The sequence below is a fragment of the Rhinolophus ferrumequinum genome, chromosome 24, assembly GCF_004115265.2.
Source record: "Rhinolophus ferrumequinum isolate MPI-CBG mRhiFer1 chromosome 24, mRhiFer1_v1.p, whole genome shotgun sequence".
In the NCBI taxonomy this organism is placed as follows: domain Eukaryota; kingdom Metazoa; phylum Chordata; class Mammalia; order Chiroptera; family Rhinolophidae; genus Rhinolophus; species Rhinolophus ferrumequinum.
In genome coordinates, this window is record NC_046307.1 from 10,239,357 (window position 1) to 10,383,535 (window position 144,179).

The 144,179-nt window shown below is 40.9% G+C and overlaps 3 protein-coding genes, 2 long non-coding RNA genes and 1 pseudogene across 11 annotated transcripts; 1 reads left to right on the forward strand and 5 right to left on the reverse strand.

The window, feature by feature from the left end:
* Positions 1-26,847: 26,847 nt before the first annotated feature.
* Positions 26,848-63,533, reverse strand: CDKL3 (cyclin dependent kinase like 3). 6 transcript variants are annotated; one of them, XM_033097033.1, is made up of 14 exons: positions 63,411-63,522; positions 62,528-62,584; positions 58,839-59,021; positions 55,337-55,531; positions 46,195-46,373; positions 42,276-42,388; positions 40,548-40,687; positions 35,747-35,835; positions 33,729-33,882; positions 33,294-33,622; positions 32,087-32,180; positions 30,898-31,060; positions 30,006-30,103; positions 26,848-28,072 (listed from the first exon to the last, which is right to left on the reverse strand). In XM_033097033.1, the coding sequence occupies exons 3-14, from the start codon at positions 59,001-59,003 to the stop codon at positions 28,019-28,021; spliced, it is 1,773 nt and encodes a 590-aa protein (XP_032952924.1). In that variant the 5' UTR covers positions 59,004-59,021; positions 62,528-62,584; positions 63,411-63,522; the 3' UTR covers positions 26,848-28,018. The 6 variants fall into 6 exon arrangements, with proteins under 6 accessions (XP_032952924.1, XP_032952922.1, XP_032952923.1 ...); XM_033097031.1 differs by lacking the exon at positions 62,528-62,584 and having other exon boundaries at positions 63,398-63,533; XM_033097032.1 differs by lacking the exon at positions 62,528-62,584.
* A 328-nt stretch (positions 63,534-63,861) lies between these two features.
* UBE2B (ubiquitin conjugating enzyme E2 B) lies at positions 63,862-77,199 on the forward strand. Its single transcript, XM_033095936.1, has 6 exons — positions 63,862-64,031; positions 66,575-66,655; positions 68,107-68,132; positions 71,980-72,069; positions 75,004-75,092; positions 76,241-77,199. The coding sequence occupies exons 1-6, from the start codon at positions 63,988-63,990 to the stop codon at positions 76,367-76,369; spliced, it is 459 nt and encodes a 152-aa protein (XP_032951827.1). The 5' UTR covers positions 63,862-63,987; the 3' UTR covers positions 76,370-77,199.
* Positions 77,200-79,739: 2,540 nt separating this feature from the next.
* CDKN2AIPNL (CDKN2A interacting protein N-terminal like) lies at positions 79,740-91,137 on the reverse strand. The gene is made up of 3 exons (XM_033095937.1): positions 90,833-91,137; positions 89,455-89,554; positions 79,740-85,270 (listed from the first exon to the last, which is right to left on the reverse strand). Exons 1-3 carry the CDS (start codon positions 91,069-91,071, stop codon positions 85,259-85,261), a joined length of 351 nt encoding a protein of 116 aa, XP_032951828.1. The 5' UTR covers positions 91,072-91,137; the 3' UTR covers positions 79,740-85,258.
* A 2,186-nt stretch (positions 91,138-93,323) lies between these two features.
* Positions 93,324-99,460, reverse strand: LOC117016855 (uncharacterized). The gene is made up of 3 exons (XR_004421980.1): positions 99,262-99,460; positions 96,460-96,592; positions 93,324-93,995 (listed from the first exon to the last, which is right to left on the reverse strand). It is a non-coding gene; the product is annotated as an uncharacterized LOC117016855 (long non-coding RNA).
* A 3,623-nt stretch (positions 99,461-103,083) lies between these two features.
* Positions 103,084-107,670, reverse strand: LOC117016802 (uncharacterized). 2 transcript variants are annotated; one of them, XR_004421967.1, is made up of 4 exons: positions 107,406-107,670; positions 107,143-107,308; positions 104,882-105,262; positions 103,084-103,866 (listed from the first exon to the last, which is right to left on the reverse strand). It is a non-coding gene; the product is annotated as an uncharacterized LOC117016802 (long non-coding RNA). The 2 variants fall into 2 exon arrangements; XR_004421966.1 differs by having other exon boundaries at positions 107,143-107,629.
* A 28,617-nt stretch (positions 107,671-136,287) lies between these two features.
* LOC117017061 (60S ribosomal protein L12-like) lies at positions 136,288-138,823 on the reverse strand (annotated as a pseudogene).
* Between the last annotated feature and the right edge of the window lie 5,356 nt (positions 138,824-144,179).

The following is a 144,179-nucleotide window of genomic DNA, read 5'->3' on the forward strand; positions in this document are numbered from 1 at the left end:
AGCCACCCTTTGAAGAGCCCCCTAGAAGCCCGATTCAAGGCACCACTTCTTATGACCTCTGTGTCCTCATGCAAGTTATTCAGCCCCCTAAACCCCAGTACCGTCATCTGTAAGGTGGGCATTATAATAGTATAATCTGCACAGGGCTACAAGCTTTAAATAAATTAACCCATGTAAAACTCTTAGTACATAACAAGTACTCCATTTACTAATTATTAACACCTATTTTTATAATAAAATTATTTCTGATTGTAAAAATTAATGATCACTGCAGAATATTTGTGAGCCACTGACAAGTTTAAGGAAGAAACAATCACAACATCCAGGGATGAGACTATTTTGATGTATAGTCTTCCCAGCTTGTGTGTGTGTGTGTGTGTGTGTGTGTGTGTGTGTGTGTGTGTGTATACAAGACTCATGGGAAATTAAAAGACTGGGTTCATATTGTGTATGTCTGTTCTGTAACCTGTTTTATTCAACTGATATGAGTATTTTCCCACATAAAAACTTTTAGAAAATAGTACTTTTAGAAGACTACCGCATTTTCAAGCATATTGATGCAACCCAATTTATGTAACCGCTCCCTTAGCGTGGTAGTTACATTGCTTCCTCTTTTTATATTTATGCGACGATAAATGTCCTTGTTGGTAGATTTGTGTGGGAATCCCTGTTTATTCCTTAAGCTAAATGCTTAGAAGTGGAATGACGGTGCCAAAGGCGTTTTGTTTTGCTTTGTGTTTTAACTGTCAGGTACACAGAATTGGATTAACCAGAATCCTTGGTTCATGACACATAATTGGTACTTGATGACCTGATGTTATTAATTTGGGTGGTAAATTCATTAATTTTGATAATGTAATCAGTACCTGTGAATTCACAACCCAAAACAAAGGCTAGGACCTCAACAATAACCGATATTTAACCATAAGGGCTTCCACCCCCTCTCCCAGTGCTCCCCACCCAAGGGAACCATCCTGAATCGTATGTTCATTCCCTTGCTTTTCTTTTTATATAAGTTATTACTCTATCTGTAGATATCTCTAAAGAGTAATTTTTAAAAATTGTCCTTAGCTTTATAAAAAAAGATATCTTGTACTATTTCAGGACTTTTTTTCACTTACTGTTACTTTGCTATACAATTCATCCATATCATTGCATTTCACTGTAGTTCATTCTGACTGATGTAAAACACCTAATGCATAAATGTACCACACCCCCCCGATGGGCAAATGCATTGTTTCTAAGCTTTAGCGTTTGTTCACACTGCTGCTATGGACATTCCTGTAAATGTCCCCTGCTGTACAAGAGTTTGTCTAGGGAACCAGTTTACAGTCCCAGCAGCCATAGAGGAGAGATCCTCTAGACCCACATCTGGTATACCATGGATCCAGGACGTCAGGTTGTTCTCCAGGCGGCTGCATCAGGCTACCCTCCTTCAGGAACACGTGAGAATGCCAATGTCCCCAAGCCCTTTCCAACTGTGACGATCATTGAAAATGTTTGACCATTTGATAGCAAAACATAATATCCCCCTGCTGTTTAACTTTGTGGGAAGATACTGACTCCTCTAAAAGCTGAGAGAGAAGGGACTTGGCTTAGAGATTTATTCCCAGTCTGATAACTTCGGTGCAATTTCCCCAGTGGCTCAGTCGCGTTCCCATGTCCTAAAAGAGGTGACACAGTTGGGAGGAGGGAGTGAGGGGGGCCAGGATGGGAAACAAGCCCAACTCACCACAGTGGGAGCTCGTCTCCTGGTTCCAGCCCCGGCCAGTGTCAGATCACTCCTTGATGAAGCAGGCATTCTCTCTCCCCAAACCCCCACCCGAGAGTAGCCGGGATAATGCTACTCTTTGTTATTTGAATTGATAAATTTAAACCTCTTTCCTGGCTCTGCAGTAAAAGAACTTTCTATTTTGGGCTTAGTGACGTAGCCAAAACCAAGCAGAGAGCAGCAGGCTGCAGCACGAGTTAACAGTTTTTCTTCAAGGGAGAGAATCCACAGGCAAACAGAAGGACCTTCCAAAAGACTTTATCTGCCTAGCAACAAGCAGCCTATTCACCTGTCTTTCTGCTGACAGATACATTGCAAGGTTCAGAATTGAACACTACCTAACCTTCAGAGTAAGCTGATGAATTAATCTGAACAACCAGGCTTCTTAACTTGAATCAATTCTCCAGGACTTCATGGATGCCACTCAGTATACCTTAGTGCCAGACGAGGCATGGTGAGGGGAGTGTGTCTCCAAGGGGAATTCTAGCCACCGAATATTAAACTGATTTGAGGAGTGCCTAAAACACTTGCCCAAGAATATACTTCCCTCTGCTAGTCCATTTCTCTGCCGGAAATCCCCAGAATAACATAGGGACCTGGGTCTCAAGAAGGCTCCAGAAGTACATATAGCAGCCATGTTTATAAGAGGAGCAATATATTTAAACTATTGGCACCTGTAAACACATAAGCACAGCCTGGAAGACTGGGACAGAGGACAAGGAAGTCCCCCCATTCTTTCTCGTGTCAAACTTTTTCTGACGAGGAGTTTCAAACATGTACAAAAGTAGAGACATGAAATAATAAACCTCTACGTGCTGGTCATCTGGTTTTAACAATTCTCAACATGTGGCCATCTTGTGTTATTGGTACCCCAGCCTTCCTGCATCTCCATATTAAAACCAATTTAAAGGAAATCGCAGATATTTCCATATTTAAATACTTCTGTATGTGTTTGTAAGACATAAGGACTCTTTTTCCAATAACCACTGTATCACATCTTAAAAATGAACAATAATTCCTTAATATCATCTAGTATCCAGTCAGAAGTTAAATTGAGCTGATTTTCCTGTCTTTCTGTAATGGTTTATTCTAATCAGAAGCCAAACAATGTCATTTGTATTTTTTGATTTCTCTCTTCTCTTTTAGTTTATAATTAAAAAATTTTTAAATTTATAACAGTTTCTCCACTTTTTTTATTGCTCTATATTTTGATGTTAAAGATCATGAATTTTCTAGTGACTAGTGCTGTGTCACAAACCACCCCAAACTTAGTAGCATACAACAACCACAGTTTGCTGTGCTCATGTATTCTGTGTGTCAGGAATTCAGAAAGGGCACAGTGAAGAGACGACTTCTCTTTGCTCCAAGCCGTCTGGGGCCTCAGCTGGGCAGAGTCAGAGTCTGGGGGTGACTTCACACCTGAAAGCCAGAAGCATCGAGGGCTCGTTGACTCACATGTCTGGTGTCTGAGTCTGGGGTACCCCGAAATGAGGACTGCTGACCAGGGCACCTACCCATGGCCTCTCCATGTGGGACATGGCTTCCTCACAGCATGGCAGTCTCAGGATAGTCAGGTTTCTGACATGGCAGCTGAAGGATCTAAGGGTGTGCGTTCCAGCCAGCAAGGTGAATGCCGTATCACTTTTTCTGATCTGACCTCAGAAATCACAGTGTCCTTTTGGACGTGTTCTGTGGGTTGCAAGCGAGTCACCAGCTCACTTAGACTCAAGGAGAATGGAATCAGACTCCACCTTTACAGGGGCAGGAGCAAGGTTCCAGAAGAGAATGTGGGATGGGAGGTAGTGTTGCTCCACTTGGTGATTGGAGAATCAAGCTTGCCTTTCCTACACCAACCAGGAAAGAAATTGCAAACAATGGAAACCTAATGGAAGAGAGAAAGGGGGAAGTTTATTTGTCTGCAGGGCCATGTCCTACAGTTGTGTAGTTGTGCCCTGAACAACCCAGAGGTAAGGAGGGCTGAAACCCAGCTCTACCTGCCACACCTGTACCTGGCTGCACTGCCAGGAAGAGGCACCTTCTCTAATACACATAAGATACCATATGGGGAAGAGGTGTTCTGACTGGATGGTAAAAGGTCATTCAATCTGACTTACACTTATTGGGTACCTATTGATGCTACTTTGGAGAATATTAGGTCTTCTTTGGTTTAAGCTGCACACAGACTGTTGGCCAAGAAATATCTCAAACATGGTGCTGGGTTTACTCGAATATATATTTTAAATGGTGCAAGCTTTTAGCATCAGGTACTTTTTGATTGCATTGATCTAGAATGTTCTAGACCTATCTTTGAAGAAGCCAAGATACTGTGTCCCAGTGACCGAGGGTCCAGTCTGATCCACCTACTGCCAGCGTTGGCCGGACGCAGGAGTTGTGTGAAACCAGTCCAAACAGAATTAAGAGTTTTCTTTTCTTCTTTGCAGTCCCTATTCTTCATTATCATAACTTTCAGAATTTGAATAAATCCCTATGGAAATAAATGCTTTCATTTCTTTATGTTTATGGCTATCAGGAAAATAAAATTAGATAGATCAGGCAAGGTAATTTCCAAGGCTTTTAAGGACCAGGGCAGCATCAGACATCCCTGAGTTTGATACGAGCAGGCATGTTATAAGGCAGCTCATACAAGTCCAGACATAAATCTCAGTAAATGAGATTAAAAAGCTGTGCTCATGCTGATCAAGCCATGCTGGTGGTCAACAGTTGGGTTGAGGAAAGCCTCAAATGGCAAGGTCCAGTGCACTTGATTTTTGTTTTAACTTGGTGTTAATCACACTTTTCAGTTCATGGCACATTATACTATAACTGGTCCATGCAAGACAGTTCTTTAGTTTTAAGTATGTAGGCATGTATTTCCTCCTATTCTCACTCCTATTCCCCCCACCCCTGCAGAAACAACCGTTCTATTTAATTATACTTTTTGGCTTGTATGGGTTCATGTGGAATGCGTGCTGTTGTCTCCTTTACCTGTATTTTCATTTACATCAATAGCACTGTGTTATAGATCTCATTCTGTGTCACTCTTTCCACTCCACCCTATTTTTGTTTAATTTTTTATTGGGGAATACTGTGGGACAGTGTGTTTCTCCAGGGCCCATCAGCTCCAAGTCGTTGTCCTTCAATCTAGTTGTGGAGGGTGCAGCTCAGCTCCAAGTCCAGTCGCCTGTTTTCAATCTTTAGTTGCAGGGGGCGCAGCCCACCATCCCATGCAGGAATTGAACTGGCAACCTTGTTGAGAGCTCGCACTCTAACCAACTGAGCCAACCGGCCATCACCCCGGAAGCTCGTTGTCTTCAATCTAATTGTGGAGGGTGCAGCTCACTGGCCCGTGGGGGAACCGAACCCGCAACCCTGTTGTTCAGAGCTCACTTTCTAACCAACTGAGCTATCTGGCTGCCTCCACTCCACACTTTTTGAAGACCTATCCACCTTACTATATGCACATCTGATCCCCAATCCTTGACCGCTGCAGAGGCCCCACCCTGGGACCCACCACATTTGGCCTTGCCACTCCCAGGAATGGGCACTCAGTGCCCCCAGCTTCCCACCACGAGAACAGTGCTGCCATGAGCACCCCATTTGGGACCCATGTGGCAGTCTCTTTAGACAACTTCTTGTCCATATGGTGTCTTTATGTACCTTAGAAAAGGCACCTCCTTCCTCCTGGAGGATACAGCCCCACAGTAAAGCACAAGGCGTGACAAGGGGGATCTCAGGCTGGGCTCCAGCCCCTACTCACCCTCACAGTTGGAGCCTTGCTCAGGGAACAATCTGCAACTGTAAGAAGTGGCCCGGCCAGCAAACCTTCCCCGATTCTCACTTCCATTGGGTTTCCACTGTCTGCAACATCACTCCTGGTTGGTACAGGGAAGGGTATCCATTGACCATAGAAATCTCATCATAGGATAGGTGTATACTCGTGACGAGCACTTCATACTTGGGCTGATACAGTCTGCGTGAGAACCACCGCTTGGTTATGAGGTCCACGGGAAGTGGGGAGTCAGGCATGGCTACAACACATGGGTGGTAGGCAGAGCAAACGTGCCTGCCTGAGGCCAAGGGCCTAGGCACTTCACTCGCTCACTTTGTCTTGGAGGAGGCGGAGAAACACCTTCTCCCTTAATGCCGCTGTCACAAGACACAGGTGAAATGGCTGGCCTCCTGTCCACAGGGCAGCATTTCTGAGGGGCTTGGCCACAAATGATGGACATGTGTCCCTGAGCCATGCTTCCTTTGCCCCGTGGTGAGCACCCTTGTGACAGACACAAATAAGAAGAGACAGTTCTCATTCAAGGTCAGCTGTCCTTAGATTCAATCATCCAGGACCGCTCCTTTAAACAGGTCAGGTTTCAAGTCCATCAGAAATGCTTAGTGGCCATTCAGATACATCTAAACCCTCTTAAGATAACTGTGTGCGGAGGTAAATCAAACACCTGAGGTATAAAGAAAGCTGTTATTTTCATGCTGATGTTTTCTCAGTTGTCAAATGAGGATTATCACAACAAGAACTTCTAAAAGGAGACAGAAGGCTTAACTTATGATTTTTCAGGAAAGAATCAATGGAATTTTCAGATTTCTGGGAGGAAGGCGGATCCTAGAAATCAAACAATTACTGTGTTTCTGGATTGTGCTCATGAATTTCGAATTACACTTCAGTACTTATTATAAGCCTGGCTGACAGTCAACCAAGCGACGATGTGATCCATACTGAATAGCACTGTCACTAACGTTATTGTGTGCAATTGAAAATAAGCAAGGAGCGGGGCTTTGACATAATGCAGAGGAACAAAAGTACAAGTCGGCTGTGTGCATTAACAAACATCAGGGTCTGGAAAACTGACCACAAGTGGGCCTGTGACACAAAAATCGTAACTTAAGCTTGGCATTCAGAAAGAGGAGCAAAAGTTAAAACCCGGAGCTGACTGCCACCTGCCAGGAAGGATCCAGAGGTTCACAAATGGCCTGGCCTCCTCACCCAGGACAAGGCATCCATCGTCCAGTGGGGCCTGATGTATCCTTCTCAAATGGCTCCAGCATGGCTTCATGCCCTTCCATTCCTTGTACCAGACATACATCACCCCCTCTGAGTCCTGGAGACTGCCTGTTCCCACGTGTCTCTTGGTTAGACTCCTGTCCCTTTATCCTAGGAGTCACTAACTCACATCAGTGGCTTGTCGATGCTCCCTTTAAAGACGTCTGGGGTGGCTTCTACTCCATGTGAACCCAGAGTCAGCATCTCTTCCTGCTGTGTCAGCCCAGGCCCCTGGTCTTTTATCATTAAGCATAATGGAGACGAAGAGTAGATTTTAAGTGTTCTCACCACAAAAAAGAAATAAGTATGTGACGTGATGCAGAAGGTAATTATTTTGCAACATATAAGTGTATCAAATGAACACATCGTACACCTTAAACTTACACAATGCTATATGTCAACTGTATCTCAATAAAGCTGGGGTGGGGGGTGGGGGCACGGAAAAAGAACATAGACCAGAATTGGTTCCTGGAGCTCACTGCAAGGTTTCAGATGGGATTTGGATTCTCAGGCTGCCCTTCCAACCCTCCCTCCTACTTGATTCCAAGTTTGTTTATTTGTGTATTTTTTAAATTGGATTTGAAAGTATCTTTCTTCTAAGAGGCTCAAGGCTCAGAAAAAAGTTTAGAGGAGCAGCTACTTAATAATGATCAAGAAGTTATTGTGTCACCAGATGACTAATCAAGAAGAAATGGGCCTAAATTAAGACAAGGGAGATTTCAGTTGGCTCCTGATGAAATCTTTGACAAAAAAGGAAACACAGCTTGGACTAGGCCATGGGCAAGAGGATGGGAACTTCATCTCCTTCCAGAGACCTCTGAGGAACAGAGCAGAAGACCTTGAATAGTCTAGCCTCAAGCCATGCCTGCTGACAAACAGGGAAAGGCCAAGGTTCCTTTTAGATCTGGTAACACTTCAGGAGAGTAGCCAGATGCCCTAGGAAGCTGAATTTTTTATTCTTAATAACTGAACAAAACCTATTCCTAGAGGAAAAAGGAGAGCTTAGAGCCTGTCTAGGATTCCAAGAGCTCAGATTACCTACTGTATATCTACCCTCTCTGGAGCGTGGGCCTGGTTCACTTTCATTTTTTTTTTTTTTTATAATACCACTTTTAGGGGGCCAACGGAAGGGGAAGCTTAAATGTTAAAGTCCATTTACTGGAAGAAACTTTCAAATAATCAAATAAATCTTGCCTGTTGTATCAAAGCCATATTGTCAATTATCCATGCAGAACTACTGTAAAAGATTTCTCCTAAAGAAAACTTCCCAAAGGAATTGAACAATGCCGGACAGAGGAGAGAGAGACCACTGCAGTTCCGACGAGCTCCTTAGAGCTCTGAGCACAACCAGCAGCTCCCCAGCTCTTCTCAGCTGAGGCCCAGCACATGCATGAGAAAGTTTCCCTCTGCTGCCTCAGCCAACAGCTAGGGAATCCTAGCTTCGCATACCAGGCTCCTTAAGCAATAATGAATCGGCTGACTTCCTCCTTGATTTCCTAACGAAGAGTGTAGTTCCAGTTTCAGTGTGGAGGCCAGAAAGGGCTGATGATGTCACTACTTCCCCAGAATGGTTCACTCAATCATCTTACCAGGTTGCTTAAGGGGTAAGCCACCTCCCTAAACTTTGTTTTGAAAGCCCAACGAGAAATTATTGCTTTTAGACGGGGCACTCTACCTATCCTTTAATTCTGATCAGACTAAAATTTTCAAAACAAATTCCAGGGTACCTCTGTCTAGGACGTGGGGAGTTGGTCAACAGTCCTGAGACCAGGTTTCCCATATGAGCCCTGTTGTTAGTCCCTGCACATTCAGGGCCTTTGAATAACCTTTAAAGTGATGCTATGACCTTCCCCAGAAATAGCATTTTCTAGAACTCTATGCTAAAAGAGAAGGGGCTGCAGCTACTGCAGAATTCTGGCATCAATTTCACCTACTCAGAAGAAATGCCATAGTGCTGCAGCCACACCAATAAAACACAGACCACCTGGGACTGGCCCACAGTCCCCATTACTTAGGAATGAATTTTGGAACAACCACTGGGTCCCTGGAGAACACGGCTGCCATGCTCATCCCCATTTCCCTCATTTTCCCCTCCCCTCTACCCTGAGACTAGATTATTTCTGTTTTACAGGGAGACACAGTATGATGTATTCATTCCCTCTAGCTTGAGAGAGAATTACTGTTGGTGATTGAATTGAACTCAGATGTTTCTGACACATAAAACATTTAGATAATCACCATCCCTTTGCAAGCCTTGTGAAAAACATTGGCTTACACTGTTTGATCTCTTATCTTTAACATTTTATTTTATCAGTCTTGAGAAATCACTCAGGCCGTGCTCAGGCCGTGGAGTGAGGGGCTGTTACATGAAAAGTCCTGCTATGATGAGGTTATTTATCTAATGGGAGAGACAGGCCGGAAGTGAAAAAACTCTAGAAATACAGATAAAAGGCACAGGCAAATGCATAGGAAATGAATCACAGGTTATGTAGGCTAGGAGACAGGTGATGAATTGAATAATGTGCTATGCAATAAGAAGAGATATTACTAAAGGGGAAGGGATTAAGAAGGACAAATTGCTAGTTATAAAAATAGTCACAGTGATGTAAAGTACAGCATAAGGAATATAGTCAATAATTTGTAATAACTCTGTATGGTGCCAGATGGGGACTAGACTTATCGGGGGGATCACTTTGTAAGGTATATAAATGTCTAACCACTACGTTGTACACCTGAAACAAATTTAATATTGTATGTCAACCGTCATTGACAAATTTTAAAAAATTTTTAAATAAGAGAAATTACTGGGCGTGTGTCACGCGGGGTGTCCTGCGGGGGCTCAGCTCCCGCTCCCCACAGAAGAACACAGGACATGGCGAGGCCAAAAAGGAACACGCACGGAGCCATAGGTAGGGGAGTCACACCACTATAGTCTCACTGGAGGCTGGATTCACACGACATGCGACCTGCTGTCCACTTTTCTGCCAACCGACCGACTCTCTGACTTCCCTCGACTCTTCTCGACGCGACTCCCCAACGCAGCCGCGGCAGTTGTATCAGTGGCCAATGGCTCAATTGGCCATCTACTGATGGCCATCTACTACCCGAGCCAGCACCCCTCCACGTGAGGCCGAGAGCCTGGAAACTGCTCTCTGAGGCTCTGTCCCCACAGCATGCACATTTTTCTAGAAACAATTCATCATCAGCATTTCTCATTTTTTCACTATAATACCCAACCTAAAATCTAAATAATGCTTAGTCTGGCCCTCTACCTAGACTGATCATTTAAAAATTATGTATAATTTCAAACATATACAGAAGTCGGCCTTCTGTAAAGGTAATAATTATTCACTAATTTATATAGAGTATAATGACCCCTACACACCCATTATCCAGCTTCAACAATCATCACCTCATGGCGATTATTATTTTATCTGCACCCCCACCAACTTCCCCATTCTATGCTATTTCGAAGCAAATCCTGGGCATCATATAATTTCATCTATAAATATATAATATGTATCTCTAAAAGATAAAAACTCCTACTTAGCATAATCACTCCCACGCTTGAAATTAATAATTTCGTAATTTCCAGGTGGTCATGTTTTAGGCAGCGAATGATGAATATTGACCAGTGGGGAGATGTGAAATACTGCCATTCCCACAGGTTCTGCGGTTAAACAGACACGTCTGTGGCTTTGCTGATAAGATGCCAGAAAGTGGGTGATGAGCTCTCCCAGAGAGCCTAGTTTTTATTATTTGTTTAGTTTGCACTTCTGGGTAGGGAGTCGTGGGATGAAACCCTCCTAAGAGGAAGCGTAGAGAGCCTCCTCATGAGGGATTCCCTTTGGACAAGTAGAGACTCCGTGTAATTAGTCAGTGTCATGGCGTCCTGTCACACGTTGCCTGAGAGCTACACACACAGCTCGGGAATGTGAACGAGCAGCACGGGCGAGGGAATTACCTGTAGATCCAGAATGAGCAGAAGTGACGGCCTGTGAGAGTTGTCCAGTGCCTAATTCTGTCGGTTTCTGTTTCTTTGGCAATAGTTCAGGAATTTACTGGACATGTAATAACAGTGGCATTCAAAAGGGTTAGAGGAGAAAGAAGACTCATGTAAAAAAAGGGGGGAAGGGTTGTTTAAGGGATATATACCAGCTGTCCCCCCAAAAAAGTACACATTTTAAGAGATGTTATCTATGTATTACTTTTCAAAGTTGAATTGAATTACAGTAGCACTGTGTAATACGATGTTCGCTCAAGAGATGCTGTTAATCAAATGAATGCATCACCATGTGACAGGCAGGACAGTCAGAGAAAATGGCGGAAGCATGGTTGTCGTTGGAGGAGCACAAGGCCATTTCGGGGTGGTATTTGAAATTCAAGCACATTGTGGAAGTACATTGACAATGGTGGCGTGAGTATGCAACAGAACCTCCAACACGCCTAACAATTGCACGCATTCGTGATAAGTTTGAGACACACGGTGCTGTGTGTGATGTGTATAAGGGAAGATCCGGAGACCTTGCACAGCAACAAGTCTTGCTGCTTCTGCTGTGGTGTTGGAACAGTTTACACGCTCGCCACAGAAGTCTACCAAACAATGTTCGCCGTAATCAGAAGTATCTGGATCCTGATGGTAACCACTTTGAACACCTCTTGTAATTGCAGAAGTCAAATGTGACTTGTATTCATCTTTTGTTATCGGTATATTTCGAATATTACAATTTTAATACAGTTTTTCCTTTCTTAAAACGTATATACTTTTATACATTTATACATGTGTGCACACACACACACACTCTTTATATTCCTTTGTAATGATTGACAAATGTTCCTGTAAGACTGTTACATAAACGTAAGTTGGTTTATGCAGTTCCCCAAAATTTAGGTGCAAATAATTCTCTAAACCTAATCCTATTTTTAACGCTTTCAAATAGAGCACATTTTGTAAAGCTAATAATTACTGCCTAATTTATGAGCTTTGTGAGTCTCAATTTTTGAACATGTTTTTGTTCCTGTTTTTCTTAAAATGAAACAATCCCAACCAGGCTTACAGGAGGAAATCACATTTTCTTGTGTCTGTGCATGCCTTTTCACTCCTGTACCACTGCTGCAGTCACCCTCTAACTGGTTTTGATGCCTCTCATCCTGCCCCTTCCCACTGAGCTGTCTTCCTAAAGCACACATCTAATCCTGACAGGCATTTCATGCTTCCATCACCTTCCAAAACCCCCTCAATGCCTTAGTATCACATCCCAAGTTCTCTGAAATCCTCCCCTGACTTATTGGAACCACCTTATTCCCCACTGCTCTCCACTCTCCACATACTCCATTCTCCAGCCATCCACTATTAAATGTTTTTAGAACATGGTCCATGTTTTCCCAAACACTAAGCCACTGACACAACTTCCTAGAATAAGGGACAGTATAGCATGTCACACGGGATCGCATCTTGGCTCTGTCAACTACCAGCAGTGTGACTTTGATAAAATCACTCAATCAGCCTGAGCCACAAGTTTTTCAGCTCTAAAATGGGGATAATGATAGTACCTTCCTCATGGAGTTGCTGAGAGGATTCAGGTGGATTAAGCAGGTCAAATGTTTAGCACAGTGCCAGGCAGATAATACACATCCAGTATGTGACGGCTCTTATTTCAACCCATTGGGGTCCTTCTATCAGTCAAGAGACAACACCTTTGATGCCTTCCCAATTCCTCCAGCGGAAAGACATCTTTCCCTCCTCGGGGATCCCACAGATGTCATACCTCTTTCTCAGCACTAACTACTTTCTGACGTGTATTACTATTATTTAGATACACCTTTTCTCTGTTCCACTTTACTGAATCCCGCCATGTACTAAATGCCAGGGGGAATAAAAGATGAATAAAACTTGGTTCTCTGCCATACAAGTGCTCACAAACTAGTTAGCAAACAGACACTGGCAGCTCAAAAACAATTCAGCAACGTTCGTTAATAAAGCTGTGGCTCATTGTCATTATTATGATGTTTTGCTTCCCTGACATTCTCTTTTACAGAAGAATCTCAAAGTATGAGCTAGACTTTAATCCAGGGACCATTTCCCCTACTAAACAGAATTTACCTCTTGGGAGCAAATAGTGTGAAATACAATTGAACATGGCTGAGTTTAGGGGACCAGCAAAGGAAAAGTAGTATTGGTGATGTTTGTCAGATTCAAATGATATGATCAAACTATGACTTCCTCTGCTCCCAAAGCTTTTGCCAGAATAAATACTACAGCACATTGGTCTCCTTTTCCTGATGATGATGCAGTTGTGGTGTGCGTTCTTGCTGTGTTTGTAATTCAAGGGCAGAACGGAGGGCGAAGGCTGCATCCACGCTGCCTCCTCTAACCCTGCCTATAGAGGTCAAGACCATGAGGTCAGTGACTGCCATTGGGTTTCAGCTGCAGAAAGCTGGCAGTCCCAACTGCTGAAGTCCTAACTCTCTCTTGTACTAAATGATGCTTTCAGTCAGTGCCAGGTTCTCAGCGCCAACAAGACTTCAAGTGAGACTGCTCAGGATCCTGCCTCACCCAAATACCAGAAGATAACACGTACAACACCTACTAGGGCAGGAACAATGCAGCTGGACAGCATATTTGGACCATGCCCATGGGTGCGTGTCATCAAGATGGTTCCTTATGAAATAATCGTGCTGGGCTGCCAATGGAAGAGGAGTGGCTTGGTCTCCTGGGCAGAGCTGACCGCCTCCTTTCTCTTCCTGCCCTTTACGCCTGCCTGGCTGAGCACTGGGACCTGTGGCAGGACTCGGATGGTTTCCTCACTCTGACCCCAGAGTTCTAGCCCCATGGGTAACTGTGGGAGAGGAAGCTTTATTCAATTATGGGTGATTTTGTGTTTCTGAAACATATTCAAAAGTCAAATGTGTGGTCAAACAAGGGGCTTCAATGTTTTAAGGACAGTTCATCCCCAGAAAGCTAAAAACATTGGAAAAATCCATAATTACAGCTCACATTTTAATCACAGAATCAGACAATATATTTCTGGCATTGGTAGATATTCTTTTCTGTTTCCTTCACCGCTGAATCTGTCAGCTGGCATGTGATGGAGAGTCCAGAGGAGCCTAAGAATTCACTGCTCTTAGTACCCATCAGGAGCTCTTTTTGTCTTAACAGTCTCACGTTCATGAGACCCATGCTTCTAATCATTAGCTTCAGCAGCCTCGTTTTCCCACTTCAAGTAATTCTTTTTACAAAAAAAAAACAAAAACCCAAGAGACTCAAATAATCGAATTGTCACATAAGCACTGTGTGCCAACAATAAGAACCCTTTCAAGACCGCACCACGGACTTGGCAGAGGATGCCAGATTGCAGGAGCCCAAATGATGGGTGAGAGGCTGAAAGGAAGACAGGTGGACGAGGGAGGAGGTGTAAGTACAGTGAGAACAAATTTAAATGCGTGAGAGAAGAGGCTGCTTGTCCTATAAAAACTACCTTCGCGTAGCAATTAACAGGTTACAGTCTACTTCCATGTAATGTTATCTCATTTGGTCATCGCCTCCCTCGTTGGTCTCATCCCACACCCTTCTTCAGTTTCAAGGAAGAACAAGGATAGTGAGATGACAGAAATCACTATTTGCGTAGCATGAATTATTAGTTAATAAAGAAGTTTTACTTATGTCTTACTTGATGTAATAAATGTTTAGTAACTGCATAACCATCCAGTGGGGTGTTAAGAAGAAAGATATGTTACAGGAGGTCTTTACACAGGTCTATAAAAGGGACAAAACCCAACATTATTACAGGTTAAATGATCATCAGTGATGGACAAACCAGGCATTGGTGAAAATGGCTGCTGGTTTCTATAAGCCACCTGAGGAGGCCTAGATTCTCAGCCCATCAATGGAACGAGCAAGCTGTCCTTCACCCACAGTGAGCTCCCCACACCTGTTCAACAGCACTTCGCTCAATGCCTTGCACAGAATAGCTCATCAGCGATTAAAAAAATAAAACAGAGGCTTGATTCAAACATAATGTCAAAATAAGAGAAATATGAAAATTTGACTACTGATTGGATATTTGATCTGATATTAAGAAACTGTTAATAGCTGTTATAAAGGGATACAGTCATGTCTTTATAAAAAGAGGCCTTTAGCTTTTAGAAATATATACAGTATTGAAATATTTAAGAGAAGAATTACATGAAGCCTGAGATTTGATCCAAAATAATACAGAAGGAAGGAACAAGTAGGGGAAACAAAATTGACCATGTATTGATCATTGTGAAATTTGGGTGATGAGTACATGGGGGATCATTATGATACTCTTTCTACATTTGTATATATTTGAAATTTCCCGTAATTTTTTGGAGCATCGGGAACAAATGAAAACTGGATACAAAGAATCTTGCCATATCAACATGGACAAACATAAAAAAAAAGGTTGCAGAAGGATATGTACTGAATGATACCATTTATATAAAATGCCAACCTGCCAAACAATACAATGCAAACAATAAAATACAAACTTTTAATTTTTCCATAAAATTAGGAAGGCAAACATGGGAATTACAGATATAAATTTCAGAACTGTGTTTATTAAGGACGTGGGAAGGGAAATGTAATTGGGGAGGGTTCCATAAGGAGCTTCAAATATTTTTGTAAAGTTTGACATAAGGTCATGGACACATTGGTGGTGATTATATTATTCTCTGTATTTGTGTATTTCTGAATTATTTCACAAAATACATAAAAATCAAAAATGAAACAGAAAATGTGGATAATTATCTGTGGAGATGTTCTAGAAAGTCCTGCTCTTTTTGGATTGACTTCCAGGAACAATATCCATCTCCACCTCACCCTCGGCTGGTAAGAATTGTGTTTTTTGTTAAAATACTTTTTTAGTATGAAAAATATCATATTGAAACAGTACAATTAGCTTAAACAATAATGGTAAAACAAGCTGCCTTGAACCCAAGTGACTCAAGAAGCCTAACATTACTGGTACCACTGAAGCGCCAGTGGTACACTCTCTCTGATCACTTTCCAAGCAGGCAGAGCTGCTATCCTGAATTTTGTGTTCATTATTCCTGGCCTTTCTTTATAATAAAATCATATGTTGTGTATTTTAAGATAAAAGTTTGCATGTTTTTAATGTATACATGTGGAATCATACTGTGACTTGCTTTATTGGTGAAAGATGTGAGATTGATATTGATGCATGTAGTTGCGGTTCATTCATTTTCACTGTATATGTGTGTGTGTGTGTGTGTGTGTGTGTGTGTTAAATATATCTCTATTTGTCCTGTCTGTTGTTGATGGACTTTTGGATTGCTTCCAGTTTCTGTTATAACAAACAACACTGCTCGAGACATCCATATACTTATCTCCTGAAGTCCATGTGCAAGACTTTCCCTAGGATAAACATCAAGGAGAGGAACAGCTGGGCACAAGCTGTGCCCTTCTACAACTTGACTAGATAATACCCCACTTTCCACAATGCTCGACCCCATCGACACTCCCACCAGCAATGTATAAGAGATCCCTTAGCGTTTACAATTAGCTTTTGCCAACTGGGTGAGAGTGGGAACTACAATCTGTGGGTTTATTTTCCATTTCCCTGCTTACTAATGAAGCTGAGACTCTTGTCGTGTTATTGGCCATTCATCTTCCTGTTTTTGTGGAATATCTGATTCTGTCCTTTGCTCATTTTGGGGAGCTATGTTGTCTTTTTTCTTTTTCTTTTTTTAAGGAATTTACTATATATTCTAGACATAATAATGTAAGTTATGTAAGTTCCCAGTTGTGACTTGCCTTTTCACTTTTTTAAAGGTGTTCTGTAATGAAGAGTAGCCCTAAATTTTAATATACGTAAATTTGTTCATAGTTTTATTTTGCTAATGGAGTCTTAAGAAATATGTATCTATCCTAGTGTCTCAAAGATGTCCTAGATTTTCTTCTAAAAGTTTTATTAAAGTTTTTCCATTCACATTTAAGTCCTAAATACTTCAGAAATTATGTTTTGTGTTGGTATGAGGCAAGAGTCCAATTCCTTTTTTTCTATGTGGATTACCAATTGTCCTAGTCCTATTTATTTAATAGTCTATCCTTCCCCACTGATCGTCAATGCCACTTCTATCACGTATTGTTTCTACACCTGCATGGGTTTATTTTTGGGCTTTTTATCAGTACAACTGATCTATTTTATACGCTTACACCAATTCAATGATGTCTTAATTACAAATTTATAGTGAGTCTTGGTGTCTGATTTGGCAAGCTTTTTTACTTTGTTCTTATTTTTAAATGTCTTGGCTGTTCTTAACTTTTTGCTGTTTTTTCGAATGAAATTGTCAAGGTCTGTTAAAACACACACACACACACACACACACGCACACAAACAAACCCTGTTGGGATTTTACTGAAATTCATTGTGAAGATCTGACATCTTTATGATATTTAATGCCTGTTGAAAAGAAGCAGTTGTTATAGGAATCCTTTCTGCTGATTTTTAAAGGCATTCTTTAATATATGGTTTTTTTTTTTTTTTTTTTTTTTTTTTTTTTGTTGTCCTTCTAGTCTGGAGGGCGCAGCTCAGCTCCAGGTCCAGTTGCCCTTGCTAGTTGCAAGGGGTGCAGCTCACCATCCCTTGCGGGAGTCTAACTGGCAACCTTGGGGTTGACAGCCCGCGCTCCAGCCAACTGAACCATTCGGCAGGCAGCTCAGTTCAAGGTGCTGTGTTCAATCTTAGTTGCAGGGCGCTGCCCACCATCCCTTGCGGGAGTCGAGGAATTCAACTGGCAACCTTGTGGTTGAGCGACCACTGGCCCATGTGGGAATCGAACCGGCAGCCTTTGGAGTTAGGAGCATGGAGCTCCAACCACCTGAGCCACCGGGCCAGCCCCAATATATGGTATTTGCTGTAGGTTTTTTGCAGATTCAGGAAACTCCCTTTCATTCCTAGTTAAAAAGAGGGGTTTCCCCCACCTTTTATCAAAATGGATATTCAATTATATCAAATACTTTTTTTTCTGCAGAAACTGAAAAAACGTCTCTCCCCCTTTAATCTGTTAGTGGAGTAGACTAATGAGGTCTGACAATTAAGTTCATGAACTCATCCTAAAAAAGTGCTACTGAATGATATTACTGAATATCATTACAGTCACCTTTGAAGTCCTCCCCTTGGGAAGCTATGCACCAACGCCAGTGCCTAGTCCACCCTTCAAAGCAATTTTGAAATTCTTTCTGGAATGGCCATCAGAACTGTCGTTGTATTACCCTGGATGTCCTGAATGTCATCAAAATGTCTTCCTTTCAAAATTTCCTTTATCTTCGGATAAAGAAAGAAGTCATTGGGGGCCAGATCAGGTGAGTAGGGAGGGTGTTCCAATTCAGTTATTTGTTTACTGGCTAAAAAACTCCCTCACAGACAGTGCTGTGTGAACTGGTGCATTGTTGTGAGGCAAGAGCCATGAATTGTTGGCAAAAAGTTCAGGTCATTTAACTTTTACACGCAGCCTTTTCAGCACTTCCAAATAGTAAACTTGGTTAACTGTCTGTCCAGTTGGTACAAATTCATAATGAATAATCTCTCTGATATCAAAAAAGTTTAGCAACATCGTTCTGACTCTTGATTTGGACTGACAGAACTTTTTTGGTTGTGAAGAATTGGCTGACTTCCACTGTGCACTTTGATGCTTTGTTTCAGGGTCGCATATGTACACCCATGTTTCATGTCCAATGCTAACACAGCCCAAAACATCGTCTTGCCTCTATAAAAGGTCTTGGCAAACTTCGATTCTCCTTTGCTTTTGTTCATCAGTGAACTCCTTTGGGACCATTTTTGCACACACCTTTCTCATGCCAAGATTTTCAGTTAAGATTTTCCTAACTGTTTCTCTATCGATGTTTACTTGGTCTGCTATGCTTCTCACAGTCAGCCAACGATTTTGACGCATAATTTGACGAATAGTTGCAATGTATTGGTCAGTTCTGCTCTTTACTGCCCCCCTGACTTCTCTTCATCAGTGACGCAGTCTCTCCCCTCAGAAAAACATTTAATCCAGGTGTACACTGCCATTTTTTTCATGGCATTATCCCTATAAACGTGGACTAACATGTCCCTGATTTCACTTCCTCTCTTGCCAAGTTTAACAAGAAATTGAATGCTTGTTTGTTGCTCTAATTCAAGCTCATTCTCGCAATAGCACACAAAAACTTGCAACAACAATAATGAATGCCACTCAGCAAGATACCACTACACGTCGACACGAACACAGCTGTGAGACACTGATATACCAAGGTTACGAAACCTTACCGAGCTGTTTGTATAGTGCTGCCAATGTAAGCCCACAGTTGCAAGTTTGTGAACTTAATTGTCAGACCTGGTATATACTATAAACAATAAAAAATGGGAATCTAGAGGAAAAATAAATCATCTTGCATGGGAAGAGTCCCAAAGGCTATATAAGTTTAAGCATGAAAAACTAATGTGGGAGAATCAAAGTATGTTAGAAAGAATGAATCATGTAGACCTGATGCTGTGTTTCCCCAAAAATAAGACCTAGGCATACCATCAGCTCTAATGAGTCTTTTGGAGCAAAAATTAATATAAGACCCGATCTTATTTTAATATATTAGACAGGGTATAATATGATATAATATAATACCAGCTCTCATATAAGACCAGGTATAATATAATATTAATACCAGGTCTTATATTAATTTTTGCTCCAAAAGATGCATTAGAGCTGATGGTCCGGCTAGGTGTTATTTTCGGGGAAACACAGTGTCTGTCTGGCTATCGGGTACACGGAAACTGAAAAAAAACAATCAAGCTGATGTCAAGTTTCAAGCCAAGGAAAGCTATGTATCACCACTTTTTGATACACAAATATCTAGGAGGGAAGGGATAAATGGTTTCGGGAGAAGTTAATCTAGTTTAGATATCGTAAGTTTGAAGAAACAGCAAAATGACAAGGTGGAAATATTAGCAAACATGTGGAGACTGGGGCTTCTGATAAATGTCATTGTCAAAACTATAGATCTTGGAGTAATACCCTCCAGTACCCTCAGATGTAGCAGTCAAGCTATAATAGCAGCACACTTCTCTCAAGGAAGCAGGGAAGAGTGGAAGGCTTAAGAACTGCACTTCAGAGAACGCTGACAGGGAAACAGGTAGGAAGACACTGGAGCAGAAAAGTGTTTGCAGGTGAGAAGAAAACAATGTGACAAAAAAGATGAGTGTATTTCAAGAAGGAAAAATATGATTCATGGTGTCAAATGGGACAGAAAAGTCAGGGAAAATAAAGACTTAAAGAAAGCCTTTGACTCTGACAAGTAGGAGATAACTGATGCCCATTAAAAGCAAGGTTGTGTTACTGTGGTGAAAACAGAAGCCAGACTCAATATTTGATGGATCAAAATCTAATTTTATTCTTCAAGGTGTTACATGCGTCAGGATGCTCCCTATCACTGTGACTGTATTCTGTTCCTTGTTACAAATGGAAGGAAATGAGTGTCACACAGCAGCAACCCACTGAGCTGCCAGTTGTAACTCCTTCCACTTGTTACAACTCCGCTTGGTCAAAGGACTGGAGCAAGGACTCCCAATCATCACATGAACGTCTACCCAATAGATTTCAGAACTTGACCTGGTCGATTGCCAATTCAGCTGCTACTGTCTCTACCATAACCCATGTCTCTGCGTGACTTTTGGTGGCCACAGAGAACCAAGTCATGGCAATCCTACAGGTAGAGACATACTTGCCAAAAAGCCAGTGTAGGTCCCTCCTTTGTAGAGGCTCCTTCCATGGCCATGAGAATAACCCTAGCAATTTTGTAACTGCAATTTTGTATTTGCAATTTTGGATTCTTTGTCTCAAAAACGGGCCCTCAAACGTAAAAGCTCCAGGTTCCATAAAAGTTTCTGGATCTCCCTATGTTAACCAGTAACTCATCCTCTCAAAACCCTAACACAACCATGTTTGGAACATCACCTTACCTGCTCCACTAATGCACAAAGGCTCAGAAAATCCAAAGTAGCCTCAAACGATAAAAGTTGGGAACTGCTGGTCTAGACTTGATTTTCCCAGGATGGAACAGAATTACAATACTAGCATCTCCCCTTTGATGGGACACAACTCTAAAAGACACTACTGCCTCTGATGAGATTTTCTTCCTACAAAAGAAGACATGTTATCCATTCATTACCAGAAGGGTGGGGGATGGGAGGGACATGGGTGAAAAAGGTGAAGGGGAATATAGTTAATAGTGAGATAAGTTTGCATGGTGAGAGACGATTACTCGAATTAGTAGGGTGACCACATTGTAAGGTGTAAAAATGTCGAATCACTATATTGTACACCTGAAACTAATATAAATATATAAGATTGTATCCCAATTATACTTAAATAAAAAATTTTAAAAAAGAAGACATGATGTACAGTTCTCTTTTAAAACTCTAAATGGCATGATTATTCTTGTACTGAATGAAACATCTTATACATGCAGAGCAGGTATTTGATGTATTCGTTACCCATGCCAACTTCATATCTAAACAAATGGAGACCAAGACACAGATACCCTCAGAATTTCACAGGTAATATGCAACAAGAGTAGAGGGCACCTCTAGACCTAATTTAATACCAAAGGGAATGAAGTCAGGATAGACTCCGAAAACAGCTCTAAAATTAAAGACCATAATTCTGCATCTTTGAAGGAGACTCCAAAGGCCTTGTGAACAACTAAATTTCATCACTACAAACCCACTATGCCCTGTGAGTATTAAATCTTATCTCAGTAAGTCCTCATAATGTGTCTAAGAGATAAGCTCTTCTTGTCCCTAGTTTCCAGCTGGGAAAACGCAGCAACACAGCACTACACACATATACCTCAGTGAAGAAGCGCTAAAGGCCATGATCCTAATCCAGGCAATCTGATAGTAACGTGGACTCTAGTACCAATCTGTACTATGTGGATTTTTGTAAAAACTGAAGGTGCATTCAATACATTTTTTAAAAAGAAAGAAGCCCCAGGAGTTTATGGTATAGTCTCAATATCCTGATACTACCAGATATTCTGTTTGGAGGATAGAAATTAAAGGAACCAACTTTCCTAACTCAAATCAAACGACAATCCAAGGAGATTATGGATGGCGGAATTATTCCATAATAAATGTTGTTGTAAAGGTTTTTCATGAGGCATCAGATGCTTTAAACATTGTAATAATACGGTTCAAGGTAATAATTAACCTTCACAAAGAAATTACTCAGAGACGCCCAAGAGATGCTGCCTGAAATGTATATAAATAATCTAGGGCTTGGTTTGAAATGTCCTAAGACTTTAGAGTCACTCATCTGAGGAAACCCAATTTCTAGCATGCATTTTTATTGCATCTCTCATCCAGGGGAGCAAAAAGCAGTGATTTAGAGCAGAAAGCATTGCCGAATTAGTACCCCATCCTCACGCAGTCGGTCAGTCCAACAGGGGACTGATTGGCTTGCCCTCTCTTAGGCCAGGGCAGAGAGAGGCTGCAGGTCCTGGAAACACTGGTCCTTGAGCTCCCTCTGGAGGAGATTAGCACTATCTGACTTCAAAGGAAACTTCAGAATCATCTTTACTTTTTGGCACGAGGGGCATATAGACTATGCAATAGCCACTGGATACCTGCAATCTATATACTGCTACTGCTTAAATAAAGCTAGCTGTGAAGAGCAAGAACCTTAACACAAAGTCTGTTTGAAAGTCAATCTCAGGTAAACTTCATTTTATTTACTGCTTTGAGTTAAACATTTCACAGGATCACTTATTCTTTCAATACCATACATATCCGTTCGATTAAACAAAGAAATCATTTCACTTATTCTAAGCCAAGGGAGCAATTGAGAGACCTGCATAACACGGAGAGAGTACTTACACAATTTCTCACTCTCTAGCAAGTCCTAAGTGTTCTAATTTAGGACTTCCCTGGTCTCCTGACACACCAGTGGCTAAAAAATCCCCAGAAATGTAGTGACTTTTGGAGGAGAATCTGAAAATCTGACCGATATACTGTAACTCACTCTGCAGAGCATTATTTCTTTTTACCCTTTCACTTGCCTTATCTTTCCTTGGCTCCTTCCACTTTCTAATTTTTGAGAAACAATTTTTTTTTAACTTATCTGACATTCCACAAATTCTGTTCCTAACATGCATCCTTCTGTGTTATCTCTAAACATAATTAAATTTCAAATCCTTCATTAAAATACCAACAAACTCTAAGTTCACCCAATCTCCTTCATCTTTAAACTCCATGCTGAATCACTGCTATTCATTCCTTGTTCGGCCACTTGAACAATCAATATTGGCGCACTACAGAGGGCACATTCTACCCACTCCACCAATAAAATTATCCCATATTTTATTCTTCTTTGTTTTCTGTCAAGTAAATGCTATGTAAGGTGCTTAATCAATTCATTCCTTCATTCACAAAGCAAATGTTATTGAGTGCCAGTATATGCTAGGCACTCTTCTAAGCATGGGGAATACAGCAACCAACAAAACAGCAAATCCCTGCCTTTATGTAAGTTCACATTTTAGTGGAGGGAGACCATTAATAAACAAAATAAGTAAAATATATAGCTTGCCAGACAGGGAAATGCTATATGGAAAAGTAAAGCAGGAAGGGAGAATAGAAATGGGGAAAGTTGTAATTTTAAGTCAAGTGGTAGAGAAGGCTTCCTATAGGAGTGAAAACCAGTAAGGAGGTCATCTGGAGCAATGGGAAGGAGGTGAAGGAGGGAATCATGCAGTTACCTGGGGAAAGATATTTCAAAGCCGAGGAAAGAGCAAAAACCTAGGTTCTAAAGCAGGAGCACAGCGAGGAACAGCAAGGAGGCCAGTGGGCCTGGAACAGAATGAGCAATAGGGAGAGAAGTGGCAAAGAGGGTCAAGGGAGGGGGTGGGGGGCAGAGGCATGCTGGGTAGGGCTGTGTAGGTTACTGGAATGTCTGTGGCTTTTACTCTGAGCGAAGTAAGAAGCATTGGGGGTTTTGAGCAGAGTGGTGACATCGTCTGACTTAAGTTTTACTAAGAACACCCAGGCAGTGAGTTGGTAAGAGAATGAAGGTTACCAATGGTGAAAGCAGGGAGATCAGTTAAGATGCTCCTCTCAACCCTATCAGTCAGAAAATCACAAGGGTTTTAGAGCTCTGCGCCAGGAACAGGAGTTGAAGACCAGAAATGTGTGTGTGTGTGTGTGTGTGTGTGTGTGTGTGTGTGTGTACACACACATATATATATTTCTTATTATATTACAAAGAACAAATTAACACCAAACTAGATAGAGGAAAGAAATAGTAAAGATAAGAGCATAAATCAGTAAAATAGGAAACAAACTATAGAAAGAATAAAAGCAAAAGCTGGTTCTTTGAAATAATTAGTAAAATTGATTAACCTCTAGCTAGACTTACCAAGAAAAGAAAAAGACTATACAAATTACCAAAGGGGGACATCCCCATAGCTCTTACCAACTTTTTTGTTTTTTAAAGATTTAATTGGGGAGGGGGAACAGGACTTTATTGGGGAACAGTGTGTACTTCCAGGACTTTTTTCCAAGTCAAGTTGTTGTCCTTTCAGTCTTAGTTGTGAAGGGCGCAGCTCAGCTCCAGGTCCAGTTGCCATTTCTAGTTGCAGGGGGCACAGCCCACCATCCCTTGCGGGAGTTGAGGAATCGAACCGGCAGCCTTTGGAGTGAGGAGCATGGAGCTCTAACCACCTAAGCCACCGGGCTGGCCCACTTACCAACTTTTAATGATAACAAGGGAAAACGATAAACAATGTCGTGCCAATAACATCAGTAACTTTGATGGAATAAATAAATTCCTTGAAAGAGGTAAATTACCAAAAATGACACAAGGAGAAACAGCAAATCTAGATATCTATGTATTTATTAAACAAATTTAAGGAAATTAAAGTGGCATATTAAAATCTTTCCACAAAGAAAACTCCAGGCTCTGTTGGCCTCACTGGTAATTTCTAACAAACATTTAAGGAGAAAATAAAATCAATCTTACAGAAATTCTTTCAGAAAACAAGGGAGGACGGAACACTTTCCAAGTCATCTTATGAAGCAACATAACACTGATTCCAAACCAGACAGAAACAATATAAGAAAAAAAAAGGGACTAAAACTCCTCATTAACATAGATGCCAAAATCCTTGATAAAATATTAACTCATCAAATGCAATACAATACATAAAAAGGATCAAGTGGAGTTTAACCCTAGGAATGTAGCGATGATTTAACATTTGAACATCAATTAATATAATTCACATTAACAGAATAAAGGAGGAAAATCATAAGAGCAACTCAGTAGATGCAGGAAAAACATTTAACAAAATTTAACACCCATTCATGGTAAGGACACTCAGCAAACTGAAATAGAAGGAACCATCCTTATGGAATAAAAGTCACCTATATAAAACTTAAAATTAGCATCATACTTAATGGGGAAAGGCTGAATGTTTTCCCTCTGGTATAGGAAACCAACGCAAGGATTTCCTCTCTCACTACTTCTGTTCAACATTATCACACGTTCTAGTCGGTACAATCAGACAAGAGAAAGTAATAAAAGGCATAAGCATTGGAAAGGGAGAGGAAAAACTATCTATAGAAGTTATGATTGTCTGTATAGGAAATCATAAGGAATATACAGAAGGAGAAGGAAAAGGAGGACAGGGAGAAGACAACGAAGGATAAGAAGAAGAAAGGAACAAATGAACATAGGAACAAAGGAAGGAAGGAAAACGACTAGAACTAATAAGTGAATTTAGGAAGGCCTCAGGACACAAGATCAATATAGAAAAACAAATCGTACCTCTGTATTGTAACAACAAACTGGAAGATGACATTAAAAAACACTACCCTTTGTAACAGCATAAAAAAAACAAAACACAGAAATAAATTTAATGAATGATGTATAAGACTCCTACAAAATAGTACCAAAAAAAATTAAAGAAGATCTAAATAAATGGAGAGTTTATCCTACGCTCGTGAATTGGAAGACTCAGTGTTATTAAGATATCTTCTCCTCAAAATGATATATTGATTTAACACAGTCCTAATCAAAGTCCTGGCAGGCATTTTTGTAGAAATTGAAAACAAACTGACAATCCTTTGTATTGATGTAAGGATCAACAAATATATAAATTCAAATTCCACAGGCAATGGACAGACATATAACTGTTAAACCTACCACAGGGGAACAACTCCATTTCCCTGGGGATTAGTTGCTAAAGCTAACAGTCTGTTAGCTTTATTGTGTATTGTGTATAATAATATCAGCTATGAATTCTAATCAACATTTTGATGAGATGAAAAGATTACAATACTGTAATAAAGAAATTATGCTTTCTTTTGTTTTTCATGTCTACTTGTAGTAAATACAAAATCATGTAGAGTCCTAGTAAACCACCAGGATAATTCCACTTTATTGCTTTTTGAAGAACAGGATAATCAAGAATTTTGATACGGGGCCGGCCCGGTGGCTCAGGCGGTTAGAGCTCCTTGCTCCTAACTCAGAGGTTTGCCGGTTCGATTCCCACATGGGCCAGTGGGCCCTCAACCACAAGGTTGCCAGTTCAATTCCTCCAGTCCCGCAAGGGATAGTGGGCTGCACCCGTTGCAAAGCAACGGCAACTGGACCTGGAGCTGAGCTGCGCCCTCTACAACTAAGACAGAAAGGACAACTTGAAGCTGAAAGGCACCCTCCACAACTAAGATTGAAAGGACAACAACTTGACTTGGAAAAAAGTCCTGGAAGTACACACTGTTCCCCAATAAAGTCCTGTTCCCCTTCCCCAATAAAAAAAAAAAAAAAATCTTTAAAAAAAAAGAATTTTGATACTACTCCTCTTTTCTGGGTTGTATATAATTTAGTTTATGAAATAGAACACATTTGTACCACATACAAGGCACTATCAGATGCAACCGGCAAACTGGAAGAGTGCTGGTCGTTGATTAAAAACATAAAAGAATTTGATTAACATTTGAATGCCATATATTTACAGATATTTTATAAATATTATAAATAGTTTTATAACTAACAGAATATATTTTTAATCATGTAATGGTAATGAATAGCTTTTAAAACAACGGGTCAGATATTTCATTAAGAACTTACTTTGGGAAGCCTGAGCATTCTAGGAAATAATTGACATTCAATGTTTTGTGACTAGAAGAGGGCTGAGATCAGTATACAGTGTGCTTCACATGACAGGATGTATTATCTACTTAGTAATCGTGGCAAGCAAAGGAGCAAGCAGAGAGGAGATGACTTTAATTCCAAATCAAAGCATCACATCAACAGAATTCTTAGAGGAAGAAAACAGTGAATGGTTTGCTAACAAAATAAAGTTGTATGATGCTAATGTACACCAATGGCCATCCTAACAGCTCATGTGACATTTCTATTGTATATAAAATAAAAAAGGAAGGCTTGCCAATTTGTATTTTAAGATTTAAAAGACAATACGAGAAAAAAAATCTGTTCTTCAAATTATTCCCCTCACAATAGCCACCTCCACCCTAAAATTAGAAACCAAGCCAGTTTGAACCAGGGATAAGAACGTAAATATATGCTGCCAAAATCTTGCCTATTGATGTTAAATTATATGTAACAACATATTCTATTAAACTACTAAATGATAAACATGTTGGTCAAGCCAGAAATTTGCTTCAATGCTTTGCTCCATTTCCACCCTTTTAAACAATCTTCATGATATATTTAAATGCTGTTCCAGAATGTTCAGTGTGGAACCAAACCTATGTTTCATGCTTATCAAGTATATTTGTTTGCTCAGAAATGTTTGGTGCTCCCAGGCATTGGGATCTTTCTTTATTACACATTTAGAAACATTTCCTTCTATAATTATAAAGTTCTGAACCAAGCTAAGAATGACCACTAATCAAACATGAGTGAGACAATATATCATCAAATAAAATTATATGACTTAATGTAAGTAGCAGTTTTTTATAAATTAATGTTCAAATTAAGAAAACATGAATAATTTAAAGATAAATAAATTTAAGTGAATATGCGCATAACTACAGAGAATTTAAGATATAGCTGTAGAATTCTCTAGTCAGCATTTTTGTGGATGTAATATTAATAAAAAGGAATTTTTAAAAACCATGCAGTGATTCTGGGATTCACTGAATTTTCAGCTGCTGCATTTTCTACTCTATATCTGGTGGGTTCTTCTTCCTTTCAGTTTGTGCATTTCCTGTATTCTAAAAAGTAAATAGAAACAGGATCTTAATTGAGGAAATGGTGAGTGAGTCTTTGGCTAAGGAAATACAGCCACAGTAAAGTCTTGTACTTCGCACCTGGGGCTGTTGTTTTATACCCACAGGAAGACGACTTAGCAAGAATTCCTCCTCATCATCATGAAACAGAACTGGCCTAACTCACTCATTAGCAGTAATGTAGGGTTTCTCTCTAGGTCGGTCATAGAGTCCACTCAATGCCTGGATGCTATTTCAGTATACAGTTAAGATGCCCAAAAAGAGTTTAATGTACAACTGGAAACTGCCTGGATCTGATTAAGTAATTCAAACTCAAGTCAATAGCAAAGCCAAGAATAGAACAAATAGGTTGCTATTGCCTATCTTATGTTTTTAAAAACATGTCATACATATTCTCTCGTGCTCTAAAATAACAAAGTACCAACTCGAAATTTAGGAAAAGTTTCTTAATTCTGACATTAATTTATTAAAAGTCTTTGGACTAGCCTTATGAGCAATTTCAGTCACTTGTCAGAACTGTATTTGAATGGGGAGTACAAATAAACTACAAGTATCACTGATGACTTCTGGTTATTTCTAACAACTACCACAGTTTCAAGGTCACACTTAAAAATGTAATCTTTTCAGGAGTTCTATACCAGATGAGCAAGAAGGGATTTCCCTTCCTATTTACATCTGTGTTTTAAAAATGACATACTATCTAAAGAGTTCATTTTTTCCTGCTTTGGAATGTAATAGTAGTTCTAGGGGGAGAAGGGGCTTTCACAGGACAGTGGGATAAACACATATAGCACATTACTAGCCTGCCCAAACTCAGGAGCCCTAACTCACCCAGGCATTCAAATAATGTGCAAATCGTGTGCTGTTCAACATGCTGTGACATCAGTAAGTCACCCAAGTTTAAAGCCACCTTGTTACTTTTTATAATGAACTAAAAGATGACCATTAATGGCTTTCTTGTTCTATCTAGAAAATATTTCTTTTCAGCAAAGTGCACTGTGGAGTTCTTTAAAAGTTCTAGGCCAAGAATAAAGCATAAATGTCACTGCGAAAATGTATCTAACAGTGTCTGATAACTCTTTTATCTGAATGTTGTGAAAACTGAATAGACAGTGAAAATGCCTTCTTAAGTAGTTTCAGATCCAAGTTTCCCTGTATTTCTAATTTCTTCAAATTTCCTAAATAGGGATGTGCTGATTTTTGTCATGAATAAAAATATAATCAATTTTATTTAAAAACTAAGAAACAGAGATAACGAAGTTGATGCCTTCACAGAATGGAAGGCTATCTAAATGATTTAATTCAGCACAGTACCCTTCCCTTAAAAGAAAAAGAACACCTGTAGAGAGTATTCATTTGGACGTTGAGGGCTTCAGGACTTCCAAATAAAATTCAAGACTCTCTCAGGTGGGTAGGGGCTGGGACATTTCAACAAGATTATCTGATAGCTAACAGAGAGCAAATATTTGTGAAAATAAGACAGTAGGCGAACAGCAGAGATGAGGAACAAATTGGAGAAAAAAACAGGAAGGAAGAGATTAAAGACAAACACATCTATTCTTGGGGCCAGTCTAACCATACGAGTTTGTTTATAACATTATTCATTTCCTCTGGCATGGTTTACTCATCCGGTATTAGGTTACACACATAACACACATACTCTTTTCCTTGGTTACCATCTTCTAATCACTCCAGCACTCAAATGAGTACTGGTATTCACTACTCCCCCAAAAAACTTTTAAAAACCTTTATTTAGTAATTGGTTATTCTAGGAAAATATAGATCTGTTTCTCGAGTTCAAAGATTACAATCTTGAATTTTTATATAACTTTCCAATGATAATAACTAAATTTACACACCAAGTCAAGGGTTCTAAACGGCATTCCTTAGAAAAAGCTATAAACAAAAAAAGTTTTACCTCTTGTTTTTCTTGATTTTGATCCACATTAAGTAAAGTTGGTATTTTAGATGACTCTGTTTTCTTTGATGCTCTCTTCAGCACTTTTATCTGTTTAACTTTTGCAAAAATATATACAACAATGACAACTTGTTACTCCTACCTTGAAATTTTACTTTCCTTTGTAAGAAGAGTTCCAAATGGAAATTCTGATATCCACTAAAGTCAGTTTCTCACTTTATTATAAAGGAACTGAACAGATCATGAGTTGTAATGGTAAAATGTGCCAATCATAAATGATTTGTTTTATAACTTTACAAATAATCTACCATTAAAAGAAGACATTTATTTTTTAAATTCTGAGTATAACTGTTGAGTGGATCAGTTAATTCCTCTTGAACTGGGCAAGTACTGTATTCTTGCTATTATATTAACTTTTCACAAGGTGTCACTGTTCTTCAAAGAAACATAACATTTACTCTGCCAAAAAAATGAGTTTCATTTTAAGAGCTCAATACATGTTATAAATCGTAATCTACTAAATCTTTGGGATGCCTGAAGCATATATATCATTCCTGCTACTGTACGGTCAAATAATCATGGAGAAACAAAAAATTGATTTGCTCCAGGTCATACACTAAACCAAAACCACCTTCCTCAAAACCGTTCTACCCTTTCAACAATATTGAGCTAATGAAATTTTTACCTTCTTAACCTTTCTTTAAAATTATCTCCTTTAAGTCTTACCCCTTATTGACTATGGGGAAAAAAGTCTCATCTGCTGAAAATATTTTTTGCAGTACTTTACTGTTTTCTACCTAAATCACATTATAACATCTAAGTTACATTACAAAAAACAATCTTGTTAAAGATAACATCTGGAGATTTTTAAAACTATGTGATAAATGTGTACCTTCCATTCCTTTCATCTCTTTTGACTGAATTATAAAAGGCAGTTCTGGGAAATGGAATTCTTTCCTGCCAGATCTGGAAAAATTCATCTTCCTTTGATTTTCATTTGCCATTTGGTGACTTTGACCTGCTCTCTCATTAAATACGCCCTTCTCCATTTGGCTCTAAACAAACGAACAAAAGTTAAGTTGAAGAAAGATGTGTCACTATTTATTAAATGACAAGTCTAGAATTATTAGCCATTAGGATGGTATAAGATAGGCATTACAATGCCCATCTTTGCAAGATTATTTTAATAATTAAGAAGTAGAATAACAATAAACGGATCAAACACCAATAAAAGTTTCATAAAGCAAACTTTTCTTAGCATACTAAATATTCTGAGAATAACAGTCTTGATCATGAGTACCACAGTTTGAACTTTTAGTTTTTAATGCTATTCATTGTACTCTTACTTTGGACAAATGATTCGGTTCACTTTATTAATAATTTATTTTTCTATTTACAAAATGATATGCTCTGGACACTAGGAAAACCCAAAGGAAAAAAATTACTTGTGAACACAGCATTCTGGAAAACCTTTTATGTCAGCTGTTTTTGCTCATTTGACAACAGACGTAAAAAGTTTCCTAGAACATTCTTCCACAATGCAACGTGTAGTATCCCACTGTGTGGATATACTGTAATCTACTTAACCAGTCACTTGCTTCTGGATGAATCTATGTTGTTTTCAGTTTTTTATTATTGTAAATAACACCGTGCTTCAATTCTACACAAGCTACTTTCCTATGTAAAAAATGAGGAAATGAACTACACTGATTATTTTTTCTAGTGAAAAGCAAAATATGTCTATTTGGCAATTGCTTTTAATCTATAAAGTAAGATATTAAAAACATTTTTTGGAAGTGAAAAACCAAAGTCTTGCGGCTTTTAAAGGTGAAAATCTTAACTACCCCCTGCCCCAAGTCACACATTAAAAACACAAATCAACTTAAAAGAAATTAACTAAAATTGTGAAAGCACTAAGGAAATGAAGGCCTATTTTCATCTCAGGGAAAAAAAGAAAGGAAAAGTGTATTTTAATAAATGTTAGAGTAGAGCCCTGGATATGGGGGAAAAGAGGGGGGAGGGGGAAGGGCATGAATAATGTTGAAAGAGTCCATATTTCAATGACCAGCTTCTTGCCTTACTTGAGTGGCGCCTGTATCCTCTTGACTACAAGTAGACATAAGTTGTCCAATAGATTGTGAAGAAGTACGTCTTTTTTTCACTCTTTCAGTTATCCTATTATTTTTAAAAAATGAGAAGTTATTAGAACTCCCCAGAAGTGCATCTGTTTTAGCTTCAAAAATGAATAAGTTCCATCATGGAAGTCTGCTGGTTGAACACAGAGTGCCAAAATACAATGGTCAGTCCTTAAATGCAAAATGCTCTAAGTAGAGAAGTGAAAACAGAGCGGAGGACACCTCACTCATGGCTAACATCAGTGGTGATAGCCATGTTGTGGGGATACTTCAGCTTGCATCTCTTCTGAACCTGGATCTCTTTACTAGGTTTCTGAATTTCCGAGCTTGCTGTCCAAGGCTGGTTTCCAACCATGGTTAATGCAGCCATGGATTTGGGGTCACTTCAAGAACAATTGACCTCCTGCTGTCTGTAACCCACTGTAGCTTTTGACTGACACAGACATGTCCACTTGTCCACCTCTGCAGGCCACTAAACTTCACAATTTATACCAGCCTACTAGGATCAACGTGGGATACTGAACCTAATCTCCTTCCTCATTTAGACACATAGTAGTTGCCCTAAATTTAGAACTGGCCCCGATGCATTAGACAGCCATCACACACTGCCTTTGATTAACAGACTCATGGAGCAGTCTCTAAATCTGCAGCAGTAACTAAATCTAAAACTAGCCCAAGATGTTGTTTTCCTCCCCTAAATATTTGACCTTGAAAGGCTATTTGACTATAAAAGATTGTTTTAGCTATCCTTTCTTCATTTAGAGAATTTGCTGTGATAGAAAAATAAAGCCTACTTAGTTATACGAAGGCACATCAATATGACCAGAACTTAGGTCATATCACCTTTTTTTCTCTTCAAATGAAAACAAATTTTTCTGAGGGTCTTTTTAAAATTTTTTAAATGAGGTTTTTCCAAAAGGCATTAGTGAAAAATTAAACATCTATAATATATAACCAAGAAAAGTTCATTTCTTCTAGAGTATTCATGAGAAGAACTCAGTAATGCCCATTGTATGATTATAATTTCAATGTATCTTTAAATTCAGTTTATGTACAGACACTATGAACTTGATTCTTTGAACTACCATTATTATATAGCAATGTTGTACGAACTAGGTCCATTTCCTTCTGTCTCTTTTCTGTTAAAACTCACCTTGAGTTGGAGAGGGAGAGATGTGAATTGGGATTAGAAGCCATAAAATTACTGCTAGTTAGATTGATGGGTGGCATTGTCATGCTACCACCAGTGTGTGGGTCATCTTTCATGCCACTGGAACTAGTGCTGGGATTAACAGGGTATGATGGCTCATTGATGACAGGTGTTGTATCACGAGACATGGAATAAGCGTTTTCAATTGCATCCTGTTGACAATGTTGACCTTCATACTCTGTCTTTTTTGGTTCCAAGATATCTCCTTTTCCTCTTTTGACTTTAGTAACTCTGACTTTGATTTCCTTGGGTTTTTTCTCCTTTTCCATTTCCTGGAATAGATACATCCAAAATCTGAGTCAGGAGAACAGTAATTTTTATCATTAGAGTGCTAGCTATAATACAATTATACTGACTAAAAACAAAACCAGTTTTTACCTTTCCCAAAACTGAAGTACTTAGCAGTGTATCGGTATATATGGTTTTTCTTTCCTCTTTAATAAGTTCATTCTCTTTAGAATTCTCTTTTGGCTTTATGAATGAATTGATTTTTGCTTCTCGTAGTAATTTAGCTCTTAGTTCCGGTATGAATCTGATAAAATAAGCAATTATCAACCAATAATATTTTTATTTATGTAGTTAGAGTATTTTATCTTTAATGGACCATTTAATAAATTAATTTACATTGCAGCCACTGATGACATAAATAAGTCATCAGTAATGGATGCCAAGAGATGGCCCAATATTTACCTAATATAAATTGCTTCCTAGTAAAGATATATCTTTCAATTTTGCCATGGGAATTTACTATATAAAATGTTTACAAAATAGACTTATATGAGTTAGATTCCTTTTGTGATGCAAACTTTACTCAATAAAAGTCTTGCTTTTAATTTTGAGAAATATACTTTTCAAGGAAGACTCAGTCTACTTTGTCCTTTTTGTGGTTCTTTAAAGTAACAGTACTTAAAAAAATGAACAAACTAGTTTCTGAAATCTTACTCTAGAGAAATATTTTCAGTACCAAATGTAACAGAACATCAACAATGAAGGGAGGTTGTTCTGGTTTTAGTTTGACTTTCTTTTTTAAAAAAGTTATTTTTACACACAAAACCCACTCGTATGGCTCAAAAGTCAAAAGACTACACTGAAAAGTCTCCTTCACACCCATGTTCCTGAGTTGCACAGTTCCTCTCCTTCAATCAGCTATTGCTGTCCGTTTGGGGAAGTTTTAAAGTATCAGTCCATGAATGAATTCTTCCCTAGTTCAGGCAAATCTTGTTGGTGCTTTGCAGGGTACATGTCTAGCAAAGGGTAGTGTGAGGAGATGAAGAAAATAACCAGTGTGATTCCTTTGGCTGAATGAGAAAATGTCACACTTTTGTTTAAACTCCCTTGCATTGTAGAAGGTCCACGAAAGGAAGAGGCCTCTTACCAAAGGAAAAGGTCTTCCCCACTTTCTAAGTGTTCGGTCATTTGGACTCAAGAACTTTCACCAGTAATAGTAAAATCCTAATATCTAAATACCTACAAGAAACCAACTTAGTCTATGTAGAATTGATACAAAACAAGTGGCACCTTTCATTAATGGCACTTTCAACATATCTTCTCATTTTTTTGTTTCAGATTAAGATTCCTGAATAGCCTAGTTACTCTCAAGGATTCCCTTTTCTTTGCCTTTTTCTATTCTAGTCTCTCTTCAATGGCAGTTCCTGGACTTTTCCATGCCTGATCTTAACTCCATCTCATTTTTAATTGATGTCCATCTTTCTGACATCACATCCAAAGGCCAACTGAATGATTTTACAATTAATGAGAAACTTTTCCTGTTTCATTTAAAGCCCAAATAGAAAATCATGGGTGTCTTTTTTTTTTAAAGACATATAGTTGATTTATGAATCTACATTGTTATTATATATTATATAGACAATGCGGGACACAGAATGGCTGTAAGAGGCATGGTCCCTGTCTTGAGCGAACTTCCAATTCGGTGGGGAGAAAACAACAGGCACTGCCACAGAGTAAGTAAAGCAGAGAAAAAGTCATTTTGAAAATGAATCTTCATTATAATATATAAATCAGAGATGCTATCAGAAGAGGAAAAACTGGACTATTCTGAGTCAGAGGTTCAAATGGGAATAAAGCTAGAAAATATTGATTGTTTATTTAATGTTATCTCTGGCCAATGATGACCACTGAAAATGCATCTCACATGCATAGCACACATCCTAGGAAATAGTGATTGTGTAATGAATGTTAACTGCAATTATTTTTATTAGAATTTTTATCATGACACCCGTAAGTCTATCATATACCTAGTCAACACAGGAACTCAGTAAGTTTTTGTTAAATTGAATTTTTCTGTTGTGTCACATTAACCTATGTAGCAATTCTCATGTTAGTCAAGTTTCCCAATACAAAACACTAAAAAATCCACACTCACTCAAAATACTTACTTTTCAATAAATCCATCTCTAGTAAAATACTCATGATGCAAGAGATCAGTAGATGACATTCTCTCAGCAGGATCAATTTGTAAACAAGCCTAGAAAATGTAAAAAAGATTCTAGGATTAAATAAGGTCTTAACAGGTCTCCATAAGGCAAAAATTAAATTTATTTGACAAGCGTATAGGCAATCAATTACCTAGAACTAAAAGTGTTCTTGAAAAGATGGAATTAGACCTCAGGAATTTCTGACAGTGAGTTCTGACCATTTATTTCCCTAAGAAATTTATACTTGTAAAGCATTATTACTCCTATGATTCTAGGAGTCAGTCTGTTTCTGCTGGAATTAGCAGCAATTAATTAGCTCATTTTGATCCTCTTTTCAGCACTGAAAGTGGAAAGTTCATGGACTATCATTTCCATTTTACAGAGCTAGAAGAATTATTAGTGATTTGCCAAACTAGAATTTTAACTCAGATTGTCTGATTCCTAATCCAGTGTTCTTTCTATAGCATAATACAATTTCACAAATATTCAAGCCCTCAAATTTTTCAATAATCCATTATTGAACATCTTTTCTGGTACTTCAACTGAGTAGAGAAACAATAAAAACCACCCACAAAACAAAACAGACAATGGAAGGAAGAGTTCTATATACAATTAAATAACTATAATTATAAATAAAACACATTTCTTTAATCAAAATATTACAGATAGAATTTGAATAAAAGCCATGTGCCTTATAATTTTCATTCTTCCTTTGAAAGAAGGCAAAACATAATAATGATAGGTAACTTTTATTGATGCTTGCTGAATGCCACACAACACTTTGTCCAGCCTTTTCCTGTGACTTGATCCCAACAACAACCCTAAAGGTAGCTATTATTATTATTATTATCTCATTGTACAGATGAGGATTCTGAGGCCCAGAGAGGTCAAGTAACTTCTCTAAGGTCTCCTAAGTAAAAGAGCTAGAATTAAAATCCAAAAAATCCAAGGTAATTGCACAGATTACACTTTAGTTTCTTTCAAAATGTGTATGTTTACATTGATTCCCAGTAAACGTTGTAGACATATGCTACACAATAATATGAATATAAAGAACAATACTGTGCTGCACATTTTAAATCTGTTTAGAGGGTAGATTTCGCATTACATGTTTTACCACAATAAAAAAAAGTTGACTCTCAAAGTGAAATTGGGTCCATGTGATGTGGGACTGTCCAGATCCTTAAAACTGCAACTAGCTAAAAATATGTGCTTATTTTAGAACATAGTAGTGATCCATCAATAAAACTTAACAAGAAAAATGCTCAAAGGTCTGTGCAAGTCATAGTCTATTAGAGGCAGACAAATTAGTCCTTCTGTGAATAATATAATTCAGAAAATTTAAATATATGCCCTACTTTGGAAAATCTAAAATATGATACTTTGAGAAACAGACTGGCAGTTTCTTTAAAAATTATACACATACTTTAAACCTACCATTCCACTTTTAGATATTTACCCAAGAGAAATAAAAATATACATCTACACAAAGACTTGTATGTGAATGTTCAGAGCACTTTTATTTGTAATAGTCAAAAATAGGAAACAACCCCAAAACAGGAATAGATTAAAAAAACTATTATATCCATAAAATGGAATAATACTCAGCAAATAAAGGAACAAACTACTGATACATGCAAAAACATGAATGAATCTCTAAACCATAATGCTGTTAAAAAAAAAACAGACATAAAAGAGTACATGCTGTGTGATTCTATTTATACACTATTCTAGAAAATGTAAACTAATCAATAGTGACAGAAAGCAAATGAGTGGTTATCTGGGGCCAGGAATGGAGGAAAAGATGGATTGCGAAAGGACACGAGGACATTTTAGAGGCTGATGGAAATGTTAGGTATCTTGATTGTGCTGGTGGTTTCATAGGTGTATACATCTATCAAAACTCATCAAATTGTACATTTTAAGTATGTGTAGATTACTGTATATAAATTACACCACAGTAAAGTTGTTTACAAAATTTAAATGTGGGAAAAAATATATGTTCTACCTCAGATATTAAGATGTATTTTAAAGTTACAATAATCAATCAAAATGGTACTTATACTAGAAGAGAGAAATTAATGACACAGAAACAGACCCTAGCATGTGTAAGTATTTTGTCTATGATAAATGTGGCATTCGAAATCATTGGCTTATTCAAGTTGAAAAAAAAGTATTTACAACTTATTTGACAAGACTAATATGCTTATTGTTTTACAAATAAATATGAAAAATGATATTCTAATTGACAAATAGATTGATTCTTAAAATAAGAGATACAAATGACCAATTAGTATTAATAAAATGTTCAACTTTTCCTGTAATGATGCAAGTGTAATTTAAAAAAATAAACATACTATTTCTAGCCAATTAAATTAGCAAATATTTTTTAAATTATAATATCCAATGCTAGAGTGGGAATTTACATCCAACGCTACCTGAGAGAACTTGAGTATAAATCAGTGAAATCCTTCGGGAGAAAAAAATAGCAAAATATGTAAAAAATTCTAAAAAATATAAACCTGTTCGCCTACTACTCAAACTTCTAGGAATTTATCCTAAACAAATAATTAAACAAGTTCATAAAAACATATACAAAATACGTTAATTATAGCATCTTTACCAAAAGGGAGGGAATAAAACCTGAAAACAAATGTCCAAAATTGCAAGATCAGTTAAAACAACCATAGTATAGTCATACAATGAAATACTATGTAACCATGGAAAATTACCATGTAGTTCCATATTTTATGTAATATGTTTATATTATACTAAGTGAAGATAAACAGGTTACATATCATGTGTAAAATATGATACCTTTTAAAAAGCATAAATTTCTTTAACATAAACCAGTACCGTGTTTCCCCAAAAATAAGACCTAGCCAGACAATCAGCTCTAATGTGTCTTTTTGAGCAAAAATTAATATAAGACCCGGTATTACATTATATTATATTATATTATATTATATTATATTATATTATATTATATTATATTATATTATATTATATTATATTATATTATATTATATTATAGTAAAATAAGACCGGGTCTTATATTAATTTTTGCTCCAAAAGATGCATTAGAGCTTATTGTCCAGCTAGGTCTTATTTTCGGGGAAACGGTAGTATAGTCGTTTATTATCGTTATCAAGTATGACATACTGTACATATTGCATGTGCTATACTTTTATACAACAGCAGGTTTGTTGCACCAGCATTACCACAAACATGGGAGTAATGCTTTGTGCTACGTATAACCTTACAACAGCTGCAACATCACTAGGCGACAGGAATGTTTCAGCTCTATTATAATCTTGTGGGATCACTGTATATGCGGTCTGTCATCAACCAAGATATTATGTGGTGCATGATTGTATATATTTCTCATTGTACCACAACTCCCATTTCACAGTGGAGGACAAAAAGAGATTAATAAACTCACTCACTGCCACACGGCTAGAAAGTGTTAGAGCTGAGGTGTAATGCACTGGGTCTGTAACCAGAGGCAGCACTTAAAAAGTATGAATTTCTATGCATATATTTGGAGAAAAGTCTAGAAGTATATAAACCAAAATGTTAATAGTAATTTTTTCTGGATTATGGAAGTCGGGAAAATCTTAACTTCTCCTTTTTGTTTATCATGTATTTTCTACTTTCTCTATAATCATTATATAGTCTCTGTATAATTTAAAAACTGAAAAAAAGAAATTAAACTGAAAATGTATTAATAGTAAACAAATCTGATCCTTAATAAACTCTTCCTCTCCAGGTACCAATGGAATAACTTTTTTCTTCAAGAATAGTCCTTAGATGTTACATATGTTTAAGTTTATCTAAATAACAGCAACAACAATAATTAATATGAACAACATTTGTTGACAGCTTATTCAAGGCTCTGTGCTCAGAACTTTTCCACCATTGCCTCATTTAATCCTCCAGCTCCAAAAAATATTGTTAACATCATTTTACAGCCCAGTAAACTGAGGCACAGAGATTAAGTGATTTGCCCAAGGTTACAGAGTTCATTAGTGACAGAGCTGAGTTTTAAACATAGTCTACGTGATTCCAGAGACCGTTCTTAAAAACACCACACTATACTTGCTTTGAACTTTGGGTAAACACATTTTTTAAGGGCTGTACATTAGCAGTAAGATACCTGATTTGACCCTGGTAAAGGGAATTGGCTGGATAGAGAAAATAAATTAGAACAGAGTCGCTTTTCACAGCAAACTTTCTTACCTTTTGCATTTTGTACTAAGTATGTCGGTACATTTATTACCTAGTTTAAAATGAAATTTAAATTTTAACATAATTTAAAAGTGTTAGATAATGTTTTTGTTTTCTCCGATTCAAGGTGAATTTCCGCACTGGTGTGTCTTCAAACATTACAAGTGCAGCTGCCAATGCCTTGTAGACAGGTCAGGATACCACTGTACAAGGAACAGATCCCTAACTTGGGCGGACTGGCTATGAAAAGGCGGTGATGAACATGGTAAGTCCTTAGAATTGTTCCAGTTTATCCCTAATTATCATTAAAATTGGAGTAAACTAAAGACAATAAACAGGATTATCCTAGGGAACTTTCCATTCTAAGTCTACGAATTTTAATTTCTCTGACCTAAAGACAAACACAGAGGAATATAGTAACTTTCAATAGATAACATTTACGAATCCTTTTGGAATTTCATTAAAGTAATATCCTAAAACTGTATCATGATGTATGCAAATTTCCCAGAAATAAGTCCTTTATCTCTTAACATACATGAACTATATCTGCCAATAATCCATTTAGCTTTGGGTATTTTTTTCTTGCATTTTCGTGGTGTTGAACCTGAGGAAGGACCACCCCAGCAAAAATGGGACTCTTGGAGAAGATATTCTGCAAGTGAGGTGTCAAATTGCCTGAAAAGAGAAAAAAAATATGTATATAAGAATCATGGCAATTAGTCTACAATCAAAATAATCAAACTGCTATGTGGTTGCATTAAATTACTAAAAAGGGATAATAACAATTATGTTCTTTTAATTTTTTAAAGTTGAACAAGGAACTACCTGAACATAGCATAAAAAACTGAAGTTTCTCCAGTAACCTGTTGATAGCACGTAGGCAGTAGAGAATGTAAAATAACCAGGTTCATTTTCTTTCCCCAAAATATTGTAATACATAATATATCATGCTACCAGGAAAAGCGCATACAAACTTTTATATATTTCCATATGGGTATGTCAATGGTTTCACGAGCAAGTGTTCATCAACAAAGCCTTACTGAAAACAGCTTAAAATATTAAAATTATTTAGAAATAGAACTATTGCAAAGAAAAACACGGCTATAAAGTAGTAGAATGGAAAGAACTATAAATAGAACTGGAGAGAGCTAAGTTCTAGCGCCAGTTTTGCCATAACTAGTTCTGTAACCTTGGACAAATCTCCTTTTCTGTACCTCGGTTTCCTCATCTACAAAATGACAAAATCAGGGTTGCCGGATGCCTCAGTTGGTTAGAGCGTGAGCTCTTAACAATAAGGTTGCCAGTTCAATTCCCACATGGGATGGTGGGCTGCGCCCCCTGCAACTAAGATTGAAAATGGTGACTGGACTTGGAGCTGAGCTGCGCCCTCCACAACTAGATAAAAGGACAACGACTTGGAGCTGATGGGCCCTGGAGAAACACACTGTTCCCCAATTAAAAAAAAAAAAAAGACAAAATTGATCCCGTCATCTCTAAGGTTCCTTCTAACATTAATCTCATTATCAGAATTTTAAAGATAACACAAAAAAGTGTGATGCTTTAAGGTTCTGAACTGTATCTTTAATCAATATTCATCTAAATTTCAGTTTTTATAGTTGTTTACAGTATCTTCCTCATGATCCTGTAATTACATGTTTATGTATAGCTTCCCCACCACAAAAAGGGCTCCTCCAGCTCCTCATTCGGAAATATATTAAAAAAACAAATCATTGAAACTCCACGAGTAAGGCTATCCATCAAAATATTTGGGTAGTTAAAGCAGATAATCAAAAAATTCAGCTTTCATCAGATATATTTTTGAATAAGTTACTTAGCTATTTGGTTATCTACTGTGGTAAAAAAAAATAGTTTTCTCAGTAAATAATTGATTTTCTATCTCCAAGTGCTTTAAAAAAAGCATCTAAATCAATTATATTACTTAAAAGTCCTCTTTGTGAGCTTTAAATATTTGTAGAAGACTAATTTTGAAACAACTTTCGGACAAACTGAAGTATATTCCTATTTTTCTTACATCAACAACATATGGCTTAGCTGTTTGCATCCTGGCCAAAAAAAATATTATTTGTAAAAACAGAGGAGAATTTTCTACCTTCTTTATCAGCCCAGGCATCCATCTGGTGCCATCTATCAAAACAATATGCTTCCCTGTTACTATAACAAACAACTAAATTTGAAAATAAAGCAGAATTGATCTGGCAATGTTTATTTTAGGCATTTAACAGTATATTTCAGTAATACTTACCTACTTTTAAAACAATTTTATGAAGTAAATCCAAATCAGAGCTGCTAGGAAGAAAGGGATTTCCAGTGGCCATTTCAATGATCATACAGCCCAAAGCCCAGATATCCACAGGTCTGAAACAGACAAGAATAAATCATTTTTTCATGGAGAACTATATAAAATATCTTTTCTAAAAAACTTTTACAATACCCAAAGGAAAATAACGGTTAAATGGTATCATTTATAAATTTTCACTGTAATATCATATGCCAACTTTAGGATATACATTAAATATTATCACATTTTATTAATAATATTAAATACCTTATATTTAAGTTGCATGAGAAGTCATATAGCAGTCCAGGCAAAAAGTAACTGTAATTCTAAAATTATTTCAGATACTTATATAAGGACATTACGATAAATGGTTTATCAATTAGAATTGAACATAAAATCATCTTGTATTTAAAAAGTAAAAACTTCAAATCTTAAACATTTTGCCACTTGCACTTCATTTATTTTAATGCACTGTGAATCATCCATAATTAAAAGATTTTTCTATATAATCAGTTTGTTAAAAGATAGTTTATATCACTGGGGCTTTTAAATAGATAAAAGGACGCTCAACCTCACATTCAGAAAAAATATAAATAAACACAACAATGAGATCTAGTTTTTACTGATACAACTGATAAAAATTATAACATTTGATCACTGCTGGTGAGGTTATAGAAAATGAATACTCCCACGTACTGTTGTTCTGGGAATGTAAAATACTTGGAGGGAAAATTCCCAAAAGTTACCAAAATTCAAAACGTACATACTTTGACCAAACAACTTTATTCTTAGAAATTTATCCAAACTCTACTCACAGATGTGCACAAAGATAAATTATATAAGAACTTCATTGCAGCACTGCTTGTGATAGAAAAATATTGAAAACAACCTAAACATCCATCAGTGCAGGATGGCTATGTAAATTTTTGTACAACCACACAATGAAATGTTATTCAGCTGTTAAAGGGATGGGATGGGTCTATCTACATGAGCTGGAACCTTCTGTTGTAATGTAGTTTTGAATAAGAGATTTGATGAGTGGATGCCAGCAAAAGAGAACCTACGTTCTTTCACAAAAGATGCTCGTGCTTTACCTTACAAAGATCTTCCATTTGAAACTCTGGAAGTTGATGGAAAAGTGGCATTAGAAATATTTCAACACAAGTAAAAAATAGATTTCATAGAAGAGAAGGCATCTCAGATCCCCGAGAGAATAGTCAGGCAACACAGATTTGGTGACCTCATTGATGTAGCTGAGGGCCCCTTATTTCAAGAACAAGTACTTATTTCTACTATGAAGTGTCAGAGGTTCACAAGCCTCAAGCCACCCTGTCAAGTAAGTGTTGTATGAAGATTCCAAGGTCTCTCTTACCTTTTCACTTAAGATAAATCTTTTCTTTTCAAGACACATTTTAGGAAATGGGAAAAGCTATTTGAAACATCTCAGAAAATTCTAAGTGTTTTTGACAGCTAATGTGTACTTTTCTACAAAGATATTTTCATTGAAATTAAGCAACAAAAAAAAGGAAGGAAGGAAGGAAGGAAGGAAGGAAGGAAGGAAGGAAGGAAGGAAGGAAGGAAGGAAAGAGAGGGATGGAAAAAAAGTAATTATAGCTAAGTAGTTTTGTGGTTGTTGACCTATGAACTTTAATGATAATGAATATTGGTTTATCAATTCTAAAAAATGTACCAAACTAATGTAAGATGTTAGTAAGAGGAAAACTGTACTGCGTGGGAAGGATAGAGGGGGGATATGGGAACTCTGTACTTTCTGCTCAATTTTTCTGTAAGCCTAAAATCGCTCTTAAAAAGTAGTCTATTAATTTAAAAAATTAAAAGAGGAAAAAAAGCAAGATTCTGTACTATGCATTGTATGCTACTATTTCTGTTTAAAAGGAAGGGTGTCTGTCTGTGTGTGTGTCTGTGTGTCTGTGTGTGTGCGCGCGCGCGCGCATTCATAAATTGCTATTGCCAGATAATGATTTTAAGGAATAAATGACTTAATTACTGTATACAATTTTTCAAGTCCACATTACAACAAAAACTGGATGATATAATAGGAACTTATTAGCTTGTTTATTTCACAAATTTAAAAAACTTAATAGCAATTTATAAGTTTCAGTGAGAAACAGTAAAATTAAGATCAATTATTAACTTTCTATTGACTGTCAATGGATACAGGGTTTCTTTTTGGGGGTGATGAAAATGTCCTAAAACTGATTACGGTGATGGTTGCACAACTCTGTGAATTATATGGTATGCGATTCATATCTCAAAAAAGCGGTCATTAAAAAAAGACTAGATTAAACCAAGCTGATGTACTTTTGGGTACTAAAACTATAAAGAAATGCAAGGCACTGATTATAATAAAAGTCAATATCATGATTACTTTGGGGGGGAAGAGAAGGTGTTGTATTGGAATAGGGCACTTGAGGGTTTTCTGGGGTGGCCAACAAAATTCTATTTTTTGAGCTGGTGGTGGAACTATACATTTATTGTGTGGGCTTTTCTTGTATCTGTATTTTGTCTTACAATAAAAAGATTAAAGAAAAAAAGATTCACGAGCAAATTGATTTCAAACACAATTTACCATGTACAAGGCACCAACTTTGGTTCTGTGGAGTACAAGATATTATACCTCTCCTCAAGGAACTTATCTTTCAGCAAGAAGTATTTATAAAAGAAAACAAGAGCTAGAGTAGAACTAGGCCATATTCAATATTAACTGGCACTAAATTTGCAGATAATGTACAAGAGGATTCAGAAGGGGATATGATTTGGGGGCAAGGGATGAGGACTAGGAATACATTAGAAAAGGAATTTAAGCTACATCGTGAAGAGAGGGTAAAACTGGGACTTAGATAGATCTTATAGAGGCTACATTTACTGAGCATTTACTACATTTTAACCTTTTTCATTCATTAAATCATTTCATCCTCATAACAAACTTGGAAGTTGGCCCTATTATTATTTCCATTATACAGATAAAGAAACTGAGGCAGAGAGATGATCCGCGTAGGGCGTCAGTGGTAAGTACAGTTGAAAAGGTACTCTGAGTGACTTCAAGCAAATTAGTTTACCTTTCTGTGCCCTAGTGTCTTCTTATTTAAAATGAGGATGATAATAGCACCTTCATTATAGGTTTTTTTGTGGAAATCAAATGATTTAAGGCACGTAAAGCATTTAGAATAGTTTCTGGCATAAAGTAAGTGCTCGTTAATGTTAGATATTATTACAAAAAACAGAATAATGGTTTCTAAGAATGGCATGTGAGAACCATCCCCCCTCCATTCCTTGTATTAAGTTGTACAACTTGGTCCCTTTACGTTCTTTTCAAGATGAATTATTTGTATATTAGGTGGCAGTTTCATATACTGTTTCTATTGTTTCACAATAAACTGAGACCATGCTACTTTGTGAGGCATCTGGGATGGTATAATTTAAAAATCATTACTTGCCAGTCTTTGCAAAGACAGGACTGTAATCCAGAAAATAGGAAACTTGGCAGTTCCTATGGTAACACTGGCAGAGTGAGGGAAACGATTTTAAAATCTTTGCAGAACAGAGAGGTTAAAATAAGCGGAGGAGGCAACTCTGCCAAGGGTGAGGAACAACTTAAAGCCCCAGGGATATAGCCTGAGGGAGGTCTGCATAGGTCTCCTGGGCTGGGGCCACCGAGTCCAAGGGCAATGGCGGCAACATCAGTAGCCAGCAGGGCAGGACAGGTGCCTACAGGAACTCTCTGCTCTATTTCGAGGTGTGGCTTTTTTATCCCCAACCCAGACACAGAAGGCAGAGGGGATATCAGTAGTGGGGTTAACAGATACACCAAGGGGGTAAAAATGATTAGGAAAGGACAGGCAACATCCCCAAATATACATACTTTCCATACAAGGTATCTTTTAATACTAATTCTGGAGCTCTGTACCAGCGTGTAGCCACATAGTCTGTATAAACATCCCCAGGAGCTGCCAGCGTTCGTGCAAAGCCGAAGTCACAGAGTTTCGTAATTCCTGATTTGGATACTAAAATGTTCTCAGGTTTTATATCTCGATGAATGATCTAAAAAAAAAAAAAAAACAAGCAGAAGATGCAATATGATAAAATGAAGTTTCATTACTTAGAGAATCTCTCAAAACTTATACGGAGAAAATCTAGCTAATTAAGATAATGAAGCTATTTTCTTACCACATGCAAAGGGTTAACTACACAATGCAAAAGCTAAGTAGTTATATATTTTCAATTCTTGCCCCATCCATCATCTCAAAATGAAATGAAGCCAAGAAAATAGACATAATACTAAAAAGGTAAATCAGATTCCTAACAGGAAAAGTAATCAAAAGAAAATGAAAAAAGTTTAACTTTCCTTTAACTGCATGGCACAATCCAGATACTGCAGGTTCCCTCGTTTCCTTCACAGCTAAACCTTATCTTTACCCAGTCATCACTTTCTAACCAATCGTTGTCATTTTCTAACCAATCAATTACTCCTCAAGGTAATGTAATCTGTCTTCTACTCCCACATTTCATTAAACTGCCCTACCCAAAGTCATCAACTTCATTGTCACTACATCCATTAGACACCCTTCAATACATATCTTACTTGGTATCTCAGTGTATAAGTGTTGCCAACCATTCCTCCTTTCCTGATTTCTGGGACCTAAGATTCTCCCAGTCTCCTTCTATCTCTGTGGCAGCTATTTCTCTATCCGTCCCTTGAATGCAGGGTTCTGGTCTTAGGCTTTCTCTTCTCATACATCATGCTTCCTGGGCAAACTCACCTACTTTTTTTTTTTTTTGGACTACTTTCTTCACTGGTTATGGGGACACCATACTCCCTTGGCTTCTTTTCACCTATTGGCTGCTCCATCTCAATTTCATCTACTCTTACAGATTTAGTAACTATCCATATACTGATGATTTCCACATTTCTATGTCTAACCAAGCTATCTCTCCTGGTTTCCACAAGAAGTGGAATTCTACAAGAAGTCCCACTCAGCAAATCCACAACTAACTGTATCATCTTCTCCCCCAAACCTATTTGTTCTTATCCACAGTCCTTTAGTGACCCCAGGTCTCAAGCCAGAAACCAAGCCATTTTTTCTCTCTCAGCTCCCATACTCTCTTAACCCATCTACTTCTCTCTCTAGTTCAAGTCCCCTCAGCTTTCTCATCGAAAATTCCTACACCACCAACTGGTCTCCCTGAATTCACTCTGATCCCCTCCAATCCCCTGTCCACAATGAAGTTACAATACTATTTTAAAATCATGTGTGATTATGTCACTCTTTTACTTCTCATCTTTTAAAGATTCCGAATCCTACAGGACAAATTTGAAACTCCTTAAAATGGCCATGTAGGATTTGGTCCCTGCTCAGTTTATCAATCTCCTTCTCTAATCTATAGACTATTAGCTTCCCAATTTTCCAGGGTTTGTCTCATCTCTATGTATTTGCTGATGCTGTTCCAACTGCCTGGAACACTTTCCTGGCCAATTACTTCCTCAGGTCTCAGCTTACATGCTTGTATTAGATGTTCCCACATCATTCTGCATGTGCCCATCACAGTATTTGTCGTACTATATTATTAATTGCCTGTTTACTTGTTTGTAACTCCCACTAGAAGGTAAGCTCCATGACAGCAAAATAGATGGATGTCTGTCTTGTTCAAGCTATATCCCCAGGGCCCAGTACAGTACCTAAAACAAAGAAGGCATTTAAAAACTTCGTCAAATGAATAAGGTATGTTCTCATCACTGAAAAGGTTTCACAGCACAAGTGAAAATATCTCAGTGGCAGAAATCTGGGATCTTTCCTTGTTTATACAGATTACTGCTATAAATCTTTGGGATTGGCTCTTGTTTTGCCTCAGTCTCCACCCACGAATGGCCAAAAAATTAACTTAGGGTAATAAGCAACCTTAAAGCTGCCATCTATACAACTATATTACTCTTTTTTTTTACTTTTATGGGGTGATTACTACATGCCAGCCACTATGCCAAAATCTGAGAATATAATGTGAAGAAAAATAGACATGGAAAACCACATTAAGATACCACTTCACATATTCTGCTCACTACAGATCCATAACCCTCCTCCTCAGTGCTCTAAACATGGGGCAGAAAGATCAATCTGGTTGATACCCTAGTATTCTCATTCTTTTCAACAGCTAACACCGTGACTACATGAGGAATTTTGTTATTCTTGAAAAGCAAGCACTCTCTGAATCCCAACTTTTCAAATTCTCTGTTTTGACGACATTCTCCGTGGTCTTCCACCATCACATTAAGACCTCCGTAAACATAGTATTTCTATTTGTGTAGGTCTTCTTTCACTTCTCTCATCAATGTTTAGAAATCTTCAGTGATAGGTCTTGCTCATCTTCTGTCAGATCTTCCCTAAATATTTCATTTTTTGGGTGCTATTGTTATGGTATTTTAAATTTCAATATCTGATTGTTTATTGCTAATACATGGAGATACAATTAATTTTAGTATATTGATCTTGTCTCCTACAACCTTGATAAACTTAGTTCTGTTAACTTATTTGTAGATTCCATAGAATTTTCTACAGATAATTATGTCATCTGTGAATAAAGACAGTTTTACTTCTCAAAAAAAAAAAAAGAAAAGAAAAAGATACCACTTCACACCCGTCAGAATGCCTATAATAAAGAAGACAATAACACATATTGGGGAGGATGTGGAGTGCATTATTGGCGGGGATGTGAAATGGGACAGCCACTTTGGAAAACAGGTTGGCAGTTTCTTTAAAAAGTGAAAACATAAACTGACCATATGGGCCGGTAGTATTCTTAGCTTGCCCTATTTCTGTTCCCCTCTCCCCAGCTCCTGGTAGCCTTGTAAACCAACAGCCTCCAAAATCAACAGGGTTATATCTCCTCCAAAGCCCCATTTCCAGGTAACTGTCATTATCTGACCTGTCCAGCAAGTCACTGAAAAATCCCACTAGAAGGCTTATCTTTATTTCATCTAACTCAGTTTGCCCAGTGTAAACAGCCTTTCCTCCTTGAGACCTTTGTCAGAATTAGCAGTTCTGACAGCTCTATAATGTAGAACATTATAGCCACCTGAGGGAGCTGCACCAGGACGAAAAACAAGCTGACCAAAATACTTAAAGAGGAAGGTTGGAAGTCAGATGTCCATAAAGGGTCTGAAAAGCTCTAACGTATTCCTGAGAATCAAGAATGCCACATGTAGAGCTGTGCACATGCCCAGGAAAGATCCGAGATGGTCCTAAGCTCTCACCTCTGGTCGACACTGAGCCACTGCACAAGCAGGAAGGGTAAGTAAGGCTAAGGCGGAGTTGTAAACTGTCTGCCTGAATGTTCAAAGCATGTCCCAACGCACACAGAGAGCCCCCTCAGTAAATAAGGCTGAGAGATTTATTGGTTTCTGACATTTAAGGAAATCTGTGACCAATCATTAGTTAACCACGGAACTAACTGAACAAAGATTTCAATGGTCACACGTGAGGATGAATACAGACTTCACAGAATTAGTTCAGGGAAGTAACTAAACAAAGAGCCACAACAAACCCTGAGAGATGGAAAACGAATTTTCAGAGTTGCCGCATTACATTAAATGTCCAGTTTTCCAAAAAAAAAATTACAAATTTCAAAAAAAGAAAAAAGGTATGCATAGAAACAAGTATGGCCCATACACAGGAAAGAAAAGCAGTCATTAGGAAACTTTTCCTGAGGAAGCCCAGACATTAAACTTACAAGATAAAGACTATAATCAGCTATTTTAAACATGTTCAAAGCTTCAGGAAACCATGTCTAAAGAACTACAGAAAAATATGAACACAGTATCTCACCAAATAAAGGATATCTATAAGGAGAAAGAAATTACAAAAAAGAATTAAATAGAACACTACCAAGAAAGGAAAAAAAAAAAACCCAGTGGTAGAAAATATTTGCAAATTATATCTGATTAGCATCTAGTATCCAAAATATAAAAAATACAATCTAGTATCCAAAATGTATAAAATACAAACTACATAAAATACAAAAGATAAATAACCCAATTTTAAAATGGGCAAAGGACTGGAATAGACATTTCTTCAAAGAACATATACAAATATGAATTTGCTTGTTCTGGATATTTCATTTAAATGGAATTTATACCATGTAGTCTTTTGCATCTGACTTTTTATTTAACACGTTTTCAAGGTTTATTCATGCTGTAGCATGTATGCGTACTTCATTTCTTTTTGTGGCTGAATAAATTCCATTGGATGGATTTACTTTATTCATCAGCTGATATACATTTGAATTGTTTCCACTTTTTCACTATTATGAAAAATGCTGCTATGAACATTCCTGCGCAGGTTTTTATGTGAATGAACATATGTTTTCAATTCTCTTGGGTAGATACCTAGGAGTAGAATTGCTAGGTAACATAGTTATTATATGCTTACCTTTTTGAGGAACTGCCAAATTGTTTTCCATTGCAGCTACACAATTTTATATTACCAACAGCAGTGTTTGAGGGTTCTAATTTCTCTACTTCCTCACCAACATTTGTTATTGCCTGTTTTATAAATTACAGCCAGCCTAGTGGGTGTGAAGTGGTATCTCATTGTGATTTTGATTTGCATTTCCATAATGACTAATGATACAGAGCATCATTTCATGTTCTATCATACATTTGTATAACTTCTTTGGAGAAATGTCTATTCAAGTCTTTTGTGCATTTTTAAACTGGATTTTTTGTTGTTATTGAGTTGTATTTTATATATCTTGAATACTAGATGCTTATTGGATGATCTGCAAATATTTTCTCCCATTCTGTGATTTTTTATCTTCTTGATGGTGTCCTTTGATGCAACAGCTTTTAATTTTGGTGAAGTCCAATTTGTCTATTTTTTCTTTGATTGCTTTTAGTGTCATGGCTAAAGAACTATTATCTAACTCATGTTCATATGGATTTTCACCTATGTTTTCTCCTAAGTGTTTTATAGTTTTAGCTCTTAGGTTTAGATCTTTGGTCCATTTTGAGTTAATTTTGTATACAGTGTTAACAGACTTTGAACTCAAACAATAGTTTGATTCTCCATTACCTTGTGGTGGAATGCTCTAGAACTGCATAAAACTCCATATTACAATCTGATTTATAATACCTCTGCTCTATATAGCCCTATGTGCTTGAATTTAAATACCCATCTAAGAAGCGAGTTCAAATATCCATATCCTCTAACAGCGTCAGGGGCCCAGGGTCTTAATCACCTGAAGCTTCAACGCAATCAACTTTTCAATCAGATGTTATACAATTAAATGCTAATGTGTATATGAAAAAATAAGCCAATAGGTTCCAGAAAGAGGATGGATAAGGATGTCTGAGGCAGACTGCAAAATTAGGAATTCCCTATGTACCCTAAAAACCAAATGGAAAGTGCAGTCCTTGATTGGATCTTGATTTTAACAAATCGGCTGCAAAAGACATTTTAGGAACAATCGGGTAAGTTTTAATATAAATTCGGTATTAGATGGTATTAAGGAATTACCGTTAATTATGCTATGTGATAAAGATTGTGAAGTTATATAGGAAAGCATGTATTTTTTTGAAGGGATACATAGTGGAGTATTTAGGGATAAAAATGTCAGGTTGCCTATAACTTACTTTAAAATACTTCAGAAAACAAAATAGAGGAAGCATATAGCAAAATATTAACAATATATTAAAATATATTAAGTAATATTAAAATGTTAACAATATTGTTCAAATAATAATAATTCCTTATTTGGAAGACTTTGAGTTTAAAATCCAAAAGCAGAGTTAAGAAAATATTCAAGAGGGAATGTCTAAGATGGCAGAATAGAAAAAAGAAAATATGTAAGAGGCCTAAATTTAGGGAAGCAGGGCTTTGTGGAGTGGGGGTGGCGTTGGGGCTAAGGAAGATTGACAGTCTTTATGTATTAATCAGAATTACTTATAATTCCTCAAGTTTACTTTTATTCTCTTTTTATTCTTTTTATTCTTTTATACTGGATAAAATTTAAGAAGCTCCATAAGGGTAGGAACCGAGTCTTTTACTCAAGGCTGCATCCTCCGCACCTTGTACAATCAATGTTTGTTACCAGAAGATGCTCAATAAATATTTGTTGACTAAACAAATGAGAGAATGAATAACCATTTCTCTCCTGTAAGTGGCCAAATATTTGCATTTAAATTCTGACTGCTTCCAAAATGGTTTTGAAGAGGCTTATAATATTAACCAGATCAACACTTTCAATTATAAAAACAACCGGAATGAAAAAGATAAACTAAGATTCCTATAGTTTGTTACTGCAACTGAACATTAAATTTCTATTTGAGCTGTCTAGAAACCAATATAAAAAAGAAAATATGTTTTCATTATTAAATAAAAGGTAAGCAAATACTCCTGCAGATAAAGAGCTTTTGCTGATACTGAACTGTATTTGACTTCATGAATTCTTATTAAGAGGAACATGGGGTATCATGATAGACAATATCTCAGACATTTCAGTTATATAAAAACCCAGTCATTTTAAATTTGGAGACATTAGGAAAATAAAGTTTTCCTTTTTTTTTTTTTTTTTTTAATTTTTATTGGGGAATATTGGGGAACAGTGTGTTTTTCCAGGCCCCATGAGCTCCAAGTCAAGTCATTGTTTTCAATCTGGTTGTGGAGGGCGCAGCTCACTGGCCCATGTGGGGATCCAACCAGTGAGCTTGGTGTTAGGAGCACTGCGCTCTAACCAACTGGGCCAACCGGCCGCCCCAAGTTTTCCTTTCTTGATTTTTGTTAACATGAAAAGGACCTTGTCACTTCAGTCATTGCTGCCTTAATTCTCGAGGGTAACTAACTTTATAACATTCTGTGAGGTGAGGGACAGGGATCATTTTATTACGGGTCCTAGATACAGAGAATAAAAGAAAGTGGGTGCCCTCGTATAGGCCTCTTTCTCTGCTGCCCCACACACCCTCATGGATATTCTTCCGCACTTGGTGCTGAGGACTACCTTTACTTTTCTCTCTCCCTTCAAGAGTAATCCATCTTTCTCTCTTCAACCATGATCTGTAAGAGGAAGATTCCCAAATCTGCATATCCAATTCTGACAACTTCCTAAGGCCATGTTATATAATGGCTAACCACTATTTTTACTTAGAAATTCTCACTGTCCTTTAAATATATTCATGTACCTAAAAGCAAGCAATTCCCCTTCTAAAATCAGTTACTGCCGATGTCAGCATAATTCTCCTGCTCTCAAATTAAAAATCTTGGATTCCATCTTTGATTTCTCCCTTTGGTTGCATCCCTCTTATATCTAAGAGGTGCCCGATCCTGTCATTTCTCTTTTGCCGTGTTTCCATCAACTCCCCCATCATCCTTCCTCTCCTTCCCATCGCCACTATACGAGTCTAAGCCCTTACCACTTCATCTGGGCTGTCACAATGGCCTCTCCCCTGATCTCCCTGTCTTTCTCCACACTTCTCCTCCACTTTTGTCAAAATAAGCTTGGGTTTTGTTTTTATCCTACTATAGCAATGCTCAAAAACCTTCCATGGTTTCCCAGTGTCCTCAGGAAGAAGTCCCGACTCCTCAGGATGAATGTCAGTGTTCTGGGAAACCTCTCCCCAGGGCATTCTTATCTCACCTGTGCATTCTTATCTCACTTTACCTGGTCTCTGTAGGCTGACTTATCACCACGCTCTGCAGTCCCCTACTCGGCCCTCCCTCTCTTCTCACTGCTGTACCCCAGCTGAATGTGTTTCTTCCTAGTGAAATCCTAGTTGCAGTTCAAAACTGTACTTTAGTTTTACCTCCTCTTTGAAGTCTTCTACTCTCAGTCTATCTCATACGGGTATCTCCCTTTAGTCCCAAAACATTTTTAAAGTCTACTATAGATAAGGAACTGTAGCGACAACATGGCTATTCCTGATTCCCTACCAGCACTATTTATTGAGAACTTAAAATGTGCCTGATACAGTGCTAAACACTTTATACCTACTATCTAATTCGATCTTTACAAAAAATCTGTGAGGTATCATTTCACAGATGAGGAAAACGAGGCTCAGAGAAGTTCGATGATTTTCCTGGGGCCACAGAGTAATGGGGCTGCTAGCGTTCATTGTGCAAGTTGTGAAGTGCACAAGTTGTGTGGTTATCCATAGATAAGCTGGTGGGTGAAAACTCAAGATAGTCTGACTCCAAACACTGCGTGCTCTTAACAATTACATTATACTACATCCCCATGGATCCAGCTAGCAGGGAAATCACTATCTGAATTCCAGTTGCTATCACAAACATATATATTTCAAAGCTGCAAAATAGGATGCACTATTAGCAAGACAGAAAATTATTAAGATGTCTGAAAAAGCCTGGGATATGTAGATGTTATGCTTACATCACTAATAAAACTATTTTTGAGACTTTTACTGTTATTTCCTGAAAACATATCTAACTTTCCAGAAAGTAGAGCTCATGTTAGGAACAAAGTAACTCCATAAAAACCTGCTAAACTAAACACATATTAAGCAAGGTTAAACGCAACACTAAAAATCAGAACAGTAGACCTTCTTTCCTTTTTTGATTTTTTTATAAGTTAAACAAGGCTCTATATTTCTCAGCTACTTTATTTCTCCCTCTTCCCCTAAAGGCATCCACATTTACTTGCTAGTCTCCTGGCCTAGTTTCCAGTGCCTACCGTCAAACCTCTCTTCTTTTGAGCTAGCCTGACTGCCAATGTTTTTTAATGTGTTTTCTCTAATAAAAGATGCCCCAGTTGACTCTTGATTCCTCTATACCAAATTATTAATACCTCCGTTAGCATCCCATAGTTGGTCTGCCCTATAAATATTGTGCGCTCAATCTGTTTTTTGGTTCTGCAACAAAGTTGTAAAGTAGTGATCCCACTGGCATTCAGGATGCCAATGTGGTACAGAAAAATAACTTTAACAACCTTCATAAAAGTAGAACAGTGTTTAAAGGGCACTTGTGATTCATACACATCTGATTGGCTTACTCTGAAGCACTTACATTATTATTGTGAAGATAGTCAATTGCTCGAAGGATCTGGAAGAGGTATTTTCTAAGTCGTTTACTCTCTAGTCCATGACAATAATGTTGTAACTCATCTAATATTGTGTGGTCAATGAATTCAAACACCAAATGAATTTTCTTTTTCTGTCTAAAAACTTCAATCAGATTGACCAGGTTTTCATGACGAAATTGCTATTGACAAAAGAGACAGATTTTTAATAAATTATTTCATACACCATAATTTGTATATATAACACCCAAATCATTTTAAAAAGCAGAAATATTCTCAGCTTCTTTTCCTCCATGCATTTCACCAGGAATTTCTTAACTGATTTGCTTACATTCCTATTTTAAGAAAATGTTCATCTATTTCATGATTGATATTTACAGAACAAAGGGAAAGAGATTACTTCAAGTGAGCATTTGGTTGCTTATTAAAATAATTTAGAGTTCATATACTTCAATGCAACTTGCTAAGAGACATCTTTCTATTCTTTAACTTGGTTTGTGGTTAAATTTAACATCTGAAATTTAAAAGGTCCTTATATTTTCAAATGAGCATGGATTTCAATGCCACTGAGTATGTGATCTGAATTTATAGAAATTAATTATTCTCTGAGTTTGGTCCTAAACTCTTGAAAGTAAAGCCTAAGTTCCAGGTGGACATTATAAATTCATCCCAGTGGAACAAGAGTATCAAACTATCTAGAAACTTTTCAGAGATATGAAATACCAATTTATAGGAAATTTACATAAATATACAATTATTTGTTGGTACATTTTTGTTCTTCTCTATTAAGCATTATTCTATTCTATCCTACTAGAGTAATATTCTATTAAACAAAATATCTTTTTAGGCTGCTAACAATTACTGTTAAAATAATTTCAAAAGGTCAAAAATAATCTGTTGTCAGCTTAGAAAACAAATGAGGTTTAATATTTCATGCTGCTTATTCTATTTTTTAACACACTGACTTAATTACAATCAATTCTCAAATATTTATTTTTTTCAAATTACCAAAAATATTTATTCATTTGGCTAAAAAATTAAGGGGTATATTTTCAATGTTGGATTCATTACAAAAGTATAGTTTTATGAAAAATATTTGCCTATATTCTAATGGCACAATATCAATTTTTCTACTTATCTGTATTAATACATAAACCAGTCTTTAAAACATGACAAATAGAAAAACATGCCAAAATATAATGCCAGATTCCTTTCCTATTTTTGCTCCCGATTTCCCCAGTTGGCAAAATGCCGAGTGCTGCAGCAACAACATGCTGGCAGACTGAAAAGAACTGACTGCTTTTGGACACTATGATATTAATCTTTCAGTAAGGAAAATTACTGGTTTCCTGTCCAGTCTTTTAAAGGCAAAGCAGTGAAGGGTTACTGTGAGTGAATAAGCACTAGGAAAGGTCCACCCAGGGTAAGGATCCAGGTACTTTCTCAGATAAACCATGAAGCCCCTAGAAATGCTCCATTACCCCTTTTCAAGTTGTTTACTTTTGTTTTCCTTCATGATTAGACTTTTCTACAGATGCTCTCACTAATTACTCTGTGATTTATTTAATGAAATTCAGGCAGATAAAAATTGAGTTCAATTTCATTCAGTATGGCTATCTTTTTAGACTAAGAATGTTAACTAATCCAAGATATCTGTTTTGTGCAATTAAACTAAAAGTTCTATAAGAAATAAACCAATACGAATAGTTAAGGTGTCTCAAAATAGTCTGCATAAAAATTGTAATAGTAAAGTACATTTTTAAATTCATCTCTGTGTTCTTGCCACATATTGGTTTTTACAAAATGATTAAGCAGAAAAAAATAATCATGCAGCAGACTTGAAGAAAGTTAAATGCAGCAGACTTGAAGAAAGAGTGAAAGATATTGCCTGGGAAAAGTTCTCCTGATCAGATTTTCACAACAGTTACCTTACAGTATTATTATGTTTTAGGTTATCAGGATAAGGACTGATATCTTTCACAAAATTATAACATCTTTACTGACTTTTAACTTTCCTTTTCATTGTCTAGAAATAGAACAGTTCCAACAATCCATATATGCCTAATGTAGTTCATCTATTTAGAAAGCAAATCGATCTATCATATCTAATACACTTACAAAGAGTATTATTTTTGTATCAGATAAAAATGAACAAGAGTATCTGTTTTCATCACATAAAACATCTAGACTACATTGTCTAAGTCATAAACCTTAAAGCATCTAGATAAATTCTAATATATAAAACATATACATTTAAACATTTTTTAATCGCTAGTTTTATAACCAATCACCTAGAAATATTAATGCTCCTTTTTTCACACTCCAGAGTTGTCTATGTTGACTTGTCATACCTACACAAAATTCTATTAATATCTTTTGCCCTGATTGCTCCTGATAATGTCCCCCATTTCTAAAAGCCTACTGGTCATCTTTACTTAAATGTATTCCTATCACCTCAAATTCAACATTCCTAAAACTGAACTAGTTCCCAAACCATGTCTCTGTTGGATCTTATATGTTTCTAATGATAGCACTCACCCAACCTCACAGATGCCTTAGACTCCTCCCCTCTGCTTCCTTTTACACTCTTTCATGTCTTCTTTTGCAATATATTAGGTTCTAACTTTACTTTCCATTCAAATTGCTGTGTTCCAGCAAAGACCCTCCCTACATTTACCAGTATTCCTGAATTAAACTCTTAACAAGCATATTTTTATTCTCTCAGTCCTCTATTTTTAAAAAATAGTGCCCGATTTATATTTATGGTTTCTTTGAATTCAAAACCTTCACCTCTTACAAAATCAAAATTTAACTCCTTAGCCCCAAAGACAAGGCTTTAAAACATGTCTCCAATTTACTTCTCTAATCTCACTTCTATTTCTGTGCAGGAAATGCTACAAGCAAATGTGTCTGCTCTTCGTCCTTTGTCCTGCTTTAGCCTCTCTGAGCTGATGCTATTCCCCTAACCTGTAACACAACAGTTTCTCCCTCTAACGTAAATCCTACACATCAGTTAAGGCCAAATTCATGTCTCAACTCCTCCAAGAAACCTTCCTCACTCAACAGGACTTTGTGTTAATCACTTGGCATTTATTATGAGCCAGTTGTCATTCAGTTTTTTTTTTTATATGTCCTACTGTCTGAATAATGCAAGTCCTGAAGAACAGGTACTGCCTTTTACTTCACAATAGCTTCAGCATCTGGCACAATGCCTTGCACAAAGCAGACGTTTTTATTAAGTGTTATATCTAGGATATTTCTTAATAATTATTTCACAATATTTGGCTTAACTTTTGTTACATTATACATAAGCACATTTATCTTGTATCATAAAATTACAAAATGTAGACAATGAGGTGGGGTATCACACTTGTTTTTCTGGTAAATGTCTTACTATATGTGTTAAGTGAAATATTCCATATATATGTTTTATTCCATAACAACTTCTCTTTTGACTTACAGAGAGCAATTAAGGCAAAAGAAGCAAACCTTTAGAAACTTTATTTCTCTCGTTGCAATTTTGCTGACAGATTTCTCTGGTTTCTCATAAAATATTTTAATGGCCACTATCTGCCCAGTATTCTTATGTTTACACTTCATGACTGTTCCATAACTTCCCTCTCCCACTTTTCCAAGGGTTTCATACATCTCCATTCTTAAGCCCGGCTTCTTCTTCATAGAAATAAAGAAAGAAAATGTTAAACTTTTTATTTATTCAAGCTGGATAATGCATTTCCACAATAAACCAATACTTTAAAATACAGAAACAGAAAAAATAGCAATCTTTTCCCGTTTGTCTTCGAAAACTCTGTGAGCTCGGCGGTTAAGTGTCCCTGTGGGGCTCCAGCCCTCCCCAGAACTTCGGGAGCTTCGCTATCTCGGTTGTCATCAACACTAAGATTTAAGAGTCTGTCACTATATGTCACCTATCCATCATGGGGGGTGGGGGGTGTCCTCACACTTCCAGTCAAGCCCCAGATATATATGAGGTTCCTGTAATACTGTCTGCAGTCGCCCACAAAACAGGCCCCGGAACCCAGGAAAACCTCGGTCCGGCCGGCTCCTCAAACCAGATGTCTTAGGGTCCCGGACCAGTTTCTCTCCCCTCGCCCTGCAAACGACCTCGTCCCGGCAGCCACCGCCGCCTCAGCGCATGCTACAGTCCAGCGGGCCTGGCTCCGGGCGGGGCAACCCGACACCGACCCCACTCAGCCGGCCGGCCCCGCTAGCGGAGGCGGCCCGCTACCATGGCAACGGTGCCGCCGGCCTCGCGCTCGGGGCCTAACGCGCAAGACCGGAACGTCGGCTGCACCGGCCTGACCCGGAAGAGAAAATGAGAAGACGCGATAACGAATTCCCGGTGGACGCTAAGTGGAAGTTCTCTTGGGGGTGGGGATGGGAAACGAATTCCCCATGGGCGCCAAGTGGATGTTCTCTTGGGGGTGGGAGTGGGGAGTACGGGTTGCGGTTGATCAAACTGGAGCCTCCACACAAAGTTGATTTTGAGCGGAGATGGGGGCGGATTAGCATTTTGACTGCAGCGTGAATGACTGCAAATCCTCCACGAAAGGGGAACCGAGGTGGATTCTGGTCCAACCTGGGTCGCATATGCCCCCAGGCAGAACACCTGCTGCTTATGCTTGGTCATAAAAGGATGGCTGGTATCATTAAGTAGAGACATCTTGTAAAGTGAGACTTCCAAACAAGTCTGGTGTAATCGGAGTTTTCTAAGTTACGTAGTTATGTTCAAGCTGGATGATGCATTTACAAAATAAACCGATACTTTAAAATACAGAAACAGAAAAAAATAGGAATCTTTTCCACAGACCCCGTTTGTCTTTGAAAACTGAGTTCGACCTCAGCTATCGACATTAATCCCTAAAATGGGGATAAGATGGTAACTAAATCAACATTTCTTGAATACCTGAAATAATGCGTTTAAATTTTTTCGAACTCGTAGTAATCCTCCTTTTTTAAAAACTCACTACACGCCTAAAACTCCTTTGGGAAAGCAAATAATCCAAAGAGTTCTGCCACACACGGATTGACATACAACGGCACAGGGAGAAAAAAAAAGCGGTTATCTAATTGCTTAAGAACTAGACACAGGGTTCTGCTGCAGTGACAGCCTCCAATGAATAACAAGGATATCACTGCAGCGAGCATCCAGGTATTTCTTGGGGCTTTCATTTCTTTTTTTTTTTGTAAAAAGAGTTAAATGTTAAAAGGCCAAATCTCACTATGCTTCCCCTAAATGAGAAAGCATCATTATTATCCAATAAATTCTACTCCAGTTGGTTCCACCCCACCATGCACATTAAAATCACAAATGTCTACTTACTGGTCCAGGACCCTAAGACGTCTGGTTTGAGGATTGGGCCGGACCGAGGTTTTCTTGGGTCCCAGGGCCTGATCTGTGGGTGACTGCAGGCAGTATTTTATGAACCTCATATTTGAGGAGGTCATGGCAGGGAGTATGAGGAAAACACCCCTCATGATGGATAGGTGAATTTTTAAAAAGGCCCCACTCCCAGAGATCCTAATTTAAACGACAGGGTAAAGGAATTGGTATTTTAAAAGCTCCCAGGTGTTTCTATGCTGTTAAGGTTTATACTGAGAGGAGTGGGAGAGGAAGAAGAGGTGATCATTGGTTTTTGTTTATCATCACCAAAAAAAATTCAGAAATGTCTTTCCGTTTAAAAAGTTGTTCAACGTTGTTATAAAATACTTTCTAAGAATAAGCATGTTAAAGTAAATCTCATAGTGGGCCCTGACTTGCTGTAAGCGTATTAAATATATGTTCTGGGCTAAGTATTTGCAAGGGACAAGGCATGAATCAGAGTCCTTGCCCTCAGTGAGCTCACAGTTTAGCAATACAGAATCACTACAGTATAAAATTATAGCTTAAAACTATTCTTTCTACTGTTAAAGAAAAAAAAATCACAGGCCCAAAGTAGCATCACCAGGAAGCCCATGATACCAAACCTAGATTTAATACCTTACTTAATTGCAGTTTCAACCTCTCCCAGGAACAGTCTTGACCACAAAATTCCAGACTACCTTAGTTACCTAGAATTTTCTGGTCAACACCAATGAAATAATCTATCACGTGGGCCCTTTCCACGTCACCCTCGAAAACAAAGAGGCAATCTGTGTGATAAAAACCCTTCCCATTCTCTCCCACCCCAAAAGATGTCTCTGCTCAAAATTAATCCTTTTCTTTTGTTAATACTGTGTTTCCCCGAAAATAAGACATAGCCAGACAATCAGCTCTAATGTGTCTTTTGGAGCAAAAATATAAGACTCGGTATTATATTATATTATATCTGGTCTTATAGTAAAATAAGACCAGGTCTATATTAATTTTTGATACAAAAGACACATTAGAGCTGATAGTCTAGCTCTTATTTTCAGGGAAACGCGGTAGCTCTTTTATCTTCTTCCTATAAAAACCTTCCGTTTTGTAAAGCCTCTCAAAGTGCCCTTCTAGTTGCTAGGTGGGACACTGCCCAATTCATGAATCGCTTGATAAAGCCAATTAGATCTTCAAATTTACTCTGTTGAATTTTGTTTTTAACACTACAAATAGGTTGTGGTGGGCCTGGTAACCAGGACAGCCAATGATTCTTGCTTAATACACTACTACAACACTTTAAAGCAACACCTTCACTGATTTTGTTGAAAGTGTTCTTCATTTTAGAAAATTGTAAACTAGGTTTCCAAAACAATTATAAATTGCTAGATAAATGACATAACAGGGATTTTTTAAAAAATTTTCTCTTCAGCATTTCACTGCATGTAACCCCACCAGTGTGTCTTCATCCTTAGCTAGGGAAGGATTAGGATTGGCTATGGCAAGAAGGCAAAAAAGTAAAAATAAGAATATCTAACTTTTGACTTAAAGAATCACATTTGTGAATGCACAGCAGGACCTATCAAGAGTTAGTCCTGGCTGACCTGATCACGAAGGCAGTTCCTAAAAGCAAGAGCTGGAATTCAAGGTTAGAAGACCGGGTGGGGGGGTGGGGGGGTGGAGGGGGTACCAGGAAAGTGGGGAAAGTTAGCCCTCTCTGGTTCCATTGAACTTTGGGCAACTTGGGGCAATTCTAAGGTCCTTATTCTATCTTCTCATTCCACTTTGGGCTGAAGTATTTAGAGTCCTCTCCAAGGGTCAATACCTTTAAGCCATGCCCCTGCCCCTTCCCACTGGGCTTTCTGGCACATTTGCCCCTTACCTGTTGATACAGAAAACCTTAAATGACTTATCCAGGCTAGATACCGTGTTTCCCCAAAAATAAGATCTAGCCGGACCATCTGCTCTAGTGCGTCTTTTGGATCAAAAATTAATATAAGACCGCGTCTTATTATATTAATTTTTCCTCCAAAAGACGCATTAGAGCTCACTGTCTGGCTAGGTCTTATTTTTGGGGAAACAGGGTATATTTACCCCCCCCCCCAAGATCTGAATCATAGTTTTAGGTTTCTTTAACAACCAACCTTCCATTGATATGCTCTCTGGAGACCTCATCCCCACATTTATTGACAAATACAATGGTACCCCATCCTAGCCAAATCCATGGACTTGGACACATCCTCATATGAGGGCAGACCTATAAAGGAAAAACAAGATTCTTAATTCCACAGGGAGTGTGAATAAACCTTGGACAATCTACACCGTTCTTTTATCTTTGCCCAGACTTTCCAACCCTGGAAACCCCACTGCAATGTACATACATACACGCTATTGCATGGCCCTAAGGAAGTATTTTAGGGGATTTTACTTCGTACGGGCCTCAGCATTTAATCCTGCATTTATTAGAAAAAATGAAAGCCCCCATCACTTTCTTCTTCATGTACCAGATTTGATAAGCCATTGAACCAGCCAGAGGGGATTTTAAATCCAAATTATTTTCGGCTCAGTTTTAAAGACTTAAGCAAAACAAGCTTTGCTTCCATCAGGACCTCTTCGATTGCCCTCCCTGTTCATAGGACGAAACAGATGGAAAACTAATAAAAGTATATGCCCGCCCTCAGCTCAGTCAATTTACCTGCTTCACTGACCTGGCTGAGACTCAGATCCAGGAGACACTCTCAAGGGATCCGTTCTAATCGCGTCACAGGGACACGTGGTTCTAGATACTTCGCCCCCTCCCCCTCAGGGGTGGATTGTTGACAACTCCGCCAGCAGTCACGTGGTTTTACGTCATCCCTCCTCCTTTCCTGAAATCTCCGACCTCGCTTGAGTCCCTCTCTCCCCACCCGGTCGGGCCTAAATTAGTGAAAGGGGGAGAGACAGGGTGGTGTTTCGGTTTCGGTGTCTCTTAATTCACAATTTCCAGCCTGAACACAGCGAAGACTAATTTTTCGATTAGGTCAGGCAGCCACAATGGATAGGGTCCTGCTGAAAGGCTACGTTCGAGCTCTCATACGGCCTATCTCCTTCTCCTCCACCCCTCATTCTGTGGTAGTGGCGGAGGGCGGAGGGATCTGGAGGTGGCGGAGGGAGACGTCATTGCAGGGTTGTTTGTGCAGCCTCGGCGGCGGCGGTGACCCGCAGTGATTCGGCCGCCGCGCCGGGGGGTGGGGGGGCTGCGCGGGACTCTTTTCTCTCAGACTGACCGCGGGGCAGCTGGGGAGCATGTCGACCCCGGCCCGGAGGAGGCTTATGCGGGATTTCAAGCGGTAAGGCCCTTCACGTTCGCCAGGATGATGGCTCCTCCCCAGACCTACGGGCCTGCAGGGTGGGGATCGGGATACCTTCCTCTCACGGTCCTAAGAGGGCCGACTGTGGGCCCCGCGGGACCGACGGAGGCCAGTTCTACTCCCCCCGTTCGCACTTCCACATCTTTGCTTGCTCACTCCTCTGACGTAAGACATTTCGATACCCCCTCCTCCCCAAAAGTAAAAAGATGGCTGTGGGCTGTCCTAGGATTCCCCGCTGCCTGCTCGGGCCAGCTGCCCGACGTCTCGCCCCAGCGTTCAAACCTCACCCCCCCACCCCCACCCCTGCACCCGGCGGCGCCCCCTCCTTGTCTCCCAAAAGCGAGCTCTTGGGGAAGCTTTTTTCCCTGCTTGCTGCACCAATCAGCTTTGTTCGATGGTCCTGCGGTCTCCTCGGAGGGACAGGGTTGGGGCGAAAAGCCCCCCCCCCCGTTCGTTCTGCAGTGAGGGTGGGGTCTGCAGCGCGAGATCCGGAGGTGGTTAACCCATCCTCCGAAACCCGACTCTCACCCGCCCGCCTGAAAGGACCTTGAGAACTGGCTTAGAAACCTGGGACTCGAGCTGGCAACACCGGCTGCCAGTGCCTTCTGGAACTCAGCTCCGTGGCCTGGTGTATAAAGCCCTATCTATAGCCTCCAAAGTCTGGAAAAATGCCTTCCCTTAACTGGCGTTAACCTGATACTCCCTGGGCCTCCTTTTGTAAAATAGGGTTTTGTTGAGAAGTGTGGGGGTTAGTGAGAAGGAAGTGATTTTTTTTTTCCAGTTTACGTTTGATTGAATACTTGGAGGTACGGGAAAAAAATGACTGAGAAAACTTAGCATTGCGATCCTCTGCACATTATAAGTGTTTTTCATGGGAGACCTGCCTTGATTGAGATAAAATATCTAGTGTAAAATTTTAGATTAGCTGCTCAGGAAGTAACCTCTCAACTTCACAATTACAACGTCGTAGGTGAGGCCTTTGGAACCTATTGTTTTGGGCTTCAGCCAATTTATCGTTGAATATATTCGTAACTTCTCTTAGCCTTTGGTGGGCATCAAGCAGCCTAATTCCTCTAAGGCTTCTTCATCGTGGCCTAATCTGAGGTTCACTAAAAATAACCATTTTTATGTAGACTAATTTCAAAGTATTATACTACATGACAATCACTGCATGTATAATATATATAATGTAGCATTCATTTTTTACTGAGATAACAGTCTTTAAAAGGAGATGCCCTATTTCATGCTTCTTCTGAAGCTTGAAATTGGTAGATTTCAGACTAACTCCCATGAACAAAATTCAAATAATAAAACTTTGTTTGTGTCCATTGTTACCCTGGTTTTCTTACTGTGAGTCTCTGCTTTATTCTGAGTTGAACACATGGCACTTTTGCTAGTTTTCCAAGGGTCTCCAGGTTATGAGAATTTGACTATGACAAATGTTGGATGGTAGTAGCTTTGTATTGACTCTCCTGATCTGAGAGGTAAATTTAATGTTAGTGCCGAACCTCTAAAATAGGGACTGATAGGAAAACCTAAATGAAACTTTGATTACTTTAAAAGCCATTGCCAATTGAAGCAAATTGTATAAAGTAACTTTCCTGCCTAAAATTAGTTTCCTAATTAAATTGGATATGTGTTTTTAATAGTTTTGTGTTTACACTAGGATTTCGCCCGTTCTCAGGAGTTTTTGTCGCTTTTCTTTCCCGAATCCCGAGATATAAACTGTTTTCTGTTCTCACGATGAACTGTTTCCACAAAGTGACGGCCGATACTACCAACCACCTGGGTTCAAGGAGCCGATTTTCCCGATTTCCTGACCAATTTTTCTTGGGATTGGAACAGAAAAGCAAAAAGAAAAAAAGTTCCCGAGAACAGGCGGGAATTCCCGCCCGGAAACCCTAGCGATAAATAGGAAAAATGTCTAAGATACATTGCGAGTAATACATTTATTTCCCATTGTGGGTATTACTGGGTTCAAGGAGCCCATCTCCCCGATTTCCCGACCAACTTTTCTCAGGATTCGGGAATGGGAAAGCGAAAAAAGATCACGAGAACGGGACGGGAATCCCTGCCCGGAAACCCTAGTTTACACTGAGGTTTTTTTGTTTTTTGGGGGGTGGGAGGAGGTTTGGTGGCCATGTTGCACAAATAGCTGTGGTTAGGACTCATACAGCAGCAAAATGGATGTTCTGTGAAAATCTTGCAGTTGAGGTTTTTAATTTTAATTTTTATTTTTTGAGGGAAGCCTGTATACATTAGTTCTTGAAGAGATATCTTAATCTTGATGGTATTTGAAGAGGGATACTCCCAAACTCTTTGGAATTTTAGATAATTTGTAGATAAGTGTATACCTGGTCGTTTTTTCTTTTTTTTTAAGTTACATGGTTTATTCCAGCTCAACACAAGGACAAGAAAATGGTTTTATTTTGTTTCAAAGTAAATGGTGTATAGGTGTTCTGTTTGGTCTTTTTTTCCTGGCCTTAATGTTCAACTTGTAAAATTACTACCTGGGGTTCTAGATTGCAAGAGGACCCACCTGTGGGTGTCAGTGGCGCACCATCTGAAAACAACATCATGCAGTGGAATGCAGTTATATTTGGGTGAGTTGAAGAATATAACGATTGATAGGTGTGGTGATTCTGTAAGGAAAAAAGTGTGTAACAACTAGGAAGAGAGGCAAAGGTGGAATGGGGATCTTACAGAAACTGCTAAGTAAATTAGAAAAATCATTTTGATAAGAGTTTTGGCAGTTTCATAAAATTTATTTGTGCTTTGGTGTTAATACATATGATTTTATAATGACTTTGGCTTTACTGATAAAAATACCATTTGATACTGAAGGAGAAAAGATACATTATTTTGTACAAAACGTACCAAGCAAATGTTTATGCTTTCATTCCACTGGAACTATAAAAAGGCTGGGAACCAAAAATTTGAGAACTTACACTGTGGCAAGAATTTAAATGAAAAATGTGCACAGCCCAGTGTGAAATACAGGCAATATTGCGGGTTTGGTTCCAGACCATCACAATAAAGCCAGTCGTAATTTTTTTTTTTTTTTTTTTTTTTTGGCTGGTGGAGGGCCTTGATTTAATTTGTAAAAAGGCAACATCTGTGAAGCACAATAAAATGGGATATAGCTGTAGCTGAATGGAGCCTTGTGAGAAGGCAGTCTTAACATTTTACATATTATATGGTATATTGCATATATGCATCTTTAATTTAAATTTTCCTTATGCTTTTTCTTTGGCTTTCTCAAACTCGATCTTTTTTCTTTCACTCTTGTTAAGCTAGGGTTTTGCACTAAAACTTTACACGGTAATACTTTTGTAAACAGAATTCTGAGTTGCCACTGAATCAGTTATGAGTCTACCTTAAAAACTAATGAAAAAAATTAGCGTAGTTCACCCTTGTAAAGTAAAGTGATTACATTAAATTCAGGCTGTTAACATGCCTATCTGAGATCCTGAATATGCCTTGCAAGTAATGACTAAATTTCATGCTGCTGCTTAGGAAAAATGAAATTGGGGTTCGGAGGCAAGGAAAAGATTGGAGCAAAAGAAACTGGCTTTCTTGGTGATTTCAGTTATGTCTATCCAGTTTGAACAAGAGAGAATGCTCTGTTGAAAACCAGAACACTTTGCTTTGGTGTCATAATTATCTTAAAGGGTATTGATTTCCATTTTACTGATGTAAATTGAAAATGGGGCATTCTCTTAACACATATATTTACATAATGATTGGTTGTTATTTATGAGCTGAATTTTTTTTGTGCTAAGATAATGGCTTTATTTCTTGGTTTTGTTTTTTTGATAAAATCAATCACCCTAAAAGGAAAACTTAGAAAATGAAAGTTACCCTTTATACTTACTTCTATAAAAATCTAGGGCTAAGGTGATATTAAACTAACAACCTCTTAAAGACTCCACAAATCATCAGAATGAGCCCCTCTTTCTCTGTGTGAGTTTATCCTTTCCACTCTTGAAAATCAGGAAAAAGCAGAGTGAAAGAATGAAAAACTGTTTTTAACCAGAAATCTTTTTGTTTTCAGACCAGAAGGGACACCCTTTGAAGACGGTAAGTCATTCTCATTATGTTTTCTATAGTATTAGGCTTTTTTCAGCAGAAAGTTGTAACACCAATGTATCTACTTAAAATTATTTTCTGTTGGTAATAGGTAAAATTAAAACTAAGTGCTACTAAGTTATAATTTACAAAGGACTTTCTTCCTACATCAGGTTGATTACCTCTGTTGCCAGTTACTCTGTTACTTTGATTATTTAGTTATAGAACTGTTAAGTGTAGATGGTAAGATCTATGTTGAGAATAGTTATAAATTTTGATGGCCTTGTAGCATGCTAGTGATGTCTCTGAGATAAACACCAGGAGAATGAATGACATGCTTTTTATTAACTTTGTTACCTATATTGACAGGATGTTGAGTTGAAATTGTTCTTAAATATACGTAGCTAGCTACTTGTAACGTCACATACAGCTAGCATTCAGCATCCATAAATAGTATTCTGCATGATCTTTTGCATCTTAAATTCAGCATGTTCACCAAGAGCCTCGAAAATGGAAACCTAGTTCTAATATGTATTTATAATTGAGCTTCTCAAATTGATTTTAACCAGGTATTTAGTTTTTCCCTAATTATAGCGTGTTTAAAAAAAAAAATTGTTAAATCGGTTTGTTTTCAATATCAAAATGGTTTCAGCATTAACCCATCAAGGCTGTTTGTACAAAGATACTGATTGCAGGACTATTTTTAAGGAGATACCCTGAATGCCCAATAGGGGAAATGGTTACCAAATTATAATATAGCTGTGGAATATTGTGTACCTGTGAAGGAATAAGGTAGATCTGGACATGACAACATTGCAGAATAATGTATATTGTAGTGTCACATTTTTAGTAAGTACATACATGCAAGTGTGTGTGTGTGTGTTAAAAGCGTTATGTACCACACTATTATCGGTGGTTACCTCTAGGTCAGGATAAAAAAGAGAAGCACTTAAATACTTGGGCTTTTTAGTCTATACCAGGGGCTTCTCAAAATTGGTCCATAAGCCCCTTAAGGTCCCTGAGACCTTTTCTGGAGTTCCATGTGATTAAAACTGTCTTCATACCAATACTAAGACACTATTTGCCATTTTCGCTGTATTGACATTTGCACTGATGGTACAAAAGCATTAGTGACCAAAACTGGATCTAAGCAGTTCAGCATCTTGGCATAAATCAAGACTGTGACACCAAACTGTACTAACCCTCATATTCTTTGCATTTTAAAAGACGCAAAGTTTCACTTACAAATGTCTGATGAAAAAGTAGAAATTAATTATTATTAAATTCTGACCCTTGAGTATATATACGTTTTTAATATTCTGTGTGATGAAGTGGGAGGTATGCATACGGCACTTCTCTTATGTGCCAAAGTGTGATGATTGTCTGGAGGAAAAGCACTTCTGCAGTTGTTTGAGTTGCAACTTGAACTACTGCTTTTTTCATGGAACATTTTTTACTTGAAAGAATAACTGACAGACAAACTGTGATTGTTTAGATTTGAGTAGTTGGCAGACATTCTTAAAAGTGAGCTGTTAGGTCAAGGAAAGCCACTGACAGACAGTATTTGTTGCTGCTGATACAAATGACGGCTTCCCAAGACTTTTAAGACTTCTGATGTGATTTTTTTGATGGTATATAATGGAATGTGGTGACATTTAGGAGGTTTGCATAACAGTGAACCAATATTTTCCAAATGACCGATGTATAATAGAAAATTATGGATTGATAAAAAATGTATGCAATGTGCAACCGCTTTTAATGTAACTGATGCAGAAGGTTTATATGGTTTCAGATTCTGCATTGCAACTAACCTTTAAAAACCTACCATTTCTTTGGTATAATACCAAAAAATATCTGTAGTTATCTGAAAAGACTATGAAAATACTCCTTTTTCATTTACATGTTTGTGTGATGCTTGATTTTCTTCGTGTGCCTCCACCAAAACAGCATATTGCAACAGATGGAATGCAGAAGTAGCTAAGAGACTCCAGCTGTCTTTTGTTAAGCCAGTCATTAAAGAGAATTGCACAAATGTAGAACAGTGTTTCACTTCTCATTAACTTGGGGGAAATATAGCTATTTTTTCAGTTAATGTTACTTGGATTAATATGTAATGAATGAGTTTATAGTTATTAATGATACATATTTTAAGATTTTCTGAGTATAGAAAATTTCTAATACAACATGTCAATTGTTACAGCCAGTGGTGTGCTGGAGGCAGCTTATACCAATTTGTGAGCACAGATTGTTAAAAATTGGGGGAATTTTTACAAGCTGGTTATTAGAGACCCAATATTTTTAAATGAAAGTATTTTTTATTTTTGGTGAAGATATCATAAAATGGTATGCTGTTGCATGCATCTCTTCTCAGCTTCATGTTCAGTGATTTCACATTGGAAGCTTGGTGGTGGTTGGGGGTAGGAGTGTAAAAGGGGTCTTGGGACCCCATAATATAGGGGAAAAAAACCCCAAAACTTAAAAATAGCTCTTTCGAATTTGTATTTGCCTGTAAAAACATGGTACATTTTTGTAATTAAAAGATATTAAAATATAAGCTTTAAAAATACATAATTAGGTATGAGGCTGTCTCCACTAATTGTACATTTCATAGTACCTCTATTAATATGTCAAAATATGAAATAGATACCACTTTTGATTTTGATTATATCTTTGGCTTCCCTAATCCCAAATTTCCAAATAATAAAAAAAGTAAAGAAGAGTTTTTGTATACCAAATATATGACCAGTGAAGAAGATAAAATATAAAATATTTTACCTCTAATCTGAAATCAGAAATTTATAATTTAGATTCCAGAAATTGAAATCAGAAATTTATAATTTAGATTCACCAAGGGTTTTTGTTTTTAGATTATTTTTTAAATGTATTTTAAGAAATGTATAATTTAGATTCCAGAAACTGAAATCAGAAGTTTGTAATTTAGATTCACCAAGGGTTTTTGTTGTTAGATTATTTTTTAAAATGTATTTTCAGTTATAGTTGACATATCTTCTTTAAAACTGCATTGGTAAAATAAGGAAAGCATCCTGTACAGATCTGGAGTGGTTTAAAGTTTTACTGACTTCATTAGAAATAAGTCTCAACTTACTGTATATATCCAAGGGGTTGTAGTTAGAGGTCTCACCATCCTTAGGTGAGTTAACCTCAAAATTAAAGGGCTCTAAAAAGACAAACCCAAAACCATTAATGTTATTTCTGCAGAGTGGAGTTGGAGTGGAGAGCTCGTAACTTTTTTGTTTGGTATGAACAGATTGACTTTGTTACAAATGCATATTTTTTAAAATGTCTGTGTCTTTATTGACCATAAAATACTAATATAGACTGACTAAAATGTACCATGTTGGTCTATAACCAACAATAGTAGCCAATTACACTAATGCTTACTGATTCTTGGCCTATTTAAGTGAAGGGATAGTATGGGGACAGAATAGACCTTTCATATTAGCACCCATGCCTCTAATCCTTTGTCATGTAGTAGTCACCCTCTCTCAAAATCTTCTGGGCACCCCTTTCTAAGCTACAATAAACTATCCGTAGTTCTCCAAATATGCATTTTAAGTTTTAGTAGCTGGGGCCCAAATTGCCTTTTAAAAATATGACAGTGATCATTTTCACCCATAGTATGTGAAAGTGTGAGTTCCCCAAGTACTTGCCAGCGCTGCATGTTAAAAGTCTAACGTAAATAGAAGTATATTACTATGTTTAATGTGCTAAGTCAAAGTTGACATTCATTTTTGTGTGATTGTACAAAAACCAATATTGTATTGGGAATTGATTGATGAAGAGATTAAAAAGTTATGCTTGCCTTTACTATAATTGTTTTGGTTTGTTTTCTATCTAGGTACTTTTAAACTAGTAATAGAATTTTCTGAAGAATATCCAAATAAACCGCCAACTGTTAGGTTTTTATCCAAAATGTTTCATCCAAATGGTAAGTAGCAATTTATTAGATTTTGCAAATGTTAGAGGGGGAAAAAATTGTCCTTCCTTTTAGGTCTTGCCCCATACTTCTCACTCTTAGGACCCACTTGTAGATGTTGTTTTCATGTCACTGTTAGCCACGTTTTTGTAGTCTGGAATCTTACCAAGGTTCCAAATTTGAGGTAACATTGTTTTGTTTCAATAACTTATGATTTTAAAGTAATATCTATTTGTAAAAATATGAAAGATACCAAAAAGAATGTTGTCGCTTAAAATTTAGCTTTTAAAAAATACAAATAAATGATTGTACAAATTTGGTGTCATGTTATATGTAAAGTTAATTTTTTTTATATGCTATGAACATTTTCTCGTATTAAATACTCTTTTGCATCATTCTTAATGGCTGCAAAATGTTCTGTAAATAGGAGTCTACCATAATTCAATCAGTGTGTGTCCAGTTGGTGATGAAAAGCACTTAACATTCTTGAAAATAAATCTTTTCAAATACCTATGAATATTTCTTTAAAATAAGTTTTTAGAAGTGGGATTACTGGGTCAAAGGTTTGTAAATTTTTTTTTAAGGCTTTTGAAAATAAGTTTTTCATTTTTTTCTCTTGTTCCTATTTTCCCTTTTAGAAGTTTTTTTTACTATTTTTTATAAATGATTGCTGAGTGACCCTTTTGTAATTAAATTGGCTCTTCCTTGACTTTTTGCTATTCTATAATATTTATATTCCTGGATTATAAATAGCTGTGTAAAGGACATATTTTCCAAAATATTTGAGCTGTCTTTCCTTTTTGAAACCTTTGCTCATTTAAGTGCGGTTTTCCCAATCAGTTAACCTACTTTCAGGAGTAACATTTTCAGAGATCCTCTTGAGTATATCTGATCTAATACTGCAGACTACATACACTGGCGATAGGCAGACAGAGCTTTCTACTCAAAGGAGAGGTGTTTATGTGTCTAGAATCAGTGTGGCTTCAATAATACATTTAATTGCTTTTTCCTTCCAGTTACCTTTTTTTTTTAAGCCAAAACAGGTTTACTTTTACTTTTTGATTCTGTTATGGGGGACATTCCCAAGACACTTATCATTTATTCCACTGTAGCTTTTTCTGGCTTGGACTTGGTCTTCAACCTTCCCAAATTGTACTAAGGGGGCTCTGTAAATCAAGGTGGGATTCACTGTAGAATGTGCAGGAGATACATGTGTATAGGTGTAAGATTCTCAACCTTAACTAATTTATAGGGAAACTGTATTAGGTTATTTTTCATCCTTTCATATTAATAACATGGTTTCCCTTTTTTCTTTTATCAGTACTTGTTTATTAGTTTTCTATTTACGTTTTTATTTAAACATCTTAATTGAAATATAATTCACATACCATGCTATTCACCATTTAAATTATGCAGTTCAGTAGTTTTTTGTATACTCACTGAGTGGTGCAACCATGACCATAATCAGTTTGGGGATATTTTTATCAGCCTCTCCCAAAAATCGCATGCCTGTTAATAATCACTCCCCATTTCTCCCAACCCTCCAGCACTAGGCAACCACTGATTTATTTTCTGCTTTTATAGATTTGCCTATTCTGGCCATTTCATATAAATGGAATCCTATAATATATGCAGTTCTTTGTGACTAACTTCTTTCAGCTAGCAAGCCCGCATCTGTACTTCATTTCCTTTTATTGCTGAATGGATATACTGTATTTTATGTTTGTCAGTCGATGGATGTTAACTTTTTGGTTTCTTCTCAAAAATAGTTACTAATTTAAAACTTTCAAATCATTTTATACTTATGGGTTTTACAGAGGTGATGGTTTTGCTTTGGGCTTACTAAGTTTGATGTTCCTATGGGGTAGACAGTAAGTAGTTGACTATACTGCTTTTAAGCTGAGACTTAGAATCTGATAGAAAGCTAACAATTCTAAGTACTTAGCACATGGATAGAAATTGAGGCCACTGGAGTAAAAATAACATTACCCAGAGGGTATGTAAAGGGTAAGAAGGAAGAGGACTGAGGATAGAGCCCTGTGAAATGACAGTATTTAGGTATAATTTGCCTCCTCTCCCTCCAAAACTGCACTTACTTCTTTTTTTTCTGTAGAGTGATCTGGCTTGCTCCATGAAGCTTTCCACAATTTGGCAGTATCTATGACATTTAAATGCATTTACCCCTTGTCAACAGAAGCAATTCTACTTCTGGAAATTTATTGTACTGATAGTCTTGCAGGTGGATAAAAATTTATGTTCATTGTTTGTATTTTCATATAATCAGTTCAAAAAGAAATAAGCCTCCTAAATGTTAAAAACTTCTAAAATATATTAATCACTTGATTTTTATTTTTTAATTATAAAAGGAATGCATAGTCATTGCAAAAACAAATCATAAAATACATGAAAGGGTAAAGAAAATAAAGTTAAGAACCTTCATACTCCTAGTACCTACCGATATCTTCTACTTACATTTTGGCATTTAGTCTTACAAGTATATTTGCAACTGCATATACTTCAAATAAAAATATTTACATATAAGTGTTTACAAAAAATGGAAATACCCATGAACATTTGTAAATAAAACTTTGCATGTCTGTGATTATTCATTTTAGAATAATTTCTGGGAGTGGAATTGCTGTATGAAAAAATAAACTTTAAAGAGCTTTATTTAAGAATATGTAGAAACATGCAATTTAAACAGATTTGTTATATGGCATGTGTTAAAAAAAAAGTTTTAACACTCAGCCTCCTGGTGAAAAGGTACAAAATAAGAGACCTTAATTTTAAGACTGGTTTTCCTGTGAGACAAGAGGGGATTTACTTATTTTCTAATGTTCAAAACTTCTGACTGGGCCAAGCATTCTGTTTGTGGTAAAGATTTCTCTTAACTGTTAGATATGACAAAGTTAATATATGTAACCAGTTTCAGTGTTGTCTTTACAGTGTATGCTGATGGTAGCATATGTTTAGATATCCTTCAGAATCGATGGAGTCCAACATATGATGTATCTTCTATCTTAACATCAATTCAGGTAAGTGTATGTTAAGATACATCATGGTTTTTCAAAATTCTGTGGGACACAATCAGCTCCGTTAGCAATCTAAAGACCAAGGGAGCAAACTCTAACCTACCTCCGTAGCACCCAGGTAACTAATGGCAGAGTTCAGATAAAAACCCATGATTTTCAGACGACTGGTCTGCTTTCTCATTAGTGACATTAGGTCAGATACATAGTCATTTTCCTGATCCTGTATCAGTAAAGTGTTCTAGGTCAAGTATTGTTCGTGCCCATAAAGCATAGCCAAAGGTTGTGGAGAGGAATGAAAAATCTTGAGGACAGATAAAGATGATTGCTTAGAAAAATCATAGGGACCTCAAGAAACTGCCAAGTGCAGAGAAGCATTGAGGATGTTGCCCCATCCAAGGAATTCCATTTCAAAAAAAGAAAGTAGTGTCACTATTTATATAGCCAAAGCATTCTGGCAGAATATTTCAGAGTTGACCTTGAGTGAGTTTTGTGAACGTATGGAGTAAGGGACGTTTTAGTTATGTGGATTTGAGAAGAGCACATGTAACATTTTGGTTTGTGACCTTTTTAAAGCTTTTTCTATCACACTTCTGCTTTTATTGAGGTCATCTTTGTGAACATTGTTTTTAACCTTTTTATTTCATTCCTGGCTGGTAGATTAAAGGAAACAAGATCACTACCCACCTTACTGTCAGACATTTGCCAAGTAACCACAATAATAGTTTAACTTTGGAAATGTTAGTTGTTAAGCTATTTATAGGTATGGTACTTTAACCAAATCAAGCTGCTTATTTCCTGGTTTAATGTGGTAGTATGCTAATGAATCTTGTTCTTTTCCAGTTTCTTTTAAATTAGAAGTCTTAAGGCAATTGAGAGCTATTTGTTTTAGAAGATTAAGTTCACTAGCAGCAGAAAACTTACTGTATTATCAAGCTATTTCTGAAAGTATTTAGACTTAAAAATATGTAAGACATAACTAATTTCTGCCATTTCTTTATTGGATAATATCTGTTGTTTTTTATGGCTTCTGTGCTCCTTTACAACCTATGTTAATATAAAGAATAACTCTGCTTACATCCTAGGTTTGGACTAATAGAAAAAAAAAAAGAATAACTCTGCAAATCTCTTTTTCCTTCTCTCTTTCCTTCCAGTCTCTGCTGGATGAACCGAATCCAAACAGTCCAGCCAATAGCCAGGCAGCACAACTTTATCAGGAAAACAAACGAGAATATGAGAAAAGAGTTTCGGCCATTGTTGAACAAAGCTGGAATGATTCATAATAGACAACTGGTCTGTTAATCTTTTTCATCATTGTTGTGTATAATTTACCTCTCAGTAGAAAGGCTAACAAATTTTAAGTGCCACCGGTTTTAAGGATTCTGCAGAAAAAAAAGTCCTTCAGTTTAGAACCTACAAAAGCTTGTGTATCTTGATTAATGTACTTTTTATTGCATGGTGTGAACTAAGTTATTGCTTACATAAATTTGTAATATATCCTGTTTGTATTTTTTTCCAAGTGTATAATGTTGGTGTGGAGTTTTCATGACAGAATATACACATTTTGTAAATCTGTACTTTTTTCAAATATTGAATGCCTTATTTTTGAATTCTTTAGATTTTTAAATTGGAGAAAAGCACTTAAAGTTTTTTATATATGAATATTACATGTAAAGCTGTTAAAATACATAACTTCAGTGCAAGAGACTTTGTCACTTATTTTCCTTATCTGTGTAGGAGGGGTTAATAAGTCTCTAGCTCTCCATCAATTGATAGTTTCATTTCCAATTGCAAAAGAACAAATTTATGTTTTATCAAGAAATTCTTCAAATTTGATTACAAACACCAATTGTAATCTCAAACTTTATTTTGAATGCACCTCTATTAGTTTCAGTTGAGCAATTAGACATAACTGGTTTGATTCTACCCAAAGCTGTACTTAGGACACTTGTTAGTTACTGTCTCTCCATGCACTACTTACTGTTAAACTGTACCTTTTGTGAATCCACAATTTGCACCTCTACCGTGAGCAGAAAGCTGATACAGTTTATTTTGCTGCTTGATAGCACTTTAAAAGAGTTTTGATAATGAAGAAAGACCATAAACATTTACCAAAAATCTATACCCCAGTATTAACAATGAATAAGAATTAGTGGCATTGGTTTGAGCAAGACAGATATTTGGAAGGAATCTTGGTTTAAATATTTGAAACCTGCCTTTTAATGCAATTGCGTATCTGTTTATTCTGGGAAAGTGCTTTAATACCAGGGCCTGCTGAGTTGCTTTATCTTGTGGAGATTTATTTTTAATCTCCTAAATTGTATAAAAGTTATACTGCATCTTACTTAGTTGACTGGATAAATTTAAAACACAGTATTGTAGAAAGCTAATACAAAGTTATCCTATGCTTTCAAATAATATAGAAAATGGAAAATATACAAGTAAATTCTGTTGAACCACCTGTGGAGTCTTTCTAGTAGTTAAAACACCATTTCAGTAATCCTAGGAGTTTCTTGTCATAGTCATACTAGCTTAGCAAGCTAACAGCTTCTTCTCTATTGGAAGACTGTAAGGTGGTAATCTCTACGGCTTCTATTTATTAAGCAAAGTTTAAAAACACTGGAAGGATAAGTGCTGATGGTTCCCTTTAAAAGTTATTACTTGTCAAATATGGGGGTAAGGTCTTAGGGAACTTTTAATACAAATTAGAGTTCACTCACTAGAATTATGGCTCCCCCTAGAAAAATACAGATGATTTAAAGGTACTTTTTGGTCATATTAAAGGCGTTATGCTTTTAAATTCAGTTCTAAAACATTTTCTATAGACATTTACTCCAGTGACTCTTCAATTAAATATGCAGTAGCAACAAGAGTCTCCCCTTTTATTTCATTACATGCTATTTGGATACTGCTTCAAAATCAATTTTTGTTCTTAACCTATTTTCCTTTTTAAAACTGAAACATTTCAAGTATTAATAGATAATCATAAGGGAATTACATCTTAGTTTGCAGGGAATCTTAACTCTAACTCCTAAATTCAACACATGCATAAAATTCTTACCTAGTCCACATTCCCATTGGAGAAAACTTAGAAACGGTCTATCTCAGTTACTCATAGTTTTTTCTTTTGGTCTTGGAACAGATTCCTATTTCTTTCGTTAAATACCAGATGTAAACCGTCAGTTTACAAGGTTATGTCATAAAAATGTTGACTTTTAAATGCCACATAACTTTTATAAATGTATGGCATGGCAAGAGGCGAGAACTAAGTTGTTTATTTAGGTACGAAGTTGGATTATTATATTACAGGTGAAGAAAATAGGTACAAATAGAGTAAGTGACTAGCTCAAGGTCAAACAGTAAATGACAGAGCTGGGATTTGAATGCAGGTAACCTGGTGTTTTTGCCAGTAACTCTGCTATCACTTAAGAAATACTAAGGGATTGAGTTTAGTTTTAGAAATTCTATTGAACTTAAACTATTCATCCTGATTTGTGAAAATAGTTGATTTAGAGTTATATACAGACTTGTATCTATCCAATGAAGAGGTTATCTTAACCACCACATTCCACCTTTTTTTCTAGTAAAGTCTGGATATAGGAACACTTTCAGTCTCTGATTCAAAGGGCTGTGACTTATCAACAAACCCCCAATTTTCCCCTTCCTAGAAATGAGTCTGCTCCCCCACCCACCAAAAAATAAATTTCATGAATAACTTCTAGAACTGATCTAAAAATTCTTGCTCATATAGGTGGAAGATAGTAGAGAAAAAAGCTATTAAAGGTGCCTTATTTAAGTAACAATCCTTTGTGCTCAGTAAATAAGGTACCTGTCGACTTTGTTTATTCATTTAATACTTTTCTAAGAGAGAACCCTGGAGCTCACAGCACAATTTAGAGTGATCTAAGGTATTTTGATCTCTCAATTCTCTCAAGTTATAAGAGACAGGGACTACATTTTTAGGTCTTGGTGGTGGTTATTACAATTCATTTCTGTTGCATTCAGTAGTGCAAAGTCCCAAAGGAATCTGTTAGGTGGGGGTTGTTTATGTGAATAGAAGAGTCAGTGGTTGGAAAGCTATTAAAGGTAAATGAAATTGTCCACAGGATGGGTCTTGTTCTGAGATGTGCCCTGTTAATTCAGTTGCTGTCTAGTTTGCAAAAACTTGAGCTGTTGTCAGAGAAAAGATTAGTTATCTTCAGTTATCCTAGTATATGATATAGAGCAAAGATATTACAAACAATCTTGTTGAAAGAATTGACTTTTCTCTATCCTTTGAAAAAGAATACACAATTAAATGTGTGCCATTCTTTCAGTTATTTCTCCTCACCATCACTACAGCTTTTGAAAACAATTTTCTCAGTAATGTCTTGAGGTTTTTAAGTTTCTTGTTCATAGCCTGGGCTAGGGCTTTTTTTTGGACCAAAACGATGAAGGAAATGTTCCCTTTACAAACATTGTTGGGTACCTGACTCTCAGCTCAGTAACGTTAGCTCCTTGATGGTTGAAATCAAGAACCCTGAAAGGAAGGGCTCCAAGCTTCCTCTTTGGTGTATGGAGGATTCAGACTTGGGTGGGAACCCTGCAATAACTGACTTTCAGGAACACTGCCATTGGCTGAGTGTTAAAGCTTGGCCACATGATATTTTTATCTATCTATCAGTGATTTCTGGAATGTTTGGGAAGACTAGTATATGTACTCTGCTCAGAGAAAGCAAATAACCTTTTACCTGGTTAGAGAGGTCTTTATATGGTGATGGTCTTAGTTATAAGTTTGATGCTTCTGTAGTCTTTGGGGGAGGTTAGCTGATCTCAAGTCTTACTTGGGAGACGGGGGTGCTTAAAGTCCCCCTGTGTTGGGAACTTGTGTAGAGGGGACCAGAGCCTAGCTCCTCAGGCTCCCTGAGCCTGAACCATTTGGTTACCATTCTTCCTGGAGTGCAGGGGTTCTTTAGTGTCTTGGAGGCTCCCAAAATGCAAACCTAAGAGCACTAAAGGCAGACCTCTTTATACTGCTTCCTTTCTGATGCCCAAAGGCACAGTTGCCCTGCTACATTCCCACTTTACAAACAAGGCCTTCTGCCAGGAATACCATAGCCCAGCAGCTGAATTAGGCTAGGAGTACTCCTAAGCAGGAGGGTCACTTGCAGAGAGGCTTGCAGTTCTTTGGCCTCTGTATAAAAAATCATTTTACAAAAGTGAGTTGGGAGGTTTAATGTTTTCGTATTGGTGCCAGTACAAAGACAACAAGAAACAGGAAGCTTCTTGGCCTGATAAACATCCTGGGCAGAGAATAGGAAAGGAGCCAGAGACACCAGCTCATGTCATCAGCTTCAGCTAAAGACTTGGAATCTCACCTCCAAAGAAAATCTAGATTAGTGCTTTTGCTGTGTTGTGGGCTTCGGTTATTACACTGCACCTGTATGGACACACAAGGCTGTGGTTTCCGGTGGAGACTCTGGAACATCAGCTGGAAGGTTGCCTTTAGAGTGAAGACGGTCCATCCTAGAGGTGGTTACAAGAGGTTCTTTTGCAAGTCAGATCAGTGGGGGCAGTATTGGGACCTGGCGGTGGTGAGGGTGATGAGCCCATCTGTTCAGGGAGAAACTTCTCCTCCCTAGCCTTTGTTAGCCTTTCCATGTTGGTTTTTGAAGGGCTGGGTGTTCTTTTACACAGAGCAGCTTAAGAACAGACCACAATCACCATGGCACCCTATCAAGGCCAAGTCTGAGGTACCAGGCTGTAAGAGCAACAACATACGTACCAAAGATTGAAACTTAAAGCCCCAAAGTGGGAACTGCTTTCCCGACTGCTTCTGGCAGTACATGCACAGACCTGGGTGGGAGGACAGCAGGCTAGTGAGGACCTCCAGGGTCCACGCTCCAAATCCTCGAGACACTTTTTAATTAGCAGTTTTCTGGTTTTTTTGGTATAAAAATAGAACGTAGTAAAAACTAATTTAGTAAACAACGGTAGAAGGAAGCATGAGTCATTGTATCCCCACCTGAGAAGTTGAAAAACACTGGTTTAACGGGAAGTAGTGACTGTCGGTGATGGTCCAAGCCCACCTGTGCCGTCACCTGGGGCCCACAGTTCACCCAGAGTGGTAAGGAATGTAGTTAATTTACAGGGTGAGACTCGAGCCAGTGCTAGAGCAAAGGCTGTGTTCACAGAGAAAGGAGCATACCTCCTGCCTTTGCAAGCCCCAGGCCCCTAGACCCAGGCAGTACAGGGGTGCCAGGGCACTTGTGTCGGGGGAGGACTGCAGTGGACATGCGTTCTGGGCAAGGCTGGCCATCTGCTGACCCCTTTCCCCCATCCTGGAGGTTTTGCTTCTGCCCTTTCCATAAGAGCGTGGCACTGGATTGGTGCTGCATTGTTCAGAGCCTACTGCCATTCACTGTCAGCACATCTCCCGAGTACCTAATGGGGCCACGTAGGCTCTTCTCCGTAACGTTAACCAAAAAGGTCCGTATTGCAGCTCGGGATGGAGCCCGGTCTGGTGGGGTGATGATGGATGCTCACTTTTCTTGCATGTAAATTTAAGTTAGTTGAAACATTTCATGTCTTCCAGCTTGGCCTCAAAGGGAAAGTAGGGCAGAAATGAAGCAGTGAGAGTTCATTAAGTACCAGGTACTTTCATAGAAAGTGAAAGTTTTTCCACTGAATCCTCCTATGAAGATTAAAATAGCAATCATCCCCACTTTGCAGATCCCTTCACTGAGATGAAATAATTCGGGGAATTATCTACAAGTTCACATCTATTAGGTTCAGTTAAATATTCTTAGTATAAGAAAATATCAAAGGGAAAGGAAAATGCAGCCCTAATAGGATGAGATTTTGGTACTAGCATTCACAGCAAAGCAAGGGCTTTAATCACTGGTTCAAGGTTGACCTAACTTAATTGTCCCTTCACTATTAAGTACCCAGACCTGCTTCAGGCCCCTAACAGCATCCTTCTCCCAGGCAAATAGTTTGGAGGGCCATATTCAAGGATAGTTTTGGTTTGTCAGCCTACTTTTCCTGGGCTGGGAAAGAAAGCTGGGACTTGGGCTGGTTCCCATCCAAAGAGGCACCTTTGTCTGACAGCACTGTCGAGGAAAACCGGTCTAGAATAGGTAAGAATTAGCTCCATCTAATGGGAACATAGGAGTCTCAATGTTTACTTTCTGTTTGATTTCCAAAGGTATCTGTTCAGGTGATGTTACCCCACCTCCTTGGCTGGTCCTCTTGTCTGTAGGCAAGGTGGCAGGCCTACCTCCTCCTCTGACGGGAGCACATGCCGAGGACTCTGGCCTCCTGCTGGCATTGTGAGAAAAACCTTCCAAACCGAAGTGAGAAGGGCAGCCAGCCCTGCCACCCCTCGCCCTGGGAGACATAACTGTGAAGGGACAGAGTCAACTTTGGGGAAGAAACAGAACTTCGCTTGGCTTGCTTTTCATTTAAATAAGTTAACAGGTTTTCTCGCTTACTATTTATTTCAATGAAAAGCCAGGTGAGATTCTGTTTCTCCCCCAGAGGTGTGTGTGTGTGCCCATGAGGGCAGATAATTTTTTTAGCATGCACTCAGCATTTGTTGAAGGAAGCAATTTCCCTATGACCAAAATTCTGTTTAAGTTCTAAAACGCTTGCCTCTTAAGATTTGGGTTTACTCTTAACTCCTACAGAGCTAAAAGATATCCCTAAATTAGTCAAGAATGAGAGCCATGACTAGATGACAGATCTCAGACCCCAGAAGTTGACAGTCTCTTTCCAGACATAAGGGTACCCAGCACCTGACATACAGGGTAACAGAAATCTGACATACAGGGTAACAGATGCACCGATGTGTATTTTCATAGCCATTTACTACAGATAGCAAAGCATCAGAGGGTAGGCAGTGATTGAGTGTGATTCCTCCCCGTGCCTGTGCAACAGGTCAGCCATAGGTCCAAATGGATCCTGGCAAAGTTCAGAGGGAATCCTTTCCTCTGCAAAGGTAGAGGATTAATCAGGTGGGCCACAGACGCAAAGGGATGTTTCAAAAAGCCATTTTCTGGATAACAAAGAGCATCACTGTTAACTAAGCACCCTAAACTGCTGTTAGCACTTGCTTCTCACAGGTTTTGAGCCATGTCCAACAAAAAAGATCCCCTCATAGACATTACTTGAAGGTAATACTTTTACCGTGTCCCTTCCTAAGATCTCACTTGGTCCTCACCCTGTCTTGGGCAAGACTGTGTATATATGAAGATGCTAGTATCTTTTAGCTTGCATCCAGTGTGAGCTCCTGTTTGAAAGCTAAGAGTTGGCCACTTTACCTACACCCCAAGGAGTGCTGCAGTCTGTAATGCAGAAAATGAGATTTCTAGCCCATTTTTTCCAGGGAAAGATAAAAGATGAAATTACAAAACACTGGTTAATTTTATAGGTAAGATAGCCACGGAGGTTGTAATGGTAAGCTGAGAAGAAAAACAGGCAGCTTAAACTGAGGAAATGAGAAAATGGTATACCCATTAGAAAATGGTATCAGAAAATTGGACTTTGGTTAACTAGAGAAGTCTTCAAAAATAAGCTGAAGGAGATGGGGAGGATGCAGGTAATGAGTCCACAGTGTAAGCTTGCTGTATGCAATGGACACGTTCCTGACAGGAATACTATTTTATTGGGACATTTTATCTTATAAATAGAATTCATGATGAGAAACCTATAGAAAACATTTTGAAAGTGAACAATCACACTCTTGATTTTTCACTTTATAATTTGGTTTTTGAAGCCTCATAAATCTATACAGATGATGAGAATGGAAAAAGGCTAGGCTGCTTTGAGGAAAAGAAGAGGGGAAGGCTCACTAAGCACGTGCTTGGCCTCTAACATCTTAATGCTTACCATCGCTTTGTGGTAGGTATTTCTGTGATCTCCACTTTCCAGGTAAGGCAGAGGGAGAGAAGTGGCTTGTCCAAGGTTAGACTCAGAGACCTGAAATCCTGTTTCTTCCCATGGGCCCCCCTAGTGGTCGCTACAGATTACAGCTGGACGCTGCACAAAGATGTCCGTCCATCAGAGGTGTGCAGCCTGGCCTTAGCCTTGAGCCAGGGGCAAGAGTTATCCCCCTCCTCTGCCCCCAGACACCCTGTTCCCACCACCAGCGCTCCTCTTCTTCTCCCAGTTGTTCAATGACCCGTCTTTACCCCAGGCGATGAAGCTAAGGCAGGGTCCACTGTCTTACTCATCACCATCCCCAGGACCAGGCACCCTGACAAGTGAATCCTGCTGTGACTTGCTATTACATTGCTGTTCCCCAAATGAAGTCTGTCTCAGTATTTATGGCTGGAAATAAATACTTAATAATGGGTACTAAATAAGAAAGAGGAACGGGAAGGGATAAAGAAGAGGTACATTCCCTAAAAGGGGGCAGGCAGTTAATACCTGAGTTTCAGGGCAAAGCAGCACTGCACTCAAGTATTTCTGGAGGGGCTGTGCGCATGGCCATTCCTCAAGTGCAGAAGAGTGGAGCCTCAGGCTCCCGCCAGAAAAGGGGCATGTGGGCTTCCCCGGCCGCTGGGAGGGCCCCGGGGGTCTGCGGATCAACTGGCTGCCCGGACCAAGCTGTGGGATCTTGTGTGGTCGGTTTTTAAATAAAGGCAAATGCTTTTTTGTAGGCGGCCTCCTCCCATGAGCTGATGAGTGAGTACCTGATGATGAGGCCTAAGGTTTGATTCTCACTCATCTCTTAAAAATAGGAGTGTGTGGCAGTGGAGTATACGGATGGCATAAACTTCAGATAGAAATAAGGAAATAAGGGATCTGGTTTGCATCAGTCAGGGAAAAAAACGACCACAAATAGAATTACACTTAAAGGTACACTGTTGAGAAATCCAAACTGTAAAATCTACTACCTCCATTATTACATCAACATAAAAAAAATACACATTTTTAACAAAAAGTCTGATATTCAAAAACCAAATAAAAAAGGGTATGATTTATAAATACATAAATATCCATGCATACTTTTACAGTGACAGCTACTGGAAGAAGGAGGAGACCTTTTAAAATGCCACTTTCAGCTGCCTCTCTCCTCCATGTTGATAGTACCAGGAGTCTTAAGAGACCTTCTGTGGCCAGTGTCACATTCATCCCAGCCTCCTTTCTAAGCCTGTAGCTGCTGATGAAAATGGGATGACTCTTCTGCCTTAGCTTTGATGCTGGAGGAAAAAAAAAAAAGTTACATAGCCATGTAGTCCGGTGAATTGGATTCATAAATTAAAATACAGCAGTGATGCAATATTTATGTACTACTCAGAGGGTGAGTAGACTCAGAAATTATTAATCTTCTACTATATACAGAAAATTCAGCAGAACACTGACCCATACCATCCATTTGAAAGCCAGAACCTAATTTTTTTGTCTTGTCATTTGTGATCTGTAAATGTTTGCAATTTAAAGTGGTAACAGAAATACTTCAAATACAACTTTTTTCCTGGCATGCTCTGCAATGAAGGGTTCTGAAAGCAGAATCACAGAAACACTTATTCTAAATTAAAATCAGCTGAATCCAGGTAGTAATTTGCAACATTCCACATTGAGTCAGGATATTTAGGCGATGTGATGAAGGTTATCTATTTCTGGATTTCACACTATTAGAAACTGTAAATGCTTGTCTTCAAATAGTGGTGAATTAAAACACATATTCTTTCTGTGTACTCTCTAGCACCTTTGATAAATTTAAACTTGGCTTGAGACAACTTTTAAGCAGGGTGGGAAGAAATCATTTTGACTGTCACCTTGTATTTGAATGGATTTCCTTAACATCTAGCAGTGCAAATGAATCAATCTGAGAGTCTTTTTAGTAATCAGAGTTTTCAAGGTATGACCTATTTCTTAACTAAGCCTGTTGCTCCAGTCTTTTTGTGAAATGAAAAAGTAAAAGTCCTCAGTGAAAGCAAAATACAAGAAGCCTTTCTCCTTTTAGGAGAATGCAGTATCACCTAAAGAAACCATCATTAGTCCAAAGGGAAGGAGATGCCCTAAGGTGTCTCTCAAATTTCTGGTTAAGACAGACCATGACTTCAGCAGCACAACAGCTGCCACTGGCTTTGGCTGTGGCAAGTATGGACTTGGATACATGGTGTTGGCAGGTGATTCACTCACCCTGGGCACCAGGCAACACACTGGCCTGTGGGGTCAGTCTGCTTTTCTGACTTCCAGTCGTGGATAAAGGGGAAAAGGTAGCTCCCCTGTGCGTTTATCTTGGGGAAACAAGACAAAACGTGATTTAACTGAATACCACAAATACCTGCCACCTTAGAATCACATCTCCTTCCACCAAGGGAGTGGCTGCTCCATTACCTTACAGCTTGCCAAGACTGGACATAATGCACAAAAAAGAACATTTTTTTTTTTTTTTTTAAGGAGGGCGCAGCGCACAGTGGCCCATGCGGGGATTAAACCGGCAACCTTGGTGTTAATCAGCATCGCGCTCTAACCAACTGAGCTAACTGGCCACCCAAAAGAACCTCTTGAAATGCAGGCACACTTGTTTTCCTAATTTCTCTTTCACATTTCATACACGCTTTACATTCTGTCAGTTTCCCTCTTGGATAAAACTGTTTTCAGGGAAAATGGACAAGTAATTAAGTTGACAAACTCTTTGAGCCAATAATGACAGCTTCCTAGTCACTCACACCCCTTTCTCCTTAAGACAATGCCTTGGAAATATCAATGCTGACAGTCACAGTGATGACACCCCGAGTGAGCTGCTGCTTATTTGTTAATTATTGTTCATTAGTGGGTAAAGCTGGTCAACTGCAGGGATGTGCCCAAGGGATGGCTGTTAGATAACTGAAATTGTTCGTTCAATATATTTGTGTTTGAATCCCCTTCTTTCAAAAGAAAAATCATACACTGCAACTATTTGACAAATACCTCCAGAGACTAAAGCTCACTTTTCTCGGGGAAAAAAAAAAGTTGGACAGGGGAGACATACTTGCCTCAAAACTGCAGAATAGCCATAAAGCATTTTTAAAATCTTACCTTAAAGAGCTTATGTCCCTAAGTCATCTTTACTGTCCAGTCCTGAGACACCAACGACAGGTGATTTTGTTTCTACTTGCTAGCTAGCTTTAAAACCCAACTAAACTCTAATTTTAGAGCTAAGGACCAATTCTAGGCAGAACTACAATAGACATTTTCAGGTGCGTGGCTCAACGTCAAGGATTTTTATTTTTATTTTTGCCTCTGGGCTGGCCATGTTGCTTAGGTTTGCTAGCCTCTGTTATATGCAAAAACCTCAGGCCAGAGACAAAAGAACTGCTGCGAAGTCCCCACAGCGCTCTCCACTGGGCTCTCAAGGTCGCCTTCGATGGAGAGGGACGGCCTTCAGCACCTTACAGGTCTGTCACGGCACACAGATCAGATGACTCGCTCTCAGGAGGGGCTTATCTAGAAGAGTCTTAACAACTGGCAAAACTCTGCACCCTCTAAGTATCTCACTTTTCAGGATCAAGTGAGTTTCATTTTCAGTGGCATCGAAAGTCTAAAATTAAATTTGGTTACTAAGAAAACAGAAGTTGTATTTGAAGGCAGTTGAAACACATGTAATCCCAAAGTGCTGCAGAAGTCTAGGCTCCCTGCAGGCTTCTTCCAAGTAGTTAGTGCTAACAATCAGTCTGATGACAGTTCAAGGATGCCAGGTTCATGCCTGAGGACTCTGCTCTGGAGGCTAACACTGCAATGACGGTGAAAATGAACTGTCACAATCCCACGGCAGGGCGTCCTTACTCTTTTGAGGTTCAAGACCATTTTACAATGTAGAACAGAGACCCTTCCCAACACACACACACATACGCTGCCTCACACAGGTCTATGTATAATGTTAGGGACGCATATCAATTACAAGAGCGCCTTAGCCTCCCCTGGGGGCTGCAGCCCAAATATCATGAAGTGACCTGATCTCTCAATAGCTTGGCCTGACTGGAAAGAGTATCGCTACGTACAAGACAGAAGTATACGGTAATAGCAAATTGATGTGCAAGGTCTTAGGGAGGACAGAATACCTCTTAGGGGCAAAAAAGCAAGGAAGGAATCTGCCAAGAACAGTTAGGAAGTAAAGATTCACCCTATTCCCTGCCTGCCCCTGCCCGGCGGGGTACACTCAGGCAGCCAGCAACCGTCTAGCCAGCCCGTGCGGGGGCCCAGGAACCGCACCACTCCGGGGCCCTGAAGGACTGATCGCCCAGAGATTTTTTTAAAGTATTACATGAGAAGATCCAAACAGTCACAAATCCCCCGTTTACATGGTTCCTGTCAAAAAACAGTAGCCTCCTGTTAACAGTGGATTTTAAAAATAAAACAGCCCCTTGAATATCAACCTGAAACTTTTGATTCCAGGTTTAGATGTTTAAGATAAAGAGTACTTTTATAGGAAAACTATCTGAAATCAAGTGGGCTGTGCACTGTTTGGGGCTGCAGGACTTTCTGGGCAGCTGAGGATTTGATTAGTTTCTGGTCACCACACAAAAGGGAACCTCTTTATATGCCCTGCCTTCCAAATAGGGTGAGGCAGGGGCTTACCTATGATTCGGAGAGCAGCACTAATAGAGAGGCCAGCCGCCATTTATCCTATTGCGATGGTCAGTTTTGTGAGCATTTTCTGAGCACCTTCTCTGGGGTATGCCTATACTAGATTTTGGAGTTAGAAAGACTAAAACTTTTGGCACCACCTCAAGAAGCTTATAATCTGCTTTAAAAGAGGCCTGGGTAAAGCGCTAAAGAAAGAAATTTTGGGAGACCCCAGCAAAGGAGAAAAAGCATCTCTTGGGGAATTCTGAAGAGTAGCTAGGTTGCCCAGCTCCATCATTGGGGCTTCTTTCTGCCACACTCTCCATGGCTCTCGCCCCGGGATCCAGATACCAGGCTCTTACAGGCACGGCCTCATATCAAGCCTTGCAAAATAGGGAACAGCTATGATGTGTGGACATTACTCCATCTACATTCCAATCAGCAAGTAAGTTGGAGAGATCGAACGAGACTGGTCAGGCCCTAACCTGCTGGGTGAAGAATGAGTTAATGTTACCAGCAAGACTTTTTAATAAGTGGGAAACTAGCCAACATTTTCTTTACAAATCAAGCAAGAAGCTCAAAACAATGTTCCTAGAGGAAATGAAGAGGTTGAGTTTATGTGTTACTCCACCAACAATGCATAATTTATCACACTGAGTTGTTATCTAGGTATAAAAAGGTTTAGACCAATTACAGAAAAATAAAAATGAAAGGGTTTAGATCTTTGGGTAAACAAGCATTCAGGAAACAATATTTACTCTAATAAATCATCATAAACACGGGCTGTTAACTTTGTACCATTTCAAAAGCACTTGGAAATCCTGTTTACCTTTTTCATTAATTCACTTCTGGTAGTAAACTGTGGCAGGTCTTCCACTTCAATCCCATCAGCCATTTCCATCACCTTATCTAAAAGGTCTTTGTTGTAACTGCATAATAAAAAGTAGTAAGGTTAAAAACCTTAGAAAAATTACCTGTCAGTATGGGGCTAACAAATTGCAGGCAATGGGACTATAAACTCAATTCTTAGAGGACTGATTTGATACCACAGGACAAACCAATGCATGTTCAGCAGCAGGTAGTTAACAGTTCTTCCTGTTGGGGGATACAGAAGTGGCTCCAGGAATGCCAACAGAGCAGGTGTTTCAAATTTACAAAACAAACAAAAAAGATTTACAAAAATAGAGGCACCATACATCTGGCAGTACATATTCGTGGATATGGTATGAGGGCCAAAAAAATTACTTTTTGAACACATGGAGTGTTGGTCTAATGAAAATAACATTATTTGTTCATTGATCCAATTTTCTGACATTTGCCAAATCTTGGATCCTGTTAATCAGGATTTCCCAGGGCCACCGAGAAAGCATAGAAAAGGGATGGATATGACTGGCACTGCTTCATTGGCACAAATCTTGTTCTAATAACCCTCAACATCTGCAAGCTAAACCAAGTGGCTTAGGGCAAGAGGGGCCATGTGACCAGAGTCACACAGACCTAAGGAGCACCGAAGCCAGGACTAGCCCGAGTCATTTTATCCTAACACAATTTCAGGAAACGCTAAAATAAAAAGATGTGGGAACCTCGAGATTTTCCACCTTCTTCATGGTGGGATAAAGGAGGGTGCGAGGCATCTTGTTATTATTTTCGTAAGAGGAAAGGCAGTGAGGCAAAGGCTGGCTCTTGCTCAGGGTCCAGAAGCCAGGGGAATGGGGAGAAAAAGGCTAGGGCCACAGATTACATCCAGATATAAATGGTAAAATTAACCAATCCTGCCAGAAGCCTCAAGGTCCTAGGAAGGTCACCTCCCCTTGTCTCAGTTTCTTCATATGTAAATTGGGGCATCCCAGTTTCGGTCGGTTTCTGTCTCTGCATTTGCCAGTGAAAGGAGCTAATGGACTCAAAATGCACTCTGCAAAGGTGGTTAGAGCTATTACTGGCAATATAAATAACAATGGTAACTTTAGCGCCCAGCACAGGTGGAGCTCTGGCCAGATGGCAGCCTGTACTGAGTGCTTTTCACCCTTTAATATTGCAGTCATCACAACTCATTTTCCAAGTGAGGAAACTGAGGGTTTGTTGGCTAGGGTGGGAATCGGCCGGAGGCCTGGCCACTGCGGCTGGAGGTTGGGGGCAGGGTCACGCCTGAGCGAGGGCGACGGATCGGAAGGCAGGGGACAGGGTCAGCCAGCGGCGGTGGTCCGCACCTGCAACCCAAGAAGAGGTGGTTGGCCCAGACCATGGAGAGGGACAGCAGCTGGTCCAGGCGGCCGCCTCCGTCGGGCGGGTCTCGGTAGTCGGGCAGGTGGCGCAGGATGAATTCCATGCGGGCCTTCCATTGCTTCTCGCTCTCCGAGTAAGAACGGAACTGCTCGGCGAAGTCGGTCGCCTGCCGCACGCCCGAAACCAGCTCCTCCACCGCGGCAGCCGCCTCGCCACCCACCATGGCGCCCTCCGCCGCCGAGGGCCGGCCGCTCCCGCTGCCTTCCCGACAGGCACTGCGTCACCTCCCAGCGGCTAGAGGGGCCCCGGCGGCCGCGACTGCTCCAGAGAATCGGCCTGGAGCGCCCTCGCCGGGCGCGGCGGCCTGACCCGCCCGACCCCTCGGACCTCCGCGGCCAGTGGCTGCAGGGCACAGGGGCCGTTCTCGGTCCACCCCCGCGGGGAACCGCTAGGAAACCTGAGGCCCCCCAGCGCAGAATCGGGGTGCCGCTCTCCCATTCGGCAGCTGGACGCCAACCAGAGCTGTGCTGTGTCCTTGCCCTGGGGGTTCCCTGGGTACCCAGCCGGCAGTTGAATTTCCTCTGTTTTCAGGACTTACATGTGTAGCTGCTCTGGGTCTGTCTTTGATTCCCAGAGGTCTCGACACCCCACCCAGGTTGTGACCCACCTTCGTGGAGTGAGTCATCCATCGAATTAAATACCTGCCAGGCCCTTTGCCAGGTGCTGGGGTTGCAATGAGAGCAAACTCAGAGCCCTGCTCTAATGAACTTTACCATCTACTGAGGGAGGCAAACATTAGTGAAATACCTAGTGCTCAAGTGAAAATTTTCACCGTTGACACATTTTAATAAGGAAAGGACCAGAGTGCTAGAAGCATGAATAAACAATGGACGTGGCCCAGACTCCAGAGTCATGGAAATGATGCTGGAGAGCTGAGGGATGAACAGGAGTTAACTACATAAAGAGGAGGAGGCCATGGAAAGAGAGCCTGGCCTGGTAAGAGAACTGCAACCAGGGTCCTAGAATAGGGTACAGTGGAGAAGATAATGCTGCAAAGGTCAAGGACAGTAGGCCATGATAGGGACTGTGGTCTAGATTCTAAGAAGAATGGGGAGCCACTGAAGGATTTTAACCAGAGCAGTGGCACATGTTTCCAAAAGATGTTGGAAGGAGCCAGAATGGATGTGTCCAGAGGAGATGAGCAGGTGAGCTGGCAGGACTCCACTGTCTCTCCTAGGGTCAGGTCACAAACTCCCTGAGAGACAAAAGTGCCATTGTAAGTGGTGAATTTCCCTTCCCTGGAACCATTCAAGTCCAGTAACAGGAAAATCACCTGAGCCTCTATTAATCTTGAGAGCTTATTGACCTAACAGGCTTCCCAATCATTACCTATTAGATATGGGGTGGGGTACAGAGCCCGGCCTAGCGTCCAGGATCTGGGGCTCCAGTGTAGGCCCTATGTTGTGAGTGGGGCCCAGAGGCAGAGCCAACTATGTGCCCTCTGCTGCTTCTGCAGCTTCTCATGGGATGTCAGGGCCCCCAGCAGGCAGAAACCCCAGAGAGAATGGAAATACCTGCAGACCCAGCCCTGGGCTCAGGGACATCCCATTATGGTTAACAAAAGGGAGTCATGCAATTCTCATCCTGGTGAGCAGGGAGAAAGTGAACAGGGCTGTGAAACCACATACAGACTCATCTTCTCTACAAAAGTCAGGAATATGTGCCCAGAGCAGGGGCTCCCCAAATTAAGTACAAATCACATCTCCTGAGGGGCTTGTTAAAATAGCAGATTCCCTAGGCCCATCACTGGTTGCTCAGAGTCAAGGCCTTAGGTAATTGATTCCACCTGTGGCTCACCAAACTTTGAAAAACACTTAATGTTGATAAGGGTTCTCTGCACCAAATTATTGGTCTCCTGATTGTACCATGGAAATAGGAACCTGGGCTTTGTAATCAGCAGCTGCAGTTATACAGCTAACTTGGCCACAGGGGTGTGAAAAAGCTAAGGGGTCATCCAGCACAAGTAGCTTGTTTAGAATCATCTTTGACAATGACAGGATAAGCATATATGTACCTACATACAAACAGACTGAGACATGCATGCAGATTATAAGAATACCAAAATGTACAAACAGGTATTTTTTAAAATTATATGACATTGTTAGCATTGTACTTTCAAAATGTGAAGTAGTCTAAAAATGTCAGTATTAACATTTTACAGGACCCTGTGTCAAGTTCAATTACTGCTCAGTTTATTGTTTCTAACTTGTATTTGTGATTCAGATATTCTTAGAATGGAGTGCTTACTTATATAGACAAAGATCAGTTTTCCTACTTTATTTTTTAAAGCATCTTTATTGAGATTCAATTCACATACTATAAAATTCACCCATTTAAGGTATATAATTCAGTGATTTTAGTGTAGTCACAGATTTCTGTAACTATCAACACAAATATAGAACATTTTCATCACCCTAAAAAGAAAGTCCGTACCCTTTAGCAGTCACTCCCCTTTACTCCCAGCCCCAGGCGACAACTATTATATTTGTCTCTATGAATTTTCTACTATGCACATTTAACACAGGTGGAATCATATAATATGTGGTCTTTTATGACTGACTTTCACTTACATAATGTTTTTAAGGTTTATCCATGTTGTAGTGTGTCAGTTCTTCATTGCTTTTCATGGTTGAATAATATTCCATTGCATGGATATACCACTATTTGTGTATTGATACGTCAGTTGCTGGACATTTCGGTTGTTTCTACATTTTGGCTATTATGAATAATGCTGCTGTGAACATTCACGTACAAGTTATTCTGTAAACATATTTTCAACTTTCTTGGATATATAGTGGATTGCTGGGTATATGTTCAACTTTTTGAGGAACTTACAGATTGTTTTCCACAGTGTCGACGCCATTCTACATTCCCGCGAGCAATGCTTGAAGGTTCCAATCCAATTTCTCCACACCCTTGTCAACACATTATTTTCCCCTTTTTTGAGTGTAGCCATCTTAGTGGGTACAAAGTGTGCTCTCACTGTGTTTTTGTTTTGTATTTTCCTAATGATGTTGAGCATCTTTCATATGCTTTTTGGCCATTTGTATATCTTCTTTGCAGAAATGTCTATTCAGACCCCTTGCCCTTTAAAAAAAAATAGACTTTATTTATTTAGAGCAGTTGTAGGTATATAGCAAAATTGAGTGGAAAATACAGATAGTTTCCGTATGCCTCACCACCACCAACACACACACACACACACACACACACACACACAGCCTCCCCCACTATCAGCTTCTCACACCAGAGCAGTATAGTTGTTACACTGACACATCATCATCCAAAATCTATACTTTACATTAGGGTTCGCTCTTGGCGGTGTACATTCTATGGTTGTTTTTTTTTTTTTTTTCATTCTATAGATTTTGACAAATGTATAACAACATGTATCCACCATTTTAGTAACATAGAGAATAGTTTGACTGCCCTAACAATCCTAATTGTCTTTAGAAGAACAAAAGTTTTTATTTTGATGAAATCCAATTTATTTTTTCTTTTACGAGTCATGCTTTTTGGTCCTATCTAAGAAATCTTTTGTCTAACCCCATGACATAAAGATTTCTTGTTTTCTTCTGAAAATTTTATAGTGTTAGGTTTTACATTTAGGTCTATGCTTCATTTCAAGTAAATTTTTGTATATGATGCAAGGTATGGGTTGTCAAGAGCGATAAAGGATATAAAATTTTACCCTACTTGCAAGCTAACAAATTACCCTGCCAGTTTCAATGGATGCTGGCAGGAAACATAAGCTTCCTAAGACAGAAACAAAGAACTTTATTTACTTATAGCACAGCAAGCGGCATGAGCTTCATGTTTCCATTGGTTCCCCTTGTCCCTAAGGTCCCACAGGGTGGATGAAGTACAAACAGGTACACACAGTGAGTTTGTGTCACAGCTGAAGAACCCCAAGCTTAGGGAACTTCAATCTTTTATAAAGGACTGCAAGCAAACCTGCCCAATCTTTGCCCCAGAGCAATCCATTTTTATCTGGACAGTAAACAAACTTGCCCTTTTGCTCTAGAGGTTGCCACTATCTCCAGGCTGTTTTGTGGATACACATCCTTGAAAAGACAGTTTGGAGCAAAAGGGGAGTTAGTGTCTAACTTAGATCGTAAGGTATGCAGATACGTGAGAGACCCATGGGCAATTGTCTCCCAACATAAGTTAAGATTCTTTATTTTGTGGGCAGACGATTGTCTAATTGGTCTAGTGCAATTTGTTGAAAAGACTATATCCTTTTTCCATTCAGTTACCTTGCTACCTTTGTCAAAAATCAATTGACCATATATGTGTGTCTATTTCTGGACCTATTCTGTTCTATTGATTTATGTGTCTATCCTTTTAGCAGTATCATACTCTCTTGATTACTGTAGCTCAAGAGTTAGCAAACTTGTTCTGTAAAGGGTGGGCTACATATAATCTCTGTTGCATACTTTTCTTTATTTCTTTTTTCAACCATTTAAAAATGTACGAAGCCATTTTTAGCTTGTAGGCTTTGCAAAAACAGGCTTCAGGCTAGATTTGGCTGATGGGCCATAGTTTACCAACTCAGCCTATGTAGCTTTCTAGTAAGTCTTGAGGTCAGATTGTTTTGAGTCCTCCAACTATGTTGTTTTACAAAATTGTTTTGGTTATTTTAGTCTATTGCTTTTCAATACAAAATTTAGCATTAGTTTGCCAATTTCTAGAAAAACAGAGTGCTGGGATTTTAATTGGGATTGTATTGAATCTATAGATCAATTTGGGGAAGAATTAACATTTAACAATATTGAATTATCCAATCTATAATCATGGTATATCTCTCTACTTATTCAGGTCTTGTTGTGGTATATTTTTAAATTAGATGAACCATTAGACTTATACACATATTTACCACTTTATTTGTTCTTCATTACTTCTCTATCTTTTACCTTGCATCTGTTTTCATTTTCCTTCTACCTGAAAATTTTGTTAGCATTTTCTTTAGTACAGGTCTGCCAGTGGCATGCTCACTTTTTGTCAATCTGAAAATGACTTTATTTTGCCTTCTGTATTAGTTACATGGCTGCATAACAAATTACTCCAAAACTTCGTGACTTAAAACAACAAACTCTTATTATCTCACAGTTTCTGTGAATTAAGAATGCAGGAGGGGCTTAGCTGGCTGGTTCTGGCTCAGGGTCTCTGATGGGGTTTCGGTACATTGTTGACTGATGCTTCATGTATGTGAAGGCTTGTTTAGGGCTAGCGGAGCCACCTCCAAGATGGCTCCCTCATATGACTGTTTGCCACCGGTCTCAGTTTCTTACTATATGGACCTCTCCACAGGGCTGTTTGAGTGTCCTCACCTGGCAGGGGGTCTTCCTTTACAGTAAGTGAACCAACAAAGAGCAAGGCAGAAACCACTATGTCTTTCATGATAGGGACTCATACGTAACATACCATCACTTCTAATTTACTCTATGCATTAGAAGTCAGTCACTAAGTCCAGTACACACTCAGGGGCAAGAGATTTAGGTTCCACATTTTGAATGGAGTGTCAAATGAATATAGTTCAAAACCACCACACCTTCTTGTCTTTCTTTTCTCTTCTTTTTTCCTCGTCTGCTTCCATTTCCTCCTCTTTCTGCTTTTCCTCTTTCCTCCACCTCCTAAGATTATGTTCTAGAACATTCCTCATTAATTCTTTTGGGCCTGGAAACCTTAAGAGAATTTTAGAGAATACTCTAAAAAATAATACAGAATGTTTCTCTTCAGTTCTTTTACCACTAATAGTTTTCTCATGTCTACATTGTATTGGTTACTAACTCTAACATACACATTAATGTCTCTAGTATTTTCCTGTTAAGCAAGCTGTTGCTTTTCTGCTGAGAAAAAACCATTTTTTTCATTTTCAGGAAGTATCCATTAATTCCCATTTTATTAAATGTCTTGTTTTTGATCAAGAGTAAGTATTTAATTTTATCAAATGCATTTTCAGTATTTATGAAGATACTCATATGATTTTTCATTTAGAACTATTAATATGATGGTTTATTTATATTAGTAGATTTTCTAATATTGGACCTTTTTTCCATCCTTAGAATAAACTCCATGTGGTCACAATATATTCGATTTTCAGTGTGCTTTTGGATTCTGTCTGCTAAAATTTTATTTAGGATTTTTGCATCGATATTTTTAAATGAGATTAGCCTATTTTTTTCTTTATTTTTGCAGTCATTATATTTTGGTATCTATGCACTTATATTTGCTTTATGGAAAGAATTTGTTTTTCTTCTTTTTCTAGGCTATGGAACATTTAAAAAAAATGACTGGAATGATCTGTTCTTTAAAGGTTAGTAGATTTGTAGAACTCTATAAAATAATGGGCCTGATGTTTCTTGGCTTTTTGGGGGGGATGGGGAAAGGAGCATTTGACAAATTTTGTCAAATGATTTTGACAAAATTATTTATTAAAAATATTATTATAATTTATACATTATGTCTATATATTTATACTTAATGCTATTTATTCACATTATTTTGAAAAAACTTATGCAAATTGGTCTATTTTACTTTTCTATCTAGTTTTCTGATGAAATTGTACATTTCATATAGGTTTTCAAATTTATCCGCATAAAATTGTGTAAGATATTTGCTTATGTTTTTTTTGTTTTGCTTTGTTTTGTTTTTTACTTTCTAAACTTTATGTGACTATTTCCCACTTGTAATTTCTTGTTTGGGGTATTAGTACATTTCCTTTTCATTATGATTAACTTAGCTTGTAACTTACCTAATTTATCGAATTTTTTCTAAGAACAAGCTTATTTATAAGTTCTACTGTGTTTTCGTTAGATTAACTGATTAATTTCTGTATTTATCTTTATTAATTTTTCTTTCCTTTGGATTATTTTAAAATATTTTCTCTAGCTTTTTGAGTCAGCTGCTTTAATTCATTTCTTTTTCTTTCATTTATGTTGATATAATTACTTAAGGCTATGAATTTTCGTTTGAGTACTACTTTATATGCATAGATCCTTCTATATGTTCATCATTATTGTTTTCTAGAAATTCTGCAGTTTTGAATTTATATTTTCCTTTTGATCGTGGAGTTATTTAATATAGAACACCCCACACACACACACACGTCCAAATAGAAGGGCGCTTTTTGTTTGTTTTCTGAATATGTTATAAATGTCAGTATTTATTGTATTACTATAGAATGCTATCTATATTATTTTTACTGTGAGAATTTAATGAGGCTTGATTTGTGGCCTAACATATAAATCTTTTGTGTGTATACAGATATTTCAGAGCACTTGAAGAGAAAGTATATTTTCTATTTTCATGGCACAATGTGTGATGCGTATCAAAACATCGACCTTTTTTATTATTTTGTTTGGACTACTAGATTAATTTTGACCACTGAACTGTTTTAGATTGAGAAAAGTGAGTCAAAGTCTTCTATTATTAGTTTGTCTTTGTCTAAATCTCTTTGCATCTCTATAGTTTCTATTATATGAAAGTTCCTGCTGTATTACTTGGTGCATATATACTTATAACTTAAATTTTCATGGTGAATTGTAGCCTTTAGCATTGAAAAGTACTTCTCTTTACTATCTCGCTTAAAGCTTTTTGTCCTGAATTCTGTGTTGTCAAATATTAAGATATTTAATGTTTGTAATTTTCTGGTATGCCTTTCTTTGCTCATCCTTTCATAATTAACTTTTATAAATAATTTTGTCTTATACATTTATGACCTATAGTTGGATTAGGCTTTGCAATCAATTCTGAAAACTATTTTTAAAAATAGGTGAGTTAAACTCATTTATATTTATTGAAATGACAGATATATTTGGTCTCAATTCTGTTATATTACTTTATGTTGTATTTTCATTATGTATTTGCCCTTTTTCTTAATGTGATTTTGATATTCAGGAAGGTTTATATTTTTGTTCTAGAAGTTACCTTTATAAAAATACTGTTAACTCATTCTCTTTGGGGACTGTATGTTTTGATTGCCTACTATGAGCAACAGCAAAATTATCTTGTAATCTCATCCTCTACCTTCACTCCTTCTCCATTATACAGTCAGTAGAATTATCAATCTTGTTACATATGCTTAAACTATCAATATGTTATATATGCTTAAACTTCTACTTGATTTGGAAACTTTAAATACCATCCTTTGAATCAGTTAATTTTGAGGTGATCAGTGAGCTCATTCTTATTCCTGTCTTCTATCTCTCCAATTTTTTATTAGTAGTGAGAAATTTCCACAATATTAAGACATGTAACATCTGCATTCTGATCTGTCACCTTAATCTCTGTATTGGTTTTACTCTTATTTCTACAGTTAAATATATTCAATGCTCAAAGAAGGGCCTTTTACCTGGATTTCCTCAGGCTTGCTCAGTGGTGCTGAGACTGCTGTTCCATGATTCTAGTAGGTTGTTCAGAAAAGGCTCAGGATAATTGTATTTCCTGATTTCTCACAGGTTTTAAAATTTTGCCTATAGGCCTTATACTTGAAGATCAGTTTGGCTAGATAGAGTGCTTGGCCCATACTTTTCTTCCTTTGAGTGTCTTGTAGGTGTTGTCCCACTGTTTGTGGTAGTGATTGTTGCCGTGGAGAAGTGGCGGGTGGTGGAGAAGTGGGGCCAAGGGAGTGCATGCTCTCTCTCTCTCTCTCACCACAGTGACCAACCTCTAATATGGCCTCTGTAGGCAGTCACCTCCTCTCTGGATTTCAGAGCTTGGTTGAGGAGAGCTTCTCTGTCCATTTCTCTTCCCCAGATTTCTTTATAGCCTTTGTTTCTAAGAGAATATACCTACTTTTTAAAATTGTATCCTTTTCCAGTGCCTCCCAAGACTTTCCATTGTCCCCAGCAATCTTGCATTATTCAATTTAGGCTTTATTCTCATAGTTCCCTTTCAGAGTGGGTCTTCCTCTTTTGGAAGCTTTCTGAGCTGAGAGTCCCCTCTTCACTCAAGGTTTTTCACCTGGTCTCCTGTTCTTTCTTACCTTTGGCAGCTCTTCACAGAACTTTGGAGGTTGCACCTTTCTCCTGGTTTCCCTAAATACGTAGTTGGCAGATTTGTTGTCTTTGTTGAGTGCGAGTCAATTCAGAGCTAAAACGCTGCTGTGTCCTTCTGAAAGGGAACATTCTCCTATTTTTCAATTATAATAAAAAAATTTTTAATCAATGCCACTGTGACTTATCCTTTCAACTAAACTTTTACGGACATCCAGGTTTTATTTTCCTTCTGATAAACTCCTAGAAGTGGAATTCCTGTTTCAAAGAGCATGAATACGTTTAAAGCTTTTACTGTGTTTTGCCAAAGCACCCTCTAGAAAGTTTGGCCCTAAGTTTCCATATCTATCAGCCACAGGCTTCCTCTTTAAAGCCAGTGAATAGTGCAAGACTGCAGTTACTGCTTTCACATGTTTGAATTTCCAGACTCTCTTGAGAAAAACCTTCCTTCTCTTTGTGCAGCACCCCCCCGCTTTGTGGCTGACGCTCTGTAGAAGCCCCAGGCCCAGAGGCCCTGGCACAGAGACCCGGGGCTGGAAAACCAGTTAATCTTTACTCATCTTCCAAGCACTCGCAGCTCTTCTGTTGTGATTTGGTCTTGAAAACGGGGGCCAATCCGACAGGAGAAAATGCCCCTGGAAATGGCTCAAGGAGGCCTCCTAGTGGGCAGTCAGATGAGAGTACAGAACCATGGCCCCCAGCGTTTCCTTTTTCTTCCTGCCGCTGACAAGTTCAGCAACTAACCTAAATTCAGAGTGGTCCTGGAAGTGTCAAGGAGAAAAAAATACCTATTTTCCCTCCAAATACGACAAAACTGTTCTAAAACAGCCAAATGGACTGGATAAGTGGTTTGATTCTTGCCTTGGAAAAGCTCAAAATGCAGGTGCACTAAAAATACCAAGTGGAGAGAGCTCTTGGAGCTCTTGGAGCTGGCTTCCCGGCATCTACACAGGAAGAGTTTCCCAGCCAAAGGCTGGGAAACATTAAAAGCTTTGAAATCTTGGGATCCCTGGCTATTAAAGAAGTGTCTATATTCTGAATATTCCTCTCTGAGGGCTTCTCCTGTATCCTGACACGCCTACAGCACAGGGCTCTCACAAGGGCAAATAATATGCAAAACTTTTTAGTCTACTTATGATAATTGCCTCAAATCAACATCACAAGGCAATGGACATTACATTCCCCGAAGGCTTCCTACTGCAGGAAGTTACCCTGCTCCTTACGGCAAAGGTAGTAAGGATTAAAATCAGGTTAGCTTCTCTTTTGTGAGTTTGTCCATCTATTGTATTTATGTAAGATGGTATTTCTGTGTCACAATGCATGTTTTCACCTGTTGTAAATGTAAGCTTAAGTTTTTTTAAAGTTGAATTAGACAAGTCTTCTCTCTGCCAGAAACCTTCAAATTCGTGTTCTTATAACAGCAGTGGAGTGGCTGCTTTTTACCTGAGTGGATGTTCAGTATTCAAGATCACAGAAAGTTATAGTTCCTCGCTATTTTGTACGCCTCCGGCCATACCAGAAGTTCAGTCTGAGTGTCTTATTTTAAGCACAGCTTACCAGGAAGGAACGGAGGAGGGGAGCTGGAGACCAGGTAATGTGGGAGCAGAGCATACAGTTGGAGAGGCCCTAAGACTGTCTTCAGATCTTTGAAGGGCTGTTTTGTAGAAGTTGGTTCCTTTCTTGCTTTTCAAAGTAGGCATAGGGCCAAAGAGTGAGAGCTATATAGAGTCAGATTTCATCTTTAAATAGAATAACTTTAAACAATTAGAGCTGTCTGAAAAATACAAAATACCCCTTGGGTTGAACTGAGCTCCCAGACATCTCACATCTACAATAAAAAAAAAGAGAGTGTATGTATATACCGGGGTGCCAAAAAAAAGTATGCACATTTTAAGATGTTATCTATGCTCAAGCAGTCGTTCACTGTAATCAGAAGTGTCTGGACGCTGATGGTAACCACTTTGAGCACCTCTTGTAATTGCAGAAGTCAAACGTGATTTATATTCATCTTTTCTTATTGATATATATTGAATATTACAATACAGGTTTTTTCCTTCCTTAAACTGTATATACATTTATTTTGGAGATCTCTATATATGTATCTCCACAGTTCTTTGTTTTTTAGAAAGGCTTGAAAATGTATAGGGAAAAAAACCTTTTTCTGACCACTAGTTTTGTAGAATAGGGCCCTGTAGCTAATCATCTTAATCCCAGTTGGATTTCTGAAATCTGTTGCCTGCCTAACTGCTGTTGACATCTACTCACATAAGGAATAATTAATAGCAAAGCAACCAAAATGCTTTATATTTGTGTTCGTCCTCATTTTTAAATATCCCGATTTTAGCTGTTTCTCTTTATACAATTATGTATGTGTATTTCCAAATTATATATTTATAAGTTGCAGAGATGATTTTAGCTTTCAGGAGGACTCATATATCCTTAGCCTTAATTCTACTAACCCCAAAGAATAGTTTTCCCCCCACAAAAGGGAAAATTGATTACATTCCTACCCTTAGTCCACAGTAGTAGAGGACTTCCCCACTCAGTTCAGCAAACTCCTTTGAGAGAGAAACTCTTAGTAAGCACATTGTGGACAACATTAAGCACCTGTGTAAATTTGCTTAAAGAGATAGTTTTCGATGAAAAGCAAGAGGTGGGTGTGGCCCCTCTCCTGAATTTATCTAAATTGAAGTCCTTTGTCATCCTGCCCTCTCCTCTCTCAGGAGAGAAAAATGCAGCCCAGGGACGGTGATAGCCTGCAAAAGCCAGACTGGGCAGGAACTGGGTACACCACGCAACACACATCTTGACTGGGTACCAAATCCCTGCTGAGCATCTGCCCAGGCAATTCTGTCAGTTTCCATACACATTTCCCACCCCGTGAATGTTAATTGCAGAAGAATTACCTCTCTAGCCACGGGCCTAGCCTGTGGGGCTAGTGAAAGGAGAGCCCACATTTTAGGGTGCCAGAGTTAGCAAATGAAATAGACATTTGGTTAAATTTGATGTATTTTCTCCGGCAACCCTGCCACATTTTTCAATCAATATTTAAGACTGAAAGAAAATAAATGAATGAATAAGTGAATGAACAAATGGAGAGGAAGATCAATAGGACAGAAACAAATCACAGAGCTGTAATTAATGAATATCTAACACTTAAAATTTTTGTTTTTGTCAATTTATTTTCTATCAATTTTTCTTTTGAAAATTATGTTTTTATTTTAATGAAAATAATGTATATAAACACAAAAGTCAAAAAGTCAAATAGTACTAAAAGGCATATAGTGAAAAACAGCAGTCCCCTATCCCATCCAACCCCAACCCCCTGTCTGACCCCCCAGAGGTATCCAGTTAAACTCTTTCTGCTGTTTTTCCTAGTTTTAAGCTCTTTCCCCACATTTCTAAATAGTATGCTTATAGTGCTATTTTGTTGATTTGTCAATTTTAGACAGTACCCATTTTCTTGCAATTATGGAAGATAAGGGTTTGTTTCTTTAGCCACCACCCCCTGCATCCTCCTTCCCTTCCCCCAGCTTCCCAAATTGTTTATTACAGTCTTTGGTTTAATCAATGATCTGTATTTACATTATGATGGCTATGTAAATTTTTTTGGTATTGCATTTATCTTCTGTTACAGTTTATGTGTTGTGGGTTTTCTGTAGGAAGTAATTGCCTCATACTTCTTATTTACTCAGTTTTTGATAAACTTATTAATTCTCACAACCTTCTAACAGCCCCTCAGCATAATTTTCCACCTAGTCACCCCTGTCAGGTAATCCATGCAGCCCATCTCTGTCCTGAACGTCCTCTATTCTCTGGCACAAAAGGGACTCTCATCCTTGGGCCTCCTGCCCTGCTGTACTCCAGGGGCCCCTTTGCCACCATCCTGGGCATCCCTTTGCCCTCTCCTGGGCATGTCTTCCTCATACTTGGATTATTCTCTCGCTCCGGTGGAGGGTTTCCTGAGAAAGGGAGCATAAAAGGCAAATTATTTGTGATCTCCCATGTCCCAAAACATCTCTTTTTCTACCATTTCTCTTAATTAGTGGTTAGGATTTAGATTTCTAAGCTATAAATAATTCTCAGAATTCTGAAGGCTTCATTCCATTGTCTTCCAGCTTCCAGTGCTGCAGCTGAGAAGTCTGGTGTCATTCTGATACCTGATCCATTCAATTGACCTGTTTTACCATTTTGGGTCCTTTTAGGGTCTTTTCTTTATCCCTGGTGTTCTGACATTTCATGATAATGGACCTCGTGATATAAATCTTATTTTCCCTCCCGGAGGATTTTACAGCATTTTAAAAGCTTTCTTCTCCTCCTTGGACTTATGCATTCTTTCTCCACTGTACCTGTCTCTCATGTCTGAGGCTTGCCTTAAAAGTCTGGGGATCTTAGCTCCCCGATCACATTTAATAACTGTGTGCTAAGGAGATGACTAGATGGTCAGCATGCTTGGGTGGAGCTTGTCTCACGGTGGACTTTCCTGTCGGGGTTTGCTTGGTCCTGAGCTGGCTCTTCCATTGACGGTCCCAGATGTCTGTATCAGTAGGTCTTTCCCTTGAGCCTTCTCAGTTCCTACAGAAAAAGGTTCTTTAGTCTCTAGCCTGGGGATAAGAGGTGTGCCTGGCTGCCAGGTTGTCCAGAAGCACAGTGAGGAAAAGGAGCTAGTTTATCTTTTAGTATCTAGATTTCCATTTATATGCCATGTTTTCAGTTCTGCACTCATACCCACCCTCCACGGTGCCTGACGGTGCTGATCCAAATTTCCCAGTGAGCACCTCTGGTCTCCTGCAGGAGTGGGCAAGATGTGGCAACTCCATTGACCACGGGACTGTGGCCTCACACAGGCTCCACCTGTCCTCCCACTTGGAGCTCTGCCCTCCCTCTCCCTGCCGCATAGCCCGCTTCTCACATTCTCACAGGAAACCCCTCTGCCCGCACCAGGCCTTCAGCCTCCCCCATGCTGCCATGACTCACCTCTCTTTCCTCTGCTTCCCACCTTCCAACGATGTGCTGACATCTTCATCTGCTGCCATCTCCTATTCTCATAGACTTTGTGGATTTGTAACTCTTTTTTTTTTTTTTTGGTAGCGGAGATTCATGAGAGGCTCTTCTGCCACATTTAACAAGAAGGTCTTTAGGGTCGGTCCATTTTCACTCAGAAGCACTGGCGGGGAGCAATTTCTCAACCTCGTTGTGAAATAACTCATGCTGTCAGTCAACCCAGTCACATTTTATTATGGGGTAGGTGTTTCTTTATGGAAACAGAGCAAAGTCCAAACACACACGTTGTTTAACCATATTACTAAAACACCGTGACCTTTTGAACAAGATCCAAATGCGTTTCTCTGCTTTTGTCTAAGAAGAGGAGACAGAAAAGCATGAGAGGCACTTTGAAGCGTGGCCCCCACCCCAGTGCTTACCAAACCTGCTCTGTCTTCTGGGCTTGAATAAAAGCAAGGAGAATGCCGAAATGCCATCTCCTTTGAATTAGTCATGAGCCCCACCTGTACTGCTATCCTGTGTTTACACATTACTGCTATTGTGTTGTATCTGCTGGCGGATCTCCTTTCCTCTGAAGGCCACACAAAACCCTCTTCACTTAAAGCTGCACACGTGGCTCTTGAATCAAGAGGGGGCATTTTAGCAATAATTCCTCACTCCTCTTATTGAAGGGATAAAGGTCTAAGGGAAGAAACACTGCTGTTTCTATGTGCTCCTCTGTGCCCAGATGACATCTAAAGTCCAGACAAGCTAAGGAGAGAAAACAGGGCCAGGAGGCCATCACAGGGAAACGTGGCTCTGTGTGCTGGGCCAACGGATTAGCAGGAGAGGGCGTGGCCCAGGATGGAGAGGGCCTTGAATGCCGCACTAAGGACTTGGCATTTTCTTGTAGGCAATGGGGAGCCACCCAAGGATCTTGAGCAGGAGAGTGACACGAGCTAAACCAGGATTTTAAAAAATTAAGCTAATAGTTGTGGGTGGGAGGGTTTAGAGCTGGGAGAGGCTGGAATCTAGGAGGCCAGTTAGACAAAGTGGTTCTTAACCCTGGCCACCAAAATCACCGGGGAGCTTTTTAAACAATCTAGACCCTGGCTTCTACCCTGGGAGATTTTATTTTAGGTAGACTGGGATCAAGAATCTGTGTTCTTAAAATATTCCCCAGGTGTAGCACTGATCTGGAAGACTATGTGACAAGCCAATAAAGCAGACCAGACCTCAAAAATGGGGCCGTGACTCTGGGAGGTAGAGGTAGAGACAGATTCGAGGAGGCTGCCAGGAGGTACAGGGGAGTCCTACCTGACCTCTGCCTGTTTCAGGGCCAGGCGGAAGGAAGTATGAGGAAGACCACTGAGCTGGGCCTGGAGAGCCAAACGAAGTCTGGTGCCCTCCCTGCAGGAGAACTAGAAGATCAGATTTGAGAGAATCTGGTGACGGGACATTCAGAAGGCCAGAGGGGCCTGGGCCTTGAGGGAAGATGACTCTGAGGATCTGGCTCTTTAACAGTCATGGAGCCGAGAAAAGGAGACTCCAGTTCAGATCCCTCTAGTCGCATACATGCGTGGACACATGCATAGAGATACACGTGGACCCATATACAGCCCGGTTCTGCAGGAGCATTCAGTGTGGGGGTTCAGAGACGGGGCTCTGGAGTCTAGCAGCCCTGGCCACGTGACACTGGGAACCACGGCCTCCTCACCTACAGAAAGCTAACGGCGCTACATTAACTCAATATGGCTGTTGTGATGACTTAATGAGATGCACCCTGCAAAGGCTGGGCACAGAGCCTGGCACGCAGGGAGCACTCCGTCAACGGTAGCTATGAGTAATACTGAAAAATGCGATCTCATTTCTGGAGCCAGTGAGCCATAAAGTATTTCATTCAGTGTATCTCACTTCTGAAGCCAGAGAGCCATAAAGTATTTCATTCAGTGTTAGGAGACAATTCCACAGGAAGGCATGAAACCTTTCATTTGTTGCTACCCGCTCAGGGTGGCTTTCTCTGGGTGTGTGTTTGGCGAGTCCTTCGCCTTTTATTTCTAGCACTGTTAGAGAAATGATAGTTTCTTGCTGCTGCATTTAATTGGAGAGGAGCTCTGAGACCTGAAATTATAATTATGACGTCTTAAATGTCGAGCTCTTCACAAGTCTGCCATTGCCCTCGCTGTCACCCTGAACAGCTCTGGAAACCCAAACCCTGCAGCCCCCCAGAGCATGCGCTGGGTCTTAGGCCTCACCTGGGAAATCTGAGTGACTGACGTTCAGGCAGCAGGAAGACACAGTAAACCGAGGAGCCTGTGATGAGCTCAGGAGGTGAGTTGATGATTTGCTATTTATAGTCCCACTAAGAGGCTCTGGCCGCCAGCTCCAGTGAGGCTGGGTGGAAATGATGTCTTCGCAGAGCTGAGAGCACAAAATGAAACTGGTGATTCATGAGCAGCAGCCACTTGAAATACAAATGCGCCCGCACCCCAGCCCCACCGGCCTTTCAGACGCCCACTTTGGAAGCGTGTGGAACAGAGTTGCTAGCCTGCTGCCTCCTCGTCTGCAGGCATTTGGAGCAGGCTCTGCTCCATCAAGGGGCCCGAGAAGGGCAGCAGCACTCCTTGGAGAACCCCAGGCGCCTGAGCCCATCCCCCCTGGAGGCCTCAGCCAGAACCCAGATCAGGGCTGAGTGAGAGGCAAGCTGGGTGCTGGGGCCTCGGGGGCCTGCGAGTCCGAGAGAAAGGGCAGTTCCTCATCCTGCCCTCTGCGTCCAGGGGCGACGCTGATCTTGGAGCAGCTTCCCGATGATGCTAGTTCTGCTGAACTTGCAGAAATGTTCAATGAGGAAATACTGGTAGCTTTTTGATCCCCAGCCCCACCCCCTGCATTTCCATAGCCCAGCACCTGTCACCTGAAATGACTGTTGTTTATTTTCCTTGTTAATTTCTTGGCTTCCAGGACAAAGTCTACTTGGAGACCCCAACTCAACCCACGCTAAGTGGGGAATGTGTCAGGTGGGGGTAAGGGGCCGGTCTTCAAACTCCCAGGACCGGATTGAAAGGGCCCAACCAGGATCATGAAGCATAAACCAACCAAGCCCTGGAGCCAGGTTGTCTGGGCTCAGATTCCATCTCCACACGTGCCAGCTGCACAGCCTCCATCAAATTCCTGTCTGACACTCCGTTTCCTCACCAGTAAAATGGGGATAATGACAGAATCTACCTCCCTGGGTGTGGTGCAGATGAACAGAAGGAAGGGATGTAAAGCCGTCAGCATAGCGCCCAGCACCTGGAAGGGCTCACAAAGTGCAAGCTGCTGCCTCTGCTGCTGCTGCTTTTGCTCCAGTGCTTTGGCCTCAACGCAGACACTGCTCCTTTGCGCACAGCCTATGGCCCTGAGGCTCTCATGGAGGGGGTGCCCTGGGGCCTCTATGGAGACCCTCTGCCCCTCACGAGCACACCCCACATCAGGCTGCCCAGCATAATAGATGTCCCTGCTGGGCAGCTCGGCACTTTGCTTTACCTGCCCCTGCCCTTGCCTGGCAGTCAGAGGTTGGGCCTAGCCTGGGCTTGACCACCTACTCTTCTGCTCCTCTGACACCTGGAGTGACCCAAGGGGCATTAACTATCACCGTCCGTGGAGGACTTCACCTGAGGGTCCCAAGTGGCTCTAATTTGAGGTCTGTAGCCAGAAGGCTGCCCACCAAGGGAAGGCTGGATGACTGGCATGGTGGCTCCACCTCACCTACCAGCTGGACACATGGCACAAAACTGCTGATTCATGGAGGCTCACAGGCTGCTGGCTGTTTGTATATTCTCTCGTCTCCAGCTGTTGGCCAAAACATAATTGTAGCTGTCACTTTGGCAGTGAGATGCTGTGATGTGTCCTCATAGAACTGCTTCTGCTCCCTGGCAGTGAGCTTTTGGGAGGTGGAAGGGATCTGCAGCTGCTCCCATGGAGAGAGCCATTCTGGAAGATGTTCTATGTGCTGTTCACCCAGATGCAGCTGCGGGAATGGTGTGAGCACCAGGCTAAGGCCCTGCGTTAGAACAGGCACTGGCACGCCTGTGTCCACAGCGATAGCAATGCAATTGTGATGGCACCAATTAATACAAGAGAGGCTGCTGCTGAAGTGAGGCACGTGGGGAGCTGGGAGGGCTAGAGAAGCAGCCTTTCAACTTCGGCCCAAGTGGGACTCCAGAATGCATGGTGAATGAGCAGTTAGACAGCAGGGTAGCTGGCATACATAGCGGGATGGTGCCAGAGATATCGCTGGGGCCAGACTGGGAAGCAGGGGACTTGAAGGCCACGCCGTGGAGCTGGGACTTGATGCCGGAGGCAATGGGGAGCTTCCGAAGCACTTAAGGGAGAGAGTGATGGTCTGACCACATTGGTGGCTGGGCTCAAACATCCCAAGAAGCGGCACTAAGGGTAAGGCCCTCCCTCCCTACAGCAGTCTGTAAGAAGTGTGCTGCCAGGAAAGGTGTTCTGGAGAACCTGGAGCACCAGCCCCAGGATGCAGGGGCGGCGTGGCTCTGTGCTGGGCGGGGAGTGTGGGAAGGGCCCGCTCTCATCAGGCCCGCCGAAAGTACGCAGCGAGTAAGAGACAGCAGCGCCCGCACGCTTTCCTTCTTCCTCGGTCTTCCTAGGCCAGAGTTCATTAATGAAGCATCTGCCTGCAAATGTGCCAAGTGCAAGGGGCTGCACACACTCAAGCTAAAAGGTTGGGGGAGCCCTTTGGGGCTGAGAGTTGGTCCCACTGCCTGTCGGTGTTGCCTCTCCCACCACATATACACACTATTAAACAGCAGAGGCAAATATCCAAGCTAGGCTGTTGGAGGAATTCCTAGGAGGAGGGTTCTGTCCTCATGTACTTCAAGAAATACTGGTTTACAGGCTGGCTAAGGAAGACAGAAGACTATGAAATGCTGGGAGTTGTTGCTAGTAGGGGAGGTGTCCATGAGCCGGAAGGCAGAGTACACTAGGACCATCGTGGAAGTCAGGAGGAGGACAATTCAGTGATGGAAATTTTGTGTACCCTTCTCAGGAGTGCGCTGTTGTACAAGCAGTGGTTTGGCAATGATTCTCCCCTTTCAGCTGCAAGCCAGGGAAGGCAGGATGCCTCTCAGATTGTCAGGGGAGGAGGCCAGGAAGAAGGGATTCCCAGTCTGGCATGATCTTCCATCAGTGTTCCCCGAGGTGGGCTGTGGGCGTGTGCACGCAGGTGCATGTGTGTGCGTGCGCGTGCGTGCTTGTGTGTGTGTGTGTGTGTGTGTGTGTGTGTGTGTGTGTGTGTTAGAGCTGGAGGATGGAGAGGCAGCAGGTGTTGAACAGCGAGGAAGGCCCCTCACCGGGGCAGCTCCTGACACAAGGTGGGTGTGGTAGGTCTGGAATCATTTGGCCTATGGCTGGGTCCTGAATCTTCTCCTGTTTTCTGACGCTGCTGTCATAACCTCCTGGCTGCCCATGGCTGGCTTGGAGCAATAGACCAAGATGTAGTTTTACCTATTTGGTTTGCTTTTTCTCCTATAAAATTTACAAAATTTAACGACAACATGAATCCAGTTTTTAAACATTTTTATTGTAAAATATAACATACAGTCAGGAAAGTCCAAACAACCATATGTACAGCTTAAAGTGAATGCTATTTTATATATATATATATATATATATATATATATATATATATATGTAAATATTTTTAAAAAACACAAATGACCCTTACATTTTTGCCTGGACAACTTCCCCTGAAATTCTCTCAGTACAAAAAGATACAAAAAGATATAAAATGGAAAGTAAACGTGTCCTCCTTTCCTTTTCCCCATAAGTAACCGCTAACAACTACTTGTGTATCCTTCTAAAATTTTCCCTTTGCATTAGTAATGTTTCTAAAATGAGTTTGTGATCATACAGGCTTTGTCTTATGTTTAATGATACATTTTTAAAAGAGCATGCAATCATGCCTCTCCTAAGATTTAAAATTAACGTGTCAAAGATTTAACTCATTAATTAATGAGAGAACCACTAAAATATTACAATCAATTCAAAGGAGAACTCCAATTATCACACGATAGTCAGATGAGGAATGTTGAAATGATTTTAGAAACGATGCAGGACTGGCCAGTCTCCACAAGGCAATCGTCAGTTGTATTCCACAATCTCCATTTGTGTGAACGAGAATTATCTGCATTACTATCCAGATTTTACAACTTCAGTTCCATCTTTAGAGTTAAGAAATGTCTAGTCAAAGACGACAAAAGGCAGAGATATCTTAGGTGGGTAAGCTATTCAGGACACCCACTAAATTTCAACATGTTTCACAGTTTTCCCTACACCTGTAATTGGCTCCCTACCTACTACCCTCCTAGGATTTCCCTGCCACAACCCCTGCTGCTCTGTTTGTACCAACTGATCTAACCCCTCCGCTCATGAGAACCAACCAGCCTAGGCTGAGCCAGACAGGTGTTCGTTCCCAAGGCCCTGAAACTGCTTCTGTGGTGGTGGGCCCTGGATTTCTGAGTTAGGCTAACTCAGGGCTGGTGGTCATGTTGGGCCTTGTAAAAGGTGGTCAAAGGTTCTGTGAAAGGGGGAAGAGATTAGAAGTGCAGAGATAAAAGACCTGTGGCCTGGCAGAAAGGACAAAGTGGCAGTCTAAGGAGCTTCCAGTTCCTGGGATGGCTTCCTGCATTTGGATGCCATGAGATTCCTCCTTTATGCTTGAGGCAGCTTGGGTGGGTGTCTGTTCCAATAATTCCCCACCTGAAAGGATAGCTGACATGCAAGCTGTACAGTATTATCACCTACAGGTCTGGGGTAGCGTCTCAATTCTGGTCTGAGGCAGCTTTCCACAGCCCAGGGTCTGTATTGGCACCATGTCAGCCCCAGAGGGCAGGGGCAGCATGGTCTATGATACAGTGGAGAAGAACAAATACTTGACTCACTCTCTACCCTTTGACAATCAGCTCATCTCCCATGAACAGGTTTTCTTATCTTAAAAATGGGGAAGATGCTCCTTTCTGCATTGCCTCCTAGGGCATCTGTGAGGGAGAGGCACAGGTGTGAGAGTACAGCCAAGGCCAGTCACACGGTGGGGACTGAGCCCACAGCTCTGGCAGGATAGGGGAGCTCTGCCCCTCTGTGCAAAGTGCTTGGGGAGAAGAGGTTTTGTGCAAATGGCCAGTCATGATTAATTGATGGGGGAGGCTCTCAGGCAAGGGATCAGCTTTCACAGATTAATGTGTGTGTGTGTGTGTGTGTGTGTGTGTGTGTGTGCGTGCGCGTGCGCACACTTTGGCTCTCCCGAGAAGGGAATGTTCATTCAGTGTGAGGCAAGTATATCTATGTCAAGATTTTTCATACATTCAACGATACCTTCTCACCATCTTCATTCACTGAGCATATATTGAGCACCTACTGTACGCTAAGCACTGTCCCAGGCACTGAGATACTGATACAAAGAGAGCCAGCTCCTGCCTTTGTGGTGTTGGGAGGCAGACATACAAAAAGAGCTTCACGGAGAAGTGTGATAAGCACAGATAGGAAAACAGGATATTCCGGCAGCACCAAGGAAGGGCACCCACCCATGACCCCAACCCCAACATGGCATTAAGGATCCCAGGGCACATACAGAGGACTGTCTGGTGTTGCTTGAGTGTTGGGGGAGGTGAGCAGCTAGCTGAAGGGGCAGTGGGACCAGTCACGTGGGGTCTTGGTGGCCTCAGAGGGAAGTCCATTCTTAAGAAAGTGAGTGCTTTGGTCAGATTTGTACTATAAAACAGTCACGCTGGCTGCCTGTGGAGAGCAGGTTGGAGGGAAAAGGACTAGCGGCACAGACACCCACTAGCAGGCTGTTACAGCATCTAAGCAAGAAGTGACCATCGGGGCTGAGGACAGGGGCAGAGGGAACTGATTCAAGAAATGATTTGACCAGGATTTAATCTGAGAAATGAGACAACGATGATTCTCAGGGTTTCATTGTGGATGACCGTATGGTTAGGGTGTTACCATCACAGGAGAAAGCACAGGAGGAGAAGCAGGCTTGGGGGAGAGGGCTGGGCTAGGCAATGATAAGTTCAGGTAGAGACATAGTGAGTATGAAAGACCTGTGTGCAGCCAGGTAGAAGCATCCAGCCGGCAGGTGGATGCACAGGTCTGAGACCTGGGGAGCTTGTTGGCGTTGTGAAGCTGGAGAGAGGACGCTGGAGTGAATGGGGCATGGACAAGTTTATGTGAGTGTGGGGAGAGAGGAGAGAGCAGGGGGAGAATTGGAGGACATCATGCCTTTGGCCCTAAAATTCTAACTTGCTGAGAATGAGGGTGGGAAAGGGCCTAAGGGCAAGGAGGGGATGTTCGGAACTTTTGTTACAGGAAATAGGAGAGAGTCTGACCCAGGACTAGCAATACAGGGCCCTGTTGGCTTTGATGGTCATAAATCTGCATTGGCACTAATCTATCTGCCTTGGCTTTGCCCCAGGGCACAGAGGCCAGGAAGGCAGGTTGGCCTATAGTACCTGGGCTCTAGTCTTCCTGCCTTGTTTCCCTGATAATAAGACCTAGCTGGACAATCAGCTCTAATGCGTCTTTTGGAGCAAAATTAATATAAGACCCACCCGATCTTATATTGTAACACAATATAATATAATTATAATGTAATGTAATAGAATGTAACATAATATAATTTGAATGTAATACAATATAATGTAATACTGGGTCTTATATTAATTTTTGCTCCAAAAGACGCATCAGAGCTGATTGTGTGGCTAGGTCTTATTTTTGGGGAAACATGATAGAAAGGTGTGACAGAAGGAAGGGGAGGGTGTGCACCAGAGAGAGCTACCTGTTCACCAAAAACTACTGTCATCCCCCACCCTTCCACAGAACAGAGTTGAAACCAGGAAGGGGCCACCCCACAGAGACGGCTTCTCCTAGTACAGCCCCTCTCCCTCATACCTGTTACATCTGAGAGGAGGCAAGTGACTCGTTCTTGCCAATGGAATGTTGATCAGGGGTGACTTGTGGCATTTCTAGCCCAAGATAGTTAAGAAGCCAGATGTGCATTCTGCACCCTTCCTTTCCCCTTCTTCTAGTCTGATGCCCCCTTTGGAAACCACATGTTGGAGATGGTGGAGCCACAAGGTGGAAGGATCCTGGTCCCTGAATCATCCCATGGAGGAAAGACACCACTGATCAGGAACACCCGTTTAGGATTTTTGTGAGCAAAGAAATCTATGTCATCAGAGCCGATACACATTTTGGAATTTGTTATAGCATCTACCATTACCCTAACTAATATAGGGTTGAAGAAAACTGATGGTTGTTCAGCTGATTCAAATGGGCCAGGCGGGGGAAACAATTGAGGCCTCAAGGGACCATCTTTAACAAAGATAGCAGTAGTGGAGAGAGGACTGGAAAAATCTAGAAAGCAGGAGATCAAGGCCTCTGGTAGGATTTAGGAGGGTACCTAAATATAATATAGATTTGTTATATTTAAATTAGATTTCAGAAAGAAGCTACCCCAGGATGTGGCAAGAGCCAAGTGGGAAGAGGCAAGGACATTAAGCAGTACCAGGAATTGAGTTAGCTGGTTAGTCCAGCCAGATGTCCTAGTCTGTGATAAAGCAGGACGTGGGTGGAGAGAAAGCCTCAGAGGCCTGGCCATTGTCTTGCAATGTGGGCGAGAAGAAAGGGAGGAGCGGTTTCATATGAAAAAAACTAATAGGACTGTCATCTCTGTCTTGTCAGCTTCCTTGGCTAATAGAACTGAGCAGGGCATCTCATCACGGCTAAGGATTTTCTCAGTTGGCCACATGGGAGGCACACCTGGGAGGCACACCTGAAAGCTGGTCCATGAAAAAGACACCTACAAATGTGACGTAGCTGGGTCCATCCAGAAACAGCCAGATCCACAGCAAGAGAGCTACCTTCAGTTGGTAGAGCAGCGTGGCAAAGCACTGATTTACAAATTGTTTGAGCCTCATGGAAATCCCAGGGAGACCCATATGAAGATGGTGTCTGCCAGGTCAGGTCACCAAAGTGTTAAGTGAGATCCTTCAGGAGGGGGTGGAACCAGGGTCTCCTGATCCTTGGCCAGTGGTTCTCATTATGGAATTCCTTTTATAGATATTTTTAGACATTAACTGCCCATCACCACATGCAGATTTAAGCCTCAACGTGCCATTGGCAGCAGGAATGACTGAGATGACCTCCAAAGACACTTCCAGCTAGTGAGCCTTAGAAGACTTTCTGAATGAAAGGTGCCAAAACAGGGATGGGAGTAGGAGTGACAGAAAACACAAAATAATAGTTGTGAAAAATAAGAGAAGTTTATTTATCTTTTAAAAAAAATATTCTGAGGTAGGTGTCAAGGGTTGTTATGGCCCGCCACGATTTCCGAGAGCCAGGGCTCCTTCTATTTTGTTGTTCTCACTGTTGTGTAGCAAATTATTGCAAAATTCAGTGGCTCAAAACAACAATAAACATTTATAATCTCACACTTCCTCAGGAATTCGGAGTGAATACTGGGTGGCTTGAGCTCTGTCATGAGTTTGCAGTCAGGATGTCACGTGGGTCTGTAGTGATCTGAAGGCTTGATGGGGACTGCAATATTGCTGGCACGTTGGATCTGGCTGTTGGCAGGAAGCCTCAGTTCCGCGCCACCTATAATCCTCCACAGGGTTGCTTGAGTGTGCTTACAACATGGTAGCTGGCTTCCGCTGGCCTAGGGCAAGTGATCCAAGCGAGAGTAAAGCAGAAGCTACAATATCTTTTATGATGCAGCCTCAGAAGTCACACCGTCATTTCTGCAAGGTCAGCCCTATTTAATATAGGGGAGAAATAGGCAAGAACGTGAATACCAGAAGTTGAGAATCATTGGAGGTCATCTCAGAAGTTGGGTTACCACATCTGGCATCCTCAACGTGTGGCTTCATCCTCATGTGCCAAGATGGCTGCTCTAACTCCAGCTATCACATCACAGAAGGTGCTTTCTAGCTAGCATGAAGGAGGAAGAAAGGAGGAAGGGCATGCTTTTTTCATTTAAGGATACTTTCCAGAAGTTGGATATACCATCCTACTTATATCTCATTGACCACATAGCTGGAAAGGAGGCTGGGAAATTTAGTATTTATTTTGGATGGCGATGTGCTCAGCTAGACCAGATACTGGGGCACAGTTGGCAGTCTCTGCCACATCAGCGATGATCCTGTGTATATTTCAAAAGATGGGGGTGAAGGAGGGGAGCATAGAGACCATTACTACCTTGGCTTACTGACCTGGCTAAGGAGTTATGACCCATCTTGTCTGGGAAATGTGTGCGTGTGTGTGTGTGTGTGTGTGTGTGTGTTGCAGGGATGGGGGAGGAGTATAGATTAGTGCTTTACCCTGTAATTAGTGAATCTAAGTGTAGAGAAAAAATAGTCCTTAGAAGTGCTCAGGAGACAAATGACCATTACAAACAGACCTAGTCCTAGAAGCCCAATCAAGGGTGGTCTCAAGAATTAAGATGATCCAGAAAATGAGAAGATTTTCACAGTAGGCATTGTGAGGGCAGCTTCATTCTGCACCCAGACCTGCAGGTTTAAATAAATTCTAGGTAGCCTGATTTACTGATCAAATGCAGAAGCACAGATGGGCAACTCTACCAGCTGTGTTTTGAAAAGATCATATGATTCCTGATCAATGAACCAAAGAGACCAAATCCGGAAGTGTTTAGCGCTGAGCTGCAGATTTGCCCAGATCTCTCAGAGACCAGAGCCAGGGCTTGAGCAGCCAGCTGGGTGCTGACTCAAGCTAGGGGTAAGGGGGTAGCGAGAGTGCTGTTGGGCTTTGGAGCCTGGTTGAGCAGATGAGCCAGAAGCCAGCCAGAGAATTCTAAAGCTTGAGAAATCCACGGAAAAACTGCCATGGCAGGAGGGCAAGGCTCTGGCTTGGCCAAGTGGCCAGTGATAGGGGCACTGTCATCCTAGAGGAATGCAGAGTCTGAAGCAAGAAGCCTGTGGCTGGACACCCAAAAGGACAGTAAGTCCTGCCAAGGCCTGTGGCAGAGGCTGGCTTGCTCTTTGCTGCCAGAGCCTGCCTGGACATGGATCCTTCTCACGATAGTGGAAGGGGGTGGGCTCAGGACTCAGAGGTACTGGCTTCATGAAGAGTGGCTGGGGGTCTCTTACCTGCCTAGCTGGTCTCCCACACCTTATCCGTGGCCCAAGCTGCATGGTGTCCTAGGTCCTGAGTCCCCTGCTGGCCATCTCCAGATGAGGTTTTCAGGACACCCCGGGCAGGTGACATGCTCACTCACTTGGGCCATAGCCTCATGCTCTTTATGGCACACGGCTTGTCAGTCATCACCTCATGGCTGCTGCACAAGGGTCAGCAAAGCTCCCAGCCTTCCCCACTCTGCCTCGGCCTCAGTCCCGAGTTCCTCAAGAACTTGACGGACCTCCATAGACTCCTATTTTGAGGACTTTTTCAAGAGACCTCCAGGTGTGGCTGAGATTGGTCTCGTCTTGGATAGAGGGTAAGGTCCCTGGGGGCTAAGGGTGAGCTGGTAGGGGGCGGGAAGGGGAGGCAGAGTATCCCGAAGTAACCTGAAATTGGCTTAGGAAATCTGGGACTCCGTTGGCTCTGTTGCACCAATGCCTAGTGAACTCCTGCTCAGTGGGGCAGATACTAGGCTAATGCCCTGGGGACTCCGAGCAGAGGAAAACTCACATGACATCATCCCAGACAAACAAATACAGCAAAACAGCTGAGGGTGCAATGTGCAGTGATGGGTTAAGTACAAGGTACAAAAATAATGGAGGAGGGGGTGACGCTAGTAGAGTGGTAAAGGAAAGCTTCACAGAAGAGGGGATACCTGCGAAAGGAAAGGGAGTTCCTCAGCCGCCAGTGGGGTCTGGTGAGGAAGGGCATCCAGCAGAGGGAACAGCAGGTCTCCGAGTTCTTAGCTGTGAGACCGCCTGGGGTAGAGGAAGGGATTTCATGTGCCTGGTGCGTTTACTGGACTCTGAAGTTCCTGGGCCTGTTCGGAGTGGAGTGTGGCCTTGATCTCTTTCCACTAAGCATCTCAGAGGAGTCAGAGAGGAAAGGAGATAGTTCCTCTCTGCAGGCTTTGTTGGGTTTCCTTTTATCTTTGAGTCCTCGGTATCTGGTCATGATAGTGGAAGCACGATAATTAGGAAGGGGAGAAGGGTTCTCTGGTCTTGGACAACCTGGTCTTGGAGAACTTTCTTCATGGAAGTCCCTTAGGCATGACTGCCCCTCGCAGGACTGGGGGGTGCACTGGGTGGGGCATTTCTGGCCTCCCCTCCCTGCTGTCAGACCCAGTCCCTCCAGATCTCTGGTGCTCGCCAGAGCCCATGGGAACCCCCAGTATTGCCAAAGCACCCATCCTGCCTCTTGCAGTTGGCACTACGGTATAGGAGCATCATCTGGCCCACACTGGCACACTGTAGTCACTCTTTGTGGTACACAAGCTTGCTTTTCCTTCAGGACCCAGGAAAATGTGATATGCAAATGCATCAACAGGGGACCCAAAGCTAAACAGCAGCTCTGGAGTTGTTCTATGAAGACAGAAGGAACTAGAGGCCCCATGAGGTCCAGTGGGCATCTCTTTCTTTCTGGGTCAAAGTGGGCGAGTGGAACCGAACCAGAGCCACGCTGGGATGTCACCATGTCTGCAACTCCAGGTGGCCCAGGAGCCTCAGGCCCAGAGCTGCCAGGGCAGCAGCAAGGCTACGGGAGAATTTGTGGTGCAGGTGGAGGGTAGGCCTGCCTTCAGTGTCAGTGTCCTGGCCAGCCCAGCTCATTCATCCAGGAACCCCTTTTCCCGATTATTGCTCTTCTCAGCGCGATCTGCAAATAGCCTCCTGGCAACTCTGGCCTCTCTCACCTTTGCCAGCTCCAACCCCAAGGCCGAGCTCAGGTCACATTCCTCTGGCCCTGTAATTAATTCCCTTAATTGCAAACGCCTTGGTCTGGCCTTCAAGGATCTAACCACTACGGTACTAATTCACCTCTCACCAGTCTTCCTTATACCCCTCCATCCTTTTTATCCTCTGCCCACAAAGCTCTCTCATCCTTGGGCCCTGGATCTTGCTTTTACCTGGTGTAAATGCCCCCTTGTTGCTGCTGTAGACAGCAACCTTCTGATCAGGCCCAGCTCCAGCACCGTCTTACTTATTAAGTTTTCCTTGTCACCTTCTGCCCTGTGAACCCATGGCCTAAGGGGTGGAGTCTTTTACTAGATTTGCATCTTTAATTACAAGAGTCATACATGTTTCTCAAACCATTCCCACATTACAGGAGTGTACACAGTAAAATGAGTGTGTGCCATCCCCACTCTCCTTTCCCTAGACCTCAACTCCAGTTAACAATCAGGCATCCACATGGGTACCCATTTACCCAGCATGAGAGGGACCCTCGGGGACCTTCCACAACCACTTGACACGGTGGTAGCAGGGTAGGGTTTGGGACAAGCAGAATTGGTAGAAGTTTTCAGAGAGTGGTGACTGGGGTTGTCTTTGAAAGAAAAGCCTCAACTTCAGTCTGTGGGGCCCTTGATTTCTTTCAAACAGAATCCCATGGAGACATTTCCAGTTCGTATGGGAATATTCATTCTATTCACCCAAGAGCCAGAAACTCAAGTTCAAAATGCAACGAGGCCTCTGGAGGATCCTCTTGGCCGAGCACAACCCCCACTACAAGCCCAGGCTGAGCTTGTAGGAATGTGGCAGCCTTAATGACATGGTCACGCAGCTGGATGGAGAGAGGCAAGGTTTGAACCCTGGCCTTTCCGTATCCAGCCTGGGCCTTGGCCTGGCCCAGTGTTCTGGCGGGGCAGCCCGGAGCACCCCTGCCTCCTAGGTGCTTCTCCTTATAGCACGGTCCAAGAGAAGAATCTACCCTAGGGACCAAGGGGGCCCCGTCCTTAGACTAGGACTTGTGCTGGCATTTTGACGGGGAAGAAGCAGGGATGCGCTGGCATGTCCTTGTCCAGGGACTACAGCCCATGTTTCTAGGCAGTCTGAGGGGCAGGAGGCAGATGATGTCTTCCCTAAAGAACCTGAGGAACCTCATCTCTCCCGGACACTCCAATTCAAAGAGACACTTAAGTAGGGAGAAGGGACTGGGGTGCACCTAACCTGAACTGAAGGACGTCAGGGGGGCTGCAACTGACATTTGAAAATAAGCAGGAGGTGGCAGGTGAAGGCGAAAGCAGCGTTCTTTGCAGAGGGAATGCTATGGGCAAAAGGCCTGAAAGCGAGAGACAGCAGGACTTGGGAAAAGCTGAAATTCACTGTGGCTGAGTTCAGTGTGTGAGGGGGATAGACAGGGGCCTGGCTGGAGAGGTCCCCTACCTGCGTGTGCAAGCCCCAGGTCTTTGTCCCATTGGCCAAGGGGAGCCAAGGAAGAGTTTTAAGAAAAGGAGTGACATTTTAGACGGATGAGTCTGGTTGCCACATAGACCATGAGCTAGAGGTGATAAACTTGGAGGAAGTGAATGCCTTTGGGTAAAAATAATGGTGGCCTGAATTAGGGCAGAAACTGGAATATAAAAAGAAGTAGAATTCAGCATGGCATGTGGGAGTAAGGGAGAGGAAAGGGACCCTGCCTTCGGTGTTGAGGATGTAAATTTCAGACCAACGGTTGCATTTAGCAAACAACTGTTAACTGGTTTGGACTAGGCGTGGGCAGTTGGTGGACCCCACATCCTTTCATAAGAAAAGAACTGAAGGCCGGTGGTAAGTAATAAGCCCCCGTCTGGCCCCCTAGCCTGCTGACGTCAGTGGCAGACCCAATTGGACAGTCACATCTTGATTCGGGCATATCATGTACACAGACGCTGCTGATCCCATAATCCTGAAGCAGACATCCTAGGCACACAGCTGACCACACACCCCCGCCAACCCAGTGCTCACCTCGCCTATAAGCCTGATGTCCTCAGTCACTCAGCAACGCTCAGAAACTTGGCTTTTTACATACAGAACAGAGATAGTTCATGACCAACCCCGTTTCTCCCTCTCCCCCAACCCTGAGCCTAGACTCTCCGCTGCAGTAGTTTTTCTGTGTGGCAGTAAACCTTTTCTACTCAGCTCTCAACTCTGATCTCTAATTTTAATTAAAGCCAGAGGTTCCCACTAGCCGCAGGGGCCTGAAGGGGCTTCAGTAAAGTTGGATACACCCTGTATGTTCTTCGCACAGTTCTGATACCCTGAACTGTATGGTATGTCTTTGGGCTCTCCTGGACACCTGGGGGTACAATGAATGGCTGGAGGTGCTCTTTGAGACCATGAAGTTGGGGGCGTTGTGCTATGGGGTATGGTGGAAGAATGTAGGTAAGGATCTCAAAGCCTTCGTCTGGTCTCCAGCCCCCTGGGTGACCTTTCCTCTCTGGGCCTGTTCCCACCCTCCACCCCCACCCCAGATCCCGGGTCTTTGCACACGCTGTTCCCTCTGCCTGGAATACTCTTCCCTTTTTCTTTGTTTGGCTTATCCTCCTTATGTCTCTGCTTTGTCAGATGAACCTCACTGACTTCTTGGTCCAGGTAAGTGTCCTTAATTAAATATTCCCATAGACCTGGGTTCCATGACTTCTTCCCCTTCATTAGGGGTTGTCTTTATTTGCTTGTTTGCTGCCACCTGCCTTCCCCAGCAAACTGTGCCTTCCATAAGGGAGAGGTTCTCCCTGTCTTACTCATTGTTGTATCTCCAGCCCCTGGCAGGAGACTTGTTTAGGAGGAGGCACTGGATGGATGGATGGATGGATGGGTGGATGGATGGATGGATGGATGGACAGACGAATAGATGGACAGCTGGTAAAACAAAAAGCATAATTGAATGAGTTCCTTTCCAGCATTAATATAATTTTCTAGGTCTCTATTTCATCTCTGAAATAGGAAGAATGTTATCTGCTTGCTGCTTTACTTCTGTATCTAATGTGGCTCCAGGCAGCCTGACAAGGTATGGATGGTTTAAAAACAACTGGAATTAAGGCTCCCATTTGGTTCAAAGACCTATTTTCTGATACCTGGTCACATATATGTGAACCTGGGGATAGAAATTCAGAAATCACAGGCCCCTCTTTCAGAGCTGGAGTTAGGTCTCTAGCTCCCTGGGTAGGAAAAGTTTCCAGAAGCTCCAGACATGCCTCCTAGAATTAGGGCAATAAACGCTCTTCTATGTCTCCATGGCCAGTCAGGGAGGATGGATGAGTGACATACCTCAGAACTGGGGCTTGTGCCCCGTGAGGGGCTCTGCTCATTTATCCATCTGTCCCTCTTCCGTGATGGACTGAATGCAGGAGTTTATCTGAGGCAGAGCCAGAGGTCTGGCTTAGCGCCCAGTGAGTCATCTCCAAAGAGTTTAGGCTGCACAAAAAGGCTGGCTGTGCCCACGTTTGCTTTTACTGTGGCAGGTGGACCTCACCTACTGAGGTCTGGGTCTGCTTATGAGATGCACCAGAATGAGGAGACCATCTCTGTGATCTGTGCAAGTGATTCTGCCCAGCCATCCTCTCCCTGAGGGCCTCAAACTACCCATTCTTATTTCCCCCAGTCTTAAGGAAACATGCTCTTCCTAGAAGGGATAGCTGGCTGGACTGGGGTGAGGGGGTGGTGGCATGTCTGGGGCTGGGAGTGAGACAGAGTCTCAGTCTCATCAAAAATAGCATGAGTGAAATACCAAGAGCCAGGAAAGGGAATACCAGGTCCTAAGAAATTAACAAGGGACATGCGAGAGCTGAAAACTGTAAATGAGGGAAAGGAGGAGGCAGGTGATTCTGGAGGAGCCTTTTCAGTGGCTTAGGAATTTAATGCCCATTATACAGATGGGTAATCTTTGGCCCATAGGGACCTGCCTCTGATGGAGACCTGGGAAGAGCCAAAGCTTTCAGTATTCTAAAGAACGGTGGCCCCTTGTCTCCACTGTTCAATGTGCCAAGTGTGTGCCTTCCCCTTCTGTTTGGACCGCCATTCATCATCACTGCACTGCTGGTTCCTGTCGCCTTGGGAAACCTTTGCTGGCCCACCCCCTCCTTAAAGTGAGTCACAAGAGTCAATAAAATCATTGTCAAAATCCCAACAATGTTTCTTCAAATAAAGAAAAATTTATCCTAAAATTCATATGGAATCTCAAGGGACCTCAGACAACCAAAACAATCTTGAAAAAGAACAGAGTTGGGGTTTCATACCTCCTGATTTGAAAATTTACTTCAAAGCAACAGTAATCAAAACAGTGTGGTACTGGCGTATAGACATGTAAACAAATGAAATACAATAGAGAGCCCAGAAATAAACCCTCACATATATGTTCAAATGATTTTCAACAAGGGTGTCAAGACCATTCAATGTGGAAAGGATAGTCTAGTCTTTTTAACAAATAGTATTGGGAAAACTGGATATTTACATGCAAAAGAATAAAGTTGGATCCTTACGCCATATTAACTTAAATATTAATGCAAATATTAACTCAAAATGGATCAAATACCTAAACTTAAGAGCTAAACTATAAAACTCTTAGAAGAAAACATAAGGGAAAACTTCATGACATTGGATTTGACAGTGGTTTCTTATGTGTGACACCAAGAGCACAGGCAACGAAAGATAAATTGGGCTTCATCAAACTTAAAAAACTTTTGTGCATCAAAAGACAATACCAGCAGAGTGAAAAGAAAACGCATGGAATGGGAGAAAATATTTGCAAATCAAATATATGATAAGGGGTTAACATCCTGATTAATAAATAACTCTTACAACTCAACAACAAAAAGCAAACAAGCGGATTTAAAAGTGGACAAAGGACGTGGACAGACATTGCTCCAAAGATATACAGATGGCCAATAAACACATGAGAAGATGTTCAACATCACTAATCATTAGGAAAATAAAAATCAAAACCACAATGAGATGCCACTTCACATCCATTAGGATGACTATTATTAAGAACAAAAAACAAAACCAAACAGATTATAACATGTGTTGGCAATGATATAGAGAAATTGGAATACTTGTGCATTGCCAGTGAGAATATAAAACAGTGCAGCTTCTGTGGAAAAGAGTATGGCAGTTCCTCAAAACACATGAAAGTACCATATGATCCAGCAATTCCACTTCCCGGAACACACCTAAAAGAACTGAAAGCAAGGACTTGCACAGATGTTTGCACACTCACATTCAAACCAGCTTTATTCACAATGGTCAAAAGATGGTAAGAACTCAAATGTCCATCAGTGTATGAATAGATATGCAAAATGAGGCATAGACATATGATGGAATATATTCAGACTGAAAAAGGAAGAAAATTCTGACATGCTACAACATGAAGGAAGCTTGAGGACACTATGCTAGGTGAAATAAGCCAGTCACAGAAGGACAAATACTGTATGATTCTGCGTGCATAAGGTACCTAGAGCTGTCAAATTCATAAAGACAGAAAATAGAAGGGTAGTTGTGGGCAAGGGGGAAGGAGGAATGGGGAATTATTATTGAATGGGTACAGAGTTTATTTGGGATGATGGAAAAATTCTGGAGCTAGATGGTGGTGATGGTGTACAATAGCGTGGGTGTACTTAATGCCACTAAATGTACTCTTTAAAATAGTTAAAATGGTAAATTTTATGTTACGTATATGCACCACAATAAAAAAAGGAAAAGTTGCGTGGGGTGAGGCAGTTCAGTGTATAAGTGTCCTCTGGGAGCTTACTCAGGGCCCTGGGAGGTAGTGGGAGAAGTGGGAGGCAGAGGAAGGGGGCTGCCTGGTCCCCGCCCCGTCACCAACCTCCCCTTGTTTCTATCTCTCTCACTCCTGCCCATCCTTCAAAGCCCAGCTCCTCTCCCACTTCCTCTGGATGGGAGCTCCAGTCTCCACTCCCTCCTGCTCCAGCAGTTCTGCTCTCCCTGTCCTGGGCTCTTTCCTCAGAGACTGAAGCCTCTCTGGGGCTGGGTCAGCTTGTCTCCCCCCACAGGCTGGGGGAGGCTGGTCAGTGTCCTTGTCTGCAAAATGGGGCTCTTGAGATCCACTTCTCAAAGTTGTTGTGAGTATCCAATGATATAATAAATATAAAGCTCTTAAGTACAGTGAATTACATAGTAAGTGCTCAATATCTTGTTACTATTATTACTGTTACGATTATTCTTCGTACTAACCTGGAATACTTAACCCGGTTACATCTGCCAGCTGCTCCTCGTCCCTCCCCCTCCACTCCTACTTCCACCACCAAGCCTTCGTGTCCACTTTAATCCCCAAGGGACCCCCTATGGGGCTTCTTGGAATTGAAGAAAAATCTGACCTCGGAGGATGGTCATGAAGATCAAATGACTTAATCCATGGAAACCAGTAGAATAGCGCCAGGCACCTACAATGTACTCCGTCAGAGTTAGCATGACGACAGTGATGTGGTGTGGTCCTTTTACATGCCTGCTCTGTGAGTGTGGGCCTGATTGTGGGGTCGTTCTTAAGTAGGTAGATTTAAGAATAAAGAACTATCACAGTAAGAGCTAATAGGTGTTGGGGAGATGGATTCAGGTTCAGCAGGGATTCTCAGAGCCTTGGAGAGGGTTGGCAGATCAGAAAGTCTTCAGAGTCTTAAAAGATGAGTGCTAGTCAAGAGGCAAGGGAGATGGGAAAGTCGTAGTGAAGCGAGGGGCACAGAGAATGACGTCACTGGGGCTGAGCTGTGGGCAGGTAGCAGGAGCTGGGTGTGGAGCCAGACTGGGCATATCTTTACCCGAGGGTTTGCAGCAGGAGAGAGGCCCATTTGACTTACATTTTGAGTTCCCTCTGGCTGTTGGGTGGAGAATGGACAGCAGGGGGCATGGGTAGGTGCAGGCAGATTGTGAGAAGCTGCTGCGGGCGGCTAGAAGAGGGGGTGGCGGTGAATCTGCCTGGGCGGTGGCCGCGGAGGGGGAGGGCGACGGACAGATTCTGGAGGTGTTTTGGAGGAAGAGATGCCAAGGCGGCCACGGGGATGAGGGGCTCGCTGCCCAGGTGGCTTTGACGCATAGGTGGACAGTAATACCATGTCTGAGGTCTGACCAGTGGAAGAACAGGTTAAAGGGACAAGCTGGCACCTGGTTGCTGGGACTTGAGTGATTAGCTCTCCCCTTCCCACCGCTGCCGGCCGTTTCCACATCACAGTATACTCAGAAAGTTCTTTGTGTCTAACCCTGACCTTCCAGCTGCAATCTGAGCTCAAGCCATTCCACACTTGCTCTTAGTGAGTGCTCGGTGACGAGAGGCCCTGGGACGGAGGCCTGACTGGGGGCCAAGGATTTGGGTGGCAGGCATGCTTCTTGCATGACCGCTATCAAGCATGCCAACCCCTGGTGCCCGTCAGACTCAGCCCCAGTGAGCCCGTGCCAGGGTGCGTGGGCCGGGGGACCCAGTACAGGAGCTGCAAGCGCTTCAGGTCCACACACGCTGCTGGTCCTTCCTCTGGAGCCCTCTCTCAGATCAGAAGCATACCCCAGGGCTCTGAAGAAGAGCTCTTCTTCATGATTCCTTCAGAGGTAGGAGGTGGAGAGCAAAACCTCTGATCTTGATGCCAGACTCCAAGAAATTACTCACCAGAGGGCAAAGCTTCAGAAACCCAGGCAAGGGGCCCTGCCCCGAGTCTGATCAGAATGGCTGTTCAGCAGGGCCTGTGGCATTGGGGGGCTTTCAGGGGTGGGGCCAGGGCCCCGCCCAGGCACAGCTCTTTCCAGAGCTGGGCTGCCCTACACCTCGTGTTACCAAACTGCAGGCGGGGACTGGGAAACCGTGGCCTGAGCCCTCTTTGGACTTGCCCCACTAGCTGACCAACTGGGACCCTCACGGCCCCCAGATCTACCCAGGCTTGACTTGCTGTGTGTTTCGGAGTCGCATCAGCGGCTTTGTCCTCCCTGATCCCTGTACTGCCCTTCTGGAGAGTGCGTCAGTACCACGGTGGCCCCCACCCTGGAAGCCTGTTCCCCAGCCCCCTCAGGACAGTGGCCCAGCCTTGGCCTCGCCCGAGCTCACCATCCCCAGGAGCTGGGATCAGATAACCAGCCGCTCAGGTTTCCTTCTCCTGTCCCCACACCCGCCACTCAGCCTCCTGGACCTGGCTCACAGCCATGTCTGGTGCAGTCACAGGCCTGCCAGAGGGTAAAGGGACGATCACTGAGAAGGGAGTCAGGTAACCTGGGGTCCAGTTTGCTGGGACGGAGCCAGGGAGTTGTCCCAGCTGAGGTGGCATTTTGGGAGTCACTCAATCTGGAGAGGCAGGGTAGGTTCAGAGGGTGGTTGCTGCCCTTCTCCTCTGAGCAGACCCTTGGCTGGTGCAGCCTTGAGAGGCAGGCTTCTAGGGGAACAGCCCTGTGACAGGGCGCTCTCTCCCCATGACGCTGCCGTCCTCTGCTTTTGCAGCTTGAGTGGTGAGGACGCCTTCCTTATAGGAGCGGGGTCTCCTGGGTCCTCAGCCCCAGGTCTGGTTCTGCCCTGAAGTCACACAGAACGGCCTGCCCCTGGTCCCCTGCCCCACAACCCTGTGGACTCCCCCAAACCACCGCTCCTGGCGAGGCTCTTGGATTTGCTTCATAGGGTGAGATGTGGTGGGAGGGGCCTCACAGAGTAACCAGGGTCCACTTCAGACAGAGGCGGGGCCTGGACATGTAAAGGGGGCTGCCGACGCTGGTCAAGGCAGGTTGTGGGGCCCGAGGCCTGCTGGGGACCAACAAGAGGGTCTCATGGCGACCAGGTTAGGCCATCTTGGGGAGACTCAGCCACAGGTGCTGCCCAACAGCCACCTCTGTCCCCGCCAACGGGTGTTCTCCAAGATGGCTCCAAGGGCTCCCCAAATCCCATAGTCACCTTCATCTCCATCCTCAGAGATTGCCAAGAGCAGTAGACTCTCGAGGGTGAGCCAGCCGGTGAGTTAGCAAAGTTGGGACTGCCCCTCCCTTGCTGCCATTCTTCTGCCCATGTCCTGGGTACGGGGCAGAAATGCCTATCCCTGCTTGGCATCCTCCTCTGTGTGGTTAATGATGCACCCACATGCCAGATCCCTCCTGCCCACAAGATCGTGTCCCATGGGTCCCAGGGGGTGTGGTGCTCCCCCGCCCCCCGCTTCCATGTCCAGACAGAGACTCGGGCCAGGGTGAGCCCTCCACCCCCAGGGAGCCCCTCAGAACTTCCCAGGGGTCAGGTCATTTGTTTCTCTGTTTCTGGTACTGCTCTGTGATAAAAAACCCAACTTCCCTGAGGTTGGAGGGTCAGGCAGTCAGGGAGAGAAGGGGAAGGGCGTATTAAGGAGTGGTACAAGGGTGCAGACCCTTGCCCGCTTGCCCCTTGCTCACCAGCCCTCTCTGGCCAGGTGATTCTCCCACTTGGCGCCACACGAGAGTTCTCTGGGAAGAAAGAGGCTGAAATCTCCAGGGGCTCTGGATATTGGGCAGATCAGGGATGGGAGGATTGCTAGAAGAAACCCCTTGAGAACCGCTGTGGCCTAGGAAGGAGTCACCATGGGCCTGTCAGCCCACTCTAAAACTGGATGGTGGGCAACCTTCTTTGGGGCCTGAGGGCCGCCTACCCTTCCAGAGGAGACTGATCTTTGCTGAGTCCAACAGGGTCAGGCTAGAAAGAGCCCGGTACAGCTTTTGATGCTGCTGTTTCAAGAGCCCTCAAGGAGTCAAACAGTATCACTGTGGGTCCCTGTGTCCCTTTGGGCACCTGCCAAAGCTTTGTGAGCTTTTGCTCCTCTCTGGGCCTCAGTTTCTGCACCTGTATAATGGGTATAATCATTCTAAGGACTCAAAAGAAGTCTATTTTATTCCCCAAATATCTCCCTTCTCTGCTTGTCATTTATTCCAAAAGCGCCTTAGCAAATTTTGGTTAGGCATTGCCCTAGTTGGATACCACTCTTGAAAGGTGGCTGGGGGTACAATGAGCTTATCATCTTTCGGGGTGTGTGTGCATTTTTCTGATGCCATTGTGCCCTCCATTCCCTTTCCCCAGAGCTGGCCATGCCCGTGTAAATTGAGACCTCTAGGTAGCACCCTTGCCTGCTGCCCGCTGTGCTATGCCCACATGGTCCCAATCAAATGGACTGGATCTTGGGCAAAGATGTGAACACAACATTCCTTTGCTAATAGGAGCCTAACCTGTCATTGGACTCTAACACTTCAGCTGACACCTGTTGGCCGAGCCCTTTTCATGCCAGGCACCTTGATAGGCTGGAAAGCAGGAAGTAGGTAGAGAGGAAAGTTAGCCATTCCATTGGCCCCGCCCCATTGGTCACCATAGGCCAGTAGCATACCATCCTTACAGATGTGGCATTGAGGTTCCATTCTTGCAAACTCCTCAAGGAGGGGACTTGCCAGTGGGAGCCAGGAAAGGAGTCCAGGGAAGGTTCAGCCACGTCTCCAGGCCCCCGTACACCCTTAATGAGACGGCAGTGCCATGTGATATCTGGTCCAGCAGGCTGACCAGAGAGCGCAGCCCTCTCATGTTTAAGGGAAAATAGGATGTTGGGTTTGCTATCAGGCTCAAAGCAGGGAGCTGGCAATAAATCAAGAACTGAAAAGCGATGTCACTGCTTCAAAGTAAATTTCCAAGCCCAGGAAACAATTGTGCATTAAAATCCATTGGAGGAAAAAAAAATCTATTAAAACTTCAGGAGAAATGCTTTGCTATAAATTAGATTTTTCTGCCAACCAGGATAATTCAATAATTTCCCCTTGACATTCTCGAGATTGCTCTTTGGGGGGAATTATGATGCTTTGAAGTTGGGAGCGATTTGTTTCCAAGGAAAGATGAAGAGTAGACTGGGAGTGGAGGTGAGAGGGCAAGGAGGGGGCTCTTCTAGCTAAAAGGGCAGGGGGCTCCCTTTGGGGGGGGCTCAGTGCCACTGGACAGAGGTTTTCCATGATGGCCACAAGGGCTACAATGCAGGGCTTTGGTCGTGACCCTGACAGGAGAATGGCAGGGGGCTTGGGGAAGGCCTTAGGGTCCTCCAGGATCACCTTCCAGTTCGGGCAGCCTCAGTCTTACAGCTGCCCTGAAGAACTGTCGAAAACCTTCCTTAACCCTTATGGAACCAGAGCTGGTCTCAGGTATCAAGGGGCCTAAAGTCACATCTTAGTTCCGGATGCAGGGTAGGCGGGGATGGCTGCCCGCCTCCCAGTCTTCCTCTCTTCCTTTGCTGTGCAAGATTCAGTACCAGCCAAGACCGCTCCCCCGTATCCTATCTATCTCCTGTACTTTTGGGCTTTGATCCTAGCCCCTGTCAGCCCTGGTCTCACTGCACAAGGTCCAACACAGCCATGATGATGCCAGATGTCTCTGGTTGGCCAAAGCTGCTCTGGCTGGACACGGCAGCTGGCAGGGGAAGGGTGCCAAGCAAGGGCGGGGATCTTGGAGGACTGGGCACAATCTGCCTGGCCACTGGGTACCAGCCTTCAAGAAAACTGTGGGAGAAGGGGCAAGGAGCCGGAGTCAGGACTTGGGCAGGGCAGGGCTCCAGAGTCAGCCTGCCGGGCTGTGAATGAGTCTTGGCTCTTCCACTGGCAAGTCACTAACCTCTCTCTAAGCCTTGATTTTGCTACCTATAAAATGGGGGTACTAACAGTACTTGCCTTATAAATAGAACTAAATGTGACAATGTATGTGAAGCACCTGGCACCACACCTGGCACACACAGGTAGTACTTAGTATCTTTAGGACACAGGTGCTCTGACCACAGACCATAGCCCTTCCCACTCCAGGAACCCCATCTCCTGTAGTCCCTACTTACCGTGTTTCCCTGAAAATAAGACCTAGCCGGACAATCAGCTTTAATGCGTCTTTTGGAGCAAAAATTAATATAAGACCCGGTATTATATTACATTATATTATATTGACCCGGTTTTATTTTACTATAATATAATATAATACTGGGTCTCATATTAATTTTTGCTCCACAAGATGCATTAGAGTTGATTGTCTGGCTAGGTCTTATTTTAAGGGAAACATGGTAGGCTCCTTTCTCTCTCCCTCCTCTCCCACCCAGAGTTGCCTGTCCTTGGGGACTTAACTCCTCAGAGAGAACCATGAAGAGTCATGTCCACCTGTAGAGCTGGGCTGCCCACTGGGCATGGTCACATGACTGTGCTTGAGAAGACCTTACCCACAGTGGTCCCTCGTTGTTGGTAGCAAGGGTGGTCGTTGATAGTAGAGTTCTCTCGTTTTGCTGAGGCTCTGGGAGTTGAAGTGATACTGGTCATGTCACACATCTGGAAGAAGAGGTTGGAGCCGGGACTGGGGCCCAGGTCAAACCAACTCACCCACAAAGGCAATCTCTCCTCTCAAGGTTTCTCCCTTCCTTCCTCCTCCCTCCCTTCCTTCCTCCTCCCTCCCTTCCTCCCGCCCTTCCGTCCTTCCCAGGACTTCAGAGCCTCCCAGAGCCCACATGGTGGCCCGGAGTGGCAAACTGAGGCAGGGACATGTGGGAGTGACCTTCTTTCTAATATTCTGAATCTCCAGGCTCAGCAAAAAGAGGTCAAAGGGGAAGGAAGTGGGAGAGTCTGGGAAAGTTTCCATTTTACAGCTGTCAGAATAAACCATTCACTTGGACACTGCCTGACTCATACAATAGAGGAATTTGGGGGCTAAAGGTCATCTCATCCCACCCTCCTTTGGAATCATTTCTTCCACAGGTGCTCCCCACCCCAGATAACAGGGAGCTCAATACCTCCCACGCAGCCCCAGGGTCCAAGTTGCTCTTGTTCTTCCACCCCTTCTGGGGCTCAGCTTTGGCTTTCTTTGGCACCGTCCTGGCCCTGACCTCCACATGGGCAGGGACCAGCCAGCAGCATTTGGGTGCTGTGCACCTGCTGCTTCTCACTTAGCAAGGCCCCTGGCTTGGGGGGCTACTGTGTGAGCAAGGCAGGGGCTTTCTGGAGACTGCATGTCTTTAGAGGGCAGGGCTAGGTGTTGGTGGGCAGTATTCCCTGGGGGCCCAGCCCTGTGCCCAGGAGTTTCCCTCACAGTGGAGATCAGGGGGAAACTCAGGGCTGGGGAACTTTGCCACCACCTGAAACCAGGCTGGGAGGTCAGCAGAAACACAACTGATACCTCTGGATTTGCCTCAAAATGATAAATATTTATACAGAATTAGCCACCAGGCCGGGGGATGTCCAGGTTCCTGGTGGAAGTCACCACCGGGGGACCTGCTAACACCCGGAAGGGGACGACATGGAAGCTGGGAAGGGGCAGGAGGGGCTTGGGGGGTTGGAAACTGTGGCCCCTCACTCAGGAGCTGTGTGACCTTGAGCAAGTCGCTTGGCCTTTCTGAGCCTGTTTCCTTGTCTCTGAGTGGAGGTAAGAGTGGCGCCTGCTCCAGAGCCTTGTTGGAGGTCACAGAAGACACGGTACCTGCGAACGGCCTAGCATGGAGTGAGCGCTCGGAAAGTGCTAGCGCTTGTTACTATTTGCAGCAGACGGGGAAACCCGTGGGAAATCCGGGCGCCTCTGGGAAGTTGGGGGTGGTGGGCCGGCCTTCCCGGAGCCAGGGGGCGGGGCGGGGGCGGAGCGTCCCAGGCGGGCCCCGCCTCCCCGTCTGGCTGCTGTGGGGCTCACTGAGCTTCCCTGCTGCTGGCAGTCGCTGAGTCACTGCGGCCCCGCCGGCCGTTGGCCTTATCTCAAAGACGTCGCTACCCCAAAAGCCCCCGGCCTGCCCGTCGGGCGACATCTAATTTGCCCCAAGTCCCTCCGGCAGTTCTGGAAAAATTCCCCGGGGCTCATGTGTTTGGGGTCCTGAGGCAAGAGGGAGCAAACATCCCAGCTGTCTGGAGGTATCCAGTAAGCTCCATTTCTAGAAAAATCTCCCCGCGCCTGCCTGCACAGTGCCTATCTTTCCATCATTAGCTAAACTTTCCTTGGAAGTAAGCGTTGTCTTCTGCAGATTGCTCTTTTTAAACGCGCATTCCCACCGATGCTCTGAACGGGAAACCAGAAGACGAAAACGGGGGTGGCTGGTCCCTAGGAGCCAAGAAGGGGAGGGGGACTGAGGGGCCGGCCTGGGATTTGGCTGCCTCCTAGGCTCCCTCAGGCCCCGCCTGCCCCTCTCCCAGCCCCCCAGGACTCTAGGGGAAGTGGTGGGTGGGGGAGGGGGAACAGAGCTGACATTCTGTAAACAGAGCCGGTTTGGGCCTTGGCCAAGGACGGGGTGTCCTGGCTCAGCTTGGGTGTGAGGCCCATACTCGGCTCTCCAGGACACCCCGCCCTGCCCCGCTGCCCCGGGGGTGCCCGGCCCACAGCCAGCTCCAGCCAGGATGTGTCTTGAGTTTTGGGAAGTGGCCAATTCCCTCTTGGGGAATGTGTCCGGGACTGGGGGGCAGGGGTGTGGGGGCTTCTAAGAACCATCATTGATTGTTCATTCACCAAGTGCCAGGCTCAGGCATGGAGACAGCCTCTGGTCCCTGCCCATAGGAGAAGCTGGTACTGGGTTTTTGCTCCACCCCCATCTCTCCCTCCTCTCCCTCCCTGCTCTTATGCTGCCTGAGGCAGCTCCCTGTGAGGTAGGGAAGCTTGGGAAGGGGGGTCAAGTTATGAGAACACTTCAAGGCCCAGTCCTGCCCTCTTGGCTTCTTGCCAGGTGTGGTATCCTATGCCCATGGCCTCACAAGGGCAACTCAGCAGCAAAGAATGACCTGGAAAGAAGGATGGGGAAAAGACAGGCATCCAGGGATACTCGATATTGGAAGCAATCGCCAACTATGGGTATGAAGTGGGGAGAAGGGTCTTTAGTTGTTTAAGGGAACAGGTGGTTCAAAGATCCTGGCATCACAGCAGGTGGAGACCGCTGGGGGGTGTGCCTTGGAGGAGGAGAACTGGTAAGATATGGAGAGGAATCCTGGTGGCAGGAGAGGAGAGTGTTGGCCAGTGAGACTGGTAGGCTGGTTCCCAAGTGCCAGTCGCAGGTCTTAGACTTCATTGTTGAGCCAGTGTGCTGCTGGTTGATAGTGAGTGGAGTGGACAAAAAAGGATCCCATGGACAAATATATTTGAGAAACAGTGTTCAAAAAAGCTAAACACTACTTACTGCAGACTTTATCAGAGCCTGTATTTCATATGCTAACTAATGAGAATCTTTGTTCTCCAAGAGGGGGACAGGGTATGCAGAAGGTTCCCTCCCACCTTAAGCCCAGTCTCATAGGACTTATGCTCTTCTGAAAACATTTGGGGCCCAAGGATTAATAAATGCCTCACTTGCTGGCTCTGGTCCAGATGGATTTGGTGGACACACATAGGCACCAAAGAAAACATGGCTTTCCTAGAAACCCAGATTCAACGATCGTCAAAGGGAGGCCAGCCTGCAGAAGCCCAGGCAAAAGGCGATGGTCATAAGAGAATATTAAATGAAAGAGTTTGGCAGACTTCAGGTTCTGGGTCCCAGGCCCCAGGTAATCTCCTACTCCCCAAATCAGGTCCCCAGCTCAGCATCAGTGAATATGGGATACCTGGTCGTGACTGGGGAATCCCATCCTATGCAGAGAACATATTTATTCAAGGTTATAAATTGCAGCTTGAGGCTACTATCAGTGTGGTTCCTTCACTAGGATATATCCTGAGCTGAGCCTCCTATGGCCTCATGTCTAACTGCACAGAAAGCCTAGGAACAAAGCCAGTCCTCAAAAATGAGCTTTGTCATTGCTTTAGTAAAGCCGTGGCATCCAAGCTGTGCTGCTCAGGGACCCTCCAACAAAATGTAACCAACACCAGGAAGACCTGCATCCTTGCTGGGAAGCAGAGGGTGACCAGAAGAGCAGCAGAGGAAAGAGACTACAGACCCTGCATGGAACCTCCAGAGGATTCCCTGGGGCTCTCAGAAATCCTTGGGGCACCAAGCAAGGGGCTGCAGAGGCCCTGTTTGACCAGGTGGGCATTAGAGTCAGGGATATATAGGCTGGGTCCTCTTGTCCTCTGGGGAAGCAGTGTGTGCCTGCCTCTTCCCCATACTTGCAAGCTGCTCGCATAAAGTGTAGGGTATGATACGATGATGACATCTTGTATGCAGTGTGAAAGCAGGCTGAGAAGGGAGAGGTCAGTGGGAGCTGTCACCTCCAGGGAAGGGCTCCAAGATGAGGCAGGGTGTGGTACACACTTCCAGGTGGCTAAGTTTTAGTGGTATAGAGAAGAAAGGACTGGCTTGGCCGGTCTGGCCAGCATCAGCTGAGAATGCTGGAGAAGCCCAGAGTCAGTTTCACCAGTTTCTTTGAGGAGCTGATTCTCAGGCTGAGAAATGTAACGTGTCTTGTGGGGTCCTGAAGAATACACACCCCCAAGTTTCCCTTCCATCAAGCCTCACTGCTTCATGGCCAGATGAGCCTCCAGTCTTCTCCTTGCTGGCGTCACTCCCCAGCCTGCAACTTTCCAACACCCCGCCATGGCACTGGAAGGGCTTTGGCTGGGGACACTCAGAGTCCTCCTGAGTGTCAGATCCATTAAATTTTTTTTTTAAATAAACAGCTTGATTGAGATATAATTCACATGCCACACAATTCACCTATTGAAAGTATACAATTCAATGTTTTTTAGTGTATTCAAAGAGTTGTGTAATGATCACCACAATCAATTTTAGAACATTTCCTCACCCTCCTCCTCAAAAAACCGTACCCATTAGGTGTCATTATCTTTTCCTACCATGCCCCCCACCCCCACCTCCAGTCCTAGAAACCACTTAGCTTCTTTCTGTCTTTATGGATTTGCCTTTTCTGGATGTTTCATTTAAATGGAATCACACAATTTGTGGTCTTTTATTACTAGTTTTTTTCACTTACATAATGTTTTCCAGGTGTGTCTATGTTGTAGCATGTATTAAACTTTCGTTCCTTTTTATGGCTAGATAATATTCCATGGTATGGATATGTTTCATTTGGTTTATCCATTTATCAGTCCATGGTCATTTGGGCTGTTTCTACTTTTTGGATATTATGAATAATGCTGTTATGGACACGCATGTACAAGTTTTTGTATGGACATATGTTTTCATTTCTCTTGGGTATATATATATCTCTAGGAGTAGAATTGTTGGGTCAACTCTATGTTTAACATTTTGGGGAACCGTCAGATTGTTTTCCAAAACAACTACACTACTTTACAATTCTACCAGCAATGTATGAGGGTTCTAATTTCTCCACATCCTTGCCAACATTTGTTATTATCTGTCCTTTGCATTTTAGCCATTCTAGTGGTGTGATGTAGTATCTCGTTATGGTTTGATTTGCTTTTCCATGATGGCTAATGATGTTGAGTATTTTTTCATGTGCTTAGCGGTTATTTGTATGTGTCCTTTGGAGAAATGTGTATCCAGATCCTTTGCCCATTTTCTAACGGGGTATTTGTCTTTCTACTTCCCCCCTCACTGGTAGCCAAATGATTTTTAATTGAAATATTTTCCTTTGTAGTTTTTAACTAGCTGGTCATTCCCCTGCACCACTGTTGATGTCATGAGGGGGGCGGCCATCAACATTGCAGCCCACAGACCGGGCAGTCCCCAAGATCTCTTTACTGGTTCCAGAGAGTTCTCTAGCTAAAGATCAGTGCTGCATCTGTCTGGCAGTGTTGACAGTTTCATCAAAAGTGATATTTTCGGGGCGGACGGGTGGCTCAGTTGCTTTGAGTGCGAGCTCTGGGCAATAGGGCTGCCAGTTCAATTCCCACATGGGCCAGCGAGCTGCGCCCTCCGCAATTAAAGTAAAGTCAATGAGCTGCCGCTCAGCTCCCGGGTGGCTCAGTTGATTGGAGTGTGTCCTCTCAACCACAAGGTCGCCAGTTCAATTCCTCGAGTCCTGCAAGGGATGGTAGCCTGTGCCCCTGCAACTAACCAGGACAACTGGCCCTGGAGCTGAGCTGCGCCCTCCACAACTAAGACTGAAAGGACAACAACTTGACTTGGAAAAGTCCTGGAAGTACCCACTGTTCCCCAATAAAGTCCTGTTCCCCTTCCCCAATAAAATCTTAAAAAAAGAAGTGATATTTCCACTGTGTTTAATGTTTTTTTGCTTCTTTCCTGGCGATTCTTTGAGGGCTTTGATGATCAGGGCAGAGGCAGAAGTTACCACCTTAATCTGGGCCTGTCTGTTCTGCACGGTCAGTTTCACTGTCATCCTCAGACCCTTTTAATCACCAGTTGCTTTAGCGATGTCATCACCAACCCTTTTTGGAAACCCATGGGGCTGATCTAGGGGGCCAGGGCAGACATGGCACCGACTTCCCCACAGGTGCACCTCAGGTATATGACTTTGATCTCACTGGGGTCGAAGTTTGGTGGCCTGGTGGAGGTGGCTGGTGTCCCGATTCAGGACGACCAAAAAAAGTTGCACTTTGGTCTCCTCTGAGCCAAAAGTTGAAAGCATTGTTCTATTATTGAGTTGTACAGTCCTTTATATATTCTAGATACAAGTCCCTTGTCAGATATATGATTTGTAAAAGTTTTCTATCATCCTCTGGGTTGTTTTTATACTTTCCTTTTTTTTTTTTTTTTTACTTTTATTTATTTAAGTGTGTTTTTCCAGGACCCATCAGCTCCAAGTCAAGTAGTTTCAATCTAGTTGTGGAGGGTGCAGCTCGCGGTGGCCCATGTGGGGATCGAACCGGCAACCTTGTTAAGAACACTGCGCTCTAACCAACTGAGCTAAACCGGCCGCTCCATCTTTATACTTTCTTGATGATGCTCTCTGCAGCACGCATTTTTTAATTTTGATGAAGTCCAATTAATCTGTTTCTTCTTAGGTTGCTTGTGTTTTTGGTTTCATAGCTAAGAAACTATTGCCTAATCCAAGTAACAAATATTTACATCTGTATTTTATTTTTTGGGTTTTGCCTCTTATATTTAGGTCTTTGATCTATTTTGAGTTAATTTTTGCATATGGTTTGAGGTAGGAGTCCAACTTCATTCTCTGCATGTGAATATTAGCTTGTCCTAGCACTATTTATTGAAGACTATTCTTTCCCCCATTGAATTGTCTTGATACCCTTGTCAAAAATCAGTTGACCTTAGATGTAAGGATGTATTTCTGAATCTTCAGTTCTAGTCTATTGATCTATATGTCTAATCCTTATATCAGTACCACACAGTCTTAATTACCTAGCTTTGTAGTAAGTTTTGAAAGTGGAACATGCGAGTTCTCCAACCTTTTTTTTCCCAGATTATTTTAGTTCCCTTGCATTTCCACATGAATTTTAGAGTCAGCTTGTCAGTTTCTCCAAAAACACCCATTGAAATTTGTTGGGGATTTGAATCTGTATATTACCATCTCAATAACATTGAATCTCCTTATCCATGAACATGGGATATCTTTCCATTTATTTAGGTATTCTTTAATTTCTTTCAACAATGCTTACAGTTTTCAGTGTGTGTTGGTTAAATTATTCCTAAGTATTTTATTCTTTGTGAATAGTTTTCTTAATTTGTTTTTGGATTAGATTGGATTACATAGAAATACAATTTTGTATATTGATCTTGTATTCTGCAAACTTGCCAAACTTATTTATTAGTTGTAATAGTTGTTTAGTGGATTCCTCAGGATTTTCTATATACAAAATCATGTCATCTGCCAGTAAAGAATAGTTTTACTTCTTTCTTTCTGGTCTGCCCTTTATTTATTTTTCTTGCCTAACTGCCCTCACCAGAACTTCCATTACAGTTAATAGAAGTGATGGGAGAGGACATTCTTGATTTCTTCCTGATATTAGGAGGAAAGCATTCAGTCTTTCATCATTAAATAGGATGTTAAGGGTTTTTGTAGATGTTCTTTATCAGGCTGAGAAAGCTTCTTTCTATTTCTAGTTTGTTGAAGGTTTTTTTATCATGAAGAGCTGTTGAATTTTATCAAAGGCTATTCAGATGATTATGTGTTTCTTGTCCTTTATTCTACTGATGTGGTGTATTACATAAAGATGGTAAACAAACCTGCGTTCCTGGAATAAATCATATTTGGTCATGGTATATAAACATTTTTATATGTTGTTGGATTTGGTTTCCTAGTATTTTGTTGAGGATTTTTATATCTATATTCATAAGATATGTTGGTCTTTAGTTTTCTTATTTTATGATGTCTTTGTTTTTGATACTGAGGTAATACTGATCTCATAGAATGAACTGGGAAGTATTCCCTCCTGTTTATATTTTTAAATTACTTATTTTTCATAATGTAAAAATAATAAAATATAGAAAAGTATGACTAGTCAGATGGGTAGTAGACTTTTTGTGGTTATCACTTTGTGAGGTGTGTAAATGTCTGATCATTATGTTGTTTTGTATACCTGAAACTAATAATAAAAAAAGAGAAAAGTATGACTAAAAATTACTCTTAATCCTACCAAGTAGAGGTAACCACTGTTAATATTTAGGTGAATTTCCTTCCCATTTTTTTTCTATGCGTATACAGGCTAAAATACAAAATTGGTGTCATGCTCTATATGGAGTTTGATATGTTTCACTTTTTTTATGTTAAAATTACATTTGTGAGCTACAATGGAATATTATTCAGCAATAAAAAAGGAACGAGGTACTGATACATTCTACAACATGGATGAACCTCAAAAACATCATGCTAATTGAAAAAGCTAAACACAAAAGTTCATATATTGTATGATTCCATTTATATTAAATATAAATCTATAGAGGCAGCATAATGGTTGGTGGTTGCCAGGGGCTGGAGGGTGTGTGTGTTAGGGGGTGGGAGGAGTGTGGGATGGACAGTGTAGGAATGCTTAATGGGTACAGAATTTCTTTTGGGGGTGATAATCATGTTTGGAACTAGAGAGAAGTGATGGTTGCACAACACTGTGAATATACTAAATGCCACTGAATTGCTTATTTTAAAATGGTTATATTTATGTTATGTGAATTTTACCTCAAAAAAATTACATTTGTGAGTATTACTAGATGTGATTTAAAGTTCTTTAAGAGTGTGATTCTAAAATATTTTATTACATTTTTAAAAATTATGTATGTATTTGCTTGTGATGGAGTGAAATAATAGCTAAGGTTAAGGTTTAAGTGCAAATCTCAGAATACCATAATAACGTCTCAACAGCTACAAAATATTTCATTAGAGATATGCCTTATTTTATTGTATATTTAAAGCATCTAAAAATTTTATTATATATTATGCTATAATGACTATCCTTAGGATTGTTTCTTAGAAATGAGTTGTTATTTCCTGAGCTTTATGAGATACTATAAATAGAATAGAATAGTATCTTCATGATTTCATAAATCATGAAGATACTATAAATAGAATAGAATAGTATCTTCATGATTTCAGGATAGAGAAAAATTTAGTAAGCTAGACACACTCAAAAAACCATAAGTTAATGCACAAATTGAACTAATTTAAATTAAAATGTCTGTTCATCAAAATATTATTGCAAGAGTGAAATGTCAAGATACAGAGTAAGCAAAAATTACAAAACATATACAGTTGATCCTTGAAAAAGTTGGGTTTGAACTTCACGGGTCCACTTATTTATATGCAATTTTTTTCAATAAATATGCACGATACTGTAAATGTATTTTCTCTTCCTTATGATTTTCTTAATAACCTTTTCTCTAGCTTTATTGTAATAATACAGTATATAATACATGTGACATACAAAATATGTGTTAATCGACTGTTTGTGTTATTGGTAAGGCTTCTGGTCATCAATAGTCTATTAGTTGTTAAGTTTTTGGGGAGTCAAAAGTTATACATGGATGTTTGACTGTTCAGGGGTTGGTGCCCCTAATGCCTGTGTTGTTCATTGGTCACCTATAATTAGTAAATGGCTTGTATCCAGAATATATAAAGAACTTCCATAAATCCATAAGAAAAAGAACTGAATAATAGTAAAAATATTATATATAAAAATTTGTGAGTGTAGCTAAGGTAGTATTTAGAGGAAAATTTATAGTATTAAGTGTATACATTTAAAAAGAAGAATTGTTGAAAATATGAGCTAAGAATGCATTGCAGGAAGTTATATTCAAAGAAAGTAGAAGAAGGAAATAAAAATAAGAGAAGAAATTAATTAAATAAAAACCAAAAATACAATAGAGAGAATTTTTTTTTAAATACCAAATTTTGTTCTTCAAAAAGAATGATGAAATTGATAAAACACTGGAGAGACTAATAATGAAAAAAAGGGAGGGGCCGGCACGGTGGCTCAGGCGGTTAGAGCTCCGTGCTCCTAACTCCGCGAAGGCTGCTGGTTCGATTCCCACATGGGCCAGTGGGCTCTCAACCACAAGGTTGCCAGTTCAATTCCTCGACTCCCGCAAGGGATGGTGGGCAGCGCCTCCTGCAACTAAGATTGAACATGACACCTTGAGCTGAGCTGCCGCTGAGCTCCCGGATTGCTCAGTTGGTTGGAGCGCGTCCTCTCAACCACAGGGATGCCGGTTGTACTCACGCAAGGGATGGTGGGCTGCGCCCCCTGCAACTAGAAAACTGGCAACTGGACCTGGAGTTGAGCGGCGCCCTCCACAGCTGAGATTGAAAGGACAACAACTTGACTTGGAAAAAAGGCCTGGAAGTACACACTGTTCCCCAATAAAGTCCTGTTCCCCTTCCCCAATAAAATAAAACAAAATAAAAAAGAAAGAATGAACAAATAATAATAAGAATGAAGAAGGGGACATTACTAGAGGTCCCAGAGACATCTAAAAGATACTAAGAAGATACTATGAACAACTTAATGCCAATAAATGTAAAAGGTTTAGATAAAAAGGAAAAAATCCCAGGCGGCTGGATGGCTCAGTTGGTTAGAGTGCAAGCTCTGAACAACAGGGTTGCTGGTTCAATTTCCGCATGGGATGGTGGGCTGTGCCCCCTGCAACTAAAGATTGAAAACGGCAATGGACTTGGAGCTGAGCTGCGCCCTCCACAACTAGATTGAAGGACAACGACTTGGAACTGATGGGCCCTGGAGAAACACACTGTTCCCCAATATTCCCCAATAAATATTTTTTTAAAAAAGGAAAAATCCCTAGGAATTATAATTTACCAAAAGAGATTCATGAAGAAATGGGAAACCTGAATAGTCCTATAACTATTACAAAAATTGAATCAGTCATTAAAAACCTTCCCACAAAGAAAACTCCAAGTCCAGATAGCTTTCCCTGTGAATTATATTCAACTTGCAAGGAAAATAAAGATACATCAAACTCTTCTGGAAGTTTAGAAGTTTCTACTCCCAAGAATAAAAGTTATCCTCTTTAAGTCATTTCATGGAACTAATATGACCTGACCCTGATACGCAAATCTGACGGAGTCAATATATGAAATTTAAAGGCCAATCTCACATATGAACATAGATATTAAAACCCAAAGTATTATTAAACAAAATTTGGCATCATATAAAAAGGATAGTTTATATGACCAAGTTATAATTAATCTTAGGGAAGCAAGGTTGCTTAAAATCCAGTTAATGTAATTTATCACATTAACAGATTAAAGGAGAAAAATCTTATGTTTATCTCAATGGATGTAGAAAAAGCATTTGTTAAAGTTAACATCCATTGATTTAAATGAATACATAATTTTTTAAAAATTTGCCAAACTGGTACTTCCTTAATTTTATAAATGCTATATTTTAAAAAATAGCTAACACAAGCATCATACTTAGTGGTAAAACATTGAAAGTTTTCCCTTGAAAATTGGAACAAAACAAAGATACCCATTACTACCACTTTTATTTAACATTATATGAGAAGTCCTGGTCAGCACAGTGAAGGAAGAAAAGAGAGAAGGATTGGAAAAGGAAGAAGCAAAACTGCTGTTATTTAAAGATGATATAATAGTGAAAATAATTACAGATAATTTTTTATTAGTTTTTTTTATTATTAGGGAATGTTGGGGAACAGTGTGTTTCTCCAGGGCCCGTCAGCTCCAAGTCATTGTCCTTCAATCTAGTTGTGGAGGGCGCAGCTCAGCTCCAAGTCCAGTGTCATTTTCAATCTTACTTGCAAGGAGCATAGCCCACCATCCTATGCGGGAATTCAACTGGCAACCTTGTTGTTGAGAGTTTGCGCTCTAACCAACTGAGCCATTCGGCCACCCCTCCAGAAGCTCAGTGGCAGCTTGTTGTCTTCAATCTAGTTGTGGAGGGTGCAGCTCACTGGACCATGTGGGAATCGAACCAGCAACCCTGTTGTTCAGAGCTTGCGCTCTAACCAACTGAGCCATCTGGACGCCCAATTACAGATAATTTGAATTATTAAGAGAGTTCAGCAAGTCTCCTAGACTTAAAAAAACATCAATATACAAAAATCAGTGTATTTAACAACAACAAAGAGAAAATCGTATGTTAAAACGATAGCATTTGTAGTATCATTTAAAAATACCAAATCACTAGGAATAAATCTAATAAAAGTTGAGTAAGTCTCCAATGCAAATAAAAATGGAAAGTATTATTGACAGAAATTAAAAATCTTAATAAATAGAGACATGGTGTTCATGGATTTGTAGATTCAATATTACAAAGATTGTCAGTTCTTCCTGAAATGATTTATAGATTCAATTTTTTTAAAAAACTTTATTTTAAGTGTGTTTTTCCAGGACCCATCAGCTCCAAGTCAAGTAGTTGTTTCAATCTAGTTGTGGAGGGCGCAGCTCACAGTGGCCCGCCCATGCAGGGAGCACACCAGCAACGTTGTTGTTAAGAGCACCACCTTCTAACCAACTGAGCTAACTGGCCACCCTATAGATTCAATTTTATTTCTAATAAAAACTCATCATAATTTTTTGTGGAACTTGACAAGATGATTCTTAAATTTACATAGACATGCAAAAGGCCAAGAATAAGTCACTCTAGAGGAAGAATGACATTGGAGGAATTGCTGTACCCGATTACTTTAAAGCTACAGTAATTAAAAGAGTGTGGCATTTGGGGATAGACAGTTCAATTGAATAGAGATGAGATTATAGAAACAGACCTGCACACATCTAGACACTTGATTTCTGACAGAGATGGCAGTGTATAGCAGTGGGAAAAAGACAGACTCTCAATGAACTTGGCTGGAACAATTGGGTATCCCTATGGCAAAAGAAAGAAATTGAACCCCTACCTCACACCATATACCAAAATCAACTCCAGGGCCATATGGAACTATTATAAAAGGCAAAATTGTAAAGTTTTTGAATAATAAAGTAGAAGAGTATTTCATAATCTTGGGTAAGAAAAATTTTCTTAAAGCACAAAAAATATCACAAAAGAGAGATGGATAAAATGAAGAATCTATTCATCAAAAGATAACATTAAGAGAGAGAAAAGACAAGCTACAGAGTAGCAGAAGATAATTGCAATAGGTAAAACT

Coding starts and splice junctions, on each gene's coding strand:
- CDKL3 (XM_033097031.1), bottom strand. CDS start 59,003: ATGGAGATGTATGAAACCCTTGGAAAAGTGGGAGAGGGAAGTTATGGA. Junction 40,688..42,275: donor TAAAATTGTTTTAAAAGTAG/GTAAGTATTACT, acceptor TTCTCTTTTCAG/GCAATTTGACACCTCACTTG. Junction 35,836..40,547: donor TATTGGCAGATATAGTTCAT/GTATGTTAAGAG, acceptor TACATTTTCTAG/GCTTGTTTACAAATTGATCC.
- UBE2B (XM_033095936.1), top strand. CDS start 63,988: ATGTCGACCCCGGCCCGGAGGAGGCTTATGCGGGATTTCAAGCG. Junction 66,656..68,106: donor TGGAATGCAGTTATATTTGG/GTGAGTTGAAGA, acceptor TTTTGTTTTCAG/ACCAGAAGGGACACCCTTTG. Junction 72,070..75,003: donor CAAAATGTTTCATCCAAATG/GTAAGTAGCAAT, acceptor TTGTCTTTACAG/TGTATGCTGATGGTAGCATA.
- CDKN2AIPNL (XM_033095937.1), bottom strand. CDS start 91,071: ATGGTGGGTGGCGAGGCGGCTGCCGCGGTGGAGGAGCTGGTTTCGGGC. Junction 89,555..90,832: donor CACCTCTTCTTGGGTTGCAG/GTGCGGACCACC, acceptor TTTATTATGCAG/TTACAACAAAGACCTTTTAG.